This window comes from Suncus etruscus, chromosome 17 (genome assembly GCF_024139225.1).
Source record: "Suncus etruscus isolate mSunEtr1 chromosome 17, mSunEtr1.pri.cur, whole genome shotgun sequence".
NCBI classification, from domain to species: domain Eukaryota; kingdom Metazoa; phylum Chordata; class Mammalia; order Eulipotyphla; family Soricidae; genus Suncus; species Suncus etruscus.
This window is the reverse complement of record NC_064864.1, coordinates 69,431,639-69,575,267: the sequence shown is the minus strand read 5'-3', so window position 1 is coordinate 69,575,267 and position 143,629 is coordinate 69,431,639. Positions and strand designations below refer to the sequence as shown.

The following is a 143,629-nucleotide window of genomic DNA, read 5'->3' as shown; positions in this document are numbered from 1 at the left end:
AGTCAAATGCTTTAGCTTCTAGAAGGATAGTGTGGCAGCAACCCACAACTCCAGATCATTCAAGTGACTGTCACAAGGAGGAGGGGGAGCATACTCACTTTGGTATATTCTGCAAAATTTCCCAGACTCCTCACTTAAATTTGATCTATAAAATATTTTTGGAGGAGAGTGATCAGTAGGGTACTTGCCTTAAAGGCAGCCAACCTGGTTCAATCCCAGACACCCATATGGTCCACCAAGCCTACCAGGAGTTATCCTTGAGTACAAAGCCAAGAATCAGCCCTGAGCACTATTGGGTGTAGCCTCAAAATAAAAATAAATAAATAAATAAAACATTTCAGGCACAGGGAAAGAGTTGTGGGGTTAATACACATGTCTTACATATATCTGATGTGGATTGGATCCCTGGTACCACAGGGTCCCCCATATCTTGCTGGACTTAGACCTAGAGGCCCCCAAGGACTGCCAGTTGTAGGTAGTGCCCCATCATCTGCTCTACCTTGATCTCCACCTAAATTAATTAAATAAAAAATATTCAATGATAACATATTCCAAAGTCATCTTGGACAACTGCTGGTTGTAGGTTTAAATGGTGTCAACTCAAGTGGAAAGACAAAAAGGCCAATGAAGAAGGGGGAAGGAGCAGGCAGAGAGGAAGGAAGAGGAGGGAGGGAAGGAGGGAGGGATTAATAGAGGGAAGGAAGAGGGAGGGAAGGAGGAGTGCACCTGCACAATCCTGTATCCACAGACCAAAAGGCAGGTAGACAGTTTCAGAAGACAAGGGGACCTTGGCTATTTTGCTGCTGTTCTCAGATGCCCAGCTTGGGTGCTAGTTCCAGTAACAATTGCCCACAGATAAGCATCAATAGGAGTAAGCTACTCTTGGTGGGAGCTGACAGGCAGAAAGGTCACTGGCCTTGAAGCTACCCGGAGACCCCTCTCCTGCCAGTATCCTTAGCTCCAAGATGGAGCCCTCACTCTTTCTCCCTTTCCTGAAGCCTGCAAGAGGGCACTGGTGCCTCCTGAAATATAAGCCGGCTTTGGCCATGTCTTTCCCCAAGTTGGAGTGCTTAAGTCTAAACAAATCACATTTGCAAGACTAATGTAATAATGGCTGTTTAAGCATGAAATCACAGCGGGATTAATAAGCTTGGTGGCACATTAAACATCTGAACCTACTTTTATATAACACTTGAAGAGCTGTGACCTTGCTGGGAAAGTTCCCTTCCTTTCTGAGGGTAAAGAATCCAAACTATGAGGTTTGTTTGTTCATATTGTCTCAGAGTGACTGCCAGAACTGGCACAGATCAGGTAGGCTCTTGTGTCTCTCTAAATCTAAGAAGTCTCTTTGGGGACCCGGGGAAGGATGGGCAACTCTGGGTTTTAAGGCCAAGAGTGTGGCTGGAACAATAGCACAGTGGGAAGGGAGGGTATTTGCCTTGCACATGACCTACCTGGGTTCAACCCCTGGCATCTCATAAGTTCCTCCGAGCCTGCCAGGAGTAATTTCTGAGTGAAAAATCTTTGGCTCTGGAATGAGGATGCAAAGTGAAGTTTTCATGCTCTTTTTTGGAGCAAAATGAGCATAATGGAAGGCAAGATTATTAGGTAATTCCCTGTGTTATCCGATCGTTTCTGAAACAGGGATTTAGGAAACAGTGTGTCATGCCAAGTGGTGGAAGGTTAGTCACAGGCCCTGGTGCGGATCCTTCTACAGTTACATGGAAATGTCATAACATCCCTGCAAGGGGATTGCCAAACAGCTCAGCTTTTGTTCATTTTTCTCTCCATCTGTCCTTCCACATGTTGGACTTTGCTGGATGTCTGTAGTGTGGGTTTTGGAGGGGAGAAGCTAGGGCTTCTCTCTACAAGGTGTTTGGGGATGAGGTGGAGAGACGACAGCACATCTTGGACTGGTGCTGGCCAACCCCTTAGAACTTGGGACAGAGAAGGCAGTCCAGAAAAGTTGGAGTCTATTGTTCAAAGCAGACGCCTTAAATGTGAAAGATGCGGATAAGTGTGCAAATGTGGGGATGGAACATTCTTACCAGCTGTGCCTTCCGGAAGCTGAGGTGTCCCTGTTTAGCCCGGGTCCCTTTTTCTCTTATTTTGTGAGGGGAGGGGGGGGGATAAGCTAAGATGGAAGCTAAACTCACCTACTTATATAGACTTTCCTCAAGCACTGTGACTTATATAAATGTTATATGAATATTGATACTCCTAGCATGCAGACCCACCACCAGGGGCGCCAGTCTCACCACTTTCCCCTTCTCGGCAAACTCAGCACCCTAGGCCAATTCCTGGGTTGCGGTACTGTTGGCCACTGTTTATTCCTTCTGCTTTTGTTTCCCCCATAGATAAGAGGTTGTCCATTATGTGTCCTCCTCTCTTTAATTTTCAGCCTGAGGTCTTCCTGTCCCAGCCAAATGGCAACCAACTCCAAAGTTGGTCATCTCTTCTCTCATCTCCTGATGAGTATTCATTGCTTATGAAGGCCACAGTTTCTCCTCCAACCCCCCCACTCCTGTGATCTGGGGCACTTGTGGGTGTTTCTAGAGCTTAATTCTTGTGAATAGTGCTGCAGTGAACATCAGAGTGCAACTATCTTTTTCAATTAATATTAGGGCCTTTGGGGATAGACATCAAGAAGTAAAATGTGGGGGTGGCATGCAAACTCTGTCCTCCACCTTTTGAGAAGTCTCCATTCTGTCTTCCATTAAGGCTGAACTGGATGAACCTCTTCCCACTCACAGTGAATGGAGATACCTCCCCTCCACCCTATCCAATTTCTGTTTTTGTTGGTGTGTGCCAATCCCATTCATTTGAGGTGGCATCTGTCACTTGGATTTGTATTTTCCTAATGACAAATGATCAAGAGTTCTTTTTAATATACTTTCTTGACCGTCCTCTGTCTTCTTTGAGGAAATGTCTGTTCAGCATCTTTCCCTAATTTTGCTTTTTTTCTCATGGAGTTGTTTATTTTTTGTTGTCAAATTCTTTGAGTGCTTGATAAATCTTGGATATTAGCCCTTTGTCAGCTGTGTGGTGAGCTAATACTTTCCCCACTCAGTAGGATATCCTTTTGATCTTACTCATCATTTCTTGCATAACACAGAAACCTTTGCGTTCAACCATGTCCCATTATTGAGTTTTGCTTCTGTTTTCTTGGCCCATGTGTTGGGACCCTGAAAAATGTGTCTGCATCCTTATCACGGAATTCTGCCTGAGTTTTCCTCAATGTGTTTTGTGTGACTAATAGGTCTATTATTCAGGTCTTTAACCCTTCTAGAATTAACCTTTGTGCACAGAGTGAAAAGGGGTCCAGATTCATTTCTTGGACAGGTAACTATCCCATTTTCCAATCATCATTTGATGAAGAAGGTTCCTCATTCTACTTCATTCACTGTCTTAGATGAATTGATTATAGACCTTCAGACTCTCATTTCTGTTCCATTGACTTGAGTCTCTGCCTTTCTTCTAGTACCATACAGATTTGATTTTTAAAGCTTTAGAGTATATTTTAAAGTCAAGGAAATTTTCTTTTTTCTTAAAATTGCTTGGCTGTGGATGCTGAATGGAGATAAAGTGATACGCATGGTACTTCTTCATTAACAAAAGTGCAAACCACAGTGTCTAAAAGAAAAAATTAAAAGGAGTAAGGGGAGTAAAATGCCTGCCCAAGGCAGGGAGGAAGATGGGAGGAAAACTAGGCTACATTGGTAGCAAGAAATGTTCACAGGTGAAGGATGATGTGTATATTGTAAGGCTGAAACTCAATCAAAAAGAACTTTAAGCACCATGGTGTTTAATTAAAAGGGAAAAAAAAGAATCCCTAGTCTGTTTAGGGATTTTTATTACTCCAAAAATCTTAGCAACATTTGTTCCATGTTCCTAAAAATATTTGCCATCGGGGCTGCGTTAAATCTGTATAATGCTTTGGGTAGGATGGTTATTCTAATGATGTTAATTCATCCAGTCCATGAACAAGAATACATCCCATTTCTTTGTATTTTTCTCTATTTCTTTTAACAGCAATTTATGATCTTATTTATAGAAGCCTTTCCTCTCCTTTGCTGACACCCAAGTACCTGACTTGGAGGGCCCTAATTGTAAATGGGATTTATCTTTCTCTCCTTTTCACCTCATTGTTCACATGCAGACATGTAACAGATTTCTATGTTTTGATATTGTAACCTGTTACTTTGCTGTGTAGGTTTATTGTTTCTAGATTTTTTTTCTCTGTGTATAGTTAGGGGTTTTCCATGCAAATTTTTATGTCATCTGCAAATAGTGATAGTTTGATTCTTTGCCCATTTGAATCCCTTCAACAGCTCTTCAGCCTAATGGCTGTTTTCATCTCAGGAATGTAAGGGTCTTTTCACAGGTAAACTACAATGAGCTATGGAGACAAATCTTGGGATTGGGGAGGTGCTGAGACACCATGATGAGAAAGGAGAATGGGGCAGCCACTGTGGAAACAGAATGAAGCTTCCTCAAGAATTACCAGAGATCTGTCAGGTGACCCCACTTTCCACATCAAGGACTCTACTCAGTAGCAGGGAGGTCACTGCTTGAAGGGAAAACATGGCCATTGCTATCTTATTCACATTACCCATATTCTGGATAGGATGTCAGAGTTAGTTGATGGGTGGTGGTGTTAAGAAAATGTGCTCAGCTGTGTTTCTTGAATACCGGAAGCTCTCCTCAGAGGCCTAGAGAGAGCACCCCCAAAAAACTGCATTTTGAAGCTGCCCAGCGAGTGAGTGAGTAAAGTCTGGCTGTGGGGGTCGCCAAGCAGTAAGCTGAGCCCTCTGTCCTAAGGAGGCTCCACCCTGCTGTGCCTTTGATCACTCTGAGGACTTCAAGGGAAATCTTTGCTGTGCCTGTCTGAGTTTCTTGAATACCTGAAGTTCTCCTCAGAGGCCTAGGGAGCGCACCCCCAAAAAACTGTCAACTAGAGGCAGCAGAAGAGCTGCAGCCAGCACTCTTTCTAACCAGTGAACCCCACTACAACACGCAGGAAAAACAAAACTACAAGCATAACAATGGGGAAACCTCGCAGGCAAACATCATGCACAGAGAATGAAGACGATAGTTTGGATGACCTAAAAAATTCCAACCATCTGATTAACCTCTCGGATAAGGAACTTATCCGATAGAAATATGGAAGATGTTTGTAGAACTCAAAGGAAGCATAGATTGATCTGAACAGAACACAAAGACAGAAATCAGAAAACTCCAAACTGAAATAACAGAACTGAAAAACGCAGTAACTGAACTGAAAAACTCAGTAGATGGCCTCTCCAGCAGGGTAACAGCAGCTGAAGACAGAATCAGCGTACTGGAAGATGAGATGCAGAAAAACAATACAGCAGAAAAAATTGGAAAAGAACCTTAAGACAAACGATCAGGCAATGGAAAAAGTACTCAAGGATTGTGAACAGATGAAAATAGAAGTCTCTGATAAACTCAACAGAAACAACATAAGAATCATTGGAGTCCCAGAGGCCCAGGTAGGAGATCTCCAGAAAGACTCAACTGTCAAAGACATCATCAAAGAGATACTCCCAGAGTTAAAGACTACATGCAATCAAATCCTGCATGCCCAAAAAGTACCAGCTAAAAGAGACCCAAAGAAAAACACCTCAAGACAAATCCTCATTACAATGATAAATCCCACAGATAGAGATAGAATACTGAAAGCAGCAAGATCAAAAAGGAAAATTACATTTAAAGGAGCATCTCTAAGACAGCAGACATGTCACAAGAAACTCTGAAGGCCAGAAGACAGTGGTGGGATATTGGGACAAGACTGAATGAAATTAATGCCTCACCGAGAATACTGCACCCAGCCCGACTCACGTTCAGGTTTGAAGGAAGGATACATAGCTTCATGGATAAACAAGAGCTCAGAAACTTCACAGATGAAAAACCAGCCTTAAATGAAAAACTGACAGGTCTACATTAAGACAGGAGAGACCAACAAACAAAGCAAACTTATCTACAAAGATAACATTAAATCTTATGACAATCATCTCCCTCAATGTCAATGGACTAAATCCACCAATTAAAAGACACAGAGTGGCAAATGGGTCAAAAAGATGAATCCAACTTCTGCTGCCTACAAGAAACATACCTGAATAGTCAGAACAAACATAGACTCAAAATCAAAGGCTGGAGGAAAATCATCCAAGCAAACAACACCCTCAAAAAAGCTGGGGTGGCCATATTAATATCTGATGACACCAACTTTATACTCAGAAAAGTGGCAAGGGACAAAGATAGATACTATGTTCTAATCAAAGGATATGTGCAACAGGAAGAAATCAAACTATTAAACATATATGCACTCAATGAGAGACCAGCAAATTATATAATACAATTACTGACAAATATGAAAGAAAAAAATCAATAATAACACAATAATTGTGGGAGACCTCAACACGGCCCTATCAACACTGTACAGGTCAACCAGACTGAAACCCAACAAAAACATACTAGCCCTGAAAAGAGTAATGGAAGAAAGAGGACTAGTAGATATATATATATATGACACTCCACGCACAAAAAACCTGGATACATATTCTTCTCCAATGTACATGGATCATTCTCCAGAATAGACTACATGCTGACACATAAAACATACCTCCATAAAATCAATAGAATAGAAATCTTGCAGGCTACCTTTGCTGACCACAAGGCTCTGAAATTAAATGTGAACTACAAAGGCACACAGAAGAAAAACTTCAACAATTGGAAATTAAACAGCCTGCTACTGAACAACCAGTGGATCCAAGATGAAATCAAAAAGGAAATCAAAACTTTCCTGGAAACAAATGACAATGAAGACACAAACTGCAAGAATCTATGGGACACAGCAAAAGCAGTCCTGAGAGGAAAATTTATAGTTTTACGAGCACACATCAGAAAGGAAGAAGGGGCATACCTGAATAACCTAATGATGCAGCTCATAAAATTAGAAAATGACCAACAAAAGGAACCAAAAATAGGGAGACAGAAGGAAATAACAAAACTGAAAGCAGAAATCAATGAAGTGGAAAAACAAAAATAAATCTGAAAGATCAACAAAAACAGAAGTTGGTTCTTTGAAAAAATAAACAAGATTGATAGACCATTGGCAAAACTCACAAAGAAAGAGAGAGAGAGAAACCTGATAACCCGTATTAAAAATGAAAAGGGAGAGATCACAACAGATATTGCAGAGATCCAAAGAGTAATCAGAGACTACTTTGAGAAACTTTATGTTACTAAACCTAGAACCTAGAAGAAATGGAAAAATTCTTGGACACTTATAACCTTCCACAGTTAAGTAAAGAGGATGTAGCATATCTAAACACCTCCATCACTGTTGAGGAAATTGAAACTGTAATCAAACATCTGCCCAAAAAGAAAAGCCCAGGCCCAGATAGATTTACTAATGAATTCTTTCAAACCTTTCAAGAGGATCTACTACCAATCCTAGCCAGGCTCTTCCATGAAATTGAAAAAAACAGGAACACTTCCAAATAGCTTTTATGAAGCCAACATCACCTTGATACAAAAACCAGACAGAGATGCTGCCAAAAAAGATAATTACAGACCAATACCCCTGATGAATGCTGATGCAAAGATCTTCAACAAAATCCTGGCAAATAGGATCCAAGGCATCATCAAGAGGATCATACACTATGACCAAGTAGGTTTTATCCCAGGAATGCAAGGATGGTTTAACATCCGTAAATCTATCAACATCATACACAATATAAACAATAAGAAAAATAAAAATCACATGATCAAATCAATAGACGCAGAGAAAGCATTTGATAATGCGTCTTGATCAAAACTCTCAGCAAGATGGAAATGAAAGGAACCTTTCTCAATCTAGTTAAAGCCATCTACCACAAGCCAATGGCAAATATTATCCTCAATGGAGAAAAACTAAAATCCTTTCCTCTAAATTCTGGTACAAGGCAAGGCTCTCCGCTCTCACCACTCCTCTTCAACATAGTACTAGAAGTGCTTGCTATAGCGATCAGGCAAGAAAAAGATATCAAGGGAATCCAGATAGAAAAGGAATAAGTCAAGCTCTCACTATTTGCAGATGACATGATACCCTACTTAGAAAACCCTAAAGAGTCTACCAAAAAGCTTCTAGAAACAATAGGTTCACATAGCAAGGTGGCAGGCTACAAAATTAACACACAGAAATCAATGGCCTTTTTATACACCAATAATGATAGGGAAGAGATGGACGTCAAGAAGGCAATCCCATTCACAGTAGTGCCACACAAACTCAAATATCTTGGAGTCAACTTGACCAAAGATGTGAAGGACCTATACAAAGAAAACTATAAAGCCCTGCTCCAAGAAATAAGAGAGGATACACGGAAATGGAAACACATAACCTGCTCATGGATTGGGAGGATTAACATTATTAAAATGGCAATACTTCACAAAGCATTATACAGATTTAATGCGATCCCTCTAAAGATACCAATGACATTCTTCAAAGAAGTGGATCAAACACTTATGAAGTTCTTCTGGAACAATAAACACCCTCAAATAGCTAAAGCACTCCTAGGGAAAAGGAAAATAGGAGGCATTACTTTCCCCAACTTTAAACTGTACTACAAAGGAATAGTTATCAAAACAGCATGGTATTGGAATAAAGACAGACCCTCAGATCAGTGGAATAGGCTTGAGTTCTCAGACAATGTTGCCCAGACATACAATCACCTAATTTTTGACAAAGGAGCAAGAAATCCTAAGTGGAGCAGGGAAAACCTCTTCAACAAGTGGTGCTGGCAGAACTGGTTAGCCACTTGCAAAAAAGTGAGCATAGACCCCCAGTTAACATCATGTACGAAGGTAAAATCCAAATGGATTAAAGACCTTGATATCAGACCTCATAGCATAAGGTATATAGAACAACATGTCAGTAAAACACTCCATGACATTGAGACTAAAGGCATCTTCAAGGAGGAAACTGCACTTTCCGAACAAGTGGAAGCAGAGATCAACAGATGGGAATACATTAAGCTGAGAAGCTTCTGCACCTCCAAAGAAATAGTGCTCAGGATACAGGAGCCACCCACCATGTGGGAGAAACTATTCACCCAACACCCTCAGATAAGGGGCTAATATCCAAAATATATAGGGCACTTACAGAACTTGACAAGAAAAAAACATCTAAGCCCATCAAAAAATGGGGAGAAGAAATGAACAGACACTTTGATAAAAAAGAAATACAAATGGCCAAAAGGCACATGAAGAAATGCTCCTCATCACTAATCATCAGGGAGATGCAAATCAAAACAATGATGAGATACCATCTCACACCACAGAGATTGGCACACATCACAAAGAATAAGAACAATCAGTGCTGGCGGGGATGTGGAGAGAAAGGAACTTTTATCTACTGCTGGTGGGAATGCTGTCTAGTCCAACCTCTATGGAAAGCGATGTGGAGATTCCTCCAAAATCTGGAAATTGAGCTCTCATTCGACCCAGCTATTTCACTGCTAGGGATATACCCTAAGAACACAAGAATACAACACAAAAAACCCCTTCCTCACACCTATATTTATTGCAGCACTATTCACAATAGCCAGACTCTGGAAACAACCAAGATGCCCTTCAACAGACGAATGGCTATGTGGTACATATACACAATGGAATATTATACAGCCATCAGGAGAGATGAAGTCATGAAATTTTCCTATACATGGATGTACATGGAATCTATCATGCTGAGTGAAATAAGTCAGAGGGAGAGAGAGAGACGCAGAATAGTCTCACTCATCTATGGGTTTTAAGACAAATAAAAGTCATTTTTGCAACAATCTTCAGAGACAATGAGAGGAGGGCTGGAACTTCCAGCTTACTTCATGAATCTCACCACAAAGAGTGGTGAGTGCAGTTATAGAAATAACTACACAGAGAACTACCATAATCATGTGAATGAATGAGGGAACTGGAAAGCCTGTCTGGAGTACAGGTGGGGGTGGGGTGGGATGGAGGGAGATTTGGAACATTGGTGGTGGGAATGTTGCACTGGTGAAGGGGGGTGTTCTTTACATGACTGAAACCTAATCACAATCATATTTGTAATCAAGATGTTTAAATAAAGAAAAAATATTTTAAAAAAGACAAAATACAATTTACTGAACTTAAAAACAAATAACTGTAGTAGAATGCCTGTCTCGAATACAGGCAGGGGATGGGAAGGGGAAGGAGGGAATGTTACATTGGTGAAGGGGGGTGTTCTTTTTGTGACTGTAACCCAACTATGATCATGTTACTTAAATTAAAAAATATATTTAATACAAATAAGGGCCCGGAGAGATAGCACAGCGGCGTTTGCCTTGCAAGCAGCCGATCCAGGACCAAAGGTGGTTGGTTCGAATCCCGGTGTCCCATATGGTCCCCCGTGCCTGCCAGGAGCTATTTCTGAGCAGACAGCCAGGAGTAACCCCTGAGCATCGCCGGGTGTGGCCCATATATATATATATATATATATATATATATATATATATATATATATATATATATATTTAATAAAAAATTAAAAAAAGAAAATGTGCTCAGTGCTTCCATGTGGAACCACTCCACCACACTTACATTGTTATCACACAGACTCTTACTCCATGAGACAAAGAAGGAATTCCTCCTATTTGCATGGATTTGATTACCTCAAGGTGCCAAACTAGATGAAACAAGCCAGACATGGGAGACCAAATAGACTTCAAATCACTACTATGTGAGATGTAAAAGAAAAGTCTCATAGAATTTTCATAGAGTCAAGGGCCAGAGACATAGTTCAAAAGTTAAGACTCTTGCCTTGCACAGGTTGACCCAGGTTCAAATCTCCAATACTGCATAAGTATAACCTCTCAAAAGCAAATAGCAAAAGAATGATTGAGGAGCTTATGTAGGGCAGGCCAATAAGAGTGGACAATGTTGTCTAAATGGAATTTTCTAGAACTTCCTAGAACGTCCATGTTTCTGATCTTTGTCACATAAGAAAATGATACATATATGAGCTGAGGGGTTTTCATTAGCTCTATGGGGGGCTAGCAAATGTAAATGTTAATCATGTTCAGTCAATGTCCTCAGGCACAACACTAAATATCTTTGAATCTCATTGCTTCTAACTCAGAACACTTGACAGAAGATCCAGTATTGCTCTGTCTATATTAATGGTGCTCCAGCGAGTGATGTGTGTATGCATGAGGGTTGAAGGGGCGAATAGTAGAGCCAATCTTCTTCCTTGTTATATGAACCAGAGACTGCCTGAGAAATTAAACTGGTGAAGAAACAGAAGACCTAAAAGCCAGAGCCATCCTTTACACCTCAAACTCTCCTCACTGGTTGCTAAAGATGTAGGCTCTGCCTTCCCCATCTATGCACAGAAGGACTCTCATCTTCTCCAAGCCCTTCTTCGTTTCAGTATGTGGACAGCTGTAAAATCACCCCATGCACCATATCTTCAAGCCCAGGTGAATGAGTCTGAATCAGGGTCACACAAGAAATAATCCAGATCAGGCTGAGGGTGAAACACATGTAGTCTGGTAGTCTTCTACCTCAGCGTTTTTCAACTACTGTGCCACGGCACACTAGTGTGCCATGAGATATTGTCTGGTGTGCTGTGGGAAAAATTCCAATTTCATCCATAATATGCGGCTTCGATGTGATTGGTCTATTTGTGAGCGGAAGCGCATGTTACGGACTATAAAAACTAAAGACAGAGAAACAGAGCTCTTGACAAAAAGCTACGTGTGTATCTTTCTTCGATTCCTGCCAGAATATCAGCTTTGTGTTCAGCCAAACAGGCCCAGGTTTTGCACTGAGTAAGTAAACAGAAATATGAACAATTATAAAATACTTTATTATTTCATAATAAAGTAATTATAAAATAATTTCTTTGTGTTTATTTGGTTCTTATTCAAGAGAATTACTTTATATATAGTCAATATAGGCACAGAATTAAATTTTTTTAATATTTTCGAATGATGGTGTGCCTCATGATTTTTTTTTCATGAAAAAAGTGTGCCTTTGCACAAAAAGGTTGTAAAACACTGTTCTGCCTAGTATGGAGCCCACTGCCTGCCAGAACTGCCGTTTTTATTGAGTATAGAGATCATCCCTGGATAGGGCAGTAAACCCAACCAGGTTTACAAGTAAGACTATCTTTTCTTTGGGTGAAACCAAGTTATAAACAGATACAAAGAACCAGGGATAAACTTTGTTTTAGGTAAAATAAGCTGTAATCTAACAACTAACACCCATGAAATGTCAGACTTTGCAAAAACCAAATCTCATACACTCATCCTCTGCATCTTTCATGCTTTCCCTACACACAACCCTCTTAGCAAAGGGCACTTGGAAGAAAACTCCAGTATCAAATCCATGCTTCACTGAGTTAAGTGCATTTCTGCAGGAGCATAACCCAGGCCCACACAGGCTTTGTGGGATCAGGATCACTGGTAGAAGCTCTTCCCTCTTTACAGTGTGTCTGGGCTACATGCTTTGTTCTGGCTCTGCATGGCATCATCTGCCCTGGATGCTTCACTTGAGTCTTATGAATTGGTGTTTATGAATCAAACTGCCCATGGTCCTGGGTACATGCCCTCCCCATGGGTCTGTCTTTGCAATTGAAACATTCTTAGTGAGCCTGATAGGAGAAAGTGCATCGGCTCCCAGGGGATCAGCTAATCCCGTCGTGGCTGGTCACTGATGTGTCTTTCTACCTTTCAGTCACCATGTGCTCCATCCACTCCAAGGCCAGCATGGCACCCAGCAAGGCAAGATTTCAACCTTGATTTGTTGCCCTAATTAAGGACTTTCCATGCCATCAGCCTCTGCTTCTCCCAAAGAGACAGACAGACAGACAGACAGACAGACAGACAGACAGAATCTACCCCGTAGGCAGGCAGCACTGGGCAGTAACCAGACAGGAAGAGTAGCAGAAATGGCTTTGGCACCCTGTAAGCTGGTTCTGTTCCTGCAATGACTCAGGAACTCCAGGGACTGTCCTTCGGGGGCAGAGAAATTGGACTAGAAGCTTCTGGCATGGGAAGGTGTTCAGGACAAAGAGGGAAGTGTGGTGAACAGGGAAATCTGGGGCAGAAGCGATAGCACAGTGGGGAAGGGCATTTGCTTTGCACACTGCCAATGCCGTTTCCATACTCAGCATCCCATTTGGTCCCCTGAGTCTGCCAGGAGTGATTCCTGAACAAAATCAGGAGTAACCCTTGAGCACCACTGGATGTCACACACACACACACAAAAAATTTTCAGGCCATAGATTCAAGAGAGAACACAGTACAGTAGAAAGAATACTGGCCTTGGGCCCGGAGAGATAGTACAGCGGCATTTGCCTTGCAAGCAGCCGATCCAGAACCAAAGGTGGTTGGTTCGAATCCCAGTGTCCCATATGGTTCCCCGAGCCTGCCAGGAGCTATTTCTGAGCAGACAGCCAGGAGTAACCCGTGAGCACCGCCGGGTGTGGCTCAAAAACCAAAAAAAAAAAAAAAAAGAAAGAAAGAATACTGGCCTTGCATGTGGGCTGACCAGGGTTCAGTTCCTGTTAGCATGTATGCTTCCCCCAGCACTGCAAAGAGTGATCACTAAGCACAGCAGGATTTGGCCCCAACATTGCGTGTGCACACACACACACACACACACACACACACACACAGAAACACACACCTGGTAACTGTTCTGTTATGCAAATAGGAAGCAGAGAGGAAATCAGGGTGTATCTCTTCCCTTCACCAGCTCCCCCTGCATACTTCTGTGCTTCATCCCTCTCCTGGCTCCTCCCTCATCTTCCACAGTCAAAAAATGGTCCTCAGCTATCTCTGGCTGCAGGTTTCTTGCATAAAGACTTGGATGAAAGCTGGAGAAAGAGGTAGGAACCCAACTTCCTGGTGAATCGAGAGCAAAGTGCCTTAGGATGTACATTAGCTTCACTCATCAAACTACATGGAGAAAGGAATAAAACCAGGACCCCACCCACAGGGAGCTGCTTCCCTATCACCCCAAATACTTGGTTTGCTCACACAAATGCCCTCCACTTCCAACATCAGGAGAAAGAACCTGATCTCTCTGTGCTTGATTCTCTCTGGATTTTGGCGCAAAGCCCTTGAGGAAGAGACCACAGTGTGAAGCACTAAAAATTTACTACCTGCTTTACTGTGTCACTCTCCCTGATAGAGAGAAAGAAAAAGAGAGAGAGAGAGATAAAAAGAGAGAGAGAAAGAAGAGTGAGGAGAGGGAAGAGCTTTGATTAATACCCTTCCAAATAAAGTTTTCCTTCCCATTATTTCCTCTAAAGTCATTGTTTTAGGCTAAAGGAGGATGGTCATATTTTAATTATACTTTTGCTTCTTTTGTCATTGAAATTAAAGAATGACTTGCTTTGGAGCCATAAATGAGGCAGATTTACTAAGGCTGCCTCTACTTACGAGGACACCAAGAAAAAAGTGTCCTGGGCCAGTGATCTCCAGTTCTTCTTGGATGTGGGGCCATTTTCTTTTTGTTTTTCTTTCCTGCCTTTATGTTCTCTCTCCCCTTGGGCTGCCTTCAATTTCCTTAACTACCTTTATTTAAAATGACAGTGAGCACGACTCTGTGTCACATAGAAATGAATCCCCTAGGCAGCCTCGTGATAATCAGCCCTCACTGAATAATAACAGAACCAGCACTTCGACTGGAGCAGAGGCCCCTAGTGGAGTGCAAAGAACACACTCGAGAGGGAATTCATAGGGTTGAGGGGTGGCAAGTCCTGAAAAGGTCTGAATGCAAATTCATACACTCTGCTTTTGCAGATGGGTTCCCCCAAAACCTCCTTCACTTGGCCCATCTCCATCCTTGTTCCTTGACCTAGGGCTCTGGGACCCCAATTCTTGCAGGGTGTGGACTGTGGGTACAGACAAGGTTATATTTACATGTAAAGGGATGTGAGTTTCTATCATCAGCTTCGGGAGATACCTCTGGGGCACATATTGCTAAAACAAAGGGGAGACCAGAATATCTTTCTTGTTTCTGGGAGTTGAGTACTAACAGAGACCCCGACTTGTCTCCATGGAATGCCTGAATGGACTCAAACCTGTCCCCCTCTATCCATTGTCAACTTCAAGGCAGCCTGGCTCATATTGACAGGACTACAAAAGACCCATGCTACAGGCTCCGGTGGACAAATAAGCCTTTGTTCAATGCCCCAAACTTGCTGTTCCAGTCCTGCCTCTTGCTCCCCCCCCCCTACCTGGCATCCCTGATGGTGCTTCAGAGCCCCGCAACCCCTCATCCTGCTCCTCACTTTGTTGCTGAGGAAATAACCAAAAAAAAAAAAAAAAAAAAAAAAAAAAAAAAAAAAAAAAAAAAGCACTAGGCATTTAGAGGCTGTTTCCAAAGCAAACCATGGACAAGAAAAAGGAAAAGAGCGGGTGCAATTCTTGGCACAGCACACTGACCATGGTCGGAACATGTGTTCAGAATAAAAGGCCCTCAGGAGCCTCTTCCTGGAGTTTCGATGCTTTGCCTGCCTGGCCTTTTCTTTTCCAAGCTATTATGATTGTTATGATTAAATAATAATAATATTTTCTAATGCTGTCCTGCCAGCATGAGGCTAGTTGCTGTGGTCCACACCTGGTCGGCAGAGATGCCCCCAGGTGTACCCCTTGTTCCTGCACCCCCAAGCTCTGAGGGTGGTCTGCACACACCCTCCCCACTACTTCTAGACTCAGTGTCCTGCTGCCTGGAATCAGAGTCCCGTTCTGTGGTGCTCTGCAGTGTCACAGTTCAGAGCTGCGAGGCCAGTACAGGCTCAGGTCCAAGAGTGAGGAACTCTACAGAGAGTCTTCAAGCCCTTTCCCTCATGCCCTGCTGTCTGCAGCAGCATCTTGGGGCTCCCCTACCCTGCCCCTTTCCTCTCACCTCAGGGCTCCCATGGCCTGCTGAGGAGGTGAAAGAAAAGGGGAAGAGCTTTGAAACAGAACTGGAGAGAGTGGCCAGAGTTGGGGGCCCAGGGTCAAGTATTGAGGAGAACTAAGAATGGGACCCTGAGAAGAGAGTCAGGTGGGGTGGCCTAAAGTGCCCATGACATTCTAGAAGGATCCTCCTAAGGCTGAGACCATGTTCACTCAGCCACTCATCAGAGAAGCTCAGTGCCAGAGACCCATCCAACACAGGCACAGACCAGGGGGCTAACTGGCCACCATGGGCAGCTAGCTCACCAGGGGTCAATAGTTAACCATATGGTTAGGGTTAGATCTTACCTGCGCCATGAACCATGTGACTAACTTGTCAGCCACATACAGCCTCGAGACTCACTTATTAAACATGAGCAGTGACCACGGAGCTCACAGATTAAGTGCAGGCTGCAACCACAGGCTAATTTGTCAGCCACAGACAGCTGACTGCAGGACTAGCTTGTTAAACATGGGAGGCACACAGGGCTAACTTGTCAACTACTGCTAATTTGTCAACCACAAGGCTAACTTGTCTACCATGGGACTAACTAGTCTACTACAGGTGCCAACCATGAGCTGACATCAGGCTGTCAGGCCAGGTGAGTGGAGCTTCTCCTGTGCCCCCCCAAGCACAGGAATGAAGCAGGTTTCTTTGAGTTGCTAAGGCAGACAGGCAGACAGCCCAGAATTTCTGGGGTTCTTCTCTTGTTCCACGAGACACAAGAGCCTTTAAGCCATGCCCTTGTCCCCATGCCAAACTCCACCCTGTAACACCACAGTGGTCATTGATGAGGAAGCTGGTCACTAGCTATGGCAGATAACCCAGACCAGTATCAGGAGGGACAGAAGGACAATAGGTACTTTCTGAAGGTGCCCTGAGGAGGACACATTATCAGCTCAGGGACAAGAAGTTGTGACCTGATTGAGTCACAAGGACCTGCCAGGCATGCCCAGGATTTAGACAGAGGAAAGCTATAATTCTCAAGATACTAAGATCACTTGGGAGAGGAAGGAGCAGAAAAAAAGAGGAAGAAGAGCAGAGGAAGAAAGAAGGTTGAGGGCACAGAAAGTGCTCTAAGATCACCTGGTGAATAAACTAAGATTCATGGGCTTGTGGATTATAGGCATGCGAGTCATGACTGTGAATTATTTCTCCAAATCTCCAGTTTGAGAATGAGACCTAAGGAAAAGTCCAGCCCACACACTTCCAGGTCCTCAAGTGGATTCACTTCTGGAGGGAGAGAGTTCTCAAGTGTGGTGGACACAGCTTCCAAGGGTGGACAGCAAAGGGTGAGCAGAGGACAAGATCGCAGTTGTGCCCCATGCCACATGTTCACCCTGTAACCTAGTGTTGGCACACCTTCACACACTGTGTTGGCAGGAAGGCATCCCTGTTCAGTGGAAGGTCACCACCAAATTTGGGCAGTAACAGGCCATGATGTATATAACTAACTCTCAAAGGGTTCCAGAAAAGCACGTGTGTGCAAGTGGGGTGTGTGTGTTTAAGTGTGTGTGTGTGTGTATGTATGTATGTATGTAAGAGAGCAGAGTGAAAAAAAAAACACCAGGATAAAATCAAAGGAATAAAATACAAAAACAGCCCGATGTTTATCCAAATACATATCCTGAGATATCCCCCACCCCACCCCATGCTGCTGACTCCCAGGGTGAGTTCGAAGGCTCCGGCCCAAAACCAGAGTCTGAGAAATTTTCTGGGTTGGAATCCCAGGCGTCCAGCAGGCTGAGTCAACAGAGTGAATTTTTACACTTTTGTGGCTCCATTGAGTTGGAAATCTTTTCTTCTTAACCCTTTTCACTGCAGTAGGGCACTAAGGAATTCCTACTAACCATCCCCCAGATGGACCTCCATAGCCAGAAGCTGGGCAATGTGGAAGGGATTAGGGCAGCCTGGGGAACCCCAAGGGTAGATAGAGGTTGTGCAGTGCAGCAGGAATGCCCAGGACTATCCTGAGTGTCACCAGGCAGCCCCACTACTGACGGGTCCTCAGAGCCCAGTGCCAATATTTCCAAGGAGCAATTTGCACAGACATCCCCTTGGGGATCTAGAGGCCACTATCTCATCTCCTCTCCTTTCTCTGAGAAACCCACATCCCTCCTTGTTTCAATATGCATTTCTGTCATTGTATGGGTATCATTCAAGGGGTCTCCTAAACAGTGCTCAAGGGTCACTACTGGTAGCATCAGCAAACCAGTCCAATGTCAAATCATTCAATGCCTGAGCCTAGTGGCACTTTCAGAACTTCCAGGCACTGGGATCGAACCCTGGACTCACATGCTCTAGCCTTTTGCCGCCTTCCTCAGCCCAATATGGTGACCTTTGTGACCACAGAGATATCACCAGGACCCACAAAACAAGTAACAACCACACACACACACAGGACAGGACCTGTTACTGGGTCAGATCTGCTTATCTTGGATTCCCACCAGCATCTCCCACCAGCGGCTCACACTTGAGTCCAGTTTAATTAACAGAATTGGAGTACCATTAATGAAGCATGTGCTACCATGTTTGAGGCCTGGAGGCTAAAATATGGCTTTCATAATGCCCACCATGAGGAAAGCAGAAGTAGTACCATCTCAACATGGCACCTACTCTCTGATTGAATCCATGTCCTTAGTCTGAACATACAAGCCACACCTCTGCTATCTGATGCCCAAGACATGTTGATGAATTCAATGAGCTCCAAGATGGTTCTAAGAAAGATAACTGAGGCAGTAAATTACATTTTTTTAATCATTAAGTTGTGTCTTTTCTTCCACATATTCTGCTATTTTCCCCCCAGAAACATGGAAAGAGTTCAGCTTTAAATGAAGAACTGATTTCTGGAACAAATTTTTAGACCAAGAGTTTAGTAGCACACATGATGTCATCCAGTTTTCAGCTTGGCATGAAAGACGGTTGTGTGAGAACCAAACCAGGAATCCCATCTAAATTCAAGTTTCTTGGGTTCTCTGGAAGAAGTATTTTTCAGTTTTGTTCTTTTTATTATTATTATTGTATTTTATTTTTTGTAAAAAAAAAAAAAAAAGCTACATTATTACCATCTGAGAAACTGACCCATTGCTGGCATTCAGAATTATTAAAAGCACCTGGTGTTTTTTTTTCCAGGCCAGGGTCCAGTCAGTCAGCCAGGAAGGTTCTGTGCATTGAAAGAGAGGTGCCCACTGTCCATTGCCTCTGCAGCAGAGCTCTATAAGATTTGTCATAATGCTGTAGCTTTTTAAAATGTGCCCTGTGTCAGTGATCCATTAGAACCCCCAGACAGCCAGGAGCTCCCAAGATTTCATAAATGTAATGGATTACTGCTCCAATCAAAGATGAGCCGACTAATCGCCCCTGTCAGGGATTTTAACCACTTTACAATTCGAGACCATGGTGCTTATTAAAAATCTCTATTTTTCATGACCTAGGGTAATATTTTGTCATGTCGCGCCTTTCTTAACTAAATCAACAAGGTAATTCATATTGTCCCATATGAAGAATAATGGAAAGAACATTAAATATTCCCAGCCATCACTCTCTAACTAAACTACCTTAAGTGCTGGTAGAAAATGAGCTATTCCAATCGGCCAAACACCTTTGAGAGCAGAGACAAAGGAGGAGCCCCTTGAAATGTCCATTCTCTCAAGGGCACTGGGGCATCCAAATCCTTGGACAGGAATAGGCAGGCAGAGTTTTCTGGATAGAAATATCCCTTTGCCCATCATCCCTGGGGTCTGATCTTCCATGCCTTTTTGTTTCTTTTTTGGGGGGGGGCTTTTTTGAGGGGATCACACCCAGTGACGTTCATGGGTTACCCCTGACTCTGCACTCAGAAATCACTCCTGGAAGGGGACCATGTAGGACCATATGATGGCCAACGGTCAGTTCTGGGTTGGCCGTGTGCAAGGCAAAAACACCCTACTCTGCTATCTCCCCGGCCCCTGCTCTTCCATCTTTTAAGGGTCTCCAGAACCCAAGGTCAAAGTGCAAACCCACCCCAGGACAATTGTATTTAATAAAATATTCACCCAACTGCTTCTGAAAATAAATCAGTGGAGCTTTTAGAGACTTGTCACCAGAGACAGATTATTACAAGTTGAAATGACAAGTGTTCTGGTGGCTTCTTTAGAAAAAAGAGAATATGAAAATATTCTGAAAATGTAGCAAGTTGGGGCCAGAGACACAGTACCAGGTTAGGGCTAAGGTGACTGACCCCAGGTCTGCTCTAAAAGTGCCTGAGCACTGCTTGGGAAGTCCCTGGAATTATATCAAAATGTGACATGCGTAGCACAAGCCTTGGTGACAACCAATGGCTAGCCAAGTGCAGAGCGTTTAGGACTCATTGCGACTCGGCCTCAAGAATCAGAGCGGGAGGAGAAGGTGGGGGTGCCTCTTCCAGAAGATTGCCACACTTTGAAGTCTGAGCCAAGAGGAGAAAAGTAGTTCATGCCCAAACTCCATTTGTGCTCAGCTGCTTTGACAACTGGATCTGAGCAATGCATTGGCCCATTTAGAAAATCTGGATGAGTTGGAGTCCTATCCCCCGGTCACAACTGGTAAATGATGGTGTAGAAAACTGCTGAGTAGGACTGGCAGGAGCATGCAGTGAAGAACTCTGAGAACAGGAGTTCTATGTGCTTCTGGCTCCTAGAGCACTGTCCTCAGGAGTAGTTTAACTCAGAAAAATCCATTTGTCTCCCATGAATGAAAGTCCTTCCCAGAGCAGAGCATCAAGGAAACTGCTAATATGCCTGCAGAGCTCAGGATTTACTCCTGGCTCTGTACTCAGGGATCACTCTTGGTTGGCTTGGGAGACAACAGAGGGTGCAGAGGATTGAATCCAAAATCAAGGCATGCTCCCTACCTGCTATTCCATCTCTCCTACCTCCCAAAGATGAAGTTTTTAAAGAAATCCGTTGGTTTCTTTTGTCTGTTGTGTGTGTGTTGCCATTGACTGTACATTGGAATTGAGAAACTGTCCCCCACTTTCTCCTCTTTACCCTTCTCCTCCTCTTCTTCCTCTTCTCCATTCTCCATGAAAAGAGCAGAAAGAGCAGAAACCTGTAATTGCTCTGAGTTTCTGCTGGACCTTGATGTGTTATTCTCATTCTTGATCATGACATTTATTCAAACAATGTGTGCAGAACATCTGCTGAGTACCAGGCTGGGGTTGAGGGAAGGTTTGAGGAGGCTTAAGCAGCACTCTGCCTGGTGGTGCAGACCTCCAACAAATCATTCCTGCAGAATAAAGCCCCTACCCTTCAAAACAGTCAAGCACTCAAGGGGGCCTGTGTGGTCCCCAAAGTGCCCCAAGGATGAAGACGAAATAGATCACACATACAGGCAGAACCAGATTCACTCTCGACCTTCAACTTTCCCTCTTGACCTTCATTCTCAACCTCTCTTGACCTTTACTTTCTACCTTTTCTCTTGACTTTCCCTCTTGACCTTCTCTCTTGATATTCCCTCTTGACTTTCTCTCACTTTTTTGTTTTGTTTTGTTTTGTTTTGTTTGGGGGCCACACCCAGCAGCATTCAGGAGCTGCCCTTGCCTCTCTGCTCAGAAATCACTCCTGGCAGGCACAGGGGACCATACGGAATGTCGGGATTCGAACTACCGTTGGTCCAGGATCAGTGCTTGCAAGGCAAACACCCTACCGCTGTACTATTTCCCTGGCCCCTTGACCTTCCCTCTTTGCCTTCTCTCTTGACTTTCCCTCTTGACCTTCTCTCTTAATCTTTCCTCTTGACCTTCTCTTTAACCTTTTCTCTTCACCTTCCCTCTTGACCTTCTCTCTCTACCTTCATTCTCAACTTTCACTCTCGACCTTCACTCAACCTTCACTCTTACCTATTCCTCTACTGAGGCCAAAGGTGTCTTTGATGGTCAATTTGTACTGTGTCCCACTCTCTGTGTAATATGTATTGGCTCAAACATGCTGTAGGCTATTTCCTGTTGGTTTGAGTTTATTGACCTGAACTTGACTATTGACTTAGTCCTGGGGAACCCAGGGAACAACCAAGGGCTGCAAACTTTGGGGGAAACAACGAAGACCCCCTCTCTCTCCCATCTCCTGTAGCTTTGAAAGAGATTCTACCCTAAGCTCTCAAGTCTGACTAAGCAGACTTGTAGCCAAGATCTGCATGGACTGGGACTGGAGGGAGGTAGTAGGTTTCCCCCAAACCAAGCAACAATCAATAGCCAGTATGAGGTTTGTGGGCAGCTGAAAACTTTGATATATAGTGCCACCTGGTAGCTCTGAGACCTTGAAAAAAAGTAACTTTATGCTCCCAGGCTCATCTATATACTGGCCCTGAATCCAATCTGGCAGTGTTACTGCAAATATGTAAAGAATTAAAAATCTTATTCCTGCCCCTACCCCTAACTCGAGGCTGGGAACATCCCTGATCACTTGGTGCTGAGACCTAGCTCATGGATTACATTTGCAGTGTCAGACAAAGCAGATGGCCAGAGTATGCTTATAGGTCGGCTTGGCTTCTGAAGCCAGATGCACTGTGTTTTAAGCAAAGCCTCCTCTTCCCCAGCATTCTTGAATATTTTAATTTACCCTTGCATATGGCATGATATCAACCTTTCCTATAGCAAACAACCACCCTTAGGGGTAGGGGAGGGGGCAGGGGTTCTTCTTCAGAATTTTTATTCATTTCACTGCCTCTGTTTTAAATGGGAATAAATGGGAAATGAACAATTTCTTCCCCCACCCCACCACCAGCAGCCCAAATGTTGGTTTCTTTCTGCTTTCAAAGTCAAGAATTAATAAAAGATAATCATTAGATAAGGGGCTAGTATCCAAAATATACAAGCCACTGACAAAACTTTACAAGAAAAAAAAAAACATCTAATCCCATCAAAAAATGGGGAGAAGAAATGGACCGACACTTTGACAAAAAATACAAAAGGCCAAAAGGCACATGAAAAAAATGCTCCACATCCCTAATCATCAGGGAGATGCAAATCAAAACAAATATGTGGTACCATCTCACACCACAGAGATTGGTGTACATCACAAAGAATGGGAACAAGCAGTGCTGGTGGGAATGTGGAGAGAAAGGAACTCTTATCCACTGCTGGTGGGAATGCCTTCTAGTCTAACCTTTATGGAAAGCAATATGGAGATTCCTCCAACAACTGGAAATTGAGCTCCCATATGATCCAGCTATACCACTCCTAGGGATATATCCTAGGAACACAAAAATCTCTTCCTCGCACCTATATTCATTGCAGTGCTATTTACAATAGCCAGACTCTGGAAACAACCAAGATGCCCTTCAACAGATGAATGGCTAAAGAAACTGTGGTACATATACACAATGGAATATTATGCAGCTATCAGGAGAGATGAAGTCATGAAATTTTCCTATACATGGATGTACATGGAATCTATTATGCTGAGTAAAATAAGTCAGAGAGATAGATAGATGCAGAATAGTCTCACTCATCTGTGGGTTTTTAAAAAAATAAAAAACATTCTTGCAATAATTCTCAGAGACAAAAGAGAGGAGGACTGGAAGTTCCAGCTCACTACATGAAGCTCACCACAAAGAGTGCTGAGTGCAGTTAAGAAATAACTACATTGAGAACTATCATAACAATGTGAATGAATGAGGGAAGTAGAAAGCCTGTCTAGAGTACAGGTGGGGGTGGGGTGGGGAGGAGGGAGATTTGGGACATTGGTGATGGGAATGTTGCATTGGTGAAGGGGGGGGTGTTCTTTACATGACTGAAACCCAACCACATTCATGTTTGTAATTAAGGTGTTTAAATAAAGATATTAATTTTAAAAAAATAATTAAGGAAAGATAATCAAGGGGCTGGAAAAATAGCACAGAGGGGAGAACATTTGCCTTGCACATGGTAGGCCCAGGTTCAATCTCCAGCATCCCGTAGGATCCCCTGAGTCTTCCAGGAAAGATTTCTGAGCACAGAGCCAGAAATATACTTGAGCACCACCCAGTGTGACCAAAAAGAAAAAAGAAAAAGAAAAAAATTTAGAAAAGATTCAATTTGCTGTTCCATAGAGGGACTTGGAGAGCATCCTGCTGAGTTATGCTAGTCAGGGAGAGAGAGATAGGCACAGATTGATCGCTCTCATGTGTGGGATATAAAATAATATAGTGGTGGAATAAGGAACACCCAAAAACAATGGAAACAAAGAACATGGGAACTGGTTATCAGGAGGAAACAATGCCCTTGAGGGAAATGGAGGATAAGAGGTAGAGTAGGGACACAGGAAGGGGGTAAGGATCTCTATGGTGGAGGAAGTATTTAACCAGGAGATGGTGCTAAAAGGTGGGAAAGTATAATGCCTAAAACCCCATCAGTAACAGTACTGCAAACCACAGAACAAAAATGTATACATTACCCCCAAAATCTCCTCTTGTTGAAGCAGACTGGTGCAATGGAAATGGGGGTTAGGGCATGAGGGCATTGACAGAGGGAAGTGGACACTGGTGAAGGGATGAGTATTGAAATGTTGAATGCCTGAAACTCAAGCATAAATAACTTTGCAATTTCATGGTGACACTATTTTAAAAAAAAAGAAGGAAGGAAGGGAGGGAGGGAGGGAGGGAGGAAGGGAGGGAGGGAGGGAGGGAGGAAGGGAGGGAGGGAGGGAGGGAGGGAGGGAGGAAGGAAGGAAGGAAGGAAGGAAGGAAGGAAGGAAGGAAGGAAGGAAGGAAGGAAGGAAGGAAGGAAGGAAGGAAGGAAGGAAGGAAGGAAGGAAGGAAGGAAGGAAGGAGGGAGGAGGAGGAGAAGAAGAAAGAAAGAAAGAGATAGAGAGAGAGAGAAAGAAAGAAAGAAAGAAAGAAAGAAAGAAAGAAAGAAAGAAAGAAAGAAAGAAAGAAAGAAAGAAAGAAAGAAAGAAAGAAAGAAAGAAAGAAAGAAAGAAGGAAGGAAGGAAGGAAGGAAGGAAGGAAGGAAGGAAGGAAGGAAGGAAGGAAGGAAGGAAGGAAGACAGAAAGACGAAAGAAGAAAGAAAGAAAGAAAGAAAGAAAGAAAGAAAGAAAGAAAGAAAGAAAGAAAGAAAGAAAGAAAGAAGGAAGGAAGGAAGGAAGGAAGGAAGGAAGGAAGGAAGGAAGGAAGGAAGGAAGGAAGGAAGGAAGGAAGGAAGGAAGGAAGGAAGGAAGGAAGGAAGGAAGGAAGGAAGAATGGGCACTTTGGAAATAGTTCCTTGCAGAGAGGTAGCTATGACACGGAAGGAAGAAACCAGACAGGCAGGCAGAACAGAAAATGCTGTTCTCCAAACTGGGGCTTCTGCATATTGCCAGCTGTGCCCACCAGTTGGTGTTAACCCCTGGGAGCCCAGACACCCCATAACCAAGACTCATGTCACTCTTAAAAAGATGCACAGGGACTGGAGTGATAGCATAGCAGGGAGGGCATTTACCTTGCACACAGCTAACCTGGATTCAATCCCTGGCATCCCATAGGGTCCCCTGAGTCTACTAGGAGTGATTCCTGAGCACAGAGCCAGGAATAACTACAGAGAGCCACCAGATGTGGCCCAAAAAACAAAATAAATAAATAAATAAATAAATAAAACAAAAACTATATAGAGACATATTTGCTCGGTGAGAGCTCACATATCTTTGCTGTCCCAACTGCTATTGAGGCCAACTCTGGTTTCTCAAACAAAGAAGGAACACTCAGGAGCTTTAATGAGATGATTGTTGAACGGGTATTGATTCAGAAGGGAACCTGGGCTAAAGGTCCACATAGCTTCTCAAGCTACTCTTAGAGGTGGCCTATAGCTCTCTCTTCCTTGGCCTGCGGGAAGCATATTTCACTGGGTCTGCAGAGTTTCCTCCTCCATGTCTTCTAGTACCTTTTGTTTCTTGACTTGAATTGTGATTTCAAAACGTGATGCATCTCATCTTCTGGCCAGTGCATCAGGAACAACCGGAAGAGTGTCTCAGCCTACATTGAAAAGTTGGCCAGCCCAGATGGTATTTTAGGAAGGGGGGAAGGGAGTCACCCCCTAGCTTCTGTTTGGGTTCTAAAGAGATTTCCCTGGGGTTAGCCAGCCACTGGCCACTGGGCACTAATCCGTTCATTGTGTGAGTGATGGAGCCAATCCCAATAATCTTCCATGATAAGAATAGTTTCAAATTCTATCTCAGGGCTATGTGATTTTTGACCCCAAATGCTGCATATTTAGGACTTAAATGGAAGCAGCATTTGAAGGAATTATGTGGCAGGAAACTTCTTTATCCCGACAGTTTTCCAAAATGCTGTATCTACACTTTTATTTCGTAGAGTTAGTGAAACAAAATGAGAAATCTGGGGAATGGAAAAAGATTCTTGTATTTTTTTTTCCTTTCATTCTAGGGGGAAAATGTTGTTTTGATCATTTTTGAGTATCTTAGGAAACGGAGAATAACAAAAGAAAATTGAGTGTAAGTGCCGCATTGTTCCGACAGATGTACAGATCTCAATAGTCAAATGGGTTCCCCAAATGCTGGAATTATAACCCAAAATCAGTTTTCACTTAAACTTGAATGAAGTGCTCAGAGAAGCAGTGGCTTTGGTGCTATTTCACAGGACGGAAGGGGTTGGTTTCTAAGGCAGCTTGTAGCCTTTCAGAACCACCTGCTGACAGTTCCGCCAGACGTAAAACTGATGTCCAGGGCTCAGAGAATGCTTTGGGGCCAGAGGGACCCAGTCAGACCATGTATTGGGCTGTGTGGCTTTGAATATGTCTTCTGAGTCAAGCAGAGACCAGTTATTCCTGCACCAGGGAGTGGGGGAGTGTCTTGGGCTAGACAGGGTGTGATCCAAGATCAGCAGGCACAGAGGACCCTGTGACCTCATATGAGATGTATCTTCACTGTCCTCCCAAATCAGAGACCCCTGAGCATTCGTCACTGACTAGGTAACAGGGACTTTCCCCACAGAAAAAAGCACATTCTTCTGTGCAAAGCTCAGCTCCTGAAAGGTCAGGCAGAACTGAGGAAAGGAAAACCCCAGAATACTCTGGTTCTTTCCCAGATCATATTCTCTTTCCACCTGTTTTCACCTTCTCGACACAGTCCCTAGGATGGTGCAGAGAAAGCAGCCCCATGCCCTCGCCTCTCCTCTCCACCCTCCACTCCAGCTGTCTGTCACTGGGCTTGAGATACTTCTCAGTGAAGGGGCTGGGACAGTCCTGACAATGGTTTTGAATTCAGACTTATTGTGTTTAGACTCCAGGCAGTTTCTCTCACTTTGGAAAGTATTTTGTAGCAGCACCCAAAGTCTCATAAAAGCCGACCATTACCCGAATTTATCTGCAGATGACTTTGTAATGTGGAATAATTACTTGTGAGGGAGCAGATCTTTTGCTGGCTAACAGGGTCCTGTGAATACTAAATGGAGCCCAGACTGAAAAACTTGGAAGCCCCAGGCAGACGCATGATTTCACTGCAAAGCGACCCGGGTTCCTTCTTGCCGCTCATTGACAAACAAGAGCTGTCTAGGGACGCCTTGGCAGGAAGATGTGGCGCAGGATAATTAAACCCCTGGATCATCTTCAGAGGAGGCAGCAGGAAGAGTTGACATGGCACCTTCGAGGGTTTTTTCCAAGTCTAAGTAGCTGATGTCAATCTCTCTGCCTCCTTCTCCTCGGCTTCCTCCTTGAAGTCATCTTAAAGCAGGTGACAAGTTGTCAGGGCGGGTTTTGATGACCTGACCGTGCATGGGGATTCAGGAAATAACGAGAGAGGGAAAGGAACCTTCTCCCGCTGTTCCTGCAGCCTGGAGGCGGCTGGGAAGTGGCTTTGATTTGTCATGGAGCCTGTTTCTTCTGCTCCTTCACACCCAGCCGCCTTGCTTTTTTTCTTAATAACAACTGGGTGCTTTACACACACTCAGTTAATCAAGCACATGGGACAGTGGCCTGGCCTCCAGGAGGGAACCTCTGGTCCCACCTTGGTGAGGGGAAGGGGAGAAATTCAGCATTGGGGGGAGAGTGTACCCATCCTGCCAGAACATGGGGAGTTACATGGTCTCCCACTGAGGCCTGGAGGAAGAAGAGAGAAAGTGCTCTCAAAAGTCAAAATGAGGGGGTGAAACTCTGGCATAAAGAAAATTATTGTGATGAGAATCCTTCTTATTCCAACTATCTGCCTCAGCCTCACAGCTCCCTCCTTTATGCTTCACCCTCCAGCAACTGGGAATTCCACAGACCTTTACTGACCTTGAGAGATGTGGTCAGTTCCATCTGGAACCTTCTCCTCTGATCCTTTCCCTTCTCGTCAGATCCCTCTCAACTTGACTCTTCTTCTCATCCCCAACAAGCTTGGAAACTTCCATCAGGCTGCCAGGTCAAGAGCCTTTTCCTAAACTCCCACAATGCTTTGGGGTATCTTCTCAGAACTGATTGACTCTGGGGGTTTCATCCTTCCCGAACTGGCAGTTCTCAGCTGCCTCCATGCTGTGGAGGCTGGTGACATGGAGAACACACAAGTGAATCTGGGAAGAACAGCATCCTTAGTAAAAATACTTTTTTTTAGCACAGATAGAAGCAGAATTCCTCTTTAGATCAACTAGTCCAACAAGCAGAGAGAATGTGTTCTTTTGAAATTATACGCTACCTTCTGTCCATTTGCTGACATAAAGAATCCATCAACGGGAGGTAGAGTAGGAAGGAGGGAAATTTGGGACATTGGTGATGGGAATATTGCACTGGTGAAGGGGGGTGTGCTTTACATGACCGAAATCCAACTACAATCATATTTGTAATCAAGGTGCTTAAATAAAGATATTAATAAAAAAGAAATATAGTATACTAATATATGCTGTCCATAGTGTAACATTCTACTAATAATAATAATGAATAAAAGTTATAACCTATTTTAAAAAACCATCAAACTGGCCTTGCCCTTGGACTTTATTTTGTTTGTTTGTTTGTTTTTTTGGGTCACACCCAGCAGCGCTCGGGGCTACTCCAGGCTCTAAGCTCAGAAATCCCTCCAGGCAGGCTTGGAGGACCATATGGGATGCCGGAATTCAAACCACTGTCCTTCTGCATGCAAAGCAAATGCCTTACCTCCATCCTATCTCTCTGGCTGGCCTTGCCCTTGGGAAGAGCTGCAACCTATCCATGATCCATTCATTTATCCATCATCCATTCATCCACCCATCCATCTATCTATCCATCTATCCATCCATCACCTGTCTATCCATCCACTTCTCTATCCATCCATTCATCCATCCGCCACTAGTTCTCTCACCCATGGATGAACCAATGGTGAAAATATTGGGGATCCAAGATTATTTCCCCCACAGGTGGCAGAGCTATTAATTCTAGATAGTGGGGCCTTGTCCCTTCCCAGCAGACTTGGAAAGTGTGTGTTTGTGTGTTTGTACCAAGCATGTTCCAGGTGTTCTCAATCATGCCTGTGTGTGCACCCCTGTGCTTCTTGGGGGGGAGGGAATGAGTGACAGAAAGGAAGTGCTGCTCCTTCCAATCCCAGAACTCTGGGATAAGAAACATGTGTTTGTCTGCATTTCACCTGCTTGGGTCCCCTCCCCACTTCCCACCACTCTAGAGTGAGGTTAGTGGGATCCTCTGTGGATCAGAGGTGTAGCCCCTCACCAAGCCTCTCCTGCCATCTCCATGGAATTCTGTTCTCATCCTCATACCATCTACTTCTCTCCACAGTGGTCTCATTGCCAATGGATTCACAGAAATGCATTACCAGCAAGATGGCACACTGGTCTCCCACACCCCCGATCTCATGGTAAGCCCTGTACCCAAGGATCAGCTAGCAACTATTCTTAACTTGTCGATGTTGGCACATATCACTGGTGATTCATACTTGAAGCTGGTTTAATGAACACCAACTGTACTCAGAAACTGGAGTCATGAGAAAAACTCAGTATCTTTGCTGTGAGGGGCTAAGACTCATGTGCAGGTCCCCATGAGAAGCCACATCCTGGGGCTGAGGAATTGGACCATGTCTGGGGAGTGTCGGTCTTACTGCTGGCCGGCTTGTTTCCATCTGCCACCAAGTATGGGCTGGATTGAACAACCTCACCCTTGGGAATGGTTGAAGAAAATGTGGATGGTCTTCATGAAAGTCAAAGGAGAACCAGTTACACCTTCATCCTGATTCTAGAGTCTTCCACTGCTTTGGTGCAATTTCAGTGTTCGGCAGTTCCTAGAATCCCACACTGGTCCCCACTGGCTTTGCTGGTGTTTGAAGTATAATGAGATTCTTGAGTGCGATGCTAGTTTACAAGCTGGAGCCAACTTGGGCCTGCCCAGAGGATAAGAACACCCAGCCTTCTGGGTCCCCAGGACAGTTGGTTGGTTTAGAGAGTTGTGGATTCTTCCAGAAGTAATGGAGAGCTGGGCATTCCTGACTGTTGTCTACTTGCCGATGAGCCTTCATTGTTTACTTGATGACATTGTTGGCCTGTGGTAGGTAATTCAATGTTTTCAGATAGGCAGAGGGGCAGTGCTGGGAAAGGAAGTTTCCCATGACCCAGAAGGAAACGCACAGACATGGTGAATCCAAGGAAAGCAAATCAAAATATTTGTCCAGCCATGGTCAAGGTTTTCAAAAACCGAGAAGCTCCTGGGAGTCAGAACTAAAGAAAGACAGGAGTTGGGGCTGTGGGCAGAAAGGCCGGGGTCACTGCAGGATGGCTGTATCTCAGAGGGATAGGATGCTTCAATTTGAGTATCAGAGGCAAGGAGATGGCATGGCTGCTGCAGGAGACCTTGTGCATGGAGCCATGTTCTCTAGGAAGAAGAGAGCAGAAAATTCCCCTCCAGGGAAAGCTGCAGAGACATGCCTCGCTGTGTCCTGGGTTGGAGAAAAGTTTCATAAGCCACATGTTGGTTTGTGGGGGTGAGGGGGTAGAGTTTAAATTTCAGGCCAGGAATTATTACCAGTACCTCTGGGACTCATCCCTAAATCCTACTCCAAATGTATGCTCAGGAAGCCATCTACAACCCAGATTTTAGGGAAGCCCTAGCACTGTGAAAATGAGAACCTCAGTCTGTGCGATATCACACAGGGAAAAAAATCATGTCAGAAAATATCTGTGGGGGCAGAGAAATAGCGTGGAGGCAGGGTGTTTGCCTTGCATGCAGAAGGACAGTGGTTCAAATCCCGGCATCCCATATGGTCCCCCAAGCCTGCCAGGAGCGATTTCTGAGCATAGAGCCAGGAGTAACCCCTGAGCACTGCTGGGTGTGACCAAAAAAAAGAAAAAATCTGTGTGCAGAAGGAACTAGAATGAACCCTGTCGGGAAAGTAGGATGAGGAGGAATCAGAGGGAAAAAAGACAATCTAGGGCCAAGCAAAGGAGTCAAAAAACTGAGGAGCAGCAGAACCCCCCAGCACTGCTGGTTGTGCCCCGCAGAATCAAACATTCAACAGATAAGACTAAAAGAAATTCCAGAAAAATTCTAAAAATTTATAGGGAGAAGAAAAGAAGCAATGCTAAGGGGCTGAGCCCAAACCTGAATTGAAGAAAAGCACGAGGTGTAACTTCCAAGGAGGAAAACCCAGGAGAGCGCCCCGATGGCCTGCGGTGGAACTGTAGGACTCTATAGAAAATGTCAAACTTGACAATTCACTTGAGAATGTCAAACTCACCAACAAGAATGGAACTAAATGAACTTCGGAAAATATTGTCAAGCTGTACAGATACACTAATACAATAGTGAAGCATGCTGCCATGAAAAGACAAGGGAATCTTCTGCTCTCTGCAAAAATAGATAGATACCAGTAGATATTTGGTAGCAAGAAATATCTACCAAAGGAAAATCTAGCAAAATTTCTTAGCAAGATGGGAATTGAACATGAGGTGAAGCAAAATAATTGCTTTTGAAGATGTCTAAAGATGCTACTTAAAATAATACTTACAATGGTAATGACTTGATTTGGGTGTTTTAAAACAAGATGAGCAAATAGATTTAAGACAGTTTGAGAATTTGCATTGTGCGAGAGAATAATAGAGATACTAATTAACTTTAGATTTTGATAAGTAAAGTATATATCTGGCAAATTGAAGTAGAGCCACTAAAGTATAGAAGCACAGACGGTAAAATTCCAAATTACAATGTGCAAATCAAAAATATGTGTATCCAATAGAGGACAGAGAAGAAGGAAAAAAATTATAAAGAAGTAGAGTAAACAGAAGATATAAAAGACAAATATAAAAGGAGTCAACCTATTACCTTGTTTTATATAAACAGATTGAATGTGTTTGTAAAGTAAAAAAAGATTATCTAATTAGGAAGTAGAATAAAATCTAGCTATAACATTTTACGAAGTTTGCCCACATTCAAAATATTTATAAAAGAAATAGAAAAAGATATGAGATATGAATATTAATCCAAAGAAAATATCCATATTAGTCTCACTATCAGACAAGCTGAGCCTTCAGGAAATAGATAAATAAATATCATCATTGTCAAAAAGGCTCACTCGTGAATGATAAAAGAAACTATTCAAAAGGATGGCTAAAGAATTGTGCCCATCAATAAGAGTGATTTTAAAAAGAATTTGTACAAATGAGAGCTCTACATAAAATACTATTATATCATCTCAAAATAAATAATTTTGAAACTATATGTATACCAAATTTTTGCCAATATATAAGGAAATTACAGTGTGAGTCAGAGCTATTATACAAGGGTGACCTTGCATGCATGTGACCAACTTAGGTTCAATCCCTGGCATCCTGTATAGTCCCCTCAGCACCACTAGCAGTGAATATTGTTTTCACCAATACATATTCATGAAATGAACAACACTTATTTAACAATTCTCTGCACTGGATTTAATAATTAGGTGAATTATCCAACTTAATTATCCTGATATTCCCTCTCATGAGAATTAAGTTGGGTTATTACAGCCAGTTTCATAATACTATTTGATTTTAAAATGAAAAATGATTTCAATGTGATTGGAAACCAAATGAGTTTTTTATATGTTTCTTTCTGAATTTTTTTCCATATATGCACAAAGACAGGTGAAGACAAAAGCCCGTGTTTAGCTACTGTACAGGATCACAGACCCACATACCTCAATCATCTTTCATAATTGAGTCCCAGAATCCACACACGTGCCTTTGCTATGATCTACCACTTTTCATTTATTTTCAGAATCTCCCTTTCACCACCAGAAGTGAATCTTGAGTGCAGAGCCAGGAGTAACCCTCCAGCTGTGACCTAAACCTCCCCCACTCTAAAAAAAAAAAAATGAGAAAAGAACTGCAGTGATAAAATTGACAGGTTTCAATGTACCTCTCTCAGAAATGCAGCGGGGGGAGGGGTTGTTTTTGGGTTTTTTTTGGGGGGGCCATACCGCCATACCTGGTGATGCTCAGGGGGTTACTCCTGGCTATGTACTTCAGAAATTGCTCCTGGCTTGGGGGACCATATTGGGATACCAGGGATTGAACTGAGGTCCATCCTGTATCAGCCGCATGAAAGGCAAGTGCTCTACCTACCACTGCGCTATCGCTCTGGCCCCACAGGTTTATATTTTAATATGGAAGGAAGAACTAAAAAAAATAAAATAAAGAAGTCTAGTTCTTAGAAAATAGACCTAAACAGACAAAGCATCTAACATTGAACCAATAATCAAAAAGGAATTAGTCACTTCATAAGCAGATTCATTAGAGAGAAGAAACAGGACAAACACCCTAGGCAGATTGCAGGCAGCCCAGCTCCAGCCCAGATTCAGCCACTGAGTCGAATGTTAGAAACTCCAGTCTCAAGAAACAGCAGGAAGGGAGGTGTAGGCGCCCGGGTCCCAGCAAGACTCTGTGGGGTGTGGAAAGAGAGCCAAGAGCTCAGCTGCTCTGTCTTCAGGTTTGGCCAGAGCATGGTTGATCTAAGCCAGGGGTCTCAAACTCAATTTACCTGGGGGCCACAGGAGGCAAAGTTGGAGTGATCCTTGAGTGCAAAGTCAGTAGTAAGCCTTGAACATTGGGGGATGTGACCCAAACAACTAAAACAAAACAAAACAAAAAAAAAGATTCCTCTAGGGCAAGGCCACAAAATGTTGTACAGAGGGCCGTTTGTGGCCCACGAGCCACGAGTTTGAGACCCCTGATAAGCAGTTGGTCAGGCCCATTTCTCCTACATTGTATGTATGTCTAGCACATGTCTAGCATGTGCTAGAGAAAGAGGCCTGGATGGTTTTAATTCAGTCTCTGAATGATGTTCTATTCATGTTCCTTTTTTTTTTTTTTTTTTTTTTTTTTTTTGGTTTTCGGGCCACACCCAGCAGTGCTCAGGGGTTACTCCTGGCTGTCTACTCAGAAATAGCTCCTGGCAGGCACGGGGGGATTCGAACCAACCACCTTAGGTCCTGGATCGGCTGCTTGCAAGGCAAACACCGCTGTGCTATCTCTCCGGGCCCCTCATGTTCCTTCTGCCCAAGAACTCAGGCCATGTTGTTGAGCAATTTTACGTCTCACCCCCTTTTCCTCTTGGCCCCTTGAGAGTGGGTAGCAGCGTCTTATTGTTCTTTCTGGGTATGTCAGCAGTGAGGGCTGCTGCCCCAATAGTACATTGTGGCAGTATACAAAGAAATCAAGAACGATCTTTATTTGGGGTAGAGCCAAGTTATAAATAAACAGATACAAAGAAATCAGGAAGATCTCTGATTTTGGATGGAACCAAGATATAAATTGTAAACCAACAGTCTACTATTTTCCAGAGTTCTCAGTTCATCTTTCCTGAGAACCCCATCCCAGCTTATGGGTGAGGATTTCAGAGCAGACATTTATTTCTCACTGCAGTGGAGAAGCATTTGGCTTCACTGCCTTTCTCAAAGATGCCTGGTTAGATGTTTTGTAAAGAAAAAGACACACAATTTTTTGTATTTGTGCCAGTTTGGAATCATTTTCTAGGCTGTGATTCATGGGTAGACATAAAATGCACATGCTCTGAAGAATCAGGCAGGCGTGAGTGACAGATCAAAGTCTGCTTCAGTGACATTTTTCAGACTTGAACATGATAGCCATGGTGGTGTACTCCAGAGGTGATGGGGAGAGGGGCGGGCTGAAGTGCCTGTAACGTCTCTCCTTGATCTGGTCACATCCAGAACCAACAGGCAGTGAGTTGCAAAACATACTGTGGTAGCTTCCTGCCTGTGAGTTAGCACATGAGATTCAGGTCTGGTGTAGACCTTTCTGAGTGACCTTCCTGACAGAAAAGCCTTGCCCTCCAGGGAGGGTCCCATTTCCTCGAGGTGCACCTGCTCCTTTCCCCATAACCAAGTTTCCCACCAATGATGGCACTTAGATGAGCTGGACTTTCTGAGTCAGGCCTGTACCAATATGTTGAATCACCATGTTAGCAAAGTCTACATGTCTAAACATGTTCTGGATCATAGATCTGTCTATAAATCTATTTTCTAGATGAATGAAATTATTATTGTCTCAGAGTGTCTGTAGTGATGGTGCTTCATCATCTCAAAAGGTCTATCACTCCATAGATGATGAGTCAGGGGTGAGCCATAGTCTTATCAAACTTGAAGTTCCATTGAAAGTTTTTTCAGAGCGGGGCTGGAGAGATAGCATGGAGGTAGGTTGTTTGCCTTGCATGCAGAATGACGGTGGTTCGAATCCCGGCATCCCATATGGTCCCCCAAGCCTGCCAGGAGTGATTTCTGAGTAGAGAACCAGGAGTAACCCTGAGTGAAGCCGGGTATGACCCAAAAACCAAAAAAAAAAAAAAGTTGTTTCAGAGCAACAAGCTATTGCAAAGCCCGATTCAAAGAGAGGCAGAATGACAAGCCTAAAAGAAGAGTTTATCGGGGCCGGAGAGAGAGCATGGAGGCAAGGTGTTTGCCTTGCATGCAGAACGACGTGGTTTGAATCCCAGCATCGCGTATGGTCTTTCTAGCCTGCCAGGAGCGATTTCTGAGCTTAGAGCCAGTAGTAATCCCTGAGCGCTGCCAGGTATGACCCAAAAACAAAACCAAAAAAAAAAAGAAGAATTTATCAAAGTAAAACCCACACTTCAATCAAGCTGTTAAACTGGAAATGAATATTATACTCATTTACTCTTAGCTTGTGCGTTCATAAGCTGTTATTTCTGGGTGTTAATTTAAACTACCTTGTAATCTAGTAAAAAGATTTGAGAATGAGTGGAAGTGAGTTTGAAATTTCAGTAGTCAGTAGACATAATTATTGTCATCATTTTGCTTTTAGTTTTTATCCAGTGATCAGCTGCTCTAGCCACATTTCATGATTCTCTTCCACAAAGACATTTCTCACACATGGGCCCTTGCAATGTTGACAATTCCATTAGCACCAGCCCTGGGGCTCCTGGGAAGTCCCCTCATTCACATCTGCTCTGTCCACGTGGAGAATATTGTTGAGTCTATACAAATCTGTCATGGGCTTAAGGACCCAGCCCCTCTGATCTCTTGTTACCACAACCTTGTCATGTGGTCACCTCAGGTTTGGACAATTGTCCTGAGACTCCCCTGAGTGCCTGTGTGCAGGGTGTGGAGATACAGGAGCCCAACAGCCTTTATAAAGATCTCTCATGTAGTGGAAGCTTTATACCTCAATCCCAGGGATTGAGGAATGGGATTGAGGAATGAGGGTCTGGAAATAATTCACACAGTTCAAGGTGATAAAACTTCAGGAACTTCCATCAAAAACTCTCTGCAAGCGGGCAAAAAAAGAATACCAGCAGGCAGACAGGCTAGTTGTGGGTCCAAACTGGAAGAAGACTCTCTGACCTATTGGGAAAAGCAGGACTACCCTCATAAGTGGAGAACAGGTAGGGGGTTGATCCAGAGGTGCTTTCTGCCCAGGCGGAACAAGCACAATCAAAGAATAATTATCCTGAATAAAGTAAAAACCATTAAGCCAACACTCTCACATGGAAATTGTGGAATTAGAGTACCCCTGTACTTTGTGGCCAACAGGCCGCCCATCTCCCCCACACACCCTTCCTCAGCCATGAGCTTGTTGAAAGCACCAGCTTCACTGAAGGAGAAGCTAGGCTTCCTCTAAGGCTCTTCTGTTCCTGCACCCCACCCTCCAGCCAGGCTGAATCCCTCCCTCCTGAGTCCCTGAATTGCTACTCCCCACTGCCTAAGCATCCCCTGCCCTCACCCGGGGCACCTCACCATGCAGCTCTTCAATGCCATCTGTGCACCTCATAGAACATTCCTGGTTGGAGCTGATGTGATCAGCTACATAATAAAGGTGCAAATTGCCACAAACTAGGAAGCTAAGGCTACAGCCCAGCATGAGGGGCTCACCTAGATGGGCTTGGGGATAGGAAAAGGCAAATTGATTTTCCCCTTTCCATGAAAAATAACCATGTAGGAGATATTATAAAGGTCTGATTCCTAGCATCAAAAAATCCAGTTAATACCTAGCCGTCAGTTTTTCAGTAGACCCCGAATGAGCCTCCTATCTAGGTTCAGGCTGTAAAATTATCCTTATTAAAGGGAGATTAATCTACTTGACTAGGAAGATTTGTTATTATAAAACCAGAAAGTCTAACCGGTTGTTCAAAGTTATCCAACCTATCCAATGAGATGGAAATCACAATGAATCCTTACAGACAAAATTTAGGATTCTGCAATTTACCTGCCAGAGGCCATAAGAGTCCAGAATTGGGGGTGGGGGGGAGGTGCGGAGAAGAAAGAACATAACCAAAAGGAACGCCTGCCCTAGACAAGAGCGCCAAGCCACAAAATATTCCCTTTTACTAAGTGATTCTTGGAGACTGGACATCCACTTGCAAAAGAACAAGCTTGGGTTGGGACTTTGGGCCAGACCCACAAATCAATTCAAAATGGGACTTTTGCTGCAATAAAAACACAGACACACATCTTCATGCACTGTGGTTGTGGGAAGGGTATCTTAGCCAAGGCATTAGATGCAATCAACCAGGGTAAAAACCAGAGAAATCAAGACACTATCAAAGTGCTTAATCACAGGACCAGGAGAGTGAAAAGACAAACCAGACAAGGTTGGAAACCATCATTGGATCCAGCCCACCTTGGACAGAATGTAGAGTTCAGAACAACAGAACTCCTCTGAGTCAGAACTAAAAGCAGTCACCCAAGGGAAGGGAGGCAAAGGATTTTTAACAGAACAGGTAGTTTTCCAGAGGAGATGTTCAGAGGATCAGTGGTCTCTTGGAGAGGGGCTCAATCCCATTAGTCACTGGGGAATGAAAGTCAACAACCTCAAAGCAATGACATTCAAATGGTGAGAACCAGAGAAGAGGAGGAGGAAGAGGAAGAGGGAGAATTGGAGAAAGAGAGAGGGGATTAAAAGAAGAAAGAAGAGAAGGAGAGGATAGAGAAGTGGAAAGGAGAAAGGAGACATGGGGAGGAAGAGGAAAAGGAAGGAAAAAGAGGAAGGGAAGGAATGTAGGGGAAGGGAAGGGTGAGGAGGAGGAAAAAAGAGAAAGAGGAAGGAAGAGGAAGAAGGAAGAGAGGGAAGAAGAGAAAGGAGGAGGAAGAGGATAAGGATGAGAAAGAAAGGGGAGGAAGAGGAAGGGAAGAAAAGAGAAGAACAGAAGAAGGCAGAGGAGGAGGAGAGAGAAAAGGAAGAGGAGGGGGAAGAGGGACTTTGAAGGCTTTAACACAGCCCTGAGACATACCAAACCTTCTTTCTGTCCTGCTCTATTCCCCTATGTCCATGTGGCTATTCAGCGGACCCTGAGCCTCCCTCTTCATATCTCCCTCAGTGTATTTTCCCACTGGTTGAGCCACACACACTCTTCCTGGGTGATGCCAACTCAACCCATGCCCTGCTACAACTAAGACCCTTCTGTGATCAGTCAGGGAGAGAGGGTCAGGGGTTGGGATACACTGTGAACTCAAGTGATGACCCCCAAAGAAACTAGGGGCCACACTACAGTCCTGCCTAAGCACCACAGACATTATTTCAGGAAATCTGCCACTGGGGACCATAGCAGGCATGTACATCGCGGAGGACCACACCCCAGTGCTGACCACTGCGCTTTCTCCTTGCAGGACCACTGTTACTACCACGGTCACGTGCATGGCCACCCGGGCTCCACTGTCAGCCTCAGCACATGCACCAGATTCAGGTAAGGGCTGCACAAGCATGTCTATGGAGCTCCCTCCCAGGGGGCAGCTTGTCCCCTCCTCACCTTCTCTCTCTCTCCCAACAATTGGCTTTTCCAGGGCCAGGGTTTTCTGTGTCCCAGCTGTGACTACAAATGCCCAACCTTAGAAAAGGAAATTTAGGGCATCAGGGTGGAAACTTGCTGGGTAACAATTAAAGGGACTAGAGATGCGTTGTCTATTCCTCGGTAGTTCTTGTGGCTATGGGAAGGCAGCTCGAGTGATTGGATGTGCAGGGTTTATTTGGGCTACAGGTGACAGACGTCAAAAGTCTCCTTTTCCCTTTTTATATTTCCCCCCTTTTTATATTTTTGGACCACACTCTGTGACACTCAGGGGTTACTCCTGGAATGTGCTAAGAAATCGCTCCTGGCTTGAGGGACCATATGGGACACTGGGGGGATCGAACCACAGTCTTCCTGGGTCAGCCACATGCAAGGCAAACGCCCTACCACTGGCCATTGCTTCGGTCCCTTCCTGTTCCTTTCTTTTCCCCACATTCACACACCCAACCAACTGCCCAGGTCTTGGCCTGCCCCTATAGCCAGCTGGATTTTCAGCCCCTTCTGAGACTCTTCCAGCCACATGTCTTTAACTATCCCCACTGTGCTTGATCCTCTGAACTTGCATTTGCTTATCTAGATTGGGGCCAGTTGGGGCTGTGAGAACCTCTGGACTCTGTCTCGGAAGCCCTGGACCCTGCATTTCATGTCTGCTGTGATTCCCAGCAATCTCTAAAGCTTGGTGACTCATCAGACCGAGACAGCTCAAAGCAGTTATTTCATCAGGACCCATGATAAGCTGCCAATTTTTGGCGCAAAGGGAGTGAGTCTTCCCCCGTTTCCCAACATCTGCCCTTTGGGTGGCTTCAAAGATGAAGGGAAGATGAGATAGTGTTTATGACTCAGTGACCACTTCTAGGAATGTCCTTCTAGAAAAGTCAAACAACTTTCTCTCATTTTTTTTTCTCACAATGAGAACTTGGGGGAAGAGTTTCACACTGTTCAATCCAGTGGAAAACAGAAAATGTTGCAGTTTGAGGGGCCCGAGAGATAGCATGGAGGGTAAGGCGTTTGCCTTTCATGCAGAAGGTCATCGGTTTGAATCCCGGGGTCCCATATGGTCCCCCGAGCCTGCCAGGAGCAACCCATGAGCAATGCTGGGTGTGACCCAAAAACAAAAAAAAAAAAATAGAAAATGTTGCAGTTTAAAATGAAATGTGGGTATTTCTGTTTAGGGAAAAGAGTCTTTTTTTTTCCTAGTAAATCCATATATTTTTCTTTTTTACATTTTCTTTTCTACATTTCCTTGGTCTATCAAGTTCTCTTTTTTAATTTAGGCATTTTAATATTAGCTTAACTATTTTTCTACAAAGTCCCATTATTCATTTATCATTTCTACAATCGTTTTTCTTTTTATTTGGGGGTCAAGATCAGCATTGTATCATGAATTTGGGGCGGGACACTAAGTGGTGCTCAGGGGTTATTCCTGACTCTGCAATCAGAGTCAGGGGACTATATGAGATGCTGTTCGCATCTCTAAAGAGTTCTGTGTCCCAGGACTGGAGTACAAAGGGATTTACCTTGCATGCAACCAACCCGGTTTCGATCTCCAGCATCCTAAAGTCCCGTGAGCACCACCAGGAGTGATTCTTGAGTGCAGAGCCAGGAGTAATCCCTGAGTGCTGCCAAATGTGGCCAAAGGGCAAAAAAGAGTTGCATGCCCTACATATAGATACCACAAATCTTACACTTTCTCTGACCTTGCATCTCACTGCCTGCTTCTTGCCCAGAGCATGAGCCCATCTTTGGTGCCTGATGCCTACTTCATGGAGCAAAGAGCAAGGCAGGACCAATTTCTGTTGACCATTTCTGTTCAGGAGACTTATCTTCTCCTTCCCATTAGAGTACAGAAATCTTGGCTCTTCACTGTGAATTTCACAGGAATTAGTGAGAAAAAGAGATAGAGAGAGGAGAGAAAGGGACAGAGAAAGAAAAAGAGAGAAAGAGAAGCAGAGAGAGCAAGAGAGACTGAGGTACCTCTGGCAATTGTTTGGCTTTGGCCTCACCCAGACATGTGCTGCCCTGGCTCTGCCCTGATCAGCAGCCAGGGCTCTATGGGGCTTGGTTCTGCATGCGAGCACCCCCAGAAGTCAGTGCTGATTTAGTTAGGGGAATCTGCCATGCCTTTAGGGAGGTCTCAGAACATAGATTTCAGGCATGCACCCTAGATCACATTAAGTTTGCCACTGAAAGTTCTGTCTTGCAACACAGCAGCCTTGGAAATGGGCATTACCCCTGAGTTCTCCCAGGGAAGGAATCAGGACTGTGGAGAGAGGGTCCCACAGGCTTCAGAGGTTGGTGAGCATCACACCTAACCACACAGACCCAGTCAAGGTCACTCTGTGGCATCATGTCTCTGGTGTCAGTCTGAGCACCAAGTCTCAGCTTAGGCCAGTCTCAGGTCCACACAGCAGGGCTAAAGTTCTGTGGCCTGACACCATTTTCTCTTCCACAGGCTCCCTCGAGTTAAACCAGTAAAAACAGAACTTGTCCAGTTCCTGTTTCAGTCCTTCCAATGACCAGGGCAGCAAAACAGATGGGAATGAATAATTGAGATGTAGGAACTTTCCTCTAAGAAAACAATGATGATACCTAATTCAGATTTAGTTTTTCTCTAGTCATGACTTTATAAAAAGTCATTTCTCTCAGCTCTACTTTTAGGTCATATGTAACTTTTGAGAAGTAATAAAAAAATAAATAAAAAGCTACTAGAAAACAATTCAAACCAAAGCAATGTCCCAGATTTGCTTTTCAAAAGGTTTGCAGAAGGAGTCCCTGCAAGGATACAGCACAGAAATGTCCTTTCCAATTAAAACCCGAGATGATAAAGATACTGGTGTTTCTCCTTTCCTTCTCTCTCGCTAAGCACTGGGCCTTAGTCAGAAGCAAGAGGTTGTCTTTAGAAAAGCATTTATGGGACCAGAGCAATAGCACAATGGGCAGGGCATTTGTCTGGCATGCAGCAGACCTGGAATCGATCCTCGGCATCCTATACAGATCCCTGAGCCTGTCAGGAGTGATCCTGAGTGCAGAGCCAGGAGTAACCCCTGAGTACCACTGAGTGTGGTCCACAAACCAAAAAAATAATAAAAAGTAAAAAGCACTTATATGAGGGTACAGGAAGAATTGCTTTGCCTGTGCCAGGTACTATCTCCCATTCCTGATACCTCATGGTTCCCAAGCTTCACCTGGGCAGCCCTGGGGGTCCCCAACCCCATGGGACCCACCGGGCAGCACATAGACAAGCTGAAGCATCAAACCATCAGATTGAAACCTAAGAATTCATTGGGGACCAACCACCCCCTAAAAAAAAATCAATAAGTTTTGTAATACTTTCATTTTTCCTTATTTCTCATCCCAGGGGACTTCTGACCTTTGGAAACCAAACTTACATCTTAGAGCCGACAAGAAGCACCCCCAGCGGGTATACACTCCTGCCAGCCCAGAACCTACTGGGGTTCCAGGGTTCCTGCGGTTCCCATGTGGCTCCCACCAGCCCCCGACGCCCACCACCCTCCCACACACAAGCCAAACGGGTAGGAGGGAAACCCTGATCGGGTCTCTGAGCTCTGGGGCTCCTGCTGAGATCATCCAGTGAAAAAGGGAGATGTGAGGCAGAAACAGCATCTGGGCATAGTGTCTGGGCACTGGACTCCTGTTTCTAGAGGCATCCCTGAGGTGTGTGCAGATCAGCTACTTGTGTCCCTCTTGCAAAATGTGAATGTCCGATCCCCCCACTGGTCACACACAGCCATACCCCCATCAGTTCCATCACAGGAAGAAGTAGAGCCAGGCAGGACCCCAGGTATAAGGTCGGTGGGTCCAGGCGTTTCTCCCTCTATAGAGCCTAACATAGGAGGTGACCCAGGAGCGTTCCCACCTTTCCAGAGGTATGCAAAGGTGACCAGCACCTTTGCCCACTGTGTGGGATGGACACAGTAATGCCCAACCCCCAACTTGGCCTCTTAACTCTGTATTCCGGCTTCTGCCCAGCTGGACTGTGACCACCTGGTGGCACTGGGCAATGCCCTCCTCTCCTGCTAGGACTGAATCCTGGGTTTTCATCATACCATGAACTCCCCATTCCCCCCAAATAGCTCCCTAAGTTTATCATCACTGAGAGGCCCCACTCCATGGTCAGGCTCTCTGACTTCCCTAAGTCTCCAGGTGCCCCTGCGCACAGACAACACACTCACGAATGCATATACACTCAACTCACACACACTTACACACATATTCACACACATTCAACTCATACTCACATACTTACACTCACATACACACATTTTTACACACTCAAATTTATACACACATACACTCCCATGCACTTACAGACACTCACGAGCGCACACATACCCACCCCACTTCTAGATTATGAGCATCGTGAGGCTAATTCTTGCCTTGTCCATATCCCAGGACCCCACAAGTGTCTGCCCCTTGGTGTCTGTGAGGTGATGTTGGGTGCATCCTCTGGTCCAAGTAAGGAAGAGGTGCAATGAGAGTCCACAGTCACCTCATCACCCTCCCTCCCTTATCACCCTCATCATCCTCATCACCCTCACGTCCCTCATATCCCTCATCTTCTACTCCTCAAACTTGAATTGGGCAGTTAATTCCCAATGCCAGAGATTCCACAAAGCTAGTTTGTTAGTTTGGGGGGGGGTGTCTTCTCATACCCTCTTTCTCTCCTCCCCCACTCCCTCTCCCTCTTGAGCAAAACTCAAAGCAAGCCTGTGTCTCTGCCCTGGATCTCATCAGCTGGTTACTCTACATTTGGGGAGGGGTGGGAAGTTATTCGATTCACTCTCTATCACAAAAAACACAACTAGGGGTCCAGAGAGATAGCACAGTGGTAAGGTGTTTGCCTTGCACGTGGAAGGTCGCTGGTTCGAATCCCGGCATCCCATATTGGCCCCTCAAACCTGCTGGGGGCGATTTCTGAGCGTAGAGCCAGGAATAACCCCTGAGCATTGCCGGGTGTGACCCCCCCCAAAAAAAAAAACACAACTAGGCAGTCCCTCTCCAAGGCCACTCTGAACATCACAGGTTGAGTTTTGGTCTCCTTTTTATTTTCTCTTTTCCCCTGCTTCTACTATCAGTTTGCACCTTCCCTGAGTTTGCAGAAGGCTCTAGGCTCCAGAAAAAGCAGAGGCAGGGAAGTGAGGGGTGTGTTTGTTCACCTGTGAGAATTGTGTGTTTTCTAAAGGAAGATCCAAGGCCACTCCTAGTGGCTCATGTCACCCTTTGGCTGCCTGCAAGGTGTAAAGGTCTCTGCAGCCAGGATCCTTCAGGGTGTTCTTCATGGAAAGATCCATCTCTGCTGCATTTGCAATGCCATATTTTGCTGCATGTAATTAACTGCCTCTGTTCCTGGGTCTCATGAGAGTTGGGGCAAGTGTGGGGGGACAGAGACCCAAATTCCTCTGACACCTCAGTTAGGAAAGGAACAAGAGAATCCATATTTCCCCATTGATATCTTATTATTGTGCCTGCCTGTGGGTACCCTCGGCCCCCACCCGATTTCCACCAGCTTCAGCAACAAAATTAGACAAGCTGTCTTCCTCCAAACATTGACAAAGGAGGCCAAAGAGATAGTAGAGAGGATGAGATGCTGTCCTCGTGTATAGCCAATCCAGGTTAAATCCCCAGCCCCCTAAATAGCCCTCTGATCCGCACCAGAAGTGGTTCTTTAGAACAGAGCCAAGAGTAAGCCTTGAGGGCCTCTGGATGCGTCTCCCAACAAGATTTTTTTTTTACAAGAATATTGAGAACATCTGAGAAATTAGATCTTTGCTGGTGCCTTAGTTCTCTTTCCCCCTGACAAGGTTTCCTGGTTTCTTTGGAGAGTTCTAATTCCAACAGAGCCAAGTTCTAATTCCAGCAGAGCCAAGTGGAGGGAACAGATACAGCTCAGAGCCCAACTTTTCTCTCATCAATACTTGAAGATCCTGAACAGAGCAGGGTGGTTTGCCTGAAAGGCCTTCCCCTCTGGAGTCTGGAGTCTGTGATGGGACAGATGGGTCACGTTGCTGATGTCTGAAAGTGGGATGAGAATGCCCAATGTTAAAAATGCTGAGCCATGTGTGTGTGAGAGAGAGAAAGAGGCAGACAGACAGACAGACAGATAGACAGACAGACAAAGACAGACAGACAGACAGACAGACAAAGACAGAGAAAGACAGAGACAGAGAGAAAGAGAGAGAGAAAGAGAGAGGGAGAAAAAGAGAACTTACAGACCTTTACCTCCAATACTAAGGGCCATGGGACCATTCTATCCCCACCTCTTCTGCCAGCATTGCTGGGAGAGTTCCCCATCATTGACAGAAGAGAGTGACTATTTGGGGAAGAAAACTGGGTAGGATCGTGACCCATCTTCAAACACTGTCCTTCCTCTTGGAAGCTCACACTAGGATCACTGAATACTCCCAACCTGCTGGTCCCCACCATTTCTTCTCAACTCTTTTCCTCTCTTTTTATCCACCATTTTCCAGCCAGGGGCTGCATTCTTCCTTCTACTTCTCATGTTATTCTTTCTTTCTGCTCCTTCTCCTGGGTCCTGGTAATTTTCTTTCCAGCCTCTCCAATTTATTTGGTCTGACCATTCTCCAGGGCTATTCCTGACTATGCTCAGGAGCAACCCCTATTGGTGCTCAGTGGATGGAACCAGTCAGCAGCATGCACAGCAAGTGCCTTTTCCTGGCACTGTCTCTCAGGCCAGTAGCCTCTACTTCCTGCCTGTTTCTTTTTACTCAGGGCCAGCCTGGTTGTCCCCGATGTTCCTTCCCCTCCTCAGTCTGCCATGGCTCCTAACTAGACAGTTAAAGACCGAAATCCAGTGCCCTAGTCCAGACAACTGCTTCCCAGAAAGGGCTCTGATAAAAATGTTTCACTTTCACTTATCTCATGCCACATTGCTGAGCCCCTAAGGCCAAGGAAGAGACTGCATTTGCTCTCAGGGAAGCTTTGCTTTGTGTTTCCTTTTGTTTTTTTCATTTCTACCTCAGGTCTGACTCAGTAGAAAGAAAGGCTCCTGGCTTAGTAAGCGTTTTCCATGGGCAACACTAGTTAAAATATAGGAAGGTTTTATCAAACATGTTGCGGTTGACATGAGTTTCCCTATGGAGTGGAGTGTGGGAGTCAGTGGTGATGGGTAGGGACACATCTCCCCAAGGTCAAGTACCTCAAGTGGGAGAGAAACTAATGGGCTTTAGGGAGGTCTAAAAGAAGCTCTCAGGAAAGTTAAAACCATGTTTTCTTTTGACAGCAAAAGCGAGAGACCCTCAAGATGACAAAGTACGTGGAGCTGGTTATTGTGGCAGATAACCGAGAGGTAAGAACTTTCTGGAATTTTCTAGTTCTGTGTTTTTAAACAATTTTAAATAAATCTCTTTTAAACTAAGTGAATAAAATCAGAAGTATAAATTGTTGAAATCTATTAAAGCATTGCAAATGACGATTGGCATTTTTAAGGAAGGTATAATTAATCATTTATTAAAATGAGATCACGATTCATTCCAGTTCACATGAAAAGTAAAGATAAATTGTGACACTTTTCACACATCCAATTCATTTTATTTTCTCTGCTATCTAATAACTCAAAAGACAAATATATAAAAACAAATAAGTACTAAAAGGATTGAATTTCCTTTTCTAATTTTTCTTTTTTTAATTAACCACTTTATTTAAACACCGTAGTTGTTCATGATTAAATTTCACCATTGCATTTTTATTTAGATTGAAAAATAAAAAATATTTAGAGTATATTTGATATTGCAAAATATCACCTATCCAGCAAGATTTTCCCCCACCCTCAATAAAGAGAGCTCTCTAGCAAAGTTCTCCTATCAGGAGAATTATTTGGGGGAGAGTGACAGGTGACTTGAGAATGTATTCTAAAACATTTGGCGGGAAAGTTTATTTTTTTTAAATATCTAATATGTACTAAACGACAAGGAATTAATGAATAGACAAAGAAACTTCCCTTCTAAGGTGTTGTTAGATAGTTTTTCCTCAAATTAATTTTAATTGCCTTTGAATGGGATCTTCCCTAGTCATAGCCTATTTCCCTGCATATTATAAATTAAATGACATTCACTCCTCAAGCCAGGCCGCCTGTGAGACAAGTTTGAGAATTTCTTGGAAACCCATTTCCTCTCTAGAAGGTCAGACCAGAGAGGAGCAGAGGGGAATTTATTACCTTTGTAGCTTTTCCCTTTGCATTATTTGACTTGTTATTTAACTGTCCCCCTTCCTTCAACTATTTAATTTTTACTCACAAATCTAAAGGCAATTTCTGGGGAAGTGAAAATCAAGTTGATGAGATGAAAAATGGCCTTAGCCCATCTTTCCACCCGTCTGTCTCATTGCCAGGTCATGTCCCTCCTCCATCCTTTATGAGGTTGGAAAAAAAATCACAAAACTTGCTGTCTCAGAACAGCACTGGGCCCAGGACTTGGCCTGGGCAAATTTTGGGGCGTTTCAGAGATTCCCTGGATTCGTCAGCCAGGGGTTCCTAGAGTTTGGGAAAGGGAGGAAGAGATCTACAGAGCTAGAGAACTGGCATGTTCAGGGACATGTGATGTGGTCTCCAGTCTCACTGTCATGATGCTGATCCAATGCTGCTCAGTTCCAGAGACAAGGCAAAGACCTGGAGAGGGTGAAACAGAGATTAATCGAAATTGCGAATCACGTGGACAAGGTCAGTGCTTGGAGGGGTGGCTGAGCCCCTCAATGTCTGGAAGTCAATGGAATGAGACTGTAGGAGTCATCAGGGCCTCATCTGACATTTAAGGGGGAGTCCTGGTGACCCTGTGGACCTGGGCAAGTGCCAAATTTCCAATAAGACACATGATCAGTCCACAGAGGTGTCTTATAGGCCGACCCATTTCATTCTGCCCTGTACAGAGCTCCCAGGAGCCTCTACCAGGTCTTCTCAAATTCCATCCCCTTCCCCAGTCAGCAGCCCCATGCAGGTATGGCCCTGAGGTGCTCTTAGGAATAAGAAGCAAGTAGAATCCTGAGCTCCCAGGAGTCGGGCTTTGGTTCATCTGGTCTTGAAAAATTTCTTATCAAGAACTCAAAGGCTGAACACTCACTCACAGTCATGTGGGGACTCAGGGAGACCTTTGAGTGACACTCATGAACACCATCCATGAGAGGGGCTGATTCTCTCAGCCTGGACCCACTAAAATGGTCACACATCAAAGTGTTTACACACAGAATATTGAAGCCTTCAGGTACTCAAGTCCCAAATGATCCTGAAATATTCACCTCAAGTCTTCAAAGTTTTCAGGAAGAAAGACAAAGAGCCTGAGGAAACTCTGATTGTGGGCACAAGGCCTTCTTCCAGGGGCCCCTACTCCGTGTCATACTCACACACTAACTGCTGAGTCCCTGGTACATGGTGTTTCTGGACCCCCATGTCCAATACCTCAATATGAGCAACTTGGGGTTTGGTAACAACTGGTACTGGTTGTTCCAGAACAATATTCAAGAACCCAAAAGCCCTGGAAATGTCCAGGGGAGTTTGGAGCCTACCGAGGGCTGGTGCTAATGGCAGGGAGTGGGCTATGTTGCTGAATCATGGACCTTCAGACACCAAAAAGCACAGGCATGAAGTGGAGTTGCCAGGCTCTCCCCAGGCTCTACACATGGGTCCATGACCTAGCCTGGTGCCTGTTTCCATTGTCCCAGGCTGCAGTGTTTCCCTCTAGAAAACCAAGGCCATTTCCTGGTTGGTGGAATCCTTGGCACTGCGTAGTCACCAGAAATTAAAAAGGGCTTGGCTGACTGGGCAGGTTATCATGGGGATGGGGAAGGGCATCCAGAGCTGGAAGATACAGAAGTGTGTCAGGGACAGAGGCACCTCAGAAAGTGGGTGGGGTGGTCAGACTTGCACCATCCTGGGCCTAGGTCCTGATTCAAGTGCAGGGGGCAGCCAGCTGTCCAGGCCCAGAGGGCACAAGGTTACCTATAACCTCCCCTCCTTCTTACATCTTATTCATCTCAAAATGGACCCCAGAATGACCCTTCCCAAAAGAACTTCCTGAAGTCCTAGACCCAGGACCCATGAACTTCCTCTTGATGGGAAATTTCCTGCCATAGAACTCAGTGGTGCTTTGACCAAGGATCCAGGCCTTCAGCCTTTGCTGGGCTGGAACAAGTTGGGTTCTATGGGACTAAGAGATTCTTCTCCTCATCCTCTGATCCAGGAACAAGCCTGACATGCAGTAAGGGCCAAGCCAGTGGTGGTTGCCCTTGGTTAATAGGCACCTCTGGCCAGGCTCTCTCAGACATGGTTGGCCCCTGCCTGGGGTCCCAGTGATCACTTTTAGAAGAGGAAAGTGTTACTCCATGGCTCGAACCTTTGGCAGGAGGGTTGCCAGGCTATGTCTGAGCCTTGTCAGTCAGTCAGTCACAGCTGGAAAAAGGTTACCAGGAACTAACACACACACACACACACACACACACACACACACGCTTCATAAGCTATATATGTATAAGACTAAAGCCTACATGCTTAAGGGGGATTGAGAGTATGTTCCCACCAAGTCTGATAAATTCCCAAAAACTCCTTGGAAGGAATTCATCTATAGAGCACTCTGCTTAAAGTGAACAAGTCCTTGTCCTTGGCCAAGTGAAAGCTCTTCCTTCGAGCACTTTCTTTCTCACAGGAGACAGTGATGGACTGACCAGTACTTGGCTAGCCCATGAGTACTTGAACTGTGAGATGTGCATGCAGGTGGATATGTGCACATGTGTGTGCTTGTGTGTGTGTGTGTGTGTGTGTGTGTGTGTGTGCGCGCGCACATGCACTGGAAATTGCCAGGGCATCCTTTGCCTCTGCCTGAAAATCATGAAGAGCCCCAAAAAGGTGATGCACTTTACCCTCTCCCAAGCCCACCCACCCACATCTGAGGACCCAGACACACCAATTGTGGGTCAGGCACCCCAACTGTGTCTCAACTTCCCATTTTCAGGTCAGAGGGCACAGAGATATCTGAAAGTCCAATGTGCCCCATCAGTTCGGCTTCACATTTTAAGGTTCTGCTTTCGGCACTCCCCCAAAGATGCCTATGTCCCCCAGTTTTACAGACCTCTGAACATCCGCATCGTGCTAGTGGGTGTGGAAGTCTGGACAGACATCGACAAATGCTCCATCAACCAGGATCCCTTCACCAGCCTCCATGAATTCCTGGACTGGAGGAAGATGAAGCTTCTACCTCGAAAATCACACGACAATGCTCAGCTTGTCAGGTAGGGCTGAACAATGAAGCAGTGCACAGCCTGGCTCCTGCAGGCACTCCTGAGCTGGGTCCTCCCTGAAGAGGGCACTCATGGAGAGAAAAGGGTTTTCTTCCTAAAGAAGGCACCCACTTGCGGAAGTGGGGCTGCAGGGTGGGCTTCCTCTAGACACCACAGGAAACAGTCCTTCTGGCAGATGTTTTCCTTTGGGTCAGGGCCGCACCCAGCAGAGCCTGTTGGTCACCCCTCCATGCCCAGGCCCAGTGAGACCATTTTGCTTCTCCTGAGCAATTTCTCTGAGATCCCCTTTGTGGTTTCGTTGTTGTTGTTGTTATTGAATTTTGGACATCCCGCACTGGAGTGCTCAGAGGTTATTCCTGGTTCGGTGCTTAGGAATGACCACTGGTTGTGCCCAGGGTACCATATGTAGTGCCAGGATCCAACCAGGGTTAGTTGGCAGCATACAAGGGAAGCTTCTTTACCCCCTGCCCACTGAGACACATTTTGTTGTTTTTTTGTTTGTTTTGATTTGGGGTTTTTTGGGGGTGTTGCTGATGTTTGGGGCCAACCTGGCAGCATTCAAGGGTTACTCCTGACAATGCACTCAGGACTAACTCCTAGTAGGCTCTGAAGATCCTATTTGATGTTGAGGATCAAACCCAGGTCAGCCGCATGCAAGGCAAAGGCCTTTCCCATTGTGCTACCACTCCAGCCCCTGAGACTCATTTTTTTTTGGGTTTTTTTTGGGGGGGGGGCACACCCGGCATTGCTCAGGGGTTACTCCTGGCTGTCTGCTCAGAAATAGCTCCTGGCAGGTACGGGGGACCATATGGGACACCGGGATTCGAACCAACCACCTTTGGTCCTGGATCGGCTGCTTGCAAGGCAAACACCGCTGTGCTATCTCTCCGGGCCCGAGACTCATTTTTTTTAAGTCTTCATATTGATGCCAGGTTTTCCCAAGTAGTCTTTTTTTCTCAAAAGCTCATTTTCTCATTAGTGAGAAATATTTCTGAAAGACAAGAGGTGGTCTGTATGGTACCTCTGCTTTATACCTCAAAAACTGCCTCTCCCTGCCTTGTCCTTTTTTACACAAGTACTTCCAAGAGGTTGGGGGGATAGGGGGTCAAGAGCTTTGGATTCTGAGATATTTTTGTGAATTGGACCCAATTTCTTGACCACCATGGAAATCTGGGAGTCTGGAGAATGCCCTTCCAGACAGAGACCAAGCCCCCAATCCTTCCGCAAACTACTTTCCTGTAGCCCCACATCCCACCTTGGATGTTTGTGGTCGCTGCATATTTCTCAATAGTTGCATCCAGAACTACTGCATACAGAGTCAAAGGGTTGCAATTCAGTTTTCCTCACAAATGGAATCTGGCCAACATGAACAACTGGAAACAAATTGGCCATTTACATAACCTTATAATTTATAGACATGGATTCTTGTCTGTGCTAAAATGGTCTTTGTTGAAGTTAATTAAAAGCTTCAATCCCTACCACTATGTTGAGGCGGCAGCAAGATGGGTGGGTGGATGGAAGGACAGAGACATGGGCATATAGGCAGCGACAGAAATGAGGTTTTAGAGAAACGAACATCTTTGTTCAATTGGGCACTGCCAGAGTATGTGCCTTCTCAAGTAGTCGATTTAAAAGCAATGTATGGGGGCCGGAAAGATAGCACAGTGATAGGGCATTTGCCGTGTATGCAGATGGATGGTGGTTCAAGTCCCGGCAATCCGTATGGTCTCCCAAGCCTGCCAGGAGCGATTTCTGAGCAGAGAGCCAGGAGTAACCCCTGACCACAGCCACGTATGACCCCTACCAAAATAAAATCAATGTATGAAAGACATGCACAATATATGTCTGCTACTTCTCCACCCACCCACCCAAAATGGTATCTGGCAAAAAGGGGGGGCTTCATTTCTATGCAGGAGGTTAGAATGAGCATTCTGTACACACAACCCACTTCCATGTCATAAAATTCTGTGTTCAGGTTAAGATTTTCAACTAGGAGCAAACCTGCCTCAAAGCAACCAGACACTCTTCTAGGAGCTTCCAGAAGCTTCCTCCCAGAGGGCTGAGAGCTTGCAGGTGCTCACCGCATCCTGGCCAGCTCTAGGCATTCATCATTGTCCTGTTCCAGTTTATAAGCTGCTGCTCTCAGGACTTTGTAAACAAAGTAGAGTTTGTGGCTTCATTGTAACATCTTGGGGAAAGCCAAGATCAGTAGCAGAGCAGGCTCCTCTGGCCAGGAAGAGAGAAGCAGGACAAGCCCAGAAGGCATGATGGACAGGGAAACCATGACTGGTGACTGATGCTGTCCAGGTCGCAAAAGCAAGTCCTGATGCAACTGGAAAATAAATGTTAGAAGAAGCACAGCTCAGATAGACCCAGACACCAACCCCATTGAACACTGTTCTGTTGTTGTTTTTTAAAACTTATTATTACATCGCTTATGTCGGAGTCCAGGAATGCCCATCAGAGCAGCAGATGTTAGGAAATGTCCTCATTCTGTGCAAACTCGAGAACGAACGTGCTTTCTTTTCTTTCCCAGCGGGGTTTCTTTCCAAGGAACCACCATCGGCATGGCGCCCATTATGAGCATGTGCACAGCAGAGCAGTCTGGGGGCGTCGTCATGGTAAGGCTGGAGGCAGGACTGAGGCCACTCCCGCCCCCACACTGACTTTCAGTCTCTTTCCAAACCCCACTGGGAGAAACAGCATCCTCTGGCTGTTTAGACTTAATTCTACTCTTCTTCTAGCTCTTTTTTTAGTTTGGTTTGGGTTGGGTTGGGATGGTTTTGAGGAGGTACTCTCCGTGGTGCTTAAGGCTTACTTCTGGCTCCGTGTTCAGGGATCACTTCTGGTGGTACTCAAGACACTTGGGATGCTGAAGACTGGATCTTGCTGACTATATTATTCTCTGGCCCCTCAAGGAAAACATATCGGTGTTAAAATCATGGCAGGAAATTAGTTCCCCACCTTTGGTGGAAAAACAAAACAACATATTAACTGATTTTTCTCAGCTCACTTCAGTGCAGGAATTCCAAAGCTAGAGGGTGAACAAGGGTCCTGGGATTACCGTCCCTCCTCACTCAGCTTTCTGGACACACTTACCAAATGTCACTAGAACGAGTTTTTTTTTTTTTCATTTTCTTTTTTTGTTGTTTGAGGGTTCTGTTGCCCAGCCCAATGAGAAAATGACTGAGGTTTTTAACTATTTCCCACTGCAAATATTCACCACCCCTCCTCATCTATCCCCAATTTCTATTATAAATAATCTTATTCCCAGAGGGCTGAGACTTAGGGTCTTGTTTGATGAGAATCATTGTGTTGAGGAATGGAAAGAAAGAAGGAAGAATTTGCTGCTCAGGAATTTCAGATAAAGCTGCAATGCCTAGTAATGTTGCCCACTGCACCCCACTGGGGAAAGTAGGACTAGATCCTTGGGCCGTCTGCTTTGGAAATGCCCAGTCCCCTTTGCACCAACCCCAGACCCCAAGCTCCCTCTCAGAGGTTTTCAATGGTGAGAACGTCAGACTAGCCCAGTATCTCCTTTAAGCCAAAAGAGTCTGCCCTTCTAAAAACCACAGGTGCCCATCTGTCCAGCAGCTCATCAGAAAATGAGTCCTTGTGTAGCTTCCTTGTGTTCTGGGCCTTGAATCTCTGTCTTTGTGCTGCACTAAGTAGTATAGATGCAGCATCAGATGTTTTTTCTTGGTTTCTCCACTTAATGAATAAAATGTGTCGGAGTTGAACGTGCTGTGGAGACCAGGTGGGCTGGAGAGTTCCTCGCTTGAGTGGGCAAGCCACTCAAATGCCTCACTCAAGTGAGTTCACTCAAGTGAACTCGCCTGGACCTGGATGCCCTACCTGTCCTGTTTGTCTGATTGGCAAGTTTGGATTTTGGTGGTATCAAGCTCAGTGTGTGGAGCCTCAGCTCTCAGTATTCTTTCAGAGCAACCACTAAAGATAAAAGAGGTTCATATTCTGTTTTATGGTTCTTTGACCAGTGGCTGTGAATTTGGCCACCCAATGTCATGTCCTTAATTTTCAGAACTGGGCTGGACTCCTCAGAGACTTCAGGTGGCAGTCAACCAGACAGGCTACCTGACAGCCTTCAGTGGCTCTGCAACCTATAACCAGCCTTGGCATACAATTGTCAGTCCTCAGCTTCTCTTTCTCTGTCTCTCTCTCTCTTTCTGTCTCTTTCCTCTCTCTCTCCTCTATCATCTACAGGCCTTCCCCTTCCCTCTCTGGCCAGTGAATTGCAGCTCAGAAACCTCCAGGCAGCAGCAGACTTTAGACTTCAGACTGGAATAAAAGATATTTAGTTTCTGGCATCTTCCTGAGATTTCCCCATGTCTGTTTGAGCCCACTCAGTATGTCCACCTTGTAGTCTCCACTGCCTGCTGAGTGAAGAGTCCAACCCCCCAAATCAAACCAAGAGTGAAGTCTACATACATCACAGGCTCAGGATACCATTTGGGTTCCATCTGGACATCAGAGGCCCTGTGAGATGGGGGATCCACTGAATTTCAGTGTTGAATCTTGTCTTCAAAAAGATTATCCATGGGATTACCATCTATAATTTCCCCACTGACTTCCTACCCATGGTGTCTCAATCCACAACCAGTTGCTCTCCTGTGCTCCATGAGGCACACTCTGATGTCTAATGTCTCCATGACAGAATACTGTGCTGGTGGCATTTCCCTTGTATGCAGCAGACCCAGATTCAATTCCTGGCATCCCATATGGCCCCCTGAGCCTGACAAGAATAATTCCTGAGTGAAGAGCCAGGAGTAACTCCTGAGCACTGCTAGTTGTGGTAACAAAAAATCTGGTATCACTCATGTAGGAAGCAGACGAGAGATGATCAACTGCATTATTTATAATTATTATTAATAATCCTAATATTGTAATATTAATATTGTGATTACTAATTATAATATAATAATTTTAATATTATAATTTATTATTATAAAGGTACCAGGTATCCTTGCATATTTCTGAGAAATGCAGTTCTTGGTAGAAGGTACCCCAGGTTTAAGAAAGTCTGCAATAGTATCTGCTTTTCTCAGAACAAAGCTTTATCTCAAAGCTTTTCTCTTTTCTTACTTTTCATCAAAAAATTTTTCTGGGGGAACAAATGTGGTTTCTGGAGCCAGAGGGAAAATTCAGTGGATTGAGTCAAGGCATTGTGTGTGAGGGGCCTGGATTCAGTCCCCACTTTATTGTGAGCGCCCCTGGAACACCCCTGAGTATAGAACCAGAAGTAGCCACAGAGCCTTGAACGGTGTGGCCCCTCAAACCAAGCAAAACCTTTTCTGTTGCTATAATAGTATGTTCCCCTTGGTGATGGTGGAACTGGGGCTAGACCTAAGGCCTCATCCTAGGGCCTCAATCAACTATAGAGTTTGAACTCAATTCTTAGTTGTCTGCAGCTTGGCCAGGGATGGGATTTGGTCATGTGTGAATGAAAGGAGGAGGAGGTGGGCCAAGAGGGAAGTCGGGGCAACGTGAGCTCTACCTCTATGCTCTATTTCCTTGAAGGACCATTCAGATAGTCCTCTGGGCGCTGCCGTCACCCTGGCACATGAACTAGGCCACAACTTTGGGATGAACCATGACACACTGGAGCGAGGCTGTAGATGCAAAATGGCTGCGGATAAAGGAGGTTGCATCATGAGCCCTTCCACAGGGTAAGTACCTGACGCCTGCTGCAGCCAACGTTGGGCCCCAGCTCTGAAGGCCGGTTGGGAAATAAGGGCACTCAGAGAAACTTCTAGAAACCTTTCCCATGTAGCACATTCTCAGCACACCATGATAGAAGTGACAAGGATGGTGGTTGTCACTGTGTATGGATCATGAGATCATGACTTATCTGCCAGACCAGACCCTGTGTTGGACCTGAGCCCACAGCTCTGATACTATCTAAGAGGCTGGGGCCATTATGCAGGTCCCACCTGCAAAGTGCTTCTTCTCAGGGCTTCCATGGGGTGCTGTGATATTCCCGTGGTACTTGTGATAGTCCTTATACCCTATACCCTGATCATGTCAGAGAATTAACTTGAGTCGTTGGTAACTTCGCATTCTTTATTTAATGCCTTTCTGATTCTCTCAACTAAGCTCAACCAGAAGTTCTCCAATGGAAATATTTAAACAAAGTAAACATTGATGCATGGGGAAAGGTTCCCAAATTCCCATTTGGCCTTTGTCTTGGGGTCTAACCTCCTGGGAGCTGTGTGGGTGGGAGGAAGTTTCCATGACAGAGGAAGACGCACACTTGTCCCTCTTCCATCTGCTCTTCTCGTACCCATGACTGCACTTCACTTCTGACTTTCCAGGCCAGCCCCACCCTCCAAGCTGGCTGTCAGGAGGCCTGGGGTACAAGATAGGCACTAGTACTAAAAGCCAACTCCAAGATGAGACACCCAGGGGTGAAGGCACATCCCAACTGAGGGGTGAATGGTCACAAGAGTATGTTCCTGCTGTTATAAGCAAGAGTCTTGTGGGCCTCATGTTCAAAGCTAGCCCAGAACCCCCTTGTCTCTCCGAGGTTGGCAGTCACACAGTACAGCAAGCACTGTCAGTGTAAAGGGGATTTGTTATCCCTAGTGAGGTGCCCACGTCTGTCCATCCCACACACTATGCCACTCAGAGTCACTCAAAGTCATTAGACTATCTTCCCACTTTTGCTTTCGCCTTCAGCCTGACACTGGGGGAGCCCCCAGCACTGAATTTTGGGTGCAGGCTGGATGTGTGACCACAAAAACCAAAACCTAAATCTAACCCGTGGGGAAGTAGAATGGGGCTGAAAACCAGATATAGTAGGGGAACTTCCAACAGAGAAACAGGTCCCTCCAAGAAGCAGGGTACTTCTTAGGAATTAGGAGTCCTCAGCAAGCATATACTCTATGGGGAAGGCATTTGGGGCAGAAAATTTCTTTCTCAAGTGTGAAAGACTGGGCCAGGAGCCTGTGTTGTCTTCCATTACCATCATAAAATGTATCCAGTTACCCATCCATCACCCATCTAGTCATTCTATCCATTTATCCATTCATCAATCATTCCACCCATCCATCAGTTATCCATTCTTCACCCATCCATTTATTTACCAACTCATTAATCACTCTGCCCATTCATCTATCCATTAATCATCTATTCATCCATCCATGTATTTCTTCATTTATCATTCTTCCATCCATTTATCCACCCACTCATCCATCCATCACTTTATCCATACATACACCCACATAATCATCTATCCATTTATCCACCTCACCACTCTTCCCATCCATTCATTTATCCACCAATTCATCCAACCATCCATCTACTCATCCATCCACTCATTGATCTACTACTCTTACCATCCATCCATTCATCCACCCATCCATCACCATTCATCCATCTGTTCATTGACCTTCCCACCCATCCACTTAGCCACACACACCCCATCCATTCTTTTATCCCTCCATGTATCTGTTTACCTACCAAACTGATAATTTTGTTCCTGTACCTGTGGGTATTGCAGAGAAGACCCACAGCCCTCAAAGAAGCCCAATTTGGGAAGCACAATGGGGAAACACACTTTCTGGCAGTTGATGTAATTGTGTACAAAGCTCTTCAAATTGGAAAGTCCTTGTGGCTGTGTGTGAGGACATGGGCCAAATTACCTTGAAGATATTTGAAAAGCAGAGTTAAGGATAGTATTGTTGAGCACTCAGCACATTAGTTAAAAGGGGTGGGTTGTTTTTTCTGTGTGTGTAGTTTTTTTGTACCAGAGGTTTGCTAATAGCCTTGACTTGATTTTTACCTTATTAGCAATTTCTAAGTTTTCCCTTTTGCTGAGCTTGTGCTTTTGTGTAAATCTTTTCTATTTGGTTCTCATTTCCGATACGAAATTCCTTCCCAGAGAGTAGTATGTTTTTTTTTTCATTTTCTTGGCGAGAAAGAACCTTCTAAGCAAGTGGGGGAATTAATCACAAAAGCCCAGAGCGAGGGGGAGGTCAGGAACCCACCCCTTTGGCTGTCCGTCATGCTGTCGGGTTTGAGAACCTCCAGACGTCTCCAAATCTAGCATTATCTCAGCACCTCACCCTCCCATACCTCACCAGCTCCCCCTTGGGGGTAGGAGAAAGCCTGGAATGGGTCCATAAGCCTCTGCAGATCAGAAGTCAGTGTGCAGATTTATGCTGGGGCTTCTATTGTGCCCCCACGAGCAGCTGGCAGCACTGCACCTAAAAACAACCTTTGCCCAGCTCTGGCCCAAGTTGCTGGGAACAAGTTTGGGTACCTCTCAGGCCTGTCACTCAGCAATGCACCCAAAGTTTCTGACTTCCCACCTTGACTGCAGAGGGGCCCACCAGCCTTCCCTGACTCCCTCCCACCACCAACCCAGGCAAAGAGACAAACATGAAAGGTCATTCATTAAAGGGCTGGAGGGATAGCACAGAGGGGAGGGTTTTTGCCTTGCATGAGGCTGACCTGGGTTCAATCCCTGGCATCCCATATCCGCCACCCACCCCCAAATTGCCAGAAGTAACCCTTGAGCACCATCAGATGTGACCCAAAAAACAAAAAGATATAACAAATTTTAAAATAATAATAAGTAAAATGTAATTAAGTCTTTGCCCAAAGGTGACTCACAGAGAGAAAGATGCTTGAATGGTATTAAACTCTGCCAGTCAAAATGCCATGAGAGCCACAAAGGTGGAAGAGGACAGTACATCTCCTAGGTAGATTGTTCATTCTTTATCAAGACCTTCCAGCACCCCAACGCCACCCCAATTCTGTCAGTTTGACCTAGAGTCCAGCCTCCCACTTCTGCTTTGGCATTGAAGGTCCTTATGGGCTGGCTCAAGAATTCCTACCATTTGAGTGTGTGGGGGCATGCTCTTTGTGCCTTGGGGTAGTTGACATTAAGTCTTGTCTTAAAAATCACTCACTCTCTGGCAAGTATTAGTTTGGGGGTTCACAGGGGAGCAGAGACTCACTTTAGTTCACACAGTCATGAGTCTGGAGCATACAGGTTAGAGGTGTATGGGATGAACCCTGCTCCATCTGCCTCTTTCATGGAAGAAGAAAAAATATGAATCATTTGAACCCTTTGGGAAAAGACTATTGGACACCACAATAGAATTTACTCCCTAGAGCTGTGCGTGCAAACACACACACAAGAAACCATGTTTAAAGCAACCTAGCAACCGCCTGATTCCTGTGAGGGCAGCAGAAAGCTGCTCTTCAAATGGGAATAAGCCTAATAACATCCTCTGTCAGGAAGGAAGCTCAGTCTCACATGTGCTCTGAGCTCCTGCAGGCTGCAAGCTCTGGAGGCTTGGAACATGGAGGTACATGTGTTTGGCCCTCCTGGGATGTGCCCAGTTGTTTTGAGGACAAACTTCCAAACGTAGGTTGGAGGCGTGAGGAGAAAAAAAACAGGCTGGGTAGGCAGAGTAATGAGTGATGGGAATGTAGCTGTAATCTGGCTTCAGGAGAAAGTCTCTGGGGAAGTGACATTTGAGCAAAGACCAGAGAGTGAGAAGCAGCAAGTGATTCAGCTCAGTAGGGAAGATGCATCTCAGATATACAAGGTCAAGGGCAGCAAAGGAGGAAGCACTTTGCAGTCAAAGGCCCAGGGGAGAGCTAGGAACCTGAGGTCTTGAGCTGCTGATGAAACATGAAACATTGGAATAAGCAAAGACCATCCATGTGGACACCAGACTGGGTCCCCAAGACAGGGAGACAAGAACATGGAATTTTTCAGAGCAATAACTTGACCTGATTTCTCTCTATGCCCAGCACCCCGCCCCCATAACATCAGAACTTTTGTAACTTGCCCAGTTATAAGGCTGACTGGCTTTCTGTCAAGTGAGAGTTATGACTGTCACAGAGGAGGCCCCCATATGTCAGGAGGGGAGAAATCAAAGACTTCCTGTTAGTAAGGGTGGGACTTCCTGTTTCTAAACAAAGCCCATAGGCCACAATTTCAAGTTGCATTTCCCTGGGGTTCAGAAATGCACAGGGCCTGGTGAGGTCTCTCTGTGATGTTCCCTCTCACACGCCTGACTCTCCACTCTTTACTTCTTTTCTGTATAGGATTTTCACACCCTTCCCTGCAACCAGCAGCCTCTCAGCATTCCACTCCAGTTGCTGCGGGGGTACAGGAGTTCCTGGCTCCCCTTTCAGTGCTGACCCCAACATGAGGGGTCAGAGCCTGCAGGCTCTGGGGGTTTGGCTCCATCAGACTAAGTGCAAATTGCTCAGCAGAGATTGGGCTGCCTGTGAGAGGAGAGGGGGAGCTTGGAGCTTTGCGTAAGGCCGCCTGAAGAGGGTCCACAGCTCAGCATGACTAAACAACCACCCCCACCTTCTCAAGATGGACCCACAGAGGCCAAGGAAATTGCAGCCCTGCCTCAAAGTACGATGCCTTGACCTGGATCCCTAATACCTCATGGATCCCCAGGCAGCATTACAGGTGTCCTCAGATCCACATAAGAACCCGCATAGGAGGGCCCCATTTTTAGAAAAGGCTGATAATGAATTGTAAACAGGGAGTTGGGAAGTACAGTGTGGGAGGTAAGCAGGAAAGATATTCTGCAGCAAAGTCCTGAATTATCAGGTAGACTTTCATCAACAATTCCTGCTCATATTCATGAGTTTGTTGTTTGGTTGGGGTTTTTTTGTGTGTGTTTGTTTGTTTTTTCTTTAAGAAAATCTTTCTGGAAATGTGTTTGGTCACTAAAACAAACCAGTAAAATCCCAAGCACTTCAACTGTGCTAGAAATGGCTAGAAATACCATGTATCTGGGAAAATCTATATTCTTCTGCAAAGAAAGCCCTAGAGAATGCTCCAGATTAAAGTTCAGCCTCCCTGGAACAGGAGGTGTTCTTTAAGATACACTCCTCAGATTGTGACCAGATAAAACCAAAGGAACCAGGTCCTTGCATTGGCTCTTCCAAGCTCTTTTCCTTCTTCCGAGTTAGAGAAGGCTGAGGGGTGGAGATCTTTATTTAAGGAGGATAAAAGGGGCCATTCATTCACCTCAGGATGAGGACAAGGACTTCTGACAAAATGAAAACTGCCATGAGAATTAGTGCGATTAGCCTGCAGAGCTTCTAGTTATTCACATCAAAAGCATCATCAGAGATGAGTGAACTGGCAGGGGACACCATGGGCAGTGGTCAAGAGGCTTTATTGATAGAGAAAAGGTGTCTGTGGGCAGAAATGATCACAGAATAGCCTGACCCTGACTCTGAGGAAGTCTGGCCATCACCTCCTGTCTTACTCACCAAGCCCACGTCAAAGTGACAGCAGCAAAAGCAAGTTTCAACAAGCCTGTCTGCCAAACTCTTCCATAGAAAGCCCAAGACCTCAATGCAAGGCTACAAAGTCAAGTTCCAGCCTGTCTTCCTGGGGACATCAAGCAAGTGAAAATTTGCAGCAACTGTAAAGGCTCAGAAGAAAGTTGCTCTCTCTCTCTCTCTCTCCTCTCTCTACTATCACTTTCTCTGTCTCTCTCTTTCTCTCTCTCTGTCTCTCTCTCTCCCCCAGCCCCAGGGAGCTGCCCACAGTTGGGCAACGCTAGGCCTGGCTGGGCTATCCAGCCTCCTCTTGTGAATATCACATAGATGACCCACAGGCCAAGAGGAGAGTTGTTACTTGTGAGAGTTCAAGATGACACATCAGAGTTGTATCACTGCATGACTTCTAGGCTGCAGGAAGGTGGCACCAGTTTTAAACCAGTTAATCCTGCAAACCTTCTTCATCTTCAGTTACAAGAGCAGATTTCTGCCCTTGCTCATTGATCTAGCATTTTATTTGTAGTAGAACATGTTTCTGAAAATATGACAGCTGAAATCCTGCCAGTCTTTACACACACACACACACACACACACACACACACACACTCACACTTCCCCCTAGGACATGTAGTAAAGAGGATGCAAAGTGGGGACAAGTGTTTATTTGGTTCTACTTGGAAAACAGTGCACAGAAGGGCCCACGTCAAGCTCTAGTAAATCAGAACTTTCCCTGTCCTTTGTTGAGCCCCTGGCACCTGGCACTGTACCTTGCAATAAGTACTTCATAAACTAAAGAGATAGATAGATGAAGGAGCCTCAATGAATGGATGTGTGTGTTTGTACATGTATGTGTATGAATGGAATGTGTGTATACATATTTGTGCATGTGTGTATGAATGGAGAAGTGTATGTATATGTGTGTTGCAAGTCAGCCCCTGAAGAGGTTGACTGATGGAGGGATGGAGGATGAGGTCTTTCCCCTCTAGCTCGGAGCACACATCTGCCACCCTGTTCAGCCAGCAGTTCTTAGGTGAAGCGGCAGGTAAACAGCTCACAGACAGTCAGGCTTGTGGAAATATTAGCTTTATTCGGTGGACAAGACTGAAGTCCAAGGTCTCAGCCTCAGCCACACCTTGCCTTCCACAGACCCTTGTTTTTATCCCCCAGAATTAGGTACCATCCAATGGTGGGATCAGATACCACCCAATGGTGGAAGCAGAATCAGGTACCACCCTAGGGTGGGGGCAGAATGCCAGGTAACACCCTAAGGTAGGGCACAATCACGATCAGGGTAGGGTCAGTAACATAATAATCCCATAAAATGTTTACATACACAAAATATGTGTTTGTTCATGTGTGTATATGAATGGATTGGTAGATGGGCATTATGCACAACTAGATTATGAATGTATAAGTAGTGGTTATAGATAATGGTGAATGGATGGATAAATAAATGGTTGGGTAATTGGATAGGTAGATGACCAAATGGATGGATGAGTGTCTGCATAGGTTAGATAGATGGGTACATGGGTGGAGAGGGGAAGGAGTGCGTTGATAAATGGATGGGCTATAGAAATAGGTGGATGGATTATGGATGGGGTAGATGGACATATGAATTTGTGGGTGGACAGATGGGTGGATGTATGAGCAATGAGCAGGTGGGTGGGTGGGTGATGAACAGATCTAATTGCCGGCAGGTGGGCAGTGATCTTGACACAGAATGTACAGATGAGGTTATTTCTTCACCATTTGGAATAACCAAACCTCTGGGAGGAGGATTGTAAGCCTGTCATCTTTTATGGAGAGCAGCATTTGCAGAAATTGCTGCTTCTGTTGATGGCTTGTCCCATATCATCCTATAATGAATATATAAAAGCTTATTGGAATAGGGTCATGAAACTAAACAAAAGCAAAATGTAAAGTTTACAGGCTATGGGCTGTAAACACCCAAGTGAACAGGGCCCCAGGTCTGTGGCCTTTTCCTATAGACCCCATGGATATATCATAAGTAAAAGGAGCCATTTACTTTAAAAAGGGGCAAGGGAATCTTTCCAAAAATGTTTCTTCTGAAGACCTTGGCATAATCTAGCAAGAGTGGAGGAAGAAAGGTGCAAAATTCAAAAGCAGTTCTTAGATGAAGCCTTAGAATGCTATGAAGGGCAGCTCCAGTTCTGCAGAGGGTCAGGACACCACAGCCAGTGGCACCATGAGCCAAGTACCATGAGCCCAGAGTCTGGGACACAAGACACCAGCCCTTTGCCCCTTAGGGCTCCAGGGTTTCCTGTGGCTGCCCCAGTGGCCAGAGCAAGTAGAGGAAAGAGAGAAAAGGTCTCCAAATTCCACATCAAATTTGATCTGAGTGTCCATAATTAAGAAACAGCTGTGGCCTCTGACTTTACCCCTATAGACTTCTGGGGGCTTGGAGGAAGGATCAACACCAGTGTATGAAGAGGCTTCGGCCACCTCAGGGCCTGGCCCGCAAGCCCTTTGCCTACAGTCAGGCTGTCCTTGTCCTGACCCTGAGCTGAGTCCCAGGGGTCCTGCTGGGTCTGAGCTCTAGAGGAAAGGCCATCAGAGCCCAGAGTAGAGGTGTCAGCCTGCAGTGGCACCCAGAGGCCTCTTAGGTATCTGCACCCTCACTCTCCAAGGCTGTGCTGATGTTTCCATGACAACTCTGAGAAGGGACTGGAGAGGTCATACAGCATGTAGGTGCTTGCCTCGCATGTGGCTAGCCTAGCTCAGGGAGTACCCCAAGATGCATACAGAGCTGTTCTCACTGCCAGAGCATGGGGATGGGTCCTAGGGGGACCCTAGAAAACGCTCTCCCACAGCCAAACCTGTCACCAAGTGCTTCTGTTTGTCTGGGGCATGTGGCTGGGGTATTATAGGCCCTGCTCTCTGTTCCGGGGGAGCTGGAAAGACCAGATCCATTCTGGGGAGCTCTGAGCCATGCACCACCACCCCAGGAAAGGAAATCAACAGTGACTGCATTTTATTTCTGCTCACCTTTCTCTCATGCTGGCTGTGTTCTTGGGGTTGTGTTCATGTGTGTGTGTTCTTTTGGGATCGCAGTTGGAGGCACTCAGAAATCACTCCTAGCAGGCTCCGGGGACCCTATGGAATGCCAAGGATCAAACCTGGGTCAGCTTTGTGCAAGGCAAGCGCCCTACGCACTGTGCTATCCCTCCAGCCCCTTGGGGTTGCATTTAAAGGGGCTTCACTGTGGCTGTGCTCCAGTCCATCCTCATCCTGCTGGAGTGCTCCCCACTCCAGGAGAGTAGGCCACTTTAACAAACAGGGTAGCACTTTGGAGGTAATGACCTCCAGCTAGTGTCTCACCATGCCCCTGACTTTCATCTATACTTTTGTCTCAATTTTTGAGGGGTCTTCGTCCTCACCCCTCAAAAGTGAAAACTGGTGCTTGAGATTTTTGTTTTGTTTTGTTTTGTCTTTTGGGCCACAGCCAGTGGCACTAAGAGGTTATTCCTGGCAGGCTTGGAAAATCCTATGGGATGCTGAAGATCAAACCCAGGATGACCACGTGCAAGGCACACACCCTCCTCTCTGTGCTATCACTCGGGCCCCTCGTGGTTTTATATGAAGCTTTTTTCACACAGATGAGGCTCAGACTCTATCTGGCCTTGATGGCTCTGCTCTCCCTCTCAAGATTAGGCATGCAGGTGGGAGTGTTCTGGGATGAATGGTCTGAGTTTGGAGGGGCCAGACCCCACTGTGGTCTGCAGAAAGCTCTGGTGAGAAATAGAACATCGCGGCTGTCCCTAGCTCATTATTCCTTTGCTGATTAATCTTTTCTCAGTGGAAGAAGGTTTGGGCTTTTCCTTGGGGCTTTCCACAGCATCTGGGGGTGTGCCCTTCGCCTGCATCCCGCCCTGCTAGCCCTTCCTGTCACTTTGCTCTACTGTCCTGACAGCCATCTCTGCCATCTTGTCTCTCTGCTCACTGCTGTGTCTTTCCTGCATTTAGCCACCAGGGCCTCGAGCTCAGAGATCTGAATCCGGGCTGGTGGGACCCTCCATGCATGTGTCCCAATAAGCTCTGCAGTGTCCCAGCACCCAGGAGATATGGTTGTTCCCCAGTGTCCAATGACAATTGTCACTGGCAGACTCCCATCGAGACAGGTCACTCGGCATCTGCTGTCAAGGCTGAAGCATCGGCCAAGTAGTAGGAGTCACCCCCAGACCACAGCAGTGCACCTCCAGCCATCTCTTACCAGCACAAGAGCTCTTGTCTGCAGCCTCCCTGCCCCCGTCATGTTTGGTTTGGCTGCCCTGCCAAGGCCACGTTTACTATACAAGCTACAAGTGGTATTTCCCTTTGGAGAAGCAGGTTTAGTTTTGTCTTCCATCCTCTCCTCAGGCTCTGCCCTTGCATCCAGTTGGATAGGGGTCCCTAGTGGCTCAATATTAGAGGTGAAGGGAGGATTATGCCTTAGCAGATCATTCTGGAGCAGAACTACAGCTCCTGTGCACTGCGGCTAAAAGCCACAGTTTTTGGGTTTTCTTGGGTTTATTTTGGTTTTTGTTTTGTTTTGTTTTTCTGGGTCCAGAGCAAAATCATTTTCAAGTGTTTTCACTTCAGGGGAAAGTCTCGGCCCAAAGGGCTTCTTTCCTGACTAATTCCCCCGATTAGTTGCACTGTGCCTGCCTCTCCCTGCTAGTTATTGGTTCAATTAGCTGCGGGCAGACACGTCGGGGGTGGCTGATGGCTGAGACAAGCTCGCCCAAAGCCAGGGAAGAGCCAGGGCTTTTCTCTTCAAACAACCAGCCAGGCCACACCGGATCTTTGATGACAGGAACCAGTTTGATGTGTTTTTCTTCAATCAATACTCGGGGGACTGGAGGCAGCAACCGACAGCTATGAAGCGAGGCAAAGGCAGAGAGACCAACCTTTGGAGTCTGAGCTGGAAGGGAAGGAAACCACTTCCAAAAAGTGACCTGTGTTCACTGCCAGAACCTTCGATGGCCCCTCTGTGGATCAGAGCAGTGCCTAACTGCTCTTGAACCTATTGGCCTTTGCACGTTTCTTCCTCATCAGATGTTGACATCAGACAGCAGCCCTGGACTTTCCAGCACATGCCTAAAATCACAGCCAGTTTTCAAAATGCTGAAAGGAAGAGGCAGCTCAGGGGTACTGGGTTGTGTCCTCAGCAGGAAGGAGAGGTTGGGGGGCTACAGAGGTCTGAGGACACCCCCATTCCTGACGAGCTTCAGCCCTGTCCTGTCTGTTTGCTACTGGTCACTCCCAGCCTAGTTCCCCGACTTCAGTTGGTCATGGGTGGGTCCCCAGGTTGAGATCCACATGCATTTTGTGTTTTGCAGCAAGAACAAGTGTGTGTGTGTATATGTGTATGTGTGTGTATGTGCGTGTGTGCGTGCACATGTGTGTGTGTGTGTGTGTGTGTGTGTACAGAGCCTTAGAGACTCTTCCCACTTTTCATTTCCCAGGCAACCCTAAGTCATGTGTGTCATGCACCATGTCTAGACAGGGCTGATCTGAAACCAGAAGATGATAGTCTCTCTATCCCTGTGCACAGTGTGGATGGCAGAAGGGCTTGGGTCAGGGATTAGAATGAAATGAAGGTGCCATCTTTGGGCATAGTATTAAAGTCTTGAATTGTCAAGTTTGCTAGTGGGAGTTGGGCAAATCTTGGTGTCAGTGCCAGGGGCCTGATAGGCACTGGGTTGACAATCTGCTCTGCCCCACCCCCCGCCCAGGTACCCTTTCCCTATGGTATTCAGCAGCTGTAGCAAGAAGGATCTGGAAGCCAGTCTGGAGAAAGGCATGGGAATGTGCCTCTTCAACCTGCCAGAAGTGAAGCCGTCTTTCAGGGGCCAGAAATGTGGCAACGGCTATGTGGAAGAAGGCGAAGAGTGTGACTGCGGAGAGCCGGAGGTGAGAGGTCCCTTTTAGAACATTCTGGGAAGAATGCACAAAATGCCCCCAGCAGATAGAAAGTGCTGGAAATCTGGGAGGGCAAAGTTCTCTCTAACACGGAGGGGAGAGTGTTTGTTTACCTTGTACATGACAATCCTGGTTCAATTCCCAGCATCTAACAGGCTCCCCTGAGCACCACCCAGACTGTGATACTCTCAGCCCAAAAAAAATAAAGTTCTCTCTGGCCACCTTGTTAGCCTCATAAGCTGGATGGCCCACCTGAATTTTAACTATTGTACCAGGGAAGTTTATCTTCAAGTTATGGGTGGAGAAAGATAAAGCATCATCTCTCCTGAAGGGCACAGGAGTCTAAGAGAATGAAAAAGCATTTAGCTGAGGGCGGCAGGGGAGAAAGCCTTGGCAATGCTAGCTTCAAATCAGCACTGTTTCTCTCTCTGGTTGTGAGGCGGGAGAGCAGAGGGGAATTTAAATAAGCCACATTCCCAGCGACCCAGAGCTTCCCCCGCCCCCCAAAATCTTGCAGCAGCTGCCGGAGCCTCGTCTGTATGCAGGGCCCAAGGCTGCCGCCTGGCCTTGCTGCCTGTTGGCTTTCAGAAGCAATAAGTGGAAGCAGAGAACATTTTTATCCAGCAAAAGGCCTTCTTGAACCCTATCTTGCAGCCAGTGTCAGGAAATTTTCTTGTTTCTGGAGGGCACCAGATAAAGTTAATCAACACACAGAGGATAACAGCCACTTTGTAATCTCAAAATAATCTGAAGACAGCCAGGCCCACCCTTAGTACAGGCTGCCCTCCTAGGTATCAGGGGTGTGTTTGGAATAATTGTGTGTCTCTGGCCTACTGTGTGGAGCATCTGCCCCAGGCTTCAACAGCTTCACCCAGAGACAAAGAGAGGGTAAGGTCACAGATGGGCTTTCTGAGGGATTAAAACAAGGTGTTTTGGGGTAGAAGGACAATTGTACTGAGTTTCTGGGGCATAACCCAACCTGTGTTCACTAAGCAAAGGGCTAGAAGCAGAAGACTCTGCTTCTAGTATCTTCCTTTTGTCCAGACCCCTGTCCCAGCTACTTCCCAGGCCTGTTCTTCTCCCTCTGGCTGTCCTTCCAAACTGATGGGTGAGTTTGGGGCTAAGAAGGGGCCCTAGAGGAATGGTTTTCACCTGATGTTTTTGTTCCTCCAGAGTGGCCCATTGGTCCAACACACTGCTCACTGCAATGTTTCTTCGCTGTTAACTTTGCTGGGTATTTGTGAATCCAAGAACAGTCCCCAGAATGAGAAATTACTTCCCATCCCCTTGTCCCCTTTCGGGGGAAGACCTTGGTAATATTTATCCGCAGCAAATAATAATCCACACAGACAAGAACGATAGGGTTTAAAAGATCGGGCAAGGAGAGCTAGAGAATCCTCCTGCAGCCAGCAGCTTTTCACAGAAGGACCCCTCACTCCTGTCCCTCAAGCTATTTATTCCCAACTCCACAGCGCCCCACCTGGAAGGGTTAGGTGGGGCAAAAGTCACAGAACAATCCTAAGGAAACACTTTTATATACAATTCCAAGAATCATCTTATGGAAACTTTTTCATATGCTACACTCACAATGGGGGAAATGGGGAGGGGAAACAAACACTCCTGGAGGCCCAGAAGAGCAGGGTCTGTCCTCAGAGCTTGGTTAATTCCCTGGAGGAAATAACAAAAGTGGATTCCATTGTCCAGATTCCTCCTGAGAGCTAGTGTCATCAGTAAATGGTTTATCTGGGCACCTAAGGTAATCGTTATTCTGAGTAAATGTGACTCTCACAGCAGTTTAAGCTCTGAAGTTGGGAATGACTGGGTTGGGGTCATTTACCACCTCAAGCAGCCCCACCGGAAGCTCAGTTGGTACCTTGAGCCTCTCCCTGCCTTAGCATCTCCATGCTAACCTCTCTATCCTGGTTAGTATCACCCTGACCTTGTCCCCTATTACCATCCCCATGATTCTGGCCCCACCATCCCTCAACCACCATCAGCACCACCAATATCACCAACCCACCTCACCACCATCCTTTATCCCCACCATCATGGCCATCACCATTCTCCCCATTGCTGGGGGGAGCCTCCACATCCCCCCAGCATCTCTGCACCATCAACTCCCATCATGCCAGCAAATGACACAGTTGGCCAGCCTAGCCACTGGTGCCACCTGTCCTTCCCCTGCCCCTAGTCCTATAGCCTTGCCAGGAGCATCATTGTCTGTCTGGGCACTCTGTTGTACTGTGGAGCTGCTCTGATACTGTGAGACTTCCTGCTTAGGCAGTGCTGCGTGTCCTTGGCATGTCACACAAACACACACACACACACACACACCAGCATTATGTCCTGTTGGAGAGTTTTCATTGCATAGCACAGGTCACTGCATGGAATGGAGCCTTCCCCATCTACCTCTTCTGAGAAAACTTCTCAAGCCAAAGGCAAACCTGCCTCCTGACTGGAACTCTTATTTGCTCATCAAGGCTCACACATAGCCAGTTCAGCAGAATATCAGCCCAGGGCTGCTTTCTAAACTGGTGGCCTAATAGTGCACCTGGGTTCTTCTCCCCACCACCACCACCACCCTGAAAAGACTCATTGGATTCAGATCTTCCTATTGCTTTCCCCTCAAGCCTGTAGAGTGTCTACATAACCTCCCCCATCAATTGGTGTTAATGCAGCAGCCCAGTTCCCTCACTCCCAGAAATCATCTTCACCGTTTTCCTGAAGATGCATCGTCCTGGCCCTGCTCCTGTGATTAAGAATCTTTGTCTCCCACCGACAGCCCCAGAATGGCAATGAGAGCTCCCTCATAGATTCATTATTCTCGGCCCCTTCGAAGACAGCGTGCCAGGGCTCTGCGGAACTTCTCTATCGAGTCCGGGCATGAGAAATGAATCAGCACATGAAGCCTCAGTTCCTTTGGATAAATCGAGGGTTGCAGAAGAAAGAGGCTCTGGGGAGTTAAAACGAGGAAAGTGACCGCTGATGGCTTCCATCCAGGATATTGGAGTGACTTCAGCTAGAGGGGGTAGTGACAGCCCCCTTATTCTGGCAGCTTGGGGGTGGGGGGCTTAGAGAGCCTCCTAATATCCTGGTTTAGAGTCCCAGGATGCCAGTAGCTTGCAAATATCTCTTGAGTGTAGTTATAGTTATCTTTCTCACATTATCAATCCCCTTTGAAGTGGAGGCTATATTCTCCTTGGCTCTCATTCCCTGAGAGCTGCTGCTTATATTATCTTGAGATTTGACAGTGGTGTGTGGGGGGGGGGGAGCTCTTAAAGAATCCATTGATGAGAGTTGATTTGCGTCGGAATTCCAAGGGAGGTTGGGGTTCAGCGTGTCATGAGCGGGGCTAGTCAGACCCTTGTTGAATACAAGGGTATGGTCATATGCTTGGGGGTGCCTGTGAGGAATGAGTGAGGGAGAGGGGGCTCCTCTTTGGCCCAAGAAACAGAAGATTCTCAACTTGCACAAGATTGGAAAGAAAGTTGAAAGCCCTCCTGTTCTGGTGGGCAGTGTTATCTCATTGTATACATTAAACTTTGCGGATGTTTAGAAAGGCCCTGTACGCATTTATAATGCAATGACATCCGAGGGATGTACACTCGGAACCCAGGGGAACAGCCAATGGAGGGCCTCACTCTTGGAATTTTCTGGGGGAACCATCTGGACTCTGAGCAAAAACTTGATACTGTACATTTTGGGGGCTAATGGTTGATTTGGTCTCCAAGGATGATTTTCTAGAAGGAAGCATTCTACTACTAAACAACAGTGCATTTATGCAATAAAATCAGAGGAGTTTGGCAGATTCATCAGAAATGAAGGCGAGACCACGCTTTCCTCTGCTGGTTAGTTCATTTCTTCTCCAATGAGCATCCTCTGAGTTTCTGGACATCCTGAAGTACAGAATCTTCACATATAAGAAAATGGGAAGAGATCTCAAAAAAGGTGCCCAGTTCTGGCTACTGCTTTGTTAGAAAAATGCAGGTGTTTGTGACACATAATATAAAGAGTTGATCCCCTCTCATTTCTGAGAGGATGATACCTCTTGGATCAGAGCTGGCTGGCTCCATGCCTGTACCTGGGTGGCAAAAGACTGGGATCTCCCCTTGGTTTCTCACACTTTGAGGGAGTTTAGGGGAATCAGGGCCATTTAGGGTTCATTCCTGGCTCTGTGATCACAGAGCATTTATTAGGGCTGGAGGGAGCCTGGTCAGCCACCCATGTGCTGTTTCCCTGAGCCCCTGGTCTCTTGCCTACTGGATTCAGAGATGCCTGTTTGAATCAAGAGTGATCTCCATGCTGAGAAGGTGGTGAAGAAGTCACCAAAGGCTATTTGGTTTATCTCTTATTGTTTGATTTGGTTTGGTTTGGGGTGTGTGTGTGTGTGTGTGTGTGTGTGTGTGTGTGTGTGTGTGTGTGTGTTTGAGACACATTTGGCAATGCTCAGGGCTTACTCTGGGCTCTAGATTCAGGAATCACTCCAGGTGGTATTCAGGGGACCATATGGGTTCTGGGGATTGAACCTGGGTCAGCTGCCTGCAAGGTAAGCATTCTTCCACTGTCCTACCGCTCCAACCCCAAGGCGATTTGGAAACCAGAGATTTCACATCAATTCCTGCCACTCTACTGAGCCCAAAGTTCACCTTTACTCAGATGAGGACTAAGTTGCCCTTTTAAATAAGTCCCAAGTTCTCTGAAGATGCGGCCAGGTTGTGATTGGGTGACCTACTGTCACCAGGTCACCAGGAACATTTAGATCCCCTCCCCTGATTGCTGCTGTTCAAGATGATTTTTCTGACCAGCCTCCATCTCTGCCCCATCCCCACTTGGCACCAGGTCTTCTGATGCCCACATAAATACCATAGACTATTCCCAGGAACTTGGAGGTACACTAGGTTCATTGACCAGCTCTACACTCTTGCAAAAGAGAATCTTCTGGCTGGTTCCTCTCCAGAGTCAGCCCTCCCTCTCTGCAGCCACTTTGGGGTGCTGCCCAATGACCCCATTCCTTCCCCCAGGAATGTACCAATCTCTGCTGCAACGCCACCTCCTGCACCCTGAAACCAGATGCCGTGTGCGCGCATGGGTTGTGCTGTGAAGACTGCAGGGTGAGTTCCTGCCGGGCTGTTCAGCCTGCTATGTAGACACTGTGAGTGGGTCCTATCCTGTGCTCTCCTCTCCCTTAACATGCTTTCTGCCACTCCTATTTTGATTCTGGAGAGAAACTTTCAATACCTTTAGTGCCTATAAATAAAGCCAAGTTTTCCTTAGTCCTTCCTTGATGGCTGAGAAGTGGTTCGTGTTCACGGGTCCAGCAATGCCACAGAGGACATACACAGCATACCCCTTCTTCCATGAACCCTTTGGCATTCAGCCCAGGCTTCCCCCACCACCATGGAAATCATGTGAATGTGCTTGACTGAGGGGCCCAGCAAGTCGGTTCCAGGGATTACCCCTGAGCAGCGGGATGTGCACTGCCCCCAATAGACAGCCGGCCCAGGAGGGCGGGTTTCTCTTCCTGGGGAACAAGGCTATGTAGTGACTCCTGTCCATGATCTGGCCAAGACGGGGAAGGATTAATACACTGAAACACTGTTCTGCAGACTTGTCAGGTATGACCATCTGGGTCTCTCTTCCAGAACCCAAGAGCCCCTCAGATTCCTGGATCCCTACAATCCCTCTCCTCTGAGGTAGAGACCAGCTGGCCTGCTATGCACACAACCCTTGTGGTGGCAGGATCCAGACAGGACTGTCCTGAGTGGCTGCCTCTATGTGTGCTTGCACCCGTAGTTAGAGTGCAGTTCTTTCTGCTTCCTCTGCTCTCCAGGCTGAGCCCACGGTGGGATTGGGGGTGGCCGCTGAGCCACCCTGCCCTGCACTACTTATGCTCTAAGCACCTTCTCCTTGCAGCTGAAGCCTGCGGGGACAGCATGTAGAGCTTCGGGCAACTCCTGTGACCTCCCCGAGTTCTGTACCGGAACCAGCCCACATTGCCCAGCCAATGTCTATCTGCACGATGGGCACCCATGCCAGGGCGTAGATGGCTATTGTTACAACGGCATCTGCCAGACCCACGAGCAGCAGTGTGTCACGCTCTGGGGACCAGGTATGAGGGACCCCATGCTCACATGCTCCCATTAGCCAGGGCTGGGGGAATGGACACTGGGTGTGAATACCAGGCACTTCTCCAACTGGCCTTGGGGAGCACGTGTTAATACCAGGAGAGATGTGGGAGCACCACCTACTGACACCACCCCCCCACTCTGAAACAGTGGGTCAGATCAGCTCAGCCTCCTGGGCATTTGATGGTCAGAATCCGTCCCCCAAAATACACTCCAACTCTGAGAGTAAGTGCCCAGGAAAGGATCCTAGAAGGACTATAGGGGACCCCATTGACAAAAAGGATAATCCTGGAAGGACTATGGGGGACCCCACTAACAAAAAGGATGAGAGGACCCTCCAGTTACAGGATCCATGAGAGGCTTCGGGAAGGCCCAGCAAAGGGGATCTGGGAATGTCCAGGTGCCAGACCTCAGGGTCACAGGTAGAAACCAGGGGTATGAGCCACAAGTTCCCACCTGGCTCTGAGGCCAACCAGAGCTCTAAACTAAGCACTAGAAGGCAGGCAGCTCCCAAAGAACTCCATTGATTTCTGGTCCACTAAGGCTACTCCTGGATACAAGTAGGGCGAGGGTCCCTCCCGGCTGCCCCACAGGCAGCAGTGAAATATTCTCTGGCTGGTCTTTCTCCCCCAAATCTTGCATCTGTAAACCAAGATGCTGAGGTCAAGCACATCCATGTTTTCTCGATGGCTCCACATGGTAGAACTTACACTTGGGTCTCTTTGTCCAGTTTCACCTTAATAGCAACAATGATTTTCTGTCAAGGAGATGTGACCTTTATGCCTTCAGAAATACAGCTGGATATTTCTCTCCCAGCAAAAAAATTTTACTTTTTTCCTGCCTTGTTTATCCAAACCTCTAGCCTGGTTATTGAGGACATTGCTTCTCAATTCATTTCAGGGCTCACCCCTCACCTAGAAACACAATTTTGGTGGGGAAAGCCCTGACATATATGGCTTGTGTCTATTGCATCACTATTGGAAATGAGAGTCACTTGATTATGCCTTTAGAGGTGGTTGAAGCATATTAAGGGCTGGTGAAGATTGAAGGCATATCAGTAAAGCTGGTTTTAATGAATTTTTTTTGTTATGGTTTACCTGGGGTAGGAGAGTGAGTGTATAACAAGATATCAACTTCAGCTCTTGTAACTAAAGGTGGAATGAAAGAATATTTTAGGCTGAAGAGATAGGATAAGGGTTAAGGTGCTTGCCTTGATGCAGTTGACCCTGGATCAATTCCTGACACCGCAAGGGTCATCAGAGTACAACCAGAAGTGATCCTGTGCAAAGATCTAGGAATAAGCTCTGAGTATCACTGGGTATGACTCCAAAACACTCCCAAAAAATAATTATTTTTAAAAGCAAGGAAAGACATTTTTGTTGACTTACATGGAATAAACAGAAATATCCCATCTCTTCACCATCCTAGAAGCAAAGGATGATGCTTGTTCGTGAACACTTTTTCGGAGATATGAACCAAGGACAATTTGCTGAGAAATATGCAGAGGACAAGAGTACTTTCCATTGTTGATATAAATGCCTTTGTCTGTGGCTATTAGTGACGGGGCTGAGGATATTAGTCCATGGAGCCAGGAGTTGATTGGACTGAATTAGAGAAGCACATTTGCCTAATGGAGTCATTTTCGCAGGAAGATTAGAATGGAGTAAATCGTGGGTTTAATGCAAGTTGTCATCATGTCTCTTTAAAAAAAAAAAAAACATAATGACTTCGAGCTTCCAGACAATCCTAAGCCACAATAGTCTGGAGGTAAGACGGGTCAATAATACCCATCGCTGGCTCAATGATTATGAAATAGAGTGGAATGACAAAGTTCCTTCCAAAAGGCTCAATCTGATCTATGAATAAGGGCAAAACATCTAGGTACTTCATGATTGAGAATTCAGAGGCTGCAAATTGAAGTAATATGCAGCAATAAGGAAGCTAAATAACAGGTAGCAACCAGAGATACAGTGCATCCCTTAATGGAAATGCCTTTAGGAACACAGTTCTACCTCTATTTGTAATTAAGGTCAGGTCAGTTTACAAGAGAGTCTGAGTTGCCCCTGGGACACTCCTGGCCTCTTCTACTTTCTTAGTGATGTCACTGAGCAGAATCTAAGGGATTGTTTGTACTGGACATGGTCCCTTGTCTTGACATGTTGCTCTGTGTGTTTGCTTACATGTGTATGTGCTACCAGGGATCAACCCCAGAGCCTCACACATTTAAGGCAACTGTTCTACTGCTGAGCTCCACCTAGGCCTTCTTGTTGATTTGTTTGCTATAAGTGAAAGCATCAGTATTTGTCTTTCTTCTTCTTTATTTTGCTTAGCCTGGCCCCTTCCTGCTCCATTCTTGCAGCAAAAGGCAAAATGATTTTCTCACTACCAAGTCATGTTCCAATGTGTCTATCCACCAGCTCTTCCTTACCCACCCATCTGTCTTTGGAGACAGGTTGTTATCTAACCTGTGGAGCTGCAGGGAATGTTTTTGAAATTGTGTGTGTATGTGTATGTGTTCTTGGTTAAATGTGGAACTGCAGGATCATAGTTAATTTTTTCATCTTTACAAAATCTCACTGTGTCCATGACCCATCTACCATGTGTCAGGAACTCGCAAGCCTTCGCAGTTTCTATAGGTGCTTGTCCTCATTTAATGGAAGAAGAAATAGAGAGTCTTAAGAGCTTCTGGAACTGATCAGGGCACTGTCACATGAGGGTGGTCAACACCAGACCAGCCGGCATCGTTCTGAGTCCCAAGTTCTGTATCCTGGCCTATGTGGGGAGGATTCCAGAAAGGACTGAGTCTTGGCCAAGATCTGTTGTTGTTTTTAGATTCCATACAGACCCCAATAGTTTCCCAAAAAAATTATTCATAATGGGGCTGGAGTAGTGGTGCAGGCTGTAAGGCATCTGACTTGTGTGCACTAACCTAGGACGAACCGCAGTTCATTCCTCCAGCATCCCATATGGTCCCCCAAGCCAGGAAGGATTTCTGAGCGCATAGCCAGGAGTAACCCCTGAGCATCACTGGGTGTGGCCGAAAAAAATTATTCATAAGATAAGAGAGTTGAGAAAGATCTTTTGTGCAAGGAAAGAACACCCTACCAACTGGTCTACCACCCTGGCACCTGTGATGCCATATTAACTATGGAGGATGTGCAGACTTATCTTCCAACACTGAACATTGTAAGCTCCTCATTTTGCCCTCTCCTCAGTCCCTGGAAAGCACCATTCTCCCCCTTTTTTCTGTGACTCCAACTCTTGTAGATGCTCCTAGTCAAAGGGATCATGGTATATTTGTTTTTCTGTTCACTTATCTCAGCATATGTCCTCCAGCTTTGGCAATGTGTGGGGAGGTCTGACATCAATCCATGACCTAATAATGCCCAATCTTCTTTTTTTTTCTTAGCACAGTTGAGGGGAGTGGGTGGGCCACATCTGGCAATGTTCAGGCTCTGTGCTCAGGAACCACTCCTGACAGGCTCGGGGGACCATATAGGGATCAAACCTGGTTCAGTCGCATGCAAGCAAATGCTCTCACTACTGTGCTATTGATCCAGCCCCATAATGCCCAGACTTGATGTCCCATCACCTGTTTATGGACAATCAATAACTTACTTCCATGTCTTGGCTGTTGTAAGTAGTACTATTGAGAGTGTGGGGCCGCAAGTTTCCTAATTTCAGTTCCTTGAACAGACCCCAAGTAGGATGTTTTCTACTTGAAATTGTACTACTATTGTAATTTCTACTAGAAATTGACTTATTTGAAAGAATAATATTTGAAATATTATATATTTGAAATAATATTTGAAAGAAATATTCCTTATTTGCGGGGTCCCCATAATCACTCACAGGATTCCATCATTTTCCATCTGTCAATGATGGGAATGGTTTCAAGTTCTTGGGACTTGTCTTCTTTGAAATAACATAATAGGCCTCCTACCCAGTCGGAGAGGGTATTCTGCTAAGTTTGGGCCTGCTTTTCCCTGTGACCCCATGATATTGAACAGGTCTTCATCCATCAGGCTGGCTATTTGTCTTCTTTGAAGAAAAAGCATCATTCAGTTCTTTCATCCATTTTTTTAATTTGAAGTGAGTTTCCATTGAATTATAAGAGGAGCCACCTGTTAGCAGATAGAGATCTGCAAATATTTCCTCCCCCATTCCATAGGTTGCTTTCTCTATTATAAAGAAGAGAGGGTCCAGAGAGATAGCACAGCAGGAAAGATGTTTGCCTTGCACACGGCTGACCCAGGTTCAATCCCTCATATCTTATAGAGTTCCTGAGTACCACCAGGAGTAGATTCCTGAGCCAGGAGTAACCCTAACCACTTTCAGGTGTGGCCCAAAATGTCTAAAAATATACTATAAGTTGATTTGATTGTGGCTTTGTTCCACTTCTCTCTCTGTCTCTCTTCTATTTCTCTCTGTCTCTCTGTCTCTGTCTCTGTCTCTCTCTGTCTCTGTCTCTGTCTCTCTCTCTCTCTCTGTCTCTCTCTGTTTCTCTTCTGTCTCTCTTTCCCAGGTGCAAAGCCTGCCCCTGGGGTTTGCTTCGAGAGAGTCAACTCTGCGGGGGACCCTTATGGCAACTGTGGTAAAGACTCCAAGAGCTCGTTTGCCAAGTGTGAGCCCAGGTAGGACTCGCTGTCCCCTCTGGGGTGACCCTTACCACTGTGGACTTATTTCCAATCACTTTGGATTGATGTCCAATCTCTGTGTTCTTGCCCTTTCAGAGATGCAAAATGTGGGAAAATCCAGTGCCAAGGTGGGGCCAGCCGACCAGTCATTGGTACCAATGCCGTCTCCATAGAGACCAATATCCCACAACAGGAAGGGGGTCGGATTCTGTGCCGTGGGACACACGTGTACCTGGGGGATGACATGCCAGACCCCGGTCTTGTGCTTGCCGGCACCAAGTGTGCAGACGGAAAAGTAAGGTTTGGGGCATCACCGTGAACCCGAGAAAGGTTGGAGGACCTAGGGGTGGCCTCTCTAAGAACCAACCCTGAGTTTTGCAGTCCTACATTCCCATCTCACAACTTTGTCCCAGAACCAAATTCATTTCATGGCACCTAGAAGAAAAAGCCAGTGAATCCCCACTTCTGCTCTGAGCAGTGAAATATGGATTGGAGGAATGAAACTGGGCTTTTGAATTTGGGGGTTGGTCCTTCTGCACTGGAAAGGGGTTTGTGGGGGTCCCCAAGGACTGCCACAGTGGACAGGGATGAATAAGCTCCTGATAATTGTTCCTAGAAACATGGCACAAATTCTGGGGGCTGTTCCCATCCCTAGACAGTACAGGAAGCCATGGAATTCCCCATTCAGAGGGTAGGAATGGGGGCAGGTCACTTCAAGTCAAAAAGCAGATCTTGCTGGTACCAGGGCAAAAGCAGACTCTACTATTTTGAATTTTGGAAATCAAGTCAAAGATGGAAACAGTAGTTGGGGCATTCACACCATCCCCATTGATTTTTGTATGTGGCCTCTTGGACTAGAGAACAAGTTAATAAACTGTCTCTAAAAAAAAGATAGACCAGCCCCCGCATGCATTCTGGGGAACTCCTGAACCCCAGTCAAACCTGGGGTTGATTTTCTTTTTCTGTTTGGGTTTTTTTTTGTTTGTTTGTTTGTTTGTTTCTTTGGGGGGGTCACACCCAGAAATGCTTAGGGCTTCCTCATGGCTCTGCACTCAAGAATTACTGGTGGTTTCAGAGGATCATATAAGATGTCAGGGAGGGAACCCAGGTCAACCATGTGTAAACCAATCACCTCATCCTCTGCTCTCTGGCCTTGACATGTCTTTTCCTCACTCCTCCTAGCATCTTATGGAAGAGTAGGGGGCTGGTCCCTTGAGTCTGGGGGCTAGTTGACACCTTCCAAATTTGACCAACTCCTCCACTTGCAGCCATGTCTCTTTATCAGTGGCTGCTCTGTTCCACGGTGCCAGAGTAGCCTCTTTCTCCTTCCCTGGGTGTCTCTGTCCAGGCTTTATATCATCCATGATAGCACATGTCAGTCAGCATTCGAAAAGATGTCTATATTTCATTGTTGCCCGGGAAAGATTCTTGGGCCTAGGGCCAGAGTAGTCATACAGCAGGTAAGGCAGCTGCCTTGCACACAGTTGAACCAAGTTTGATCTCCCACACCACTCACTGAGCTCTGACAGGTGTGACCCGAACACAGAGCTGAAAGTAAACCCTGAGCACTGTCAGGTATGACCCAGAAAACAAAGAAATTCTTGGGCCGTGGTTTCTTGGAGTTCCTAAACCTTATGTTTTACCTGTTTGTTTATTTGTTTTAATTTGAAAATATATATTGTGCACAAACAAGTCGTTGAAAGTTTTTTTTTTCTTTTTTTTTTTAAATATAATTTTTATTTTGATCATAGTGTCTTACATATTGTTGTCAATAACATTTTAGGTACATAGTTACATAAAATCAGGGGGGATTCCCATCCCCAAATTGTCCTCCCTACCCCTCCGTTGTTGTCCTACCTCCCATTTCCTCTTCCCTTACCCCCAGGGCGGCTAGAATATGTGGTCCCCTCTGTATCCAACCCACTACTTAGTAGTCTTGCACCTGTTTGGTCTTGATGCCTCCCTTATCTCCCCCTCTAACTGTAGGCAGGACTAGCTAGTTCAAGTTGCGTGGTTTTGCCTGAGAAGGAGAAGATAAATAAACTGGGGTAAGAGTCTAATACTCCCAAAATGGGTGGAATCCTTCTAGAGGCTCTCATCATCGATTTGGGAGATGAAGGAGAGAAAGAAGGTGAAACACTCCACCAGTACCAAAAAAAGTGTCAATTATCCAGTGAGGACTCCAGCTATATCGATAAGCACCACAAAAAAACAGCCGAAAAACAAAGCAAAACAGACAGACAAACAAACAAACAAAAAACAGAACAAAAACAAACAAACAAACCAAAAACACGCCATGGTCTTGAAATAAGAAACATGGCATAGCACATAACGAGGGAAAAGAAAAGAATAGAAAAAAATAAGTATAATTGGGGACGACGATTTCAATAATCACACCCAAACAGAGAAATCGACCAAAATAGATAGGTAAATAAAAATAATAATAACAATAATAAATGAAGGTAAAAGATATATATGTATATATATATACACACACATATATATACATATATATAAAAGTCGTTGAAAGTTTTAAGCAAAAATCCTGAGAATTGGGGCTGGAGAGATAGCATGGAGGTACGGCGTTTGTCTTTCATGCAGAAGGTCATTGGTTCGAATCCTGGCATCCCATATGGTCCCCCGAGCCTGCCAGGAGCGATATCTGAGCAAAGAGCCAGGAGTAACCCCTGAGGGTTGCTGGGTGTGACCCAAAAACCAAAAACAAAACAAAACAAAAAAAAAAATCCTGAGAATTGATAAAAACTAGCTGCAGAGCTGGGAGGTAGGAGGTAGGAGAGACTCAGCCATCCTACCTGGAGCTGAGTGTGGGGTCAGCAAAGATGGTGTTGGGGTGACTTCACAGCTCCTGCTGCTGCCTCCCTGTGCACTAGCTGGGATAGTCACCCCCAAAGTTTCTTGGGCTTCTCTGCTGCAAAGATGGAGCTGTGTGTGTGAGCCATTGTGCGTGTGAGCCATTGTGCATGTGTGAATGGGTGTTGGCAAAGCACTGAGCTATCTCTCTTTCCTCCAGATCTGTCTCAGCCGCCGGTGTCAAAATGTGACTGTCTTTGGCGTTCACACGTGTGCCCAGCAGTGTCATGGCAGAGGGGTGAGAGAGAGGTGGAAGGCGGCAGGGGGATGAGAGGGTTTCTCTGTCTCTCTAGTTGCTTCCTATCAACTCAGCACCCTCACACATCGGGTTGCAAAGGGTTTGGCCTGCTAGGACCTTCTCCACAGGAGAGTAAAGTCATTCCATCTTCTCAGTCTTTTCTCCTCCAAAAACTCTTTGTCTTTGACCTTTATCTGGCAAACTGCAAAGTGATTTTCATTTGACAAAGAAAATCAGATGGAGCTTCAATTATCTTTGAAATTATCATTATGTTATTTGGATTTATTTTAAAGGACCATCCTTTTCAAGTCATTTGAAAGTCATTTGCAAAGGTCCCTTCCTTCTGCAGTCTTCATTAACATTTCAATCAGTGTTGACTGACTCCATCCCAGAATGAGTGTGAGTGAGTGTGAAAGGAAACCCTGCTGAGCCAGAGGACCCCAGATCTGGCCATGGGATCTTCCAGTCACACACCCAGATATTTGACCTGGGGTGATGGTTCAGTTCGGAGACTCCTGGGGGACAAAATTTAATTGTTTAAAACATTGTTTACTTTTTCGATGGGCTTAATTTTCTCCCATGGAATCAGATTTATCTTGATTATGATAAAGTATCTTCTATGAACCATAGAAGCCTTTTATAAAAGAGGCAGCAAACTCTGAATTTTTGAGTTTGGGGCCACACTGGTGACACTCAGGGCTTACTCCTGGCTCTGCACTCAGGCCTAATTTCTGGGGGTGCTCAGGAAGCCCTATGGAATGCCAGGGATTGGACCCAGGTCATCCTAGTACCAGGCAAACTCTCCCTCTCCACTGTACTATTGCTTTGCCCCCCCCCACATTCTACTTTTTAAATGTAGGGACCCTCACTGTGATTCCAACATCAAACAAGTGGGGTTGGTAAATGGCAGCAGTACACTGGGATTGTGAGAACGAACCCACAAATACTCTTGCATCTGGCTCACACCGGCACTTCCCCCCAAAGGTGTGCAACAACCGGAAGAACTGCCACTGCGAGGCCCGGTGGGCACCCCCTTTCTGTGACCGGCTCGGCTTTGGAGGGAGCATGGACAGTGGCCCCATCAGACAAGCAGGTAAGGGCCAGGCCCCCGAGTTTTGGGGAGACAAAGATTGGATGGAGATGACTGTGCTAAGCAATCACGGAGATCCGGGATGGAGGATCAAGCTTCTCTGGGGCCCCCACCCCACCCAACTTGTCTCTGGCCCCCAAGAGACTGAGCAGACTGCCACCTTTCGCTGCTGAGAGCTGGACTTTCTGGCTTTATTTTATTCCCACCTTTTACTAGGATACTGCCCAGAAATAAAATCTCCATCTAAACCCAAGGTTCCCCCCACTGACTGGGCCTTCACCCCAACTTCAGAGAAGTAAATCCTTCCAGCCTTTAAGCAGAAGATGGACCCCTAGTGGGATGCTTGGCCTGCTTCTCCCTGGCCCCAACGCACCCCTTAGCTCTGGCTTCTCTGTCACAGGTCAGCACGGGGCGACTGTGGGGACACTGGTGAGCATTCTGTGTCTCCTGGCTGCGGCCTTTATCCTATACTTTAAGAGGGACTCGCTGGTCCGGCCGCTGTTCGCCAACAGGAAAAGCGCCATCCAGAAGCTCAGGTCAGGCTTAGGGATGTGGGAGGTAAAGGGGCCCCCTATAGATCCTTGTGGCTCCTGCCCCTCTACCTGCAAGCTTGGGGCTGTGTCTGCCTCCCCCTGCACCCCAGAAGGTGGCCACCCTGCCCAGAATTCTCAACTCCAAAAAGATCCAGTGCTCTTGTTGAAATGCTGAAAGGCCAACATGGACCTCTGGACCCTGGATTGTTAGGCTGGAGCCAGGAAAGGGGCTCCCACGGGGTGGAGGGTTGTTGCTTCTTTGTGTTCGTTTCTTTTCCAATTGCTGGTTTTGAGTCACACCCTGCAAAACTCAGGGCTGACTACTAGATCTATGCTCAGGGACATTCCTGGTTGGGCTTGGTGGGGGCCTGTGCAGGCGTTGGGGCTCTAATTTGGCCAGCTGTGTTAGATGATCATCCTACTTGCTGTTCCTCTCCCCCTTTCTTTCTCCCTTTTTCCTTTTCTCCCTCCCTCCCTCCCTTTCTCCCTCTCCTTTTCCCTTTCCCTCTCTTCCCTCTCTCCCTCACTTCTTTCTTTCCCTCACTCTATCACTTTCCCCTCTATCTGCCCCCCTCCCTGATATTTCCCTCTCACCTTTGTTTGCTGGCTTTGCTGCCCCATTCACATGCTACTACAGGCCTTGAGGGTACCAGCAAGCCACACTAAAGTGAAATCTTTTCATCCTTCTTCCTTCCCTCCCTCCTTCTAGGTGTGTGCGTCCTCCCCGCCCAGCCAATGGCCCCCAGTCTGGGTGGTCCCAGCTCCCCGCCCTGAGCCGGGGCCCCATGAGGAAGCCACCTCTGTGGAATGCGCTACAGGTGGGAGAGGGTGTGTGGGTACCCAGTCTCAGAGAGGCAAGGGGGGTCAGGGGTGAGCCTGTAGGGGAGGTAGTGTCCCCTGTGCAGCATGGAATGAGTATCTCTGCCAACCCTGTTATTCCTTCAGTGACCAGCTGAGTCAGGGGTCTGTGAGGGCCACTTGCACCCCTGTTCCTCCTCCATGAGGCCCGACAGCTCCAACCTATTACCCAGACCTAGGTCCCCTCATAATGTCCCTTGCAGCTCCCTCTGTTCCTCCCTGTGACCCCAGTCCCCTGAGCTGGTCCATTTCCCACCCACAACACCCAGGAAATCCCCAGCACCCAACTCATGGGTCAAGAGCCTGTGTGGGGGCACAGGAAGAGACAAAGGATCTTGAAAAGCAGCACCGTGAACCCTTCAGGAAAACAGAACCCCACAAGGGCAGAGGTTGGGCCCGAGGGAGACGGCTTTCCCCAGGAGCTTTCACCCCCGCTTTGAGGTACTCACGAGGCCAAGATTCGTCAGTACCAAGAGTGGGAGCAAGCCCAGAGATGCAAACAAAAGACACGGGCTAATGTGTTTGTGCCTCTAAGACTGCAGATTACAAAGAGGAGATGAACCAAGTGCCTGAAGAGAAAGGACAGAAAGGAAGCACATGTCCCATATAGAGTCATCCCTGATTCTGTTCCCAAACCACGTCTGGTGTCTGAGCCCCACCAGAGTCATCCCTGAGCACAGCCAGATCTGGCCCAAAACCCAAACAAAGGAAAAAATGAACCACTGATTGATCACAGATGAATCCCAAGATAGTTATCCAGAGTGAAAAAGGCCAGGCCTCCTAATAAGGGCCTCTTTGAGAGTTCCACTCCTGCAAAATCCTTGAAGGTGCAAATGTGTAATGACCAAAGGGTTATTGCAAGGCAGGATATTGTAAATGGGTCTGGAAGGGCGAAGACAGTGAGAAAACTCTTAGGGAGAGAGAGATGCTCATTTTCCAAGAGCAATGGATTCATGCAATCGACATCCATCAGAATTGACTGGATCGTGTGCTTGAAATATGCATAATTGGGCCGGGCGGTGGCGCTGGAGGTAAGGTGCCTGCCTTACAAGCGCTAGCCAAGGAACGGACAGCGGTTCGATCCCCCGGCGTCCCATATGGTTCCCCCAAGCCAGGGGCGATTTCTGAGCACATAGCCAGGAGTAACCCCTGAGCGTCAAACGGGTGTGGCCCAAAAACCAAAAAAAAAAAAGAAATATGCATAATTAATTGTGGAGCAATTGTGCATCGGTGAAGGTTATTTTAGGACAAAAAATTTAGGAAGGCCTGGCCTGGCCTGGCCCCAGCTCCTTCCTGACCCCTTCAGATGAATTCATTGTCTTCAGACCCTTGTGTTTTCCTTATATTTACTACTGAATTAACCAATGGTGTGTGTGTGGAGGGGGGGTGGGGGAGTACCAGAAAAGGTTGTTTCCACTCTTCCAGGGAGAGGCCTGTCGGAATCCAGGGAGCCACCAGGGCTGCACCTGGCGGTGCTTGCAAGGCCACGTCATGTTCTGGGGCCCAAATCTGGATCCCAGCATGAGTCTCATCCCCTTCTGTTGGGATTTTGAAGTTTGAATCATCCCAGACCCCTCCGTCCTTACTCTGCCCAGTTAGCATGGCTTTTGCCTTAAGGCATTATGGGGGGTATGGGTTTTGGGGAGACTGATACATCAGGGATTTTGGCTTTGACCCTGTAGGACAGTCCCAGGAGAGTGCTCCCCTGTCCGAACGTGACCATCAGCAGACCTCTCAAAGCCCCGGATGCCCCTCAGCCCAGCCCACCTCCGAGGACACTCCTGGCCCTCCAGCAGGAAGTCTGTGTGCCCAGTGCCCCCACCAGAGCTCTACCAGCCAGCCCGGCACTCAGGCCGGCCCAGGTACGCCCTCTAAGGAGGAGTTAGTGGGTGAATTTGGCTCCTTGGGGATTCAATGAAGCCACTTCATTCCTTTGTGGGAAGCTTTTAGCACAGAAATAGTTTGGGAGAAGTGTGGGGCTATTTGTGGGACCCTCATCATGTTTTCTCTGCAGTGTTCACAAGGACATGCCCAGCAGGGTGCCCTGGGGGCTTCTAAGGTGGCACTAGGCATCAGGCCATGCCAGGACAGAATCCGGTGTCCTGCTTGGTCAAGCATTGCCCCAGCCCATGACTGGTGCAGGGAAAGCACCTCGAAGCTCTGCTAAACTCAGACACTTCTGTGCGTGGCACTTGGTACCTTTCAAATAGGCCACTAAGACCATCACTTTAGAAATAATAATGGTAGAGCCGGAGTCATTGCAGTGCAAGGAGGGCACATACCTTACACATGGCCAACCCAAGCTTGATCCCTGGCATTCCACAGGGTCCCCTAAACACCTCCAGGAATGACTCCTGAGCATAGAGCTAGGAGTAACCTCTGAGCACCACAAAATGTGGTTCAAAACCAAATAATAATGGTGGTGTTGTTGTTGATGATGATGATATGATGATATGATAATGACCAGGTCTTCCCTATTTTTCCTTTTCAAGTTCATTTATTTTTTTATTTAAAGACACCTACTGGACTAGACAGCATTCCCACCAGCAGTGAATAACAGTTCCTTTCTCTCCACATTCCTGCCAGCACTGCTTGTTCTCATTCTTTGTGATGTGTGCCAATCTCTATGGTGTGAGATGGTACCTCATCATTGTTTTGATTTGCATCTCTCTGATGATTAGTGATGTGGAGCATCTTTTCATGTGCCTTTTAGCCATTTGTATTTCTTTTTTGTCAAAGTGTCTGTTCATTTTTTTCTCCCCATTTTTTGATGGGGTTAGATGATTTTTTTCTTGTAAAGTTCTGACAGTGCCTTGTTTATTTTGGATATTAACCCCTTATCTGATGGGTACTAGGCGAATAGTTTTTCCCACTCAGTGGCACTATTTCCTTTGAGGTGCAGAAGCTTCTCACCTTAATATAGTCCCATCTGTTTATTTCTGCTTTCACTTGTTTGGAGAGTGCTATTTTCTCCTTAAAGATGCCTTCAGTCTCAATGTCATGGAGCATTTTACCTACATATTGTTCTATATACTTTATGGTTTCAGGTCTGATATCTAGATCTTTAATCCATTTGGATTTTACTTTTGTACATGGTGTTAGCTGGAGGTCTAAGTTCGCTTTTTTACAAGTGGCTAACCAGTTGTGCCAACACCACTTATTGAAGAGGCCTTCCCTGTTACATTTAGGATTTCTTGCTCCTTTATCAAAAATTAGGTGACAGTATGTCTGTGGAACATTCTCCGAGTACTCAAGCAAATTCCACTGATCTGAGGGTCTGTCTTTATTCCAATACCATGCTGTTTTGATAACTATTGCTTTGTAATATAGTTTAACGTTGGGGAAAGTAATACCTCCCATATTCCTTTTCCCAAGTATTGCTTTAGCTATTCATGGGTGTTTGTTGTTCCAAATGAATTTCAGAAGTGTTTGATCCACTTCTTTGAAAAATGTCATGGGTATCTTTAGAGGGATCGCATTAAATCTGTACAATGCTTTGGGGAGTATTGCCATTTTAATTATGTTAATACTGCCAATCCAAGAGCAGGGTATGTAGATTCCATTTCCACTTGTCTTCTCTTATTTCTTGTAACAGGGTTTTATAGTTTTCTTTGTATAGGTCCTTCACATTTTAGTCAAGTTAACTCCAAGGTATTTGAGTTTTTGTGACACTAATGTGAATGGGGTTGTTTTCTTAATGTCCATTTCTTCCCTATCATTATTGGTGTATAAAAAGACCATTGATTTCATAAAGGCCAACCTTTATGGAAAGAGATATGGAGATTCCTCCAAAAGCTGGAAGTTGAGTTCCCATATGATCCAGCTATACCACTCCCAGGGATATACCTTAGGAACACAAAAATACAATACAAAAATCCTTTCCTCACACCTGTATTCATTGCAGCACTGTTTACAATAGCCAGACTCTGGAAATAGCCTAGATACACCTCAATAGATGAATGGCTAAAGAAACTGTGGTACATATATACAGTGGAATATTATGCAGCCATCAGAAGAGATAAAGTCATGAAATTTTCATATACATGGATGTACATGGAATCTATTATGTTGAGTGAAATAAGTCAGAGGGAGAGAGATAAACACAGAATGGTCTCACTCATCTATGGGTTTTGAGAAAAATAAAAGACATTTGTGTAAAGATTCTCAGAGACAAAATAGAGGAGGACTGGAAGGTCTAGCTCACGACATGAAGCTCACCACAGAGAGTGATGGGTGCAGTTACAGAAATAATTACACTGAGAACCATCATAACAAAATGTGACTGAATGAGGGAAGTAGAAAGCCTGTCTAGAGTACAGACCAGTATGGGATGGGGAGGGGGGACACTTGGGTCATTGGTGATGGGAATGTTATACTGGGGAAGGGTCTTCATATAATGCTAAAATAAATGCTAAACAATAAAAAAGACACCTACTGGTTTCTCCAGCTCAGACTCTACTGTTTTACAGACTTGCTAAGAACCCCTCATTTTTTTTGCCAGTTTTGCAAGAACTCCTTTCTGCTTGGCAGGACTAGGAGCATGATGTCATTCAATTTCCCACCAAGAACGATCAAAATTGATGAAGGCAAGGTTAGGATGCACCAGGCAGTCCAGGCAATGGGATGGAGCACATTCCTTTCAGGGTGAAGCCTGGGTGTAATCCCAGGTGCTATGTACCCGAACTTCACCCTGATCCCCAGTGCAATCCCATGTGACCCTTACAACTTCAAAGGAAATATAGCATGCGAGAGGCTCAGTGATCATTCCTGACCAATCTTCCTTTCTCATTGGTGCAATATCTTTGGTCAACTTGTAGACATTTGCGTTTCTTTGATTATTACCTAAGTGCATTGCTTTTCTGTTTGGACAGGGGTAAGAGTGGGGGGGGGGGTGCTTCTTCCAGCCCAGGGAACCATGAGTGGATGGAGATGGAACCTGAGCCTCTGAAATATTCCCAGCCCCTTGACCATCTTCTGGCCCCTCAACGTTGGTTTATCTCTTGCTTTTTCATCACAAATCCTTTTCGATTTACCATATATTAAACAATATACTTTAGGGATAAGGAGATAACACAGGGTTGGTTGGTTTTGTTTAAGGGCCACACCTGGAAGTTCTCAGGGCTTACTCTGGGCTCTGTGCTCAGGGATCATTCCTACAAGGGCTCTAGGACATAATGGGGTATCAGGGATAGAATCCAGCTCAACCATATATGAGGCAAATCCCATCCCCACTGTACTGTGACTCTGGTGCTATAATGCAGGGTTTGGTTGGCAGCACTAGGAGTCTCCTGAGAATGCTGAATATAACCCTGGGGGTCCCCAGCTTCTCCAGTGAAGCTCTGTTACTTCCACCACTGCAGCATCATGCCCTTCAGCCCCACTGGCCTGGGAGGCTGAGTACTGTCAGGAGTAGAAATTAGATTAGCCCCTGGGCACTGGTATGAGCTAGTCTCACCCCCAAAAGGGAAGATATTTTCGCTATAGAACTCAGTGGAAATATAGAATACTTTTTAAATCCTTGCCAATTAGTGGGTCTGGTTAGAGGTTGTTAAATATGTGAATAACATTTATTTACATATTCACACAACAGTTATTCTATTTACATATTTACCAGTAATATGTAAATAACCTGTTGTTGGTTATTTATAGTAGCCAACATTAAAGACATCTAAATAATTTCTACATCTAAACAGGCCCAGAGAGATAAATTTGAGGACATTTTCATGACTCCCTGAAGGGAGAACCCTAAAAGCCAAAATATCAGTTTGAGAAATGATATAACTATGTTTCCACATCCTGATCTAGCAATTAAATGTTTTTCCAAGGCCTGTGATCTACATTCATTTCTCCCAGGGTATTCAAACACCTGTCTCAGCAGCACTTTCTTAGAGTTAAAGATTAACACTTCAAAGCTCTTGCCAGACCAAACTTTCTCAGCTCTCTCTTCTGAGATGGTCTAGCAAGGGCTGAGCCTGATGCTGAAGGTGGAAAAGTGCCTCCATTGGGCTCTGAGCCTGTGCTGGGGTCTTTAAAGTCACCCATAAGTACACCCATCCTGCTCTCCATAACCGCTCTGTAGTCTTGGTGGAATGAATGCTCTCTAGTCTCGTCCCGTTTCTCTTTAATCTGGAGATGATCCTTGGGCTCTGGTCTCTTTCATCTTGTACCATGGTTCCATTTTCCGAAATCTCAGAAAGCCCTTCTGTACCCTTTTACAGTAGTCTGCTGGTGTTCTTTCTTTTTTGTTTTGTTTTGTTTTTTGTTTTTGGGTCACACCTGGCAGTGCTCAGGGGTTACTCCTGGCTCTATGCTCAGAAATTGCTCCTGTGGCCGGCGAGGTGGCACTAGAGGTAAGGTGTCTGCCTTGCAAGTGCTAGCCAAGGAAGGACCGCGGTTTGACCCCCCGGCGTCCCATATGGTCCCAAGCCAGGGCCAATTTCTGAGCACTTAGCCAAGAGTAACCCCTGAGCATCAAATGGGTGTGGCCCCCCCCCAAAAAAAAGAAGAAAGAAATTGCTCCTGGCTGGCTCGAGGTACTATATGGGATGCCGGAATTTGAACCAACGTCCTCCTGCGTGCAAGGCAAACACCCTACCTCCATGCTATCTCTCCGGCCCTGCTGGTGTTCTTTCTATGTGAAATGAGTTTCAACTCACCCTGAAGCCATTACCCCCATTTCATCTGAAATACATCTGTCGACCTTACACAGCTGAGTCAGAGAGGTCTTTACTGCCTTCTCTCGTCATTATTTTTTTTAATAAATGTGTTTAGACCATTTACATTTAATACAATTGTTGGTGTGTTAGGATTCAGGTCTACCATTTCTGTATTGGGTTGGCACCCACTAGTTTTGTCCTATTGTGCTTGTTTGAAATCTCATAGATTGATTCCCCCCAACCAATATTCCATGTAGATGGAGCTACAGTAGTTTTGTAAAGTCTCTGTAAAGTTCATCTAGTTGCTAGTTACTAGTTGCTTCTCTAGTCTCTGCAGTTACTCTAGGGCTGAGATTTCTCACCTGCTGCTACTGACCTTTAGAGCTGGGGCCCGTTTTGTTGCAGGGGATTGTCCTATGCACTTAGCTTCCTCTTGCTGTTCCATCCCTAGGAGGCAACACCATACCACAAAAGTCTTGTTTCCAAATGCAGCCAGGTATCCCCAGAGACACAGTCACCCCCAGGGAAAAGCTGCTGGTCTGGAGGTGAGTCAGTGAGCAGAGTTCCTGGTGCTTGAGAATCTGTCACATCACAAGTGGCCTGAGATACCTGGCTTCCTCTTAGGCCTTTGTGACTCCCCTTATGACACAAAGGTCCTTGGTGTTACCTTTGGAAGTAAAGAGTATTAACTGCTGGAGATGGCACTTTGTTACTTTCAACCACCAAACATGGTATTTTTAACTAGTGGTCTGCTGGGTTCATCCTAGAGAGTCTCCTTGGCCACGGTCATGAGATTGAGCTTACTTCCGGTTCTCACTTCCTGTCTGAAAAGCAGGACTGCCAACAGATGCTGCTGCCTTCCCTTGGACACACCTTCACCTTCACTGTATCTCTAAAGGACAAATGCACTGGGTACAGCATTCTGGGTTGACGCTTTTCTTTAGACCTTTTCGAGTCTTCTACATCTAGACCTTTATGAATCCCCTTCTGTCTCCTTTTATTCTCTACATTATAAGAAACCCAAAGGGGGGCCCGGAGAGATAGCACAGTGGCGTTTGCCTTGCAAGCAGCCGATCCAGGACCAAAGGTGGTTGGTTCGAATCCCGGTGTCCCATATGGTCCCCCGTGCCTGCCAGGAGCTATTTCTGAGCAGACAGCCAGGAGTAACCCCTGAGCACTGCCGGGTGTGATCCAAAAACCAAAAAAAAAAAAAAAAGAAACCCAAAGGGCAGTTCTGTCTTCATTTTGTTATTCCAGAAAGAGATGTGGACTCATTGTCAGGCAAGTGGAGTACCTACAGGGCTCTGCCTTTGTATTCAGAGGCCCCTAGTTTACAGAAAGGGAACCTAAGGGCCAGAGTGATAGTACAGCAGAGAGACCTCATAGAGTGCCCCCAGGCCTACTAGAAGAGATTCCTGAGCTCAGAGTCAGAAGTAAGCCCTGAGTACCACTAAGTGTGGCCCCAAAACAAAAGTTAAGTAAGGGAGCCTAGATTTTAACTATGAGAGTCAGAGCAGGTGTGACCAAAATTTGTCCCTGACCACTCACCCTTGTCCAAGGCTATCCACCCAGATAGCAAGCTTTCCTGGGCTGGTTTGTGTTTGTTGCATCATCATCATGTTGTTGCTGTCATTTGAGTCTGGTGCCATTGACATTTCCAAGTATGGGTCCTCTCCAGAGCCCAGGCTGAAATGTCAAACTGGGGAGAAGAAAGACTCAGTGCTGGTGGTCTCTGGATTTCTTGCCTGTCTCAACCTTCAAGTCTCTGGCCATTGCTTAGTGAATTTTATCCAGTATTCACTGGTTTGTGTTAGGGGTGGGGGTGGGGCTTGAAATGTGTTTACCCCATCTGGGAAAACCTATTTCTCTCTATTTCTCTGATGCATAGTGCTCTTGAATATACGTTGCTTGCCTATTAACCAGTGACAGCTAATAGAATAGCTGTCAAAACAAATAAATGAATAAACCCAGAAAGCCAAGGATACAGAACAGGCTGCCGCGAACAAATAATCAATAAAATAAAGTGCATCTCCCTGGCACTTTATTCCTCTTTATCCCGTGGACGGCCCATCCGTGGCTCTTCCTGGCCTAGTTCTTTTCTCTTTGAGAAACGTTTTCTTCCTGAGCATGAAGAGCTTGTTTTCTTGACAGATTGAATGTTTCTCCTCTTCCAGTCATTCCTTTGAAATGCTGTCCCTAATTTTTCTTTCCATTTTCTTGCCGGGTATCCAAATGAGGCCAGCCTTGAGGATTAGACGAATGATCTGTTGTGGATTCTCCTGTCGGGTTGCCAAGTCCTTGCTTATCTTCTTGTGGGTTGAACCCACATGGCTCATTCTGTTGCCAGTTTGTCCAAGCCTGGTTTTCCGCACAGTCTGGGGTTATGTGGCTGGAAGACTATGAACAAACATGCCCTTGGCCTTTCCCAGATTCTGAGTTTGACTTTCATCCCCTTCATCCACTAAGACACCTTAGATCAGTAGTGGAAGACACTGTTTCTCTTGCCCTTTCGATGGGAAAGAAAAGCAAGCCAGGAAAGGACAGAGCTAGTCACTCTGTGTCATTCTGACCATGTCCTGCTACCCTTCCTGGGAGTCTCTGGGTGACCCCAATATCAGAGAACACCAGGACACTGGTTGACACTAACAGGCACTGCAGGTGGGTGGCTTGTCTGGGGAGGGAAGGGGAGCAGGGTGGGTTTTGGGGAGACTATATTCCTCCGGTGAAGCCCCCTGAAGGACTTCATCCAGCTGTCAAACCTGATCCATTCCTTTGTATTACATTGGAATGAACACATGTTCCTTGCCACAGCTCAGAAATAGAATGTTTAGAAAATTCTAAAGAATTTAGAAGTAGGATATTTAGAAAATTCTAAGGAATTTAGAATTTAGCCACAGAAAGTGTCTAGAAAAGATGTGCTAAGAACCACGGGAAAGGCTGGCTTCTGCTACCACACCCAGTGGTATCGAGTGCACCTCAGTTCTACCTCGTTCTGGAACACAGTTGCATCAGCCACGGCCTTAGAAGGAACCCCCAAAGTCACCCCCTCATTCTGTTATTGTCTGGCTTTTACAGTTCGGGTCCCAAAACACTGTTTGACTGAGACAGGCTGGATGTGGGGTTACCATGGGTTCCTTTTATTTGTATTTATGCTTTTAATATCTTTGTTCCCAGAAAATGTGAGGAAGTGTCTGTCCTCCTTGTCACCTCTTCAGGAGTGAGAGCTCGACACTCACAGGCCCTGGTGTTTTTCCACCAGATCTGCTGCTCTGGTGGAATAAGAGGAAGTGAGAAAGGACAATTGTGTCCTTCTCTGGGACAGATTTTTGCTGAATCAGAGCATCTCCTGAAAAAAAGCTGAAAGGCCCATGAGGATATTTCCCCAGCCTGGTTCTAGCAGTGATGTCTATGTGGCAGGAATGTCAGTGAGACAATGACCAGGTTCCTCTCTGGTCCATCCTCACTCTGATAACCAAATGGGGGAGGTTGGGGGGGGGGTATGTTTCAAGAGCTTTTAGCTGTGTTTGAATTGTAATAAAATAGTAAACATTTGTTAGTGGGATCAACAAATTGTTGGATGGTTCTTCTGAGCCAAGCACTTGGTAGGTATTTCAGACCCTCCCAAAGAGATTTAGAAGCCTCTACAACCCCACCATTTTAGAGGGGTTGCAAAGAAAAGTGAGGCCAGGAACTTTGTCAGGGAAGACACCTAGAGGTGGGTCTCTACTTTTTTTTTTTTTTTTTTTTTTGTGTGTTTTTTGGGTCACACCCGGCAGTGCTCAGGGGTTATTCCTGGCTCCAGGCTCAGAAATTGCTCCTGGCAGGCACGGGAGGACCATATATGGGACGCCGGGATTCGAACCGATGACCTCCTGCATGAGAGGCAAACGCCTTACCTCCATGCTATCTCTCCGGCCCCGGGTCTCTACTTTTTTTAAATATATTTCTTTATCTAAACACCTTGATTACAAACATGATTGTAGTTGTGTTTCAGTCATATAAAGAACAAGGTGGGTCTTTATTTCCTACTTCATAAACAGAGGCGAGGAGGAGGAACGGAGGAATGGGTGGAAGAATGGAGAGTGATGGAGAGAAAGCGTGAGGGGAAGTGGTGAGAAATGAAGAAGAGTGCATAGAGAAAGAAAGGGATGGGTATATGGAAGGATAAATAGATGAGTGGAAAGAGAGAGACAGAGGGGGTGGAGGGCTAAGTGAAGAAAGGGAAGTATGGCAAGTAGATGGAGGGATGAAAGATTATAGTGGAAGCCTCATACCCCAATCCCAGGGAATTGGAAAATGCAGGTCTGGAAGCAACAACAACATAGGAAATAATCCACACAGGTTAAGAAGATAAAACGGGCCAGCGAAGTGGCACTAGAGGTAAGGTGTCTGCCTTGCAAGCGCTAGCCAAGGAAAGATCGCGACCGCGGTTCGATCCCCCGGTGTCCCATATGGTCCCCCCAAGCCAGGGGCAATTTCTGAGCGCTTAGCCAGGAGTAACCCCTGAGCATCAAATGGGTGTGGCCTAAAAACAAACAAACAAACAAAAATAAGATAAAAGAGGGGGCCGGAGAGTTAGCATGGAGGTAAGGCGTTTGCCTTTCATGCAGAAGGACGGTGTTTCAAATCCCGGCATCCCATATGGTCTCCTGTGCCTGCCAGGGGCAATTTCTGAGCATAGAGCCAGGAGTAACCCCTGAGTGCTGCCTGGTGTGAAACAAAAACAAAACAAAACAAAACAAACAAAAAAAGATAAAACAGGTTCAGGAACTTCCACCATAAGCTCGCTGCAAACAGGCAAATACTAGCAGGCAAACAGGCTAGCTGTGGGCCAAAACTGAAAGAAGTTTCTCTACCCCAGGTCCTTATTGGGAAGAGTAGAACCACCCCATGGGTGAAAAACAGATTGGAGGATATAGGGGCCAATCCAGAGGTGCTTCCCATTCAGGAGGGACAAACAACATGCAAAGAATTATCCTGAATAAAGTAAGAACTGGTTACTCCAGTGCTCGCTTCTGCAGCACATATACTAAAATTGGAATGATACAGAGATTAGCATGGCACCTGCGCAAGGATGACACGCAAATTCATGAAGCATTCCATATTATTAAAGGAAATAAAAAAGAACTGGTTACTCCAACAGAAAGTGGAGGGATGGATAGAAGAAAGGAGGGATGAGGCATGGAAAGCAGAGGAAATATTGAATAGAGGGAAGGAGAGGTGGTTGGATGGATAGCAGAGAGATGGCTGTCTGAGAGGATGGAAGGAGGAAGGAAGTGAGGAGGGAGGCAATAATGGCAGGGTGATTGCATGAAAAGAGGAGAGAGAGTTGGCCAGGGAGGTGGAAGAACTGGGCAGGAACAGGGAGGAGGAAATGCAGTGGGATGTTATGGTTGGCACATGTGAGGTCTCTGGAATCTTTAATGCATCCCCTTCATGTTTTCACACTGCTAAAAGAAAATGGAATAAGGGGAACCTTCTAGAATTGCAAATCTATCCCTGGGTCACAAGACAGTATTGACTTTCTATTTTCTTGGCTCACAACGTTGTCATGGTCCAGTCATTCTGGTCTAGACTTTTCTTCCCTGGAAGGTGCTTGCAAGCATGGTAGGAGTCTGGGTGAAGAAGCTTCTGGAAAGGCTGAACTCGTCAGTACACAGGAATGGGGGGAGGAGAGAGAGGATTGGAGAAGATTCTATAAGGGCCATGAGGGTCTCAGTCCCATCCTCAGAGCAGATGGGATGTATGTAGTTCCTTCACTGGTAACCCCTTTATCAAGATCCTGTGTTTGTCTCATTCTGTATTTGGGAAAATTAAATGTGTCTAATTATAAGCCTAGTAACCCCTGCACTTTTTAAACTTTCCATTGGCCCAGAACATGCATTTTCTTTTCTTCACCTTATTTCTCTAATGTTTTCTCTAAGCATCCTAGAGTTGGTTTGCCCTCCCATTTACTCTTGATTTTGATATGTGACTCCAGCCCTGGTTGCCATCATTCTACCTCCCAGATTTATGCAACTGTGTCACTTTTCCCTTCCATTTTGTAGGCACTAACTTTCTAGGAATATCCCTTTTAAATTTTTCATCAAGATGGCCTAAAGTTGGCAACTTTCTTAAGCTCTGGCCATTCAAGGTCTTCATTTCTCATACCTGAAAGTCTTGCAAGAAGTTTTCATATGCTCATTTTTATGGGTTTTTTTTTTTTTTTTTTTTTTTTTTTTTTGGTTTTTGGGTCACACCCGGCAGTGCTCAGGGGTTATTCCTGGCTCCAGGCTCAGAAATTGCTCCTGGCAGGCACGGGGAACCATATGGGATGCCGGGATTCGAACCGATGACCTCCTGCATGAAAGGCAAACGCCTTACCTCCATGCTATCTCTCCGGCCCATTTTTATGGGTTTTTTTATTGGTTTTTGTTTTTCTTGGTACTTTTTTTTGGGGGGGGGTCTTGAGTGTGTTGGGGCCATACCTGTTGACACTCAGGGGTTACTCCTGCCTATGCACTCAGAAATTGCTCCTGGTTTGGAGGACCATATGGGATGCCAGGAATTGAATTTAGGTCCCTCCTGGGTCAGCCACATGCAAGGCAAGTACCCTACCACTGCGCTACTGCTCCAGCACCCATGTGCTCATTTTAGTCAGTGTGCTTTGACCATGCTCTTACTGAAGAAAAGGATCCTTTCCTGGTCTTTTTATCCAAGTATTCAAACTATGTCATTCCATTATCTCCTGTTCATCACAGTTCCTGTTGGGAAACCTAGTGGCAGTGCCTTGCTCTCTCCCCTCATTGCCTTCTATTTTGCTGATGGTTTCACTGCTGTGTGTCTTGGTATCTTTCTCTTTAAAGTGAAGTAGCCAGGTGTTCTATTAGCTCTATTATTTGTACACTTGGTTAATTTTCTGTTCTTTGAATAAGCACTGTTCCCTTTTAGAATACCCACTCATATTAAGCTTCCATTTTGAGTCAGAATTCTTGTCATTTCATCATTTTTATTTACATCTCCCCACAGAAATCATTTGTATGATTACTGTCTTATAGTTCAGTGATTCTTTCCTCTATTTGTCCTGTTCTGTTTCCATAACTCCCTTACTCTTTACATCCTGATATCTCTTAAAATGTTCATTTCTACTGTTAATTTTGTTTCTGAACCCAATTTGTTTTTCTGAGCTTTAAAGTACCTCTTATTGGGCTAGATAGATAGCATGGAAGTAGGGCATTTGCCTTGCATGCAGAAGGATGGTGGTTCAAATTCTGGCATCCCATATGGTCCCCTGAGTCTGCCAGGAGTGATTTCTGAGTATAGATCCAGGAGTAACCCCTGAGCGCTGTCAGATGTGACCCCCCCCAAAAAAAAACAAAAGAAAAAAATAATAATAAAGTACTTCTTTTATTTGGCAATAGTGCAGCAGGAAGGATGCTTGCCTTGTACTTGGATGACCTGGGCTCAATTCCCAGCACCCCATATGATCCCGAGACCACTAGGATTGATCCCTGAGTGTAGAGCCAGAGTAATCCCTAAGCAGGTATCAGGCCCAGTTTGGTTTGGGAGTCATCTTTGGCAGTGTTCAGAGCTTTCTTCTGTGCTCAGAGATCACATTTGGAGGACTTTGGGGACCCTCTGTGGTGCCAGGAGTCAAGCCCTGCCCACTTATTGAACAGAAGTGCCCATAGGGATGTGGACAGATGGTGCTTCCTAAAAGGCAGTTCCAGAGCCCTCGGCTTGGGGTAGTGATGGGGATGAGACCAGGGCAGCTCCCAGTCAATTAGGTTCAGGACTGGGGTTCAACTTGTCTTTCCCTGCTCTTGGCTTGAACAGATGGGGACAGGTTTCAGTAAGATGATCCCAGGCAAGTGCCTTTTATGCACTTAGCTCTGCAATCGCCAGCTGGCTGTGGCTCAGATTCTTCCTGTTTCTTCAGGGAGCTCAGAAGCCAAGCCCCCCACAGAAGCCGCTGCCTGCAGACCCCCTGAACAAGTCAGGCCGGCTCAGTGGTGCTGCAGTCAGACCCAGGGGCCCTGTGGACTCAGGGTTCCGCCAGACCCCCGTCAGGTAGGTGTCATTTTCCTGCTCCTCAAACAGTGAACTACCCTCATGCCCCCTATAAGAACCCCAAGGTGGGGGGCCGGGCGGTGGCGCTAAAGGTAAGGTGCCTGCCTTGCCTGCGCTAGCCTTGGACGGACCGCGGTTCGATCCCCCGGTGTCCCATATGGTTCCCCCAAGCCAGGAGCAACTTCTGAGCACGTAGCCAGGAGTAACCCCTGAGCGTTACCGGGTGTGGCCCAAAAACCAAAAAAAAAAAAAAAAAAAAAAAAAAAAGAACCCCAAGGTGGAGTTCAGTCCCTGTGTCCTGCATGTCTCACCCCCCACCATGGGAAGGCTGGAAACTAGGCATGAGGGGAGTTATCAATAACCAGGGGGCAGTGGTGAGCAGACAGCACCCTGCGCCTGCAGAAACAAAGATCAACCACTGGGGGAAGTAATGAGCAGTCAGCACGCTGCATAGAGGGCAGCAAAGCATATTGCCTGATTAATCCGCCCACTGTACTCCCTGAGATCATCTCAACGTTCCCAGCAAGAGACTGGCTCCTGTTGAGACTTGCGGAGCAGCTGTGAGTCTGGGGGTTCCTCTGCAGTGTCCCTGAGCAGGACCCACCATCCCTTGGCCGGTTGCTGGTCTTGTCCCAGGTGGGGAAGCAGCTTGGCCAGGCCCCCAACTCTGCTCCCTGGATCCAGAAACTGTGGAAAATGCACCTTGGACTTAGGACCCAAAAAAATGTTTAGTTTGGGGGTTCCCTTGTTTTGAGGGACAGATGCTCCCAGCAGTGCTGGAGCTTGAACCCACATGCAGAACTTGTGGCCCCCCACCCCTCCCAGTAAAACTTGATCTTCTGTTGAAATGAGAGAACCCTGCCCTGTAGTTTCTGCAACCCTAGCACCCAGAGTCTGGAGAGGAACCAAGGGTGGGTGGGCACCCCTGTCCCAAAGCCTCTAGTGGACCTCTAACCCTGGCGTGTCTCCCTCTCCTCCCCTGGTATAGACCTGCCCCCAAGCATCCTTACTCAGTACCCCGCCTTGCCCCAGCTGCCTCCAACAAGTGAGACACCACAGCCCACCTGGACCAACCGGACACGAGTTTGCACTAGCAGCAGTTTCCCAGGAAGCTGACGTTTGCCCCAAACAGGCTCTGACTGTTGGACCATCCAAAGCCCTTCTTTTGAAGACTTTGAGCTACTGCGTCCGCCCACGGTGCTGTGCTATGGTGCTCAGTTTACCTGCTCAGGTACTTGTAACTTATTAATTTATGCAGGACGCTCGGCCACATTGGGTCCTCGCCCAGGAAGGCTTGTCAGCTTCCTGAGAGTCCAGAAAAGTTGGAGGGTTTTGGCCGGGACACTGCACCGAGACCCGTGTGGCCTGTCATGGGGCTTCAGCCAACCCAAAGGGGTGGTCCCAGAGCCCAAGAGCTCTGGGAGATTCCATGCGATTTCTGGAGTGCCCCAAACTTCAGCCAGAGGCTCAGGGCACTTCCAGCCAGGCTGTGCCTGGCATTCAGGCAAGACCCCTCTGGGCTGCCTCATCCCTGGGGTACTGAGAGCCCAGGCAGGGGAGTCCTGCCCTGGACGCTTAGGTGTATTCAGATGTGATCCAGCCACCCTGTTGCTAGAAATCTTCCACTGCAAGGTCACACTTGTTCAAAAATCAGGCCAGATTCTCCAGGCGGGTGGAACCTACCAGCCCTGGGAACCACACGCCGGCTGATCTCGGCCATCTGTGGCCCTCATGGACCAATTAGGCAGAGCCCAGCTTCACTCTGTTGGTCCCACCCCTGAGCTTTCACAGCAGGATTGTGGAGCTCCCCAGAATATACCTAGGAACCTCACCTTGCCAGTGACACCTCCCCCCCAGTCTCAGGCAGGGAACCTTCCATCTCACACAGTGAAGCCATTCACACACACATTGGAGGGCAGGTGCAAGGCAGGGGTATAGGGTGAGGTCCACACTCATGCCATTCATGCCAGTCTCACACTCATGCCTGGGTTCCCACACCAAAGGCAACAGGTCATGGGCCACAAGCCACCTGTGTGGCTGGGCTGTGTGATCTTGGCTACACATCATCTGAGCTCTTAATGCTCACCCACCCTATGTGCCCCAGCAGCCCTTGGTCACCTCTTCTGAGGGGAGGTGCAGGGACCTGTCTGCCATTGGCCAGGTCCACGGAAGCTGGACAGAAACCAAAGCAGAAACTGGGGGACCGTCTACTCTGTCTTTGACATTGTCAGAGCCTTAGATTCTTCACCTCCCTGATTGTTGGGTCCTATGATCCTGTCTTGGGGAGTGGGTCTGTGCTTAGACTAGGAGTGGGGGCTAGGTTAACACTGTGATCTTCTTATGGTCTTAGGGGGTTGTGGTCTGTTGTACATGTGGCCTACAGATTCCTGTGCCTTGTTTCAGGGTGAAAACCTATTGACCTAATGAGCCCCCCATCCCTGCCCTCCATCTGCAGGAGCAAGAATCAAGGGGTGTCACAAGGTGGGACCTAGTATCCCATCAGCATGATGTTCATCCCACGGGAGGCAGACTTTCCTGCAAGGAAGCATTTTAGACCCCCTCCAGCCCCCCGATTTTTATATGGTCCTATAGGCCCGGAGCCTTAAGTCAAACCTTAAACAACAAAGGCCTGTTTCCCACCTGGGGCAGCTCTGCAGCCTAGACTAATGGGCAGGAGTCAGCACCCCAGCCCCCCACACCCCACTGGAGGCTCAAGGCACCTTATTTTGGGCAGGTGTGCAGGGTCTGCCTGCCGCCCCCCACCATCAGGTGAAGCCCAGCCCCAGGAGTTGCCAAGTCTGTCCCGGTTCTCAGAGCGGGCGACCAGCAGAAAGAAACATTTGGACAAATGTTAGGCTCCAGCTGAGCATTTTTGAGGACCTCACAGGAGCTCCAGAGCAGCACCCCCTGCTGTGACGAGGGTGGCTCAACCCCTCCCTGCTATGCCTCTCTGCTGCTGTGAAGCCAGTATCCTCAGACGCCTCTCAGGAGCTGAGGTCCTCCAGGTGCTACCCAGATCCTGATGCGGGACTCTCCAAGAAGCCCCAGCATTCCTAAGTTTACAGAGCATGCTGAGCCAATGAGTCCCCCAGGCCCATGATCCTCTTCCCTGCCCTCAGCATGGAGCCAGTGCAGACCAGCACCCCAGGTCCCTGACATTATACCAGCATCCCACGTCTCCTCCGTGCCCGTAAGACCAACCCACTGCAGAGACACTCAGACAGCTGAGGCTTTTCTGCCGCTTCACATCAGTCAGACCCCCAGTCCTCGCATTACCCAAGCCACAGTGCAGAAGCCCCCATCCAGGTGTCTGTCCATCATACAGAGCCATCACTACTCACACCACGGCCCTATTCCCCACTGCTTCCTGACCACTAGCCCAGGAGCCTGAGCCCAGAGCCCTTTCCATGCCAGATGAGAAGGGACTTGATTTCCCCCAAATCCTAAGGAAGCACAAGCCCATCTTTCTTCTCAGAACAGGGGAACAAGGGGGTGGGAAGGACTATGATGGCCAGTTGCAAGGAACTCAGCAACCATCAAACAGTCACACTAGAGTCTAGTCCAGGGGTCTCAAACTCGCAGCCCTCCATACAACATTTTATGGCCTGCGGCCGACCTTCAAATATCGCAGTATTTGCGATTATTCGCTTACTGAATAATCGCAATAAAAATCGCATTAGTAAGAAAAAATCGCATTAAACATTCGCATACCCCAAGCGTTCCATTTGGGGTATGCAGATGTTTAATGCAATTTTTTGCGATTTTTTTTTCTTACTAATGCGATTTTTTATTGCAAATATTCGGTAAACGAAATCCCTTATGCAGCCCTGCCTCACCCCGACTTTGCCTCCTGCGGCCCCCCCAGGTAAATTGAGTTTGAGACCCCTGCACTAGACCCAATGACCATTGGTCACACAGAACACCGCAACCATAGTCACTGGACCCAATGACCATCAAATAGCCACACTGGTCAGTGCTGGAGCAAGCCCAGCCAAGCAAGCCCTTCTGAAGTAGTAGGCACCCCATTCCCCCCTCCCCAATCATAAGCACCAAGCTCAGATGCTCAGCCTAGTCTGGCGTTTAGATCCAGATGAGCATCTTGGATGTGGGCATCTTGGATGTTCATAGGGGACAGGCATCAGGGCAAGGAGGAAAGCACCAGTGTCCCTGAAGCCTCTCCCCACTCTTCCCAGCACAGCTGTCTGTGCCCCTGCCCACTGCACAGCACAGTGCTGGCCCTGAAAGCCAAGCACTACCCACCTGGTCTAACCTCCTCCACCACCTGTCCTGGGACAGGCTGGCCCTTGTGCACATCCCTGCTCAGCTTCTGCAGGCAAACACGACTGGCTGTTTCCATAGGAAAAACGTCATTGTTAAGCATAATATAGCCAATAAACGGTAATACAGGCCCGAAACAGTTGTGTCCTAGTCACTGTCTCTGACCACGAAATATATGGTACAGAAGAGAGCCGGCGGAGCAGAAGGCAAGGCAAGAGCGCTAGAACTTGCCTTGGAAAAAAATGTGACTGTGTGGCCTACTTCAAGAACTCCCCTTACTTCCCAAAAAAGAGAGCAGAAATAAGAAACTTTACCCAACTTACCCCAAAGAAAAAAAATATATAAGCATGTTGGATTTATTTGTAATAAATATTAATTATAAAGTCCTAGTAGTGTGTATGGTGGATGGTGAGGCCTTTCTCGGCCCGGCCTGGCCCAGCCAGGCCCGACCCGGCGCCTGCAGCCCCTTTTGGCCTGTGGGTCTATGGGTTCAGGATAATGGTAAGGAAATGATCCACAGCAGTCAGATGAAGTTTCAGGAGACATTCAGCCCCTAGGGTTCTGTTTCTGAACCCAATTTGTTTTTCTGAGCTTTAAAGTACCTCTTGTTGGGCTGGAGAGATAGCATGGAGGTAGGGCATTTGCCTTGCATGCAGAAGGCTGGTGGTTCGAATCCCAGCATCCCATATGGTCCCCCGAGTCTGCCAGGAGCGATTTCTGAGGGTAGAGCCAGGAGTAACCCCTGACCGCTGCCGGGTGTGACCCCAAAACAAAAACAAAACAAAACAAAGATTAGCATTTGGCTTTGGGGAGGGGTAACAGATTTATTTTCCACCTGGGAATAACATCAACTTTTTCTAGGGAGGGACATCACATTCGCAGTGCTCAGGAATCATTCCTGGTGGTCTTTAGGAACCTTCTGGAATGCTGGTGATTGAAACCAGGTCAGCCATGTACAAAGCAAACCTCTTCCTCATATTACTCTAGCCCTATATCTATAACTTTTAAAAACTATTGTTATATATATTGTTATATATTGTGATAACACAGCAGAGAGGGCACTTAGCTTCTATGTGGCCAACTTGGGCTCAATCGCCGCCATTCCATAGGGTCTCCAGAGCCCCCCAGGAATGATGCCTGAGTGTAGACTCAGGAGTAACCCCTGAAGGGGCTGGAGAGATAGCACAGCAGTAGGGCCTTGCACACGGCCAACCTGGGATAGGAACCAGGTTTGATTCCTGGCATCCCATATGGTCCTCTGAACCTGCCAGGAGTGATTTCTTAGTGCAGAGCCAGGAAGGAGTAAACCCTAGCACAGCCAGGTGTGGTCCAAAAACAAAACAAAAAACCAGGAGTAACTCGTGAGCACCACCACTAGGTGTAGCAAAAAAAGAAAGAAAGAAAGAAAGAAAGAAAGAAAGAAAGAAAGAAAGAAAGAAAGAAAGAAAGAAAGAAAGAAAGAAAGAAAGAAAGAAAGAAAGAAAGAAAGAAAGAAAGAAAGAAAGAAAGAAAGAAAGAAAGAAAGAAAGAAAGAAAGAAAGAAAGAAAGAAAGAAAGAAAGAAAGAAAGAAAGAAAGAAAAGAAAGAAAGAGAGAGAAAGAGAGAGAGAAAGAGAGAGAGAAAGAAAGAAAGAAAGAAAGAAAGAAAGAAAGAAAGAAAGAAAGAAAGAAAGAAAGAAAGAAAGAAAGAAAGAAAGAAAGAAAGAAAGAAAGAAAGAAAGAAAGAAAGAAAGAAAGAAAGAAAGAAAATATTGTGTATCATCCAGCTTAACTGAAAAAAATAATTCCCCCATGTGGATTTACAGAATTGTAGCAATTCTAGTTGTCAAATCTGTCAACTAGCAGGTGAAAATGTTTGTACCCAGAAACTGTCAAATCTCACTAATCTAGACCCAGTTGATATACAGCCAAGAAAACCTAAAAAATACAGAATAGACCTTCTTTCAGAGAAGCCCTGATAATAAATTCATATACATAAAGTCAGACTCCAAGGGACAGAAATTCGGAAAAACCGGGGTGGGGAAGGCACCGAAACTAGACCCAGAGCCACACCCTGCAGATGTGATGCACCCCAGGGTAAGACTGGCTCCAGTGTCCCCTCAGTCCCCCAGAGAAAGAAAGAAGCCAAGTGGGGTGCCTATGACTACTCAGTATCTCAATTTTAACTGGGATTCCAAATCAGAGGATCTGACAGGTCCAAGAAATGTGAATTTTCAAAGTTCCACTATTTCCTCACTTAGCAAAAGGTGCATCCAAACCCCACTGAGATATTACGTCGTACCTGTTCTCTCAAAGCTCACAAAACTAGGACACACCAGGAGCTGGCAGGGCCTTGCAGGGTCGCAAACCCTCCCCCAGTGTTGGTGGGAACAGGAGCCCATCTACAGGCGCATTAGAGATGCTCAAGTACAGACTTGCGCCTGACCCAGCAGTTTAGCTTTCAGGGATCCATTGAAGAACACAAAGTACTAAACCAGGCAGATAAACACTGGCCCTGCTCACGTCACAGATGCCAATAGCCAGACACAGGGAACACCACAGTGGTAGGCGAAGAGGGAAAGAAGGAAGGTACAGCGTGTGTGTGCCCCAGAATATGGCCCAGACACAGGAAAAAGAAAACCCTGTTTCATGACACAAGCAGAGCTGAAAGGGCCATACTTGCTAGTGACATTCAGAGGAAGAGGGGGAGGTCAGTGGGGAGGACACTTGCCTTGCACAAAGGTGACCAGGATTCAATCCCCGACACCCCCTAATAGTCGCTTCAAGAAACACCAGGAGTGATCCCTGAGCAGAGCCATAGGTAAGCCCTGAGCATCACCGTGTGGCCCAAACCACGCCCCCCCTTCAAAAAGAAAAAAGAAATATAAATAGGAGTGGTCTTACTTCCATGTGGAATATAAAGAAAACCAGGAAACAAACCACCTCGAATTCTGACCATAGACCTGAGGTGGCCAGGGCTAGGGAACTGGGTGAGAGGAGCCAGAGGGTGGGGTGGAGAAATGACCTTGGCACACTGGTGATGGGCAATGTGGCAACTCTCCTGTGGACTATGAGGGAAACCAGTGGCATCCTACCACCTTCTATGGGCCTTATTCGGGAACAGGTCTGCCTGCAGATGTAAGAAGGGTTAGAGACCAAATGTCAGACAGCATGAACTTGATTCAAACATATCCATGTATATGAGCATATTCCACACACATGGAAAAATAAAAGTTCTGCCAGTTGGGTCAGCGAGATATTGCGTGATCAGTGCCAGTCTTGCACAATAGTTTCCCTGGAGAACCCCAGCACCTCGCCTGCTTCTGAGCCCTGCCAGGAAGGATCCCAGAGCACACAGCCACCTGGTGCGAACCCTGAGCACTGCCAGAGGTGACCCAAATAGCCCCCCCCCCCAAAAAAAAATACCACCACTAATTAAAACTCTGCTGCAAGAAAGGCCAGAACACTTCCTCTGGGAACAGAGAGACATGCATAGTCCTAGATTTACACATAAATTTAAAAAAACCAAAATGACCACATTTAATATTGAATCCCCCCAAATTACAAAAGAACCGACAAAATAAAATTCGAGCAACTCTAAATGAAAAGAATAAATCAGGGAAAGCAGGGAAGAATCAGGAGCTGCTGCCGGCTGACGGAGAAGGTCCCACATGCCCTTCTCCCTTTAGCCCCATGAACAGGGCCCCCCAGACCACTGGCTCCCCGAGGTCATGTGGAAATGGCCAAGCAGGGCACCCAGAGGTGCTCAAGAGACACTCGCTACTTCTCAATGTCTGGGCCTGAGATTCAAACACTGGATAAACCCAGAGCTGTGAGGGCCGTGGGGCTGATTGGGGCCTTCAGACTCCCACAGGGCTAGCTTCCTTCTCCCACCAGGGCCACTGCGACAGACATGGGCCCCAAGCCTGTAGTGCCACCTCCATGGAGTCCCCCCTACCATCCCTGGAGTAAGAATGAGGTGCAGGGGTGCACGAAGCTAGGGGGACTTGAGGATTCTCAAATTTCATGCAGACAAAACCTTTGCCAGCCCGGCTCAGCCCAGCATTGGTCAAAAAACGGGGCCATGGCAGAGTCGGGACTGGGTATACTGGTTGCCCTGTGACCAGGAGGACCCAGCACAGAGCACTCACTGATCATGAAGACTTTGGACTGGCTTCCCAAAGGGCCTGCACTTGAAAGGGTCTCATTGGACATCAATGCAGGTAGAAACCACCCATGCGGTGCCAATGGGGCAGTGCTGGGAACCAGGACAGCAGATCAGGCGCTGCCAAGGTGGCAGACAGTGTGGGGTGGTGGGCACCTCCCTTTGATGGGATCCCCTAATGTGCAACCTGTGTGCAGGCTGGGAGATGAAGGGTCCTGAGGCCCTCACAGGGGGTAGGGGGCTCTGAGCTCTGGCGACGGTCACGCCAAGGACCATCTGCACATACACTGCTGGGGGTCCTGGCCACAGTGCCATAACAGCAGCAGGACCAGGGCCGAGACACCCGCTCAGGGTCCTGGAGCCTCCTGAGCTTCCCAAGGGCAGCCTTGCAGAGGCAAGGCTTTGATGGTCACATAGGGAGACTGTCCAGGATCCTGCAGGCTCAGAGGAGAGAGCAAAGTGGAGAGGCAGGGGCATGCAAGCCCCTGTCCATAAGCCATCAGTGATGACAGGTTAAAGGTTAACAGTTGTATTTCAGAGCCGGGCCTGTGAATCGTGGGGCGGACCTGGGCCTCAGCGTCCAGGGGTGGAGGCAGGCATCATGGCAAGGCAGGCCTAGGCCTCGGTGCGACCGTTTCCCAGGGCAGAGGCACGTATCATAGCACAAGCGGGCCTAAGCCTTGGTGGGGCCCTGTTTCTCAGGGTGGCAGGTAGGTGGCTTCTTGGGCATCTGCTTCTTTCTCTCTTCTAGCAAGGACACGACATTCTAGGGCACAGGAACAGGAGGAGACAGGAGGATGGAACAGGCAGGCCAGAAAAGGAGAGGAGGGGAGGAAAAAGAAGAGGAGAGGAAAGGGGAAGTGGGGAAGAGGAGAGGAGGTTGCACCCACCTGCCTGTCGAAAACTCGGGCCATGTCCAGGACTCCTTTGCCAAACTGTAGGAGAGGAGAGGAGTGGGTCTGCACGGCCACGTGTCTCTCTTTGTTGGCATGCATCTTTGTGTTTCCATATCCATGTATGTCTGGTTTTGCACATATCCATGTTTATCCATGTGTTCATGTTCCCATGTGTTCATCCATGTGTGTCCCCATGTGTCCCATGTCCCCATGTATTTGCCCAGGTGTGTCCCCATGTCCATGTGTTTATCCATGTATGTATTCCCATGTGTCCATGTGTTTACCTATGTGTATGTCCCTGTGTGTCCCTGTGTATCCATGTGGCTCCCTCCTCTGTCAGGGGCTCACCTCATTTTTGACACTTGCATCTGCGCCTCTATCGAGCAGTAGCTGGACAAGCTCCTCATGGTTGTTCAACACGGCCACCTGGGACGACGCAGGGCTCAAGCCTCACCAACACAGGACAGGACGGGGTGTGGGGACCCGACAGGGTGGGAGGGACACACTGCCTTTCTTTGTGCTCAGAGGGGCTGAAGGAGGCCCAGGCAGAACTAGTGGAAACTTATTTCTGCTGTCACCGTGGATGTCTAAAATATGGACCATGAGAAAGATTTGGTGCTGTTGGGCCAGAAGTAGGGACTGAGGGGATCCAGCTATATGGATGGGCTGGGACAGGGTCCAGACACAGGCCACCAGCAGCTGTGCCCCTACCATCAGGGGCGTCTTCCCGTCCTTGTCTCTCTTATTCACATCAGCGCCAGCATCAATGAGCAGAGATGCCACCGCCTGGTTTCCAGACACAGCTGAGACCCGCATGAGTGGCGTCCAGCCCGACCCAGCATCCACAGAGTCAACCTGCCATGGGAACAGTAGCATTGGGCTCCCCAGCACCCACCCTCCACTCAACAGCACCCAGGAAAAGATGGGTCCCACCCAGCCCCACCCAGCCCCCTCTGGGCCAGACCCACAGAGGCCTATATCAAGGCCAGACTCTGGAAGCCCCAACACATGGCCTGTCTTCTCCTACTTTCTCCTCTCCTGCCCCTCCTCCCTCTTCTCCCGGGACCTAAGAATGAAACCGATTCCCAATCTGCGCCCCTCGCTCTGGCCCTTAAAGGACTCCAGAGCCTCTGGGAGCAGCACAAAGAGGTATCAGATGTGGATGGGGTCATCTAGGAGGCCCAGCAGCTCCTCACAGGCTCACCCCTAAAAGGATCCCACAAACCCCCCTCTGTACTGTCCCACACCTCTGGGTACAGCTCCACCTGAAAACTTCCACACAGCAGTCTCCATTTCCAGAAACAGAGTTTTCTCCAAGATCCCAGAGAAGGCCCCACTTCCAGGCAGAGCCAAGGATACAGAAAGACACATGCCACAGAGGCACTGCCATGGACATGGGCACATGTGTACATTTTAGAGAGCATTCTCGATGGTTCCAAGCTCTAAACTTGTGGCTTTGCTAGAAGTTACCCATGAGCCAGTGAGGAGAGGGGCTACTTATCCTGGCAACTTCAGGAGGGTCTCAGCTCTCCTTCATGGGAGAGCCATGGGAACCCCCAGTTGCCACCATTCACTGTGATCCATACCAAGTAACAGCCTCATGTCCCAGGGTACAGGTGGGTGGGGCACTGAGGGCTTTTATCCCCGAGCTGCACTCAGAAGAACCAGCCACAGAGAAGTCCAAGGTCCTTCCTGAGGCCATCAGGGAACAGGAGGTGACAATCTCTCCCACGCGCATCACCTGGGAGTCCCGGAAGTGCCACCCATGGCCCCTCTACTCCCCACCGTGGTCTGCCCAGCCTGACTCACCTCACACCCATCCTTGATCATCCACTCTATCACGTGGCAATGACCACCATCGGCCGCCCAGTGCAGCGCAGTGCACCCTCCCAGGTCCCGGGACTGCCACGACGCCCCGCTCATCCTCAGGCACTTCACCACGTCCAGGTGGCCAGCATAGCAGGCGAGCATCAGGCTGGAGCACAGGGATGGACAGTCAGACACATGGAACCCTGGGGCTGCGTACATGCTTGAACTCAAGTGAAGGGCTCAAGAATCAAGTTCTCGGAGCCCCAAAATCAAAATAAATAAAATAAGCCATGCTCCCTGCATAAACACCCCTTTTGGAACTCAGCCCTTTTCTTCTGGAAAGCTCTCGGGTTCTGTCTTTAGAGGTGTATTTTGGTTTTGCTTGGGGGGACACACCAAGTAGTGCTCAGGGCTTACTCCTGGCTCTGCACTCATGAATCATTCTGGCAGGCTTGGGGGATCCTGTGGGATGCTGGGGGGGGGGGGGGTCGAACCTGGAAGGCAAGCACCTTCCCCACTGTGCTATCACTCTGGCCCCAGTGTTCTGTCTTTGGTGCCTGCTGGTTGCTTCTGCGACAAGATTTAATGGAAGTTGTGATACACTGGGACTCCCAAGGGGGCCAGGGGACGGCTCAGCACTCAGTCAAGTGCCCTCAGTGATGGGGATTTTAGTCACCTGCTGCCCCTGGGAACCCCCAGGAAAAGGTGAAATGGGAACCAGTGAATGAACCATGAGTTCCATCCTCTGGGGCTGCTCACCTTGGTGAGAAAAACCACATTGAATAATGGGGTTAAGTCCAAATCCTGCCAGCCATAAGCCCCGTGCCACTTCCTAGGAGCACCCCCACCTACCTGTCCTTGCCACTTCCGTTCTTGAGGTTCACGTCTGTGCCATTCGAAAGCAGGATTTTCACAAGACTGAAAGAAACCACCAGAAGGAAGGAATGTTACCAGCTAGGAGGTTTGGAACAAAAGGCTGCAGTGAAATAGGGACATGCTTCGAGAATCATCTCCAAACACTGAAACGCTGTTTCCAACTGGACTTAGCATCCGGCATGATGAAGTCCCAAAAACACACTCTTCTACCTATCTTTTTTCTTTCTCTCTCTCTCCTCTCTCTCTTTCATTCTCTTCTCCTCTCTCCTCTCTCCTCTCATCCCTCCTCTCCCCCTCACTCCCCCTCTCCTCTCCCCGCTCTCCTCTCTTCCTCCCTCTCTTCTCTCTCCTCTCTCTCCACTCTCCCCTCTCTCCTCTCTCCCTCTCTCTCCCTCTTTCTCTCCTCTCTTCGTCTCTCTCCTCTCTCTTCTCTGCTCTCTCCTCTCCATCTCTCTCCTCTGCTCTCTATCCCCTCTCTCCCCTCCCTCTCCTCTCTCTCCTCTCCCCTCTCTCTCTCCTCTCTTCTCTGCTCTCTTCCTCTCTCTCCTCTCTCTTCCCTGCTCTCCTCTCTCTCCTCTGCTCTCTCCTCTCTCCCCTCCCTCTCCTCTCTCTCTCCTCAGTTCTCTCTCCCCTCTCTTCTCTCCCTCTCTTCTTTCCCCTCTCTTTTCTCTCTCTCCTCTCTCTTCTCTCCTCTGCCCTCTCTCTCTCCTCTACTCTCTTCTGTCCTCTCTCCTCTCTCTCTCTCCTCTCTGCTTTCTCTCCTCTCTCCCCTCCCACCCCACCTCTCCCCCCTCTCCTCTCTCCTCTCTCCTCTCTCCCTCTCTCTCCTCTCTCTCTCTCTCTCATATCTCATCTTTCTCTCTCCCCCTCCCTGACACACCCACCTACATCATCCCTGCTCTGTGACCTGTCCTACACTCATGCCTGAGTCCAGCCCTTAGGCAGCAGTGGAAGAAGAGCAGCCCCCCCCACCAGAGCCCACAGGGCAGAGCGGAGAAGGCCCTACCTGGTGTAGCCCTTCTGTGCGGCCACCATAAGCGCAGTGAAGCCAAATTTGTTGGGCACGTCCACCTGAATGTTGCTGGGGGGACAGAGACCCGTCACCAGGCCACTCCAGCTCCCCAGAAAACCCCCAGTGGCCTTCCCTGGGCTGAGACCATCCCCTGCTCATGGAGAAGATCGTGCCCCACAGAGGGGGACGTGCTGCTGTGAACTCGAGGTCCTGGGTGGAGAAAGACTAAGCGACAGCACCTCGAGGTGAGTGTGTGTCTTGCACAGAGCCACCCAGGGTCCTTCCCCAGCAACCTGGGTGCTCCCTGAGCCTGCCAGAAGGATCCTGAGTGCAGAATCAGCACTGAGCAGCACTGGGTGTGGCCAAAACCAACAAACACTCCAAGGGTGAAGACACGGCATGGAGTTGTCCCCAGTCCAGTCACACTTACCCTCCTTGGAGCATCCGTACCAGCAGTTCTTCGTCGTTGAGACTGACAGCTCGGTGGAAGTGTTCACTGCTGAGTGGCTCTCCTAGGGCAAGACAGTATACCCACAGGGTAGGGCAGACAGGGCATGGAGGGGCAGTTCCCCGCTGCTCTGAGGTCCCCTAATGATATGGTGGCATCTGGCTGGTTTGATGGTGCCTGATGATCTGATGGTACTTAGCTAGTCTGATGATTTCCCATCTAATCTTATGGCATCTGGCTAGTCTGATGGTACCTGGCTGGTCTGACAGATGCCTCACTAGTCTGATGGTGCCTGGTTGGTCTGATGGTGCCTGGCTAGTCTGATGGCAGCTGGCTCATCTGACAAGCACCTCTCCTATTCCTTCCCTGACTGCTTCTGGCTTCCCCCAACCTAGGGCACAGCCAGTAAAGCATCTGAACCCCCAGGGACTTGCAGCCCAGGTGGGGTGACTCTGACATGTTGACAGTCACTCTCTTGGTTTCATCAGAATTACTGAATGTCTATCACAGGGCCCAGGAAAGTCTAGAATCATGACGGGCTGGTCCCATGTACAATGGAGCCACCAAACTGCTTGAACTGCAAAACCAAGACACCCAAAACTTTAGTAGTTCAAATGCCAAGTTTCAGGGCTGCCCAGGGCTGGAGCCAGCAAGGGGCATCCCCACAGGAAAGCCTAGGGGAGGGGGGGGTGGATACCAGAAGGCGAGTCTGGGGAGCAGAAGAATTGAGGACATTGGGAGGACTCAGGGAGCACTCAGGGGTGAGCATGAAGGATACCGAGATTACATGTCTCAGCAGGGGCCCAGCAGCTACATGCCCCTTCTCCCCCGGCACAGCCCCTACCCTCGGGCTCTCCTGACACTCAGGCCTCCCTTGCACTGGGCCACGAAGTGATGTCCAGGTCTGGGGCCCATCCTGGGGGTCCAGAAGCCAGCCCCTTTCCTTTATGCCACTTGCATCACAGTGTCCACTCCAGACTCTCATCCTCAGGCCTCAGAAAATGTCTCCCCAGCCCTCTCCTTTACAGTCTGGTCTACGACACCTCTGGGGAATGGGAGAGACAGAGGGTGGAAGTGGAGAGGATGGGAGGGAGGATAGGGAAAAGGGAGGCAGAGGAAAGAGAGGACTCAGGTACAAACTCAATTACCCTCTGAGCTACCAAGAACAATCACAGCCCAAATACGCACAGCAGGGGCACTGGTTGAGGAGTCACAGGACACAATGATACCAAAGGGGCGTAGAGCAATAGTCCAGTAAGGAGGGTGTTTGCCTTGCACATGGCTGACCAGGGTTCAATCTCCGGCATTCATATGGTCCTCCAAGCCCACCATGAGTAATTTCTGAGCCCAGAGCCAGGAGTAACCCCTGAGTACCATCTGGTGTGGCCCAAAAACAAAAAATAAAGTATAAAAAGAAACTAAAATTTTTAATTCATTTAACTTTCTTTATAATTGCTGCAAATTAAGTAAAAGAAATAAAAATATCAACTTTCTAAGAGAATCTATCTGTCTGCTTTCCTGATGGGGGTAAGACCGGGACAGTGTGTGTTTATTCAACCCCAAATCTAAGAGCCTGAGTGAGTAAAGCTCATTTACAAGCTGTGTAAAGAGGGCAAGGCAAGAATATCAGGATCTGAGAGGGTGTGAATGGGTGTTTTAGAGCTGTCCTGCTCTGGTTCTGTAAACATTTCTACTCAGAGAAAAATTAGATTATAAAGGATGATAAAAACAGCCAATTCTAAACACCAAGAAAAAAAAAAGAAAACAATAAAAAAACTGGTTGGAAACTCAGTGCCAACCCAAGATCCCCTTTCCCACATTTGGAAGGTACCCAGGGACAGAGAACCAGCCTGGAGATGGGGTGAGGGTGGATGAAGTGTGGTTTCCTAGGCAGTGACCCAGGGCTGATTTCTTTTGGCTTCCCTGGTAATAAATTCAAGCCTAGACAAGAGATATAGCACAGCTGGGAGGAAGGGCACTTGCCTTGCACACAGCTGGCCTGGGTTCAATCCTCAGCATCCCATAGGGTCCCCCAAGCCTGCCTGGAGGGACCTGAGTGCAGAAGCAGGAGTAACCTTTGAGGCCTGCCAGGTGTGGCCCAAAACCAAGACAAAACTCAAGGTACTGTGAATAAGTATGGTCCTCTAACTTGTGGGGATTCCAGAACAAAACTCAGGCCCCCACATATTCACACCCCTGCACTAACCACCTTCCATCTCCCACTTGTTCCCTGGCATCCTCCCCAGAACTTTCTACAGCTGTAGATCTGGGACAAGCTACGAAGCTAGGGCCTTGCTGGGCTCAGGGACAGAGGCAGCCAAAACCAGGCTGCCCCTCTGCTGATGTGGAAAGATCTGAATCGTGTGAAAAGGACCAGGGTATCCCACGGAGCAGGGAGACAGCCTGGCCATTGGTCATTCCCAGCTAGACAGGTTTAGGTCCCAGGAAGCCTGAGAGCTCTTTCTGCCTCTGGGACTCGAGCCTGGAGGAAATTTCTGGGCAAAAGCTCCTATGTCTACCGGGCCCCCAGACAGGAAAGCGGGATGAACCCCAGCTGGAACAGATGGACAGAGGATCCAGAAAAGGGTGGTATGTCCCCACACCTGAGACAGAGAATGGCAGTGTCTCCCCACACCCCACACAGAGACATGCAGCAAGGCTGACAAACTAGAACCAGATAGCAGAGGAAGAACAGAGGAGCCCCTGGGCCCCGGAGTCCTGCAGGACCTTGTGGGGTCAGAGTTGAGAATAGGATGGGGTTATCTGATTTATCTGCTGAGGGGTCACCTTCAGCAATACTTTTCCAGTTACTGGAGAGAGAGGAAGAAAGACAGAGACACAGAAACAGAGACAAGCACTAGCCAGTACATGGCCACCCCAGTGTGAGCAAACCCCCGTCAACACATCTGGTTTTCTGAGCACCTCCAGGAGGGATCTATGAGCACCTCCAAGTCTGACCCCAAATTCCTCAAAAAAAAAAGAGGAAAGATGAGACAGGTGCCCCTGGTGATGAGTCTGGAAGATACAGGTCTATGCAGGGTGTCATAAGGCCCAGGGTAGAGTCACAATGGTCTGTGTAAGGGGTCACAGTAAGAGGTGGGCCACATGCACATGTAGCCCAGCAGTACCTTGGGGCTCCATCTCCTCAGCACCCCTCCATCCTGGACACACACACATCCAGTCTTTGCACTGTAGTGCTGCAGGAGATTGAGCAGATGCCTGATCCCGGTCAGGGCAGAAGGTGGGTCTCTCAGGTACAGTGAGCAAACCAGCTCACTGAACGCATTGCCTATGACCTGGTGGCAGGTGCTTCTCTGTAAAGGGCACCACAAAGAGGCCCTGAGCTCCATTTCGGGAGGAACCCTTGCATATCTCCTGGGGCCAAGGAGGAAAGAACTGCCTGGACTCTAAGGCTGTGCTTTGTGATGTATTAAGATACTTTCCCATGGGTACAGAGCACTGGCCCAAAGAGGCCCTTTTGGTTCCCATTAGTAGAACGTGAACATTTCTCACTGTCAGCAAGACCTTCGGGGAAAGGGTACAGGCTCCCTGCTACCTGGCACAGTCCCCCAGTGGGGTCAGTGGGAAGGAGAGAAGAAGGAAGAGAAAGAGGTGGACAGGGCCCATGGACCAGGGGTGATGGCCAAGCCTGTCAGAACCGAGCAATGTCAGGGGAGCAAATACTCCCCAGTCTCTGATGAAGAAGTTGACCCCATTCCCAGTCTACTCCCACCACCTTCCTGTCATGGTGACCCCTGAGATGAGGGACCCCAGTCACAGTGGCCCGGTCACTCCTGGACCCCATGGCATACCCCAGGAGACAGGAGGTTCCTAAACTAGCCAGATCCCAAACTGCCTCCAAACCACATCTGAGTCCCCACAGTCAGGACCTGGGAGGACAGGACTGAAGGTCACAGCAAGTACCAGCAGATGAGACATTTAAAATGGCATTTTGGGGGGCCAAAGTGGTGGCGCAAGTAGTAAGGCATCTGCCTTGCCCACGCTAGCCTAGGTCAGACCGCAGTTTGATCCCCTGGCATCCCATATGGTCCCCCCAAGCCAGGAGCAATTTCTGAACACATAGCCAGGGTTAACCCTTGAATGTCACCAGGTGTGGCCCAAAAAGCAAATAAATAAATAAATAAATAAATAAATAAATAAATAAATAAATAAATAAATAAATAAAATGTCATTTCTGGGCTGGAGCAATAGCAGAGCAGGAAGGGCGCTTGCCTTGCCTTGAGCTGGCCTGAGTTCAATCCCCAGCAGCCTCCAAGTTTAGCCAGGAGTGATTCCTGAGCACAGAGCCAGGAGTAACCTCTCAGTACTGCCGGGTGTGACCCAAAAACAAAACAAAAAGGGTGGCACTTTCACACAGACCCAAGACCCTCTGGCTTCTCATTGATTGAGCATTTGGGCTTTTTTTTTTTTTTCTTTTTTTGGTTTTTGGACCACACCCAGCGGTGCTCAGGGGTTACAACTGGCTATCTGCTCAAAAATAGCTCCTGGCAGGCACGGGGGACCATACAGGATGCCGGGATTCGAACCAACCACCTTAGGTCCTAGATCAGCTGCTTGCAAGGCAAACACCGCTGTGTTATCTCTCTGGCCCCACATTTGGGCTTTTATAAAATTTGAGTACCCAGTGGGCCAAGCGCACTCTCGCGCGCGCGCGTGCACACACACACACACACACACACACACACACACACACACACACACACACTTTAAAATCCCCATGGCGAGACCAAGAGCTGGTAAAGGTTCTCTTGCTGACCCCAACTGATCTTCGGCAATATCAGAGTGACCCCTGAATGCTGCCAGGAGTGGCTTAGCACACCCAAATAAAACAAAGAACTGGCACCTCCACCCAAGGTCAGAAGCAGATCAGCCCCTTGGGAACTGGGAACTATGCAGAAGGCAAGGGGAACCTCTCCTTGCTTGAGAGGGGGCAGCTCTCAATTGCCATCCACACAGCCTCCAAAAAACCAGCCCTGGGGAAGGCAGATGGGGAGAGGACTTGCTCAGCTACACCCTCTAGCTCTCCCCCCATCATCCCAACCCCTGGATACTTGTCCACTGACGGGCCAGGGTGAGGTCCTCGGGCTCAGAGCAGAAGCACTGCTGGCCTGGCAGGACTGGTGCCCCCTCCCCCATGACCCATTGTACTACTCACTGGTAGTGGACACAGACACCACAGGGCTGTACTCGCAGTCGCCCGAGGGGCTGGTGACTCTCAGTCGGAACCGGTACACGGTGCGAGGCTCCAGGCCCTCCACTACATGCTGTGTCGAGTAGCCACTAGACAGGGGAAACAGGGCAGGTGGGCCTGAAGCCCCCAACAGGGCCCCTGCCAAAGGCTCATCCAGGCCCATGCCCAGCCCAACAGGGCCTCCAACCCCTGTGCACCATAGGAACCTCACAGGCCAGCTTAGCCCTGCTTGGGGAAACTTCCACATCCATCCATGCGCGTCCCCCCACACCCAACTTGTCCTGGGCTTTATCTGTGTCTTCCCCATCTGTCTCAGGCACACCCAGAAATTCTGTTCTGTCTCCCCGGGACCATGTGGCCAACAACCGAAACCTGAATGCTAAGTGTGGGAGGCACTGGTGGAAAAAGGCAGGGGAGCCATGGGTTGAAGCAGTGGGACAGAAAGGGAGTGAGCAGGATGCGACATTTGTGGGATATATTTTTTAAAAGATAGTTGGTAATAATACCCAAAGACAATAAAAATGAGGGCCAGGAGAAGGGAGCACTGTGACTGTGAGAGTTGGGAATGATCACTCTAGATAAGAACTGGGTGCTGGAAGGAGGGAAAGGGATAGACAGAACATCCCTTCTGGAACAATAGTACAAAATAAAATGCCTAATAGGGAGGGAGAGAGAGTGAGAAAGAGAGAGGTGGGGAGAGGGGAGGGGACAGGGAAGCAAGGAGAGAGGGAAGGAGAGAGGGAGGGGGAGAGAGGAGTGAGAGAAGTTTGCCTCAGAGGCAGTTAGGGAACAGGGCTGGGGGAGAGAAACTAGGAACATTGGTGGCAGGAAAAATGCCCTTGGTGAAGGGTGTTGGACATTGCAGGGCTGAAACTCAATCATGAACAACTTTGCAACCGTGTATCTCACGGTGATTTGATTTAAAACGAGGATAGGATGCAAGGCCGGGCAGGCATCCAGTCAGGGACCAGGGCCAGACCACAGGAAGAGAAAGTCACGGGCCCTGAGCCGACGGACAGTGACCCAACACTAGATGAGAATGTCCTGGGAGGATGTAGAGGTCCTGAGGAAAGTCTTCCAGAGGATCACAGGGACTAGGACAGCGAAGACAAACCACCACCACCCCGCCCTGTCTGCACACAAGGGTCCTAGGTTCTACCCCTGCACTACATGGCTCTCTCAGTATCAATCTGAGAATAACTCCTGAGCCCTGAGCCAGTAGTAACTCCTGAGCACCACCAGGTATGCTCCAAAATCCAAAGGTAGAAATTTTTTTAAGGTGCCAGAGTGATAGCACAGCGGTAAGGCATTTGCCTTGCACGCAGCTGACCCAGGACGGACCTGGGTTTGATTCCCGGCATCCCATATATCCCCAAGCCAGGAGTAAACCCTGAGCATCACCAGGTGTGGCGCAAAAACCAGGAAAAAAAAAGAAAGAAAGAAATTTTAAGACATTTGCTTTGCACACAGCTGATGCGGGTTTGATTCCCAGCATCCCATACGATCCCTCGAGATTGCCAGGAGTAACCCTGAGCATCATTGCGTGTGCCCTCCCAAAATAAAGACAGGACGGAGGGGTCCATGGTGGGAGCTGGGCAGAGCTCTCCAGGTCCCCTCATCCACCCCCCCACCCCCCGTCAGGAAGGTCCATTTAGGGCACATGGGACGTGCAGGGTTGAGGCCACCCAGATGCAGGGAGAGGACCGCACAGTCTCGCTGCGCCACCTAGTGGACAGTCTGGATAATCCATGAAAGTGGATTCACAGCCACTGATCAATGGGGACCCTACTGGGATGGGTCAATGGTCTACTTAAAACACGCAAGGTGGCAAGGTCAAGGCAAAGGGAGAGTCCTGAGGTGGCACTAGTGCTGGGACTGGATGGAAAGGGGTTAACAGGGGGTTAGAGCGGGGGGGGGGTTTCTTCCCAACTCGGGGCAGTGGCAACAGGACAAGAATGTCCCTGCGGCCTCTGGACTCTCGGACAGGCCACCTCCGTGGGTAGGACCTGGTCCCTGGTGCCAGGCAAGAGGAGCACCTCAGACCAGCAGACAGAAGGGGTGCAGCAGGCTTCTCTCCAACCACCTCCAGGCCAGGCCCTGAAGGGGACGAGGTGGGGACCATGCGGGGGACCATTTCTGCATCATTCCTCACTGTTCAACCCCCCAGCTTTCAAAGGGTCACCCAGAAGCAGAGTCACTGTTTCCTGCTGGGTGGGGGGACAGACATGGGGAGGAAGTTGGGAGCTGTTCCCAGAAGGCCACACAGTAGTGTCTCCGCAACCACCAGTTCCTCATGAACTTCACTGACCCCCACACAGTTTTGGAATTGGATTGGGGGATCAGGAGGGCCCCATGAGCAGGACCTCAACTCCTCTTGTGGGAAAACTAACAGGCAGACTGGAGAAGGGGCCTGGCTGGATACAGTGCTCTAGGAAGGAGTGAAGGAGTCGGCAAGAGTCTCAGAGAGGGGTGGGAGATTCAAAGGACAGACAGCAACAGGGCCCGGGGGAAGAGCAGGTGGCTGAAGGGGTTGTAAAGGGCTCCAAGTGAGCTGTAGGGAGGAAGCTAAAAAAACAGGTAGTGGCCATAGATCAAGACACTGTCCCGGGCACAGCCAGTTGGGACCAGACCTATGTTGAGGGCTCCAGTTCACCCTCAGAACGTTCCAGGCATCTGGGCCACTCTCCCAATAGAGAAGAAGGTTTCATCACAAAGGGGCCTCTCCTTTGAGGCATCTTCCCCTGGGCATTAAAATGGGCAGGCATGGGGATCAGAGCAATAGCACAGTGGGGAGGGCATTTGCCTTGCATACGGCCAACCCAGGTTCGATCCCCAGCATCCCATAGGATCCCCAAGCACAGCCAGAAGTGTCCCCTGAGTGCAGAGTGAGGAGTAATCCTTGACCAATGCCTGGTATGACCCGAAACCAAAATGAAGGGAGAGGTACAGACACAGAAATGCAAACAGTGCCAACTCACTCCTCTCTCTGGGTTCAGAGAGTCACGGGTCCCAGCTAAGAAGGCAGTAAAGTGGGGTACGGCGGGCACCTACGTATAAATGATACCATAAGTGTGCGTTTTAGGGTCCTCTTCTTCAATGGAGAACCGGAGCCATTGGTCCTGTGGCCCCTGCCGCTTGCCTTTCTTGTCCAGGTCCCAGTACAGTTCGATGCTGTGATGAGTCACTTTGCCCACGACTGGCGGATGAGGCTTTGAAGATGGGGTGATTTCTGGAACACATTTTAAAGGGGGGGGGTGTGGATACAGGGTGTCATGACTCTGGTCCTTTCAGGAGAAAAATCAGATGCCAGGAGAGCATATTGGCCCTGACTCCAGGGTCTCAGGACATGAGTCCCTGCTGAGTACCCTTGGGAGAGCCGCAGTGGGCAGCCAGACCTTCGTAAGCTCAGGGAACGAAGCCTTCTGCCAGGCTGACTGGTACCAGACTAAGCCAGGTGGTCTACAGTGGTCTGGCCAGGCCACACCCATATCTCCTTGCAACCAAAGCTGAGAGAGGCCACGTCTGCCCTGAATCCCTGACAAGTGACAGACAGACATCTCTTCTGCAAGAACAGCCCTTACGAACTAAGCCAAGGAGAGAAACCCAAAGCTAAGAATAGCCCAGGCGGAAGCCAGGCAAGGCACAGTGGCCTGAGAGCCCTAGGCCCACCTTTCTGCAGGTGACCGTGCCAACCTACCTCCCCAAATACCCTTTGTGGGAGTTACTGAACTAGAACCTTTGAGGGTCTGTTGTGTGTTTAAGTTATGAGAGTAAAACTAGTTTGGGAATCATTTACATAGATAGGTTGTTTTTTTTTTTCTTTTAGGGTTTTTTGTTTGTTTGTTTGTTTTTGTATTTTGGGCCACACCCAGCAGCGCTCAGGGGTTACCCCTGGCTCTGCACTCAGAAATCACTCCTGGCAGGCTCAGGGGCCATATGGGATGCCGGGGGATCGAACCCAGGTAGGTCCCAGGTTGGCATCATGAAAGGCAAATACCCTACCGCTGTGCTATCACTCCGACTTCCCTATAGGTTGGTTTTACTCTTTTATGATCCCCTCACACAGTTACAAAGTTGTTCGTAATTGATATGGTGTCCAGGGCACATTTCCTGCCACCAGTGACCCCAGTTTTCCACCACCTTCCTACCTCGCCTGCCTCCTTAGTGGATCCCTCTTCCTCTCCTTCTCCTTCCTGTTCCCATTTACTTTGTAGAAACTGTGGTTTGCAATATTGTTCCTGAAGGGTCACCACGATTTCAGGAACAATATTGTTACTGAAAGGGGCACTATCCCTTTCCCTCCCTTCAGCCTGCGGTTCTTGTCCAGCGTGATCATTCCCAACTCTCTCGGTCCCTTCTTACACCCCTAAACACAGATCAACAGGCTCACAGGCACTATTTCCAACCCCTTTTAATACAGAAGCTTCTTTTCCTTGTAGGTGTCAGGTTCTTTTCCTTGCTGTGCCAGGGGCGAACGGAACCAGACCCAAACCCCCTCACACAGTGCTCTCCTGTCCTGGTCATACACCACCACAAAACTCATCTCTTTAGAAGCACTTTGGCTTCTTTGCTTCACATAGTTGTCATGGTCCAAATTCTGTCACTTAGCTGTGGTCACATCCCAAAATCCAGCTTAAATATTTCAGTTTTCTTGGGATGGAATGACAGGACACCAGGTGGGACGCTTGTCTGCCACATCCAATTCCCAGTCATCCACAGGATCCCTAGAGCCCTGCCAGTAGTGACCCCTGAGCACTGTCTTGTGTGACCCAAAAGCCAATAAAAACCCTATTATTAAACATGTAACTTTTCTTGGGCCCAGAGAGATAGCACAGCGGCGTTTGCCTTGCAAGCAGCCAATCCAGGACCAAAGGTGGTTGGTTCGAATCCCAGTGTCCCATATGGTCCCCCGTGCCTGCCAGGAGCTATTTCTGAGCAGACAGCTAGGAGTAACCCCTGAGCATCGCCGGGTGTGGCCCATAAACAAAAACAAAAACAAACATTTAACTTTTCTTAGAGATCACAAGCAGGAATAATGGGTGGGAAAGGGCTTTTATTTTAAAGTTTTACATGGGTTTTTCTTTCCATCTTGGCAAATTTTTTCTCAAAGATTTGTCAGAAATAAAAGGGAAAACAGTAGCAACAAATGACCGGCAGACGCTCCCAGGGATGATTATGTGAGGATTGATGCAGCTGTCGAGCACCATAAAAGCTCTGGTAGGAAAATTCTTATGCAGATCTGACACATAAAACAAGGTTATGGCCCTGCCGTCATTTGCGTAGTCATAAATCAAATGTGAGCCTGAACTGGAGAAGGTTCCAGACGGGACCTCCATCTAAGGCCCCCCGATTAGAAGAAGAAGATAAAATATGGCCCACTAGAAATCTGTGTTTAAAAAGCCATCATTGACAAATTACAGGTTTAAACACAAGCTACTATGAAGAGTAAGTAAAACACGGAATATTAATTAGGCCTTTGCTAGGTAGACTTTTGAAAATTTTAAAAAAGAAAAAAAATAACAGATGGTAAGAATAGAAATGTGCCAGCCCCCTCAAATGATACTTCAAGATGAGTTGGTAAAACCCTAAGTTTTGGGGGATGGAGCAATAGCACAGTGGGAGGGCATCTGCCTTGCACTCAGCTCACAGGCTTTGATCCTCACATCTCTTATAGTCCCCCGAGACTGCCAGGAGGGGGGAAAAGAGAGAGACAGTTAGAAACAGAGACAGAGAGAGGAGAGAGAGACAGAGAGGAACAAAGAAAGAGAAAGAGAAAGAGAGAGAGAGAGAGAGAGTGAGAGAGTGAGAGAGAGAGAGAGAGAGAGAGAGAGAGAGAGAGAGAGAGAGAGAGAGAGAGAGAGAGAGAGAGAGAGAGAGAGAAACTCATCTGATTAGCCCCAGGACCTCTAGAGAAAAATCTCAGCCCTCACACACTGAAGGCCAGATAAAACGTTTGTGTGTGTGTGTGTGTGTGTGTTTGTGTGTTTGTGTGTGTGTGTATGTGTGTGTGTATATTGAAACTATGTTAGTTATTCATGACAACACCCAATAATTTGCTCTTTGAAGCCAGTGCATAATATCTGCTGCTGCCTACTCTGGTACCTCCAAACAGGTCACCTTTTTATCATATTTTTTTTAACCCCATTGCTGCTTTTCCTCAAAGCTTTCTGCTGAGCTGATTGGCAATAAAGAGAGTCAACAGCAAGGCGGATGGATGACTGTGGTCGGAACCAAGTTTGCTTCATAAATCTCTCCGAAGCCCTTTGTCCTAAATGGGACACCAGAGCACACCCCGGGAAATAAACTGCCCTTCCACAATGGGGGTTGGGGGAGAGGGAGAACCCACACCAGAAATGGGGAATTACAAATCAGAATCATTAGTCTTTAGATTCTGCAGATTCCCAGGCTCCGGTGGTGGGGCCTGTTTGCGGTTGCCCTGTCCAGGCCCACTGTAAAGTCACCACATCTGTTCAGGGAACAAACACCCATGGCAGCTCCTGAGTTAGGACCTGTGCAGGCTAAGCTTTGGAGGTGGCTGATGGAGCATGAAAGCCTTCCCGAATCTTAAATCACAAAATAATTTGAGAGGAAAAAGTGGGTGTTTGGAAAGCAATGGCACTGATCAATTAACAGGAGTTTTTTAAATACCAAACAAAAAACTAGGGACAGAAACATTTAAAACTTTTTGTTTGTTTGTTTTGGGGCAACACCCAGTGATGTTCAGAGTTTATTACTGGCTCTGCGCCCAGAAATTACTCCTGGCATGCTCAGGGACCATATGGGATGCCAGGGATTGAACTTGGGGTCAACCACTTACAAGGCAAAATGTCCTCCCTGCTATGCTTCAGCCCCAAACTTGATCATTTACTTGATTAAGCACCATTTTCTCCCCAAATGGCCAAAGCATTGTAGTTATCTTATATGAAAGTAGTATCTAACTCATTGTTGTCAAAATTCAACTCAGGCGATAGTGATAGTGCAGTGGGTAGGGTTCTTGCCTGTGGCAGGTTTGATCCTCAGTAGTCCCTAGGGTATCCTGAGCACTGCAGGCATGATTCCTGAGCTCATATCCAGGATTAGCCTCCCAGAGTGCTGCTAGGTGTGGCCCACACACAGAAAAATTCAACTTATACAAAAGTACTGAAAGAACCAGCTCCCCGAGATCACTACCAGCAGCAGTTAGTGGATTCTTTAAAAGATATTTTTATCGTGGAAATATAAAATTTTACAAAAATGGTATTTCATCCAGGGAGCTCTTTGGCAGCAGCCTCTTAAAATTAACAGTCTGCCATAAATAGTCCTCCATGACTGGTACATGTAACTTTAACTCCATTTTTAAAGACAAATACTTGGAGCTAGCGTAGGAAAAGTACAACAGCAGGTGCCTTGCACACAGGTGACCTGGGTTCCAACCCCAGCATCCCATATGTTGTCACCCCACCCCCAAGCACAACCCAGACTAATTCCTGAATGCAGAGTGTCACAGGGTGTTAATGCCCCCCAAAAAATAAAAGCAAATATTCTATATGGTAATGATAGGCAATATCAGTAAAAAACCACTGTGCACTCAATTCTGCATAATGATGCACATATTTTTATAAGGCCAGTTAATTGCTAGAAACCAGATCATTAAGTCTTTGGATGAGGAAATGTGTCATTTTAGTCTTTGTTGCCAAACTGCTCTTTAAAAAGGGACATTTGGGGGCTGGAATGATAGCACAGCAGACGGGTGTTTGCCTTGCAAGTGGCTGGCCTCTGCTCAATCCTGGGCACCTCAGGGAATGATTTCTGAGTGCAAAGTGAGCACAGACCAGGAGCAAGCCCCCAAAGAAACAAAAACAAACCAGAAAACCCACCCAGGAGTATTTGTCAATGTGCCAACAGCACATAAGGTCAGTTCTCTCACATCAGGTGAACATGAGTATCATAGAAACCTCCAGTCCCCCAAAACCAGACACCAGTTGACAGACACTTCCTACACACAACACAGACCCAAGTGAAGTAGATAGGACCAGCTGGGAGCCTGGCAGTCTGGGCTGAGAGGGGTGGTGCCACAGGGAGCGATGCGGGGAGTGATGCTGTGACACAAGCAGGAGAAAGTCTGGGACTCTGGCCACAGTCAGGGGTGTGATCCAGAAGAACAGGCAGAGAAGAAGTGTCAATGGCCAGTGAACCCACTCTGGGGCTCTGAGTCCAGAACTCAGGTGACCTAAGAAGGAGAGTGGGAGGTAAGGTTGTGTGGACCATGCTGAAGAGATGTGAACCCAACAACTCAATTTGTATAAAGCCACACTTTAAAAGTATTGAGAATTGCCTTCCCTGGGCCGGAGAGATCGTACAACAGACAAGACACTTGCTTTGCATGCAGCCTACCTAGGTTCAAATCTGACACCCTATCAGGGGGTCTTTAAACTTACGGCCCAAGGACCACATATTGTATTTATTCCCATTTTGTTTCTTCACTTCTAAGTAAGATATATGCAGTGTGCATAGAAATTTGTTCATAATTTTTGTTTTTACTATAATCTGGCCCTCCAACAGTCTGAAGGACAGTGAACTGGCCCCTGTTTAAAGAGTTTGAGGACCCCTGCCCTACATGGTCCCCTGAGCCCCACCAGGTATGATCCCTGAGCTACAGAGCCAGGTCTAAGCCCTGAGTTTACACTTCTAGGTGTGGCCCAAACACTAAAAAATAAACTAAAATGGCCTAACCATGACTTCACACCACAAAATCATTACTTCACACCATGACAAACATGGACAAGAAATCTTTGGGGTTCCATTTATCTGCACTGTGTTGGCAGTGGGGAGCTCAGACCTGAGGTAACAGAGCAACCCTTGGGTTATAAGCAACCTTATAAGGGCCCTTCCAAGGCACTATGAGCTAAGTTCACTCCGATTTTTGGACTGCCCACCTGCTCCAGGAGGGTCCTCTTGGGAACTGACCCATGGTACTCCCAAGGAGAGGGGCTAGACAGTGCTTGGTTTTGAGTCAGGGATGTATAAGCTGCTGTAGTCACTGCTGGGTGTGCTGAGCTCTGGAAGCCAACCATCGAAGATGATCAAGAGCTCCACAGGGGGTCCCCTAACCAATGGACTGATGCCCCACTTCATCGGTTCAGGATGAGATCATGGTAGGACTGGGCCCATGGGTGAGTCAGGCCAGAAACTGGTCTATGGCCTCTCCTCCACACGGCCCACGTTGGGCCTCTTTAGTCCAGACACCAGATTTCACTGACAGCTCATCAGGAAACATCTATATGGTGAATGATGGCATGATTCCCACACATTTTAGGGCAGATCCCATGGGATCAAGTCGTTCAACTTCTTGGTCTGCGGGTCACCAAGCATGGCCCAATGTGGTTGGTCTGTCTGGGGTAGAGGCACGTGAGGGCTTGGACCCTGGGACACGTCTGTTGGCTGCTGACTGAGCAGCAGCCAGATCAGGGGAACCCAAGTTCCAGAAAGCAACCTCCCCCCACCCCCGGGGCCCTATCAGTAATTCAGGAGTTGCCGCCAGGAATGATTTGATTATATAATTATGGGGTTCAGTTCACCACACTGGCAATTTACAAATCATGAGGATGGCGCTGGCGTCTGTATTCCCTTCAAGTCAATGTTCTGTTTTGTTTGTTTATTTGTTTTTAATACAGTTAGGCATCTCCAAAATTACAGAGGGGAAGATGTGGACCTTCGAAGTTAACAGTGAATATTGGAAGATCGCAGCTTGGCAGAAGCTTCCCAACTTCCTGAGCATCTCTGCAACAACAGAAATGCAAAGCTGATGGGGAAATACTCTGCTAATGTGTTTCCAGAAATTTTGCTAGCTACATGAGAAAAACGACCAGGAGGGGCCGGAAAGATAGCATGGAGGTAAGGCGTTTGCCTTTCATGCAGAAGGTCATTGGTTCGAATCCCGGCTTCCCATATGGTCCCCTGAGCCTGCCAGGAGCAATTTCTGAGCATGGAGCCAGGAGGAACCCGAGTGCTGCCAGGTGTGGCCCAAAAACCAAAAACCAAAAAAAAAAAAAAAAAAAACGACCTGGAAGGGGCCGGAGAGATAGCATGGAGGTAGGGTGTTTGCCTTGCATGCAGAAGGACGGTGGTTCGAATACCAGCATCCCATATGGTCCCCTAAGCCTGCCAGGAGCTATTTCTGAGCAGAGAGCCAGGAGTAACCCCTGAGCACTGCTGGGCATGACCCAAAAACCATAAAAACGACCAGGAAGAGGCCAGAGAGATAGCACAGCTGTAAGGCATTTGCCTTGCATGCAGAAGGATGGTGGTTCGAATCCCGGCAATCAAAGTACCCCCAAAATGTGAAGTGAGATGTGCCCGCAGAGACCAGGTACAAAAATAAAAAGGAAACAAAACAACAACAAGAAGACCTGAAGTAAATATAAAAATAGAAATCAATTGAAGCTCGAGAGATAGCCTTTCACAAGCCTCACCGGGGTTCAATCTCCAGCATCCCATATGGATGCTGAATCCATGCTGATGTTTCCTGATGCCACCAGGAGTAATTCCTGGGAACAGATTCAAGAGTAACCCCTGAGCATCTCCAGATATGATCTTTTCAAAAACATATATATATAAAATGATCAAATTTTTAATAGGTTTGCCAAATACCTCTTAAAGTCAGACTGTATACTGTATCTTAGATTCTGTTTTTTATCAAAAGTGCCCACACAAAATTATTCTTACCACCTCTAACACAGAATTTTTTAAAAGCTTCACCATTAAAGTTGAACCATTACAAAAACATTCAAGAGTATATGGAGTGTGCATATGAAAGACAAACAGGCGAAACTAAATGTTTAGGAAGATGTTGGTGTCTAGCAAACTATAAAGAAAACCCAAGTAATGGAATGCAAAATATCTTTTAGATATAAGAAGCCTTTCCTTCTGCATTGTAATTTCTTGACTAAAGTGAATCTTTAACAGTCTAATTCTAAATCCTGAAACGCAAGCACAATTCAGCGGGTTTTTTTTTCCTTCTATGCAACATTAAAACTGGCTGTTTATTTAACTGATTCCTACATTAGCTGTCAGCACTTGGACTGTGTTTTATTACACTTTCACTCCCAGATCCAAACAAAATACAGACAACTCAACAGAGACTGAGAACTACAGCGACACTGAAGAGTGGGCAGAGGGGCCATTTTCATAAAAGGTTTAAGTCAACCCCATTGCCATAAAAAGAGAAATCTCCGGCCTACATTAAAAAAAAACAATCACTTGCAAACAGATTGTAGATATCAATCTGAAGAGGTTTCTGAAGATGAAAAATCCTCATGACCTGTGATTTGGCAGGAAATGTTATCAAGAACAAGGGCAAGAGAGACAGCACAGCAGTAGGGCATTTGCCTTCACACAGCAGATCCAGGACTGATGGTGGTTCGAATCCCGGCATCCAATATGGTCCTCTGAGCCTGCCAGGAAGGATTTCTGAGCACAGAGCTAGGAGTAACACCTGAGTGCCACAGCGCCGGGTGTGATCCGAAAACCAAAAAAAAAATCTAAAAATATGAGCTTCACAGGAAAAGATGAATAAGTCAAACAATAGAAAAATTATTTTTATTCATCGAAGAAAACCACTAAGAATTAAAAATCATTGCACCAGCACAGATGTTCAAAGGTGCTTGCCTTGGCAACCCACCCCAGGTTGATCCCCAGAAATGCATAGTCCCCTGAACACAGAGGCCCTACAGAACCTCTGAGGTGTGTCCCAACCCTCTCCCCCCACAAAAATAAACAAAAACAAGAACAAACAGACTCCCAAGTGAGAAAAAATATGGCCCAAACTTCCACCATATATTTCAGAATTCCAGTGAACTACACACAGCTAGTTGTGGGGGAAATGACATGGAAATAGGTCCTGTCCCAAAGAAACAGAGCCAGGTGCCAACATTAAACAGAGGAAAAGATGCTCATTGGGCATCCTGGACATTTAAGTTATGAGCAGCAGGACCATCCAACATCCTCCCCAGAGGATTTCATGAAATGTCAAAGCTGGAACAAAGGCACAGTGGAAGAGAGTCTCAACAGTATAACTGCCGGGGAAATGTTTTCTTGTTTCCTCTAGATACAGTGGTCGGCAACCTTTTTTTCAACTGAGCCAAATCTCGCCAAAACCACGATTGAAATTTATTTTGAGAGCTACACAGGGTGCTCACTGACAGAGGCTAGGAGCAGAGTCCTGACTCCTGGAGCGGCCGCCCGGCACACAGAAGAGCCAAATTAAAAGTGGAAAGAGCCTGGCCCGGAGAGATAGCACAGCGGTGTTTGCCTTGCAAGCAGCCGATCCGGGACCAAAGGTGGTTGGTTCGAATCCCGGTGTCCCATATGGTCCCCCATGCCTGCCAGGAGCTATTTCTGAGCAAACAGCCAGGAGTAACCCCTGAGCAATGCCGGGTGTGGCCCAAAAACCAAAAAATTAAAAAAAAAAAAGTGTAAAGAGCCACATGTGGCTCCCGAGTCACAGGTTGCTGACCACTGCTCTAGAACTGAGTGACACATACTCGGGGGCACATCCCTTCCACCTTCACCTGCACCTCCAAGACAAGTAAGGGGATGCGGAAGGCTCTTGCCTAACACATGGTACATCCCCAGCATGGCATATGGTTCCCCAAGCTCTGCTTGGAGTGATCCTTGAACACAGAGCCAGAAGCAAATCCTGAGTTCATTTCTGTCTATTTCTCTACCACCCCCCAAAATTAGGGACCATAAAAGGATACATTTAAGAAAATTTTCAATAGAATTGTTGCTAATAGACTCAAACTGGAAACAACCAAGTGGCTTCCACCAACAGAACAGACAAATGGAAAGGTAGACAAGGAAAAAAAGGGATAGATGGAAGGAACAAGGAATGCCCAATCCTGCCATGACTAGTTTGAGATGTCTCTCTCAAGGTCAAGTTTGAAGGAAATTAGACATTTAAAAGTAACAAGGGGCCAGAGTGAGAGCACAGCAGAAAGAGCATTTGCCTTAAATGCGGATGACCTGGATTTGATCCCCAGCATCCCATATGGTGTTCCCCCCTGCCCCCCAGCTACCAGGAGTAATCCCTCAACACCACTAGGTATGGCCCCAAAACAAAAAACAAACAATAAAAAAGTAACAACAAAGAAGAATCCACTTATAAAGAGCAAAATCTAGTGTCGAAGTCAGCGCCCTCTGCTGGAAAGAGGTATCTCTTCTGGGGAGACCAGGATATTGGTGGGGGATTCTACATGAGGGGCTCCTAGAAATGTCCCTTGTTGCTAAATCCATAAATGTTCACTGGATTGATGTGCATGATCTGTCTGAATGTGTCTCACACTTGTCTTCCTTCCCTCAATAATAAACCCAAGTCTACAACCCAGCAGCAGTTGGAGTTTGACCTCGGGAAACACTACCTGACATAGGACCAAGGTTTGTGTTTGAGGGACGCAGGAGTAGATCCCGGTTGGGAGGTGTGAGGTACCAGGAGGGATGAAGATCAAAGGAAAATAGTGACTTGTAGAAACTAAGCCAGTGGTAAGTAGATAAGACAAAAGTATTCCCGTGAAAAGGTAAATGATTTTAAAGATATCGAAATATTGAGTAACAATGTGATTGAGTCTCCAGATAAGCAGGCTGAATTTGAAAAAGTCTGTCCGCAGAGATTTCCTCCTGATTCATGTGTGTCGTGTTCTTGAGGTGGCAGAAGGGCAGAACAGAAGGACAGAGATGATGTAGCCAAGCAGCTGTGGGGCAAAAGACATTACAAGTGCAGGGATCAGGAAGGGGCATGTACCCTGGCCAATGGTCATCTCAAAACAAATTAATTTACATCAGCTTTGACAGTATAATGTTGGAATAACCATGGGCCCGGAGAGATAGCACAGCAGTGCTTGCCTTGCAAGCAGCCATTCCAGGACCTAAGGTGGTTGGTTCGAATCCCAGTGTCCCATATGGTCCCCCGTGCCTGCCAGGCGCTATTTCTGAGCAGACAGCCAGGAGTAACCCCTGAGCACCGCTGGGTGTGGCCCCCCCCAAAAAAAGTTGGAATAACCAGTTTCCAAAGGGGGAGATGTTGAACTAAGCTGTTTCCATTCTATTTAGAATATTTCTTCTTAGTTCGTGTTTGTCACTCATTGGATGGAAGGAAGCACCTTTTGGATTGGTGCCTTAGACCAGCGTTTTTCAACCACTGTGCTGCTGCACAGCCTGGTTTGCCGTGGGAAAAATTCCAATTTCATCTGTAACATGCGGCTTCGGCATGATTGGTCTATTTGTGAGCTGAAGCGCATGTTACAGACTATAAAAACTAAAGACAGGGGCCGGGAAGGTGGCGCTAGAGGTAAGGTGTCTACCTTGCAAGCGCTAGCATAGGATGGACCGCGGCATCCCATATGGTCCCCCCAAGCCAGGGGCGATTTCTGAGCTCATAGCCAGGAGTAACCCCTGAGCGTCAAACGGGTGTGGCCCAAAAAACAAAACAAAAAAAAAAAAACTAAAGACAGAAACTGAGAGCTGTTGACGACGAGCTACATGTGTCTTTCTTCAATTCCTGCCAGAATATCAGCTTTGTGTTCTCCAGACAGGCCCAGGTTTTGCACTGAGTAAGTAAACAGAAATATGAACAATTATAAAATACTTTATTATTGCATATAAAATTATGTGTTTATTTGTTTCCTATTCAAAAGAATTACTTTATATATAGTCAATATAGGCACAGAGTTAAATTTTTTTTTGGTTTTTGTGTCACACCCAGCAGCGCTCAGGGCTACTCCTGGCTCTATATTCAGAAATCGCCCCCCTGCAGACTTGGGGGACCATATGGGATGCCGGGATTCGAACCACTGTCCTTCTGCATGCTATCTCTCCAGCCCTGAGTTAAATATTTTTAACATTTTCTAATGGTGGTGTGCCTCGTGATTTTTTTTTTTCATGAAAAAAGCATGCCTTTGTACAAAAAGGTTGAAAACACTGCCTTAGACTACCTATTTTCCTCCCCAGGATGTGGGCTTTGATTTCCAAATAAAGTCCCTGGGTTTCAGGGAGATACTACTACTTGAGGTTTCAGTTTTCCACAACTAGACTTTCTTTTTTTCTTTTTTAAGTTTTATTTTATTCTATTTATTTAAGGGTTTGGGGTTTATTTGTTTGTTTTGTTGTAGCTGTTGGGGTTGTTGTTTTCTGGTTTTTTTTGTTTTGTTTTGTTTTTGTTTTGTTTTGGGGTCACTCCTAGCAGTGCTCAGGGTTACTCCTGGATCTGTGTTCATAGGTCATTCTTGGATGTGCTCCAGCCCCACACCTGAACTTTCTGTTTGCTGTTTTAGAGCTAGGAGTGGAAGGTTTGCAGTGGAAGTCCCTGGACTTCTTTGATCTCCTTAACCATATGTGGATTATTTCCTATGTCGGTTTTTGCTTCCAGACCTGAGCTTGCCCAATCCCCTGCCACTTCAGTGTAACACCAAGAGTTAAGTGTGATTCAAATATTCTACAGATTCTGTATTGGCCCAGAGGAAGAGCCAAGTTTCAATCCTCATCACTGAAATATACCTAATCTGAGTAAATAAGATAGATGGAAGAGATAGAACTTGACTCAATGGTCCAGTGAAACTTGTTACGTCCAATTTCGAATCATTTACAAGAGATAAAGAAATACAGAACGTCACAATGCACCAGGTGTGAATGCTATGAGGGCGCGAAGTGATGCACAAGCACAGAAGGGACCAGGCTTCTGGCTCAGAGATGCCAGGCACATGAGGGCAAGCAACCAAGGCAGCACAACGACGGGCAACTGTGCCGAGGTGGTGGTGCCTAACTTGGGTGTTAACATCCAAAGAAAACTCTTATCCAAAGGAAGTTCATCCAGTCATTAAGTCAACTGAAGAAGAGAAAAACTAGAAGAGAAACAATAAACAGCAGGCTATATCACAGAAAGATCCGATCAGTGGGGAAGCACAGGAACTCTTTTCTGTTCGACATGGCCCAATTCCAGCGGTGAGCCTTGCCTGCTCCACAGTTTGGCCACCCACGGTGACGATCAGGGATTACTCATGGCTATGTGCTCAGAAATCGCCCCTGGCTTTGGTGGACCACATGGGATGCCAGGGATAGAACCAAGGTCTGTCCTGGGTCAGCTGCATACAAGGCAAACACCCTACTGCTGTGCTTTTGCTCCAGACCCTAGGCTTTACGTTGTTTAAGAAATTTTTTTTATTTAAGAGATTGTAATTTACAAAAAAAAAAAAAAAAAAAAGAATACAGAATGGAGGAGAGAGCAATAGTACAATGGAGAGGCCACTGGCCTTGCAGACGGCTACCCCAGGTTTGATACCCGGCACCACATAGGGTCCCATGAGCTCACCAGGAGTAAACCCTGAGTGCAGAGCCAGAGTACTGATCCCTGAGTGTTGGAGTAACTGGGTCCTTCCCTACTCAGTATTCATTCTCCACCCTAGGGTGTGGCCTGGTTCTTGCTAATAAAAAGCCCAGGTCTCAGGAAAGCTGAAGATATTCTCTGGACTTCCTCCACTAAGCTACCTGTCTCTTAAGGTGGAAAATTTGCATGTTGGAATTCCTGAATCCATTTTTACCCCACCCCATCCCTTTCACTGTGTGTTTGTTTCCACACCCTTGTCTCTCCACTGCCTGGTTTTGGAAGCTTGAGGCTTCCTTCTCACAAACTCAAACCAAAAAAAAAAAAAAAAAAAAACGAGGTGAGGGGGAACAGAACAGTTGAAAGTCAAAATATTAAAATATACCTGATTCGGGGCTGGAGAGATAGCATGGAGGTAAGGCGTTTGCCTTTCATGCAGGAGGTCATCGGTTCGAATCCCAGCGTCCCATATGGTCCCCCCGTGCCTGCCAGGAGCAATTTCTGAGCCTGGAGCCAGAAATAACCCCTGAGCACTGCCGGGTGTGACCCAAAAACCAAAAAAAAATATACCTGATTCACAGAGATATGAGTAATGAAGGCTGTTCTATCAATTATAAAATATAAAGCATTCACGTGTGATGTAAATATTCATCTGAGGGGGTGGAGCACAGTGGTGAGGATATTTGCCTTGCACTCAGCTGACTCAGATTCAATCCCCAGACTTCCGGGTTACACTAGGAGAGCTCAGAGCCAGGATTAATCCCTGAGGGCCGTTGGGTGTGGTTAAAAGAAAAATTAAAATTAAAATTCATCTGCCAAGAGTTTAGGCCAGGGAGGGGGTCAAGCATAGAGCACATGCCGTGAACTTGTGTGAGAACATAACCCCAAAGTTTGAATTACAAAAGATTTTGGAGATCGATCCCAGAGCAGACACAGTCTCTGGAAAATTGAGTTGAATGACTCAAGATAAGATCGATCCACAATCACACAGAGATGATATTTAATAACTTGTTCTCGATCCATGTAAAGACTGAGATGCTATTGGATTTTAAAGTCTGAGATTCTATGGGAAAAAAAAATACTGCTTCAGTGGATGAGGCTTACCAGTTGCAGAAGTGAATTCACTCCATTCTCAGTCAATGCAGAGGGGTTGGGACAATTAGCCACATACGTAACTCCTAAATCAAGCAGCCGATTTCTAAGTAGTAGGACACGAATCAAGCCTGGGCGATAACATCAGCCAAAAATGAAAAAGCAAAAGTCAGAAAGAAACAGAGGCATTTCAGTATAAGCCATAGATCAAGGACCGGCTGCCAGAGAGTATCTATTGTAGGAGTCAAGGAGACAGATCAACACAACAGACTGTTCTTAATGGGAGTTTACAGCCTTAAACATGTGCCTTAGGAAAGAAACATCGAGAATCGAGGAGCTCAGCTTCAGTCAATAAAATAGAACAAGATAAGCCCCAAAGAACAAAAGGGATGATTTCATAGAAAAGAGTTGGTGACAAAAGAAATATACAACAGCATCAGCTAAGCTCAGTCTCAGCTCCTTAAAGGCCATTAAAAATTCACATAACTGGGGCCGGGCGGTGGCGCTGGAGGTAAGGTGCCTGCCTTGCCTGCGCTAACCTAGGACGGACCGCGGTTCGATCCCCCGGCGTCCCATATGGTCCCCCAAGAAGCCAGGAGCAACTTCTGAGCGCATAGCCAGGAGTAACCCCTGAGCCTCACAGGGTGTGGCCCAAAAACCAAAAAAAAAAAAAAAAAAAAAAAAATTCACATAACTTGGGCCAGAGAGATAGCATGGGGGTAAGGCGTTTGCCTTTCATGCAGAAGGTCATCGGTTTGAATCCCATACGGTCCCCGTGCCTGCCAGGAGCAATTTCTGAGCATGGAGCCAGGAGTAACCCCTGAGCACTGCCGGGTGTGACCCAAAAACCACACACACACAAAAAAATTCACATGACTTATATATAGCTGCACCAGGGTCCATTTTACTTTGTTTTTTTTTTGTTTTTTTGTTTGTTTGTTTGTTTGTTTGTTTTTGTTTTCAAAGAAAGGAAATAGTTTAAACATGACCTGGCACTGAAAGATCTGTACTCCAGATATGACAGGATCAGCTGCCAATATGAATAAAGTTCTGGCAGTACATTACCAAACAAATTACTGAATTAAAGCACTGTCAATCTTGACTCAAGAAATAAACCAGGGTTGGGGAGACAGTCCAGGAGGTAAGAAACTTGTGTCAACCCTGCATTTTCCTGCCCACCACCAGAAAACGGTCCCCCAAATTGGTCAGGATAGTTTGGAGTACAGAATCAGAAATAACATCTGAGCATCACCAGTTATGACTACAACATGGAAGGTTGAAAAAAAAAGTAGATTAATATTCAATCTTATTGATCAGTAGTCAAAAATCTTACCATCTGGTCCACTATTGTGGATAGGACACTTTTGCCTTGCAGTGGTCAAGATGGATTTGATCCCTGGCATTCCATACAGTTCCCCAAACACCTCCCAAAGTAATTCCTGAGTTCACAGCCAGGAGTAGCCCCCTGAGCATTACCAAGTGTGGCCCCAAAACAAAACAGAACTTTCCATAAAATAGTTTACAGACCAAAATGTCTCATGAAACATACAAGTTTAAAAAAACAAAAATAGGGCCCGGAGAGATAGCACAGCGGTGTTTGCCTGGCAAGCAGCCGATTCAGGGCCAAAGGTGGTTGGTTCGAATCCCGGTGTCCCATATGGTCCCCCGTGCCTGCCAGGAGCTATTTCTGAGCAGACAGCCAGGAGTAACCCCTGAGCACTGCCGGGTGTGGCCCCCCCCAAAAAAAAACAAAAACAAAAATACCTCCCCAAATCCACTTATAAAGTCAAAAATAACCTTGATATCAAAACTAACACGCAAGTACAAGAAAAGCTATTTACAGGTTCAGGGTAACATTCTACATGTATTCTAAGTTCACAGCATGGCCAGATAAGAGTGTGTGCACTGTGTCCTAACTTCCTGGACTGGGTAGAAACTTCTGGACCAAATATTAGGCACAAACCACCTAATGACGCTGATAGAGGGAGTCCAGCTTGGTGAATAATGGGAGTAGGAGGGCAAAATGTCACACTCTCAATCACAAGTGTTGCCCCTTGCCCAACTTCCTGCCAATCACACCTGGATGGTCAGCCCCATCCACACAGGGAGGGCCTGCTGTTGGGAATATATAGGGGTTGCGGGAGGGGCGAGAGACACCAGGTGAGCCAAGAGAGACACACAGCACTAAGACTTTATAATTAATAATTAATACAACAACCAAGAATTCAGACAGAAGCATCAAACTAGAAACCAGTTAGCACATTTCTGAGACATCCCCAATGTGTGATCACTCCAATCTGTGGAGTGATCAGTTGTCTCAAGACAATTCGGGCATTATTTTGAACAGAATGAACAGAATGTGAATGAATGGATCAAAAACCATAACTCTAGGGACATTTGTGGCACTAAATTGTCACAAATACATGAAATCAAAGAGTTGACAGACCAGCATAAACTCAAATCAAACAGAAAAGTAAATGAGACTAAAACAAAATTCAATAAAATGTCAATAAAACCTACAAGTCGGTTCTTTGAAAATGAGAAATAAAACTAATTAGCCTCTATTCAGAATGACACAGAGAGGAGGAAAAACTGGAGCCAAGGATCAACTGTCTGCAATACCACAGGAGAACAGCAGGGGGAGGTGCAGTATCAGCCCCTAAATCTGTTTTTAAATAAAGAGGTTTTGGGAGTCCCAGTTATAGCACATAGGGGAGGGCGTTTGCCTTGCACCAATGACAGGAATTGATCCAGGCATCCCATAGAGTTCCCCAAAACCCACTACGAGTGATCCCTGAGCACAGAACCAGGAATAATCCCTGAGCTCTGTTGAGTGTGACCCCCAAAACAAAAGCAAAAAGAGGCTTTTTAAAAACCTTGTTAATTGGGGCCGGAGAGATAGCATGGAGGTAAGGCGTTTGCCTTTCATGCAGGAGGTCATCGGTTCGAATCCCGGCGCCCCATATGGTCCCCTGTGCCTGCCAGGAGCAATTTCTGAGCCTGGAGCCAGGAATAACCCCTGAGCACTGCCAGGTGTGACCCAAAAACCAAAAAAAAAAAAAAAAAAAAAAAAACCTTGTTAATTGATTTTTTTGGTTTTGAGGGAGAGAGAGGAGGGGGAGAAAGAAGGAAAGAGAGAGGGGGGAGGGAAAGGCAGAAAGGGAGGAAGAGGGAGGGAAGGGGAAGGAAGGAGTGGGGAGGGAGAGAGGAGGGAAAGGAGAGGGAGACAGACCGACAGACAGAGCCAGCCTCAGAGCCAGACTCATTCCTGAGCCCTGGAATGAGGAGGTCTGGACACAGTATTGAAGGGAGACGTTGCATTCAAGGTCACACCTGGACACTAACCCGGGCACTGCCCTTCACTGCTTGCCTGGCTTCTGACTTTTACCTTGAATTTAGAAACATCAGATGCAGCATGTCCTGGCCAACCCTGGCCCATGTCCACTGCAGCTCAGCACACTGGTTATCACTGAGATAACATTGTCCCTGGGCTCAGAGACAGCACAAGTGTGGGTGAGTCCTCATCCCTTCCAAAGTGCTCATGTCCGGCCTGGCTCCTGTCCTGTCTTGCCGGCTCAATCCTTACTTTCATGCCACACTGACTTAGAAGCCCACCTCCATTGACTTGTTGATCACCTGTGACCTTTAGAACTATTCTGGGCACCACCAGGGGGACCTTAGGGACCTTAGGTAAGAAATAATGAGGGTGTGGGAGTTTAATTAACCAAATCAGAGGCTTGGGATGAGGTTTGAGGGGAAAACCCTACACAGGCCTTGCATGTCGGTGTCCCCGGATTCTACCCAACACCACCCATCACCTCTCATCCTCCATCAGTACCACCCCTTCAGGGCCTCCAAAATGAACCAAGCCCAGCCCTGGAGAGGGCTCGAGCTCAAAACTACCCCTGCCCGCAGGTTTCTGCCCAACACTGGCAGGTGGAACAATGTCTTCGGAATGGGAAGAAATGACATTCAGCAGCTTGGGGGGTTGGTGGGAAATCGCTATCATCTTGTAAAGCTGGCCCTGAAGCACAACACTGTGGGTTGTCAGGGTTTCAGCTCAAGCCGTGCATTTTTTTTTAACAAAAATCCCTTTTCAAAGGCAACCCAGGCTTTGTTACAAAAGAAAGAGCAGCTCACTCAAGTGCTCCTAAGATATGCAGTTGAGCCAAAGAAAGCTAACAGCTAAGTTAAGGGGCTTGCTCTCCACTCAGCAGACCCTGGAATGGCCCCTAGGACCACTGATGGGCCCCAGAGCACAAGGCAGGAATAAGTAGCCCCTGAGCATCATGGGGTGCAGTCCCAATGCACCGTGGCAAGAGCTTTTTCTTCCCCTGAAGTCTGAAGTCAAAAATGGAATAAAGGTGCAAGATCACAGTGGGGAGGGTGTTTTCCTTGCATGTGGCTGACTCAGGTTCAATCCCAAGCATTTTATAGGGTCCCATGAGCCTAGCAGGAGTGATTTCTGAGCAGAGTCATGAGTAACCCCTAAGCTTCACTGGGTGTGGCTCAAAAACCAAATAAACAAACAAAATGAAATAAAGCTGTTGGTAGTACAAGGAGGAAAAAAATGGGGGCTGAAACCTAATGATCCCCTCCCTTTCCTTCCTCCCCAGAAGTGGCCCACCCAGGCATGGGGCCACTGTGGCCTCTGACCTGCATCCTGGCAGCTTATCCAGGTGCAAACATTCCACGGACTGGTGGGAGGAGTCAGGCGTGTTGACCTTGGTGGAGAGTTCCGCATCAGCTGTGGGTGAGGCGGTTTGAAGACACAGCTGGTGTGTTTGTGGATTTGTGGGGCCTGCCTTGGGACGGCCACACCCTGCCAGCAACTCTGGCCCTTCTCTTGTCAGCAGCTGCAGCTGCCATGTTCTGTTTTGCTGGGCTTGGAGGCCACATCAGACAGTGCTCAGGGCTGACACCATGGCTCTGCATTCAGGACTCATTCCCAGCTCTGTGCTGAAGAAGGCTCACTCCCGATTCTGCGCTCAGGACTTATGTCTGGCTCTGCATTCAGGGATCACTCCTGGCACACCCAGGAGGACACGCATATGGGATCAAATCCAGCACAGCCATGTACAGACAAGATCACATTTCTTACCCGCCAGGCATAGGGGAGCCACATCCCAGCTAAGTGGTTCTCATGGCCTGTTCTGTCAGGACCCCAAAATCCACACACACACCGTGAGTCAGGTGCCTTGGGCCACCTAGAAGCATGAGCAGCATTCGGCAGGAACAAAGACCAAGTTCGCACTCAAATAACACCAGGCAGGGCTGTCCAATGGACAAACATTTCATGGTGGCTGGGCTGTTCAGAGATCCCCCAGTCTGATCACACACATGGGGAGGCCCTGGCATCAAGGAGCCAAGTATAAAGGCTGCATAGGATGTGCTCTTTAGACCATCCTAGTAGCACTGTCCTTGAAGGGGCAACCCACGGGGAGACACAAATCCTGCAAATGAGTCTCAGGACCACAAAGCATCACATACGCTGGTCCTGCTTGATACTATAACAAAAGTCATACCGATGTACACACACACACACACACACACACACACACACGCATGCACACGCACATGGTTGTGACCCACGTTTCCTACCTCTCAGCTGGGTCCTGCCTGATGACTCTCAGCTCCTTCTGAGGTGGACATGTGGCCATTGTCATGCCAAAAACATGCCATCAGGCCTGATTTCTGGCCAGACATGAGTCACCAAAGCTCACGGTACCAGTCACTGAACAGCTTAGTACATACCCACGTGCATGCGTGTACCAGGGCAGGGGTACTGGGACTCCGGCATTAGGCTGGCTTTGCTCACTCCCCCACTCAAGGCCAGCCCAGGCCAAGCACGCAGTCTTGGGCTCCAAATCTGGCAGACGTACCTGCACCTCTTTGCTTCTTTGAACACCAACCAGTGTTGGATTCACAGGAGGTACGTGACAGGGACTCGGGGGTTGAGTCCACTTAGGGTTCCATTCCCAAGGCCCACTCTCCTCCACCTTTTAGACACACGCGCAATGTGGTGATTGCTGGAATCCAACCAACGTCGAAATCCCTAACTTCCTACATTTGAAAAAGCCTTGTCTGGGATATCATCGATGGGACTACCGAGAATTCTGCTTATGGGTGATTGGGCTTCCACTGTAACTTTACCCTGTCCTCTTTCTTTGCATCTTTGTTGTCATAATTAAAATAAAAAAATTAAAAAAAAAAAGAAAAAAAAAAAAAACAAGAAAAAGCCTTGTGGCCTGACACCTGCCAGACCCAGGTGTGTGGGCAACTGGAGACGCCTGTAGTCAGCCCAGCACAGCAACAGAGCCGGATCTGGGTCCCCTAAACTGCGAAGACTCCACAGTAGAACCCCAGAGGGTCATTGTTTTAAAGATTAAAAGGGGCACCCTGAAGCATGATCTGGAGTGAGAACCCTGGAACAGGGGAAAGGGAGCAGGACTAGAGGCAGGGCTGTTCTCAGCAGTGAGTCCCTGGAAAGGAGGATCACCCCAGAACACAGAAAGAGGGGGACTCTCACAGCTCAGAACTCTCCAAATAACCAGTGGTGGAGCTTCCCAACCTGGCACTATTCACTGCACCGTTTTCACGATTCCTGACCCCCGATGGCTTCAAGAAGGCTCATCTCCTGCTCCACATCACTTTGTGTGGTGACCACCGCCCTATGTGGTTATGTCCATGATAGGCAACAGAGTGTAGGGGCTGAGATCGGCTTCCTGCTGGCTCTCTGATCCTTAATGTGGGCTCCTGTCAGCCCCCAGGCTCTGGTGACACTACAGCAGCCATACATCAAGGCCAGGCCACCACCTGACAGTGACCAGTGAGAACTTGCCAGCATGCCCTGGAAACTACGCTCCCCAGCTTCAGCCCAGGGCTGGTAATGCCCACAACTCAAATCAGAAGTTCTCTGCCGGGCCGCCGGCTGGAATCCTGACCCGCAGAAACTGTGGATATGACATAAGTCTTCTCATTCTACCTTAAAAAGGTACGAATGAAATAATTCACCACAATCGAATTGTGAGTATCTGCTTCTTGTTTTGTTTCCTTTGGGGAACTTCGAGGCGGATCAAGAGAAGCAGTGGGGGGGGGGAGGTCTAAACTCTCCCCTGGAGGCTTTATTGGGGGGCATCCCCCCTGCAGGTCCATTCAGGGTCTGACCCACGTCTTAGGTGGTGATAGGTGCTGTGCTCTTGGAGCTGCCTGCAGCTAGGTGTCCCCAACACTGCTGCTTGCCACTTTGTACCACTTCCCAAGAGAGACAACAAGATGACGTGCGAGCATGTGAGCCTGCAGGAATAACAGCATGTCCCTTTTCCAATGAAGTTTCTGGGAAGCATGAGCCAGCTGCCTCACAAAATGAAGGATTGTTGTTTGAAGACCAGGCCTGGGTAACCTGTCATAGTCATCGGGCTAAGACAAACCTCTAGGGGCCCAAAGAGATAGCACAGCAGTAGGGCGTTTGCCTTGCAAGCGGCTGACCCAGGACCAATGTGGTTCGAATCCTGGCATCCCATATGGTTCCCCGTGCCTGCCAGGAGCGATTTCTGAGCAGAGAGCCAGGATTAACCTCTGAGCACCGCCAGGTGTGACCCAAAACTCAACCCACCCACCCCCCCAAAAAAAAGAAGGCAAACCTCTAGCAAGAATGTTCTAGCGATGTGGCTGGCCAGAGCGATAGCACAGAAGGGAAGGTGTTCGCCTGCATGCAGCCAACCCAGGTTCGATTTCCAGCACCCCATAGGGTCCCCCCCTAAGCCTGCCAGGAGCAATTTTTGAGCACAGAGCCATGAGTAACCCCTGAGAGAAGCAGGTATGATCCCAAAAACAAAACAAACAAAAATATAAAGTGGGGGGGGTACAAAATACTGATCCAAGAAATAAAGTTACATTGTTCACAGCAGCAAGAAAAATTTTCTTGCAACAAGAGTAGATAGCACTAGTCTGATGATGGAGACAGACTCTGCCAATGTAGAACTCTCTAGTAAATACTCTGGAAGGCTTTGAGGAAGAAATGGATGAGCTCAGCACTTTCCCATTTTCCCAGCCTTCTTGAAAGACAGTTGGCATAACATTGACTACATTATCTACACTTAATGGACACAAGGTGGTGATTTCATCCACTTGGATATTGCTACATGTTCACCACACCTCTCTGACTACACACCGGAGAGATAGCATGGAAGTAAGGTGTTTGCCTTGAATGCAGAAGGACAGTGGTTCGAATCTCGGCATCCCGTATGGTCCCCCGAGCCTGCCAGGAGCAATTTCTGAGCCTAGAGCCAGGAGAAACCCAAGCGCTGTGCTGGGAGAGAAGGAGGAAGGAGAGGGAGGGAAGGAGGAAGGGAGGGAGAGAGGGAGGGAGGGCGGGAGAGAGAGAGAGCTTTTAATGTCCCTACTTTGCAAACTTCCAAACACACAGTGAGGCAATATTCACGAGAGACAGTAGGGACATCACCCATTGCTGAATCCCATGAGTCATCCCAGCCATGCCACTGCCGGGCATACCCTGCCCCTCCTTTCCTCGGGTTGGCTGGCTCAGGGCCCGGCAGGCAGGCAGGCAGGGCCCCGTAGGAGGCCATCACTCCGGAGCTTCCTTTCCTGTCCAGAACAGGCAGGGAGGCCTCTCTCTTCTCCAGACAGGACTAACACCTAAGCTCAACTAAGGAATCTCCTGCCTCTCTGACACGGCGCTGAGCACCCACAGGTCAGGCGAGCCTTCGGTTGTTGTGTTTACGGTTGTTGTGTTTACGGGGGATCTGGTGAGGCCACTGTCTAAAGTGTTGCTTTGAGGCTAGTTTTGAAGGTTCCAGATCTTTGTGGCATTTCCTTCTGA

At 47.0% G+C, this 143,629-nt stretch overlaps 2 protein-coding genes and 1 non-coding gene across 3 annotated transcripts; 2 read left to right on the top strand and 1 right to left on the bottom strand.

Moving 5' to 3' along the window:
- The first annotated feature begins 29,646 nt into the window (after positions 1–29,646).
- On the top strand, positions 29,647–100,609 carry ADAM12 (ADAM metallopeptidase domain 12). Its single transcript, XM_049764537.1, has 20 exons — positions 29,647–29,718; positions 38,965–39,041; positions 42,502–42,676; positions 46,405–46,470; positions 47,767–47,838; positions 50,227–50,396; positions 52,942–53,026; positions 55,941–56,089; positions 67,427–67,604; positions 72,635–72,724; positions 73,527–73,722; positions 78,264–78,372; positions 78,472–78,670; positions 81,407–81,484; positions 82,469–82,577; positions 82,975–83,110; positions 83,817–83,925; positions 85,648–85,827; positions 98,540–98,670; positions 99,659–100,609. Exons 1-20 carry the CDS (start codon positions 29,668–29,670, stop codon positions 99,717–99,719), a joined length of 2,421 nt encoding a protein of 806 aa, XP_049620494.1. The 5' UTR covers positions 29,647–29,667; the 3' UTR covers positions 99,720–100,609.
- On the top strand, positions 95,627–95,730 carry LOC125995387 (U6 spliceosomal RNA). The gene has a single exon (XR_007490924.1). It is a non-coding gene; the product is annotated as a U6 spliceosomal RNA (small nuclear RNA).
- A 6,905-nt stretch (positions 100,610–107,514) lies between the features above and the next one.
- FANK1 (fibronectin type III and ankyrin repeat domains 1) lies at positions 107,515–143,375 on the bottom strand. The gene is made up of 13 exons (XM_049790453.1): positions 143,302–143,375; positions 141,397–141,458; positions 139,415–139,534; positions 120,396–120,573; positions 117,309–117,433; positions 112,115–112,196; positions 111,679–111,753; positions 110,649–110,714; positions 109,797–109,962; positions 108,699–108,842; positions 108,336–108,413; positions 107,982–108,026; positions 107,515–107,857 (listed from the first exon to the last, which is right to left on the bottom strand). Exons 1-13 carry the CDS (start codon positions 143,373–143,375, stop codon positions 107,765–107,767), a joined length of 1,308 nt encoding a protein of 435 aa, XP_049646410.1. The 3' UTR covers positions 107,515–107,764.
- Positions 143,376–143,629: the final 254 nt, after the last annotated feature.

Excerpts from the sequence above, each read along its gene's own strand:
- ADAM12 (XM_049764537.1), top strand. The coding sequence starts at position 29,668 with ATGCATTACCAGCAAGATGGCACACTGGTCTCCCACACCCCCGATCTC. Across the intron at positions 47,839-50,226 it reads TTGCGAATCACGTGGACAAG|TTTTACAGACCTCTGAACAT; the intron begins GTCAGTGCTTGG and ends TATGTCCCCCAG. Across the intron at positions 72,725-73,526 it reads TGTGCTGTGAAGACTGCAGG|CTGAAGCCTGCGGGGACAGC; the intron begins GTGAGTTCCTGC and ends TTCTCCTTGCAG.
- FANK1 (XM_049790453.1), bottom strand. The coding sequence starts at position 143,375 with ATGGCCTCCTACGGGGCCCTGCCTGCCTGCCTGCCGGGCCCTGAGCCA. Across the intron at positions 111,754-112,114 it reads GTACGGATGCTCCAAGGAGG|CAACATTCAGGTGGACGTGC; the intron begins GTAAGTGTGACT and ends CTGTCCCCCCAG. Across the intron at positions 108,027-108,335 it reads ATGCAAGTGTCAAAAATGAG|TTTGGCAAAGGAGTCCTGGA; the intron begins GTGAGCCCCTGA and ends CCTCTCCTACAG.